Raw genomic sequence first — 141,678 nt, forward strand, 5'->3', positions numbered from 1 at the left:
CGGTTCCTAGAGAGCACAGACCCGTATATTGCGCCCACTCGCTGCACGTTTGTCATGGGACACGCAGGTGCAATACATACAGGTGTTCCCTTGCAAAGGGCAGAGTTGCCTTGCTAAGCTCGGAGTCCTTTCGACATGGCTTTCTCCTGAATTTTCTCCTCCGCTCTTAACACTTGGCACCCAAAGCACCCAGGAGGCGCAAAGCCGCTTTCTACGTATCAGGTCCCTTCCACAAGACTGCCTGTCCTGGGATCAGCGCCTGCAAGTTTCTTTGCAGCGCCCACAGCACCGCGTTGCCACCAACCTGTCAGCCCGCTCGCCGCCCCTCCCAATCTAATCCAGATTCACCCTTTCTAAAGCCGACCCGTTTGCAACCCAAACCCCCATGAGGAAGCGCCCCTCCCTCAACACGCTTCTTTGCGCATGCCATCCGCATCATTAAACCGTGGTCATTGGGGGGGGGGGGCTGCTTTCCCACCAGCCAGCGTCTCCCCGGTCTCCTCACAGTCACAGCCCCTGTCTTTCCCTGCATGCGAGTATGTGCGTAGCTTATTCGTTTTCCAACCCGGGTTAGCGATCGTGGGAACAGAAGAACCCGGCGGCGGCGGCCTATGGAATGAAATCGCGTAGGGGTTTCTGCTCCGGTGCACCCCCGCACCCCCTGGGGATTAAAAAGGCGGGGTCTCGGAGAAAGATGAGGCAGGCTCTTCCAAGCCGCCTGCTTGCCGAGCGAGCGAGAGAGCCCTCCTGCACCAGACGGGACCAAGGCGCGCGTGCCGTTTTCCTCCCGGGTCGCCCTTCTCGCTCTCAGCCCGCTTTCCCTCCTCTTAAGGTGGCGCGCCGGGATGTGGGCCGCTGCTCGGCGTCTCCTCCGCCGAGGGGGCCTTAAAAGCAAACCCTCCTCCTTGCCTCCTTCCACCCAGAGCCGCAAGCTTCGAGGTGCGCCGAGCGGCGCTGCTTTGTAAGGGCGCCCGGCGAAGCGGCTGCGCTCCAGTCGGCGGGAGGCTTGGCCAGGAGGAGGAGGAGGCGGCGGGCCGGAGTTGGATCGCGCGCAAGACGCCGCCGCCACTGGGGCACGTGCTGCAGCCGCAGCCGGCAGACCTGTAGCCTTGCAGCCGGACGGACGCCTGCCTGCCTGCTCGCCTGCCCGCCTCCTTTCCCATCCTGGAGCAGGGTGCCGCGGCCGCCTTTAAGCGCCGGGAGATCCCGCCGGAGACCCTCGCCTGGGTGATCTTGGAGATCCTCGTCGCAACTTACCCGCGAAACAAGACGACGCATTTATTTCCTCAGGTAAAAAAACAAACAAAAAAAACCCGCATGGAGAGGAATTGATCTTTGTCATGAACAGAGAGATCTTCACCGCATTCTTCTTCTTCTTTTAAATAAAATAAATAAATAAATAAATATTGAGGGGGGCAGGAGAGTCTCTCTCTCTCTCTCGGGGAACAATGTTTTAAGACTAAACACCCTTGACATTGCCCACTTTCCCCCCTCTTTTTGTAAGAGAGTCCCGTCTCTACTGGGCACAGTTAACTTTAAAAGGTGCTAAGCGAAGCAAATTGCCATGAATTTTAAGATATATATAATGGCTCGAATAACACCCTTCTTCTTAGGTACGAATATTTTCTCATCCTCAGCAAATTTGATGGATTTAAAAGAGACGGAGAGATGTGGGAATGTTTTTACATGGGATGGAATAATGCATTTTTCTACATCCCTCCCATATTTAATGCTCCGGTGAAAGAATCCTAGAGGATATTATCCAATCCATTATTTAACCCTCCCATCATCTTTACCTGAAATGTCACCTGTGTTTAACTACGTTTGGAAGAGGGGGGAATAGAGGTGCTGTTGCAAATTGCCGGGGAGCCTGCTCAGCTAAGGATAAGAAAGCAGCGGCAGAGATGGGCATGCAAGGACCCACTGCATTCTCCAATTCCCAATCAAATCTTCCTCTTTTGTTTGGATTAAACAAAAGGAGTCACACACAAAGGGGGGAGGGGGAGTCGCGGTACTTTAACAAAAGAAAAAGGATGTTTTTAAAAAGTCTTAACTATGACAACTTGGCAAGAGGCATTAATCCAAGATTCAGAAGATTGGACCACTTTTAGAACGTTAAGTGGAAGAAAATATTCTCTCTTTTTTCCCTCCTTTGCCCTTGCCATGCTTGTTTCTATTTAGGATGCATCTTCTTCCTTTTCTAGGATGTAATTATTGTTTAGGGGAGGATGAATCTGATGAGGGTAACAGCTTCACTTTCCCTGCCACTCTAAACCACTCAGGTGCAAACAAGGTCTAATTACCCAAATGAGAGGCATGAGCTCAGCATCCTCACTCTCTGACTTGTAAGCCATAATCAGGTACAGGAGGGACCCTGGACAAATTGTAGTTGCATACTGGCGAGAGGTGAGCACTCAGGGTTCGCTCGTGGGGATCGGCGTGTTCCCGTGCTGAGCTGTGACATTAAAGAGGTCCCACAGCAAAGCCCTTGATGAGATGCAGCTCGAATTAATCAACGTACAGAGCATGCAATGGCAGTGAGACCTACAGTCATGTAAGCTCTGTACCGATGTAATGCAGGAAATGGTTTAAGAGATGTGCTCTGGACGGCAGGCGTCCCACATCTGTGCCGAGCCGAGTTACAATGTCTGAGGATAAATGGCAGGCTACTAATATCTCTTGTGCCTTGGAAATCTGTATTCCAAGGGGAAGTTGTGGAGGTACAACTTCTGTCATGGTGTTGCAGTGATAGATAAGCCGTATCTGCTGAATATCTCCCTGCCACATCGATTTTAAAAACAAGGGGAGACAGCTTTTGATCCAGATTTGATCATATGAATCTTGCCCTCAGTCCAAAGAGAAAGTGAAGGATCATATCTCCACTGGAGAAAGTGTAGGACTTTTGTGCTTTTTGTATGGCCTGATCTGCTTCTACAGTCCAAAACAGCCTTAGCAGTCTAGCATACTCTCTCACACGCAACTATGCTTGGCTTAGAACAGGGACCATGGAGAAGAGGCCATTGCAGCCCTGATTATATACGTGGGCTGGTTGAGGGGGGGGGGAGAAGAATTGCATTTTGATCAAGCTAACCTGAAGTGGCTATTGAAATTCAGGACCGTGATGTGCCTGGAGGAAGTTGAGGGGCTGCCAGCCTGTTTTATTTGAGGCTATTACAAAGTGATGGAAGGTGCTAGGGGACAGCTGGGGGGGGGGTAGAACTGAAATGGCAATCAGGATTAAGGGGAGAAGCAGAGCCAAGGAATGGGAGCCAAAGACTGGAAGAGGTAGAGGAGTAAGTAGCTTGAGAGTGACTGGCAATGGCCGATTTCACTAGACAAGAGCTCAGAAATATGGCTGCCTGGTCGCCAGTGGTGACCATAAATTTAGTTCAAGTGACCAGCGGGGAAAGCTTCCTGTATATTCTGCCACACCGTTTTTTTAAAAAACTGCCAGCAACGCCAGGAGGTGGAGAAAATGCCCCTTTCAACATGGTGCCCGGCTGTCTGACTTTGCACTGAGATACAGCGTTTGTGTCATGGGTTACAAACACATCCACTACCCAGCTCTCGTCCTGTAAAATCTTCTTGCCAGGCAGCGGATATAAGAGAGGCATGCTGTGGAGCAGGAAGCAAAAGAAGAAGAGTAAAATCTCTCTGCCAGTTAGAAGCAGATGTTGGCTGTCCTGCCCAGGCCTGATCTACAGAGCAGATGTAGACAACATGGTGCCCTCCAAATGTGGCCAGACTCCAATTCCCATGATCTCTGACTATGCTGGCTGGGGCTGATGGAATTTGGAGACCAACGTCTGAAGGATGCCACGTTGGGCACACCTGCTAGAGAGGCCATGAGTGTCTTCACACATTACTTGTTTTAGGGCACACCTAAAAGGATAAAGTGTGAATGTGCCCAACATGGGTCTTGCTGGGTCTATGAGACGGGATTGTGATCAGGGCTTTTCTGTTGGCTCATTTCTTGCTGTGTAATGTGTGAATCGGCCTCGGGAGAAGAAGGGAGCATTACAAGTCAAGGTGGGGGATAGAACTAGAACTGCAGAAAGTATTGGAGGCTCAAGTTGTAGGTCACTGTATAGCAGAGGGGGAGAGGAGAGGACCCTAAGAGCAAAGGATGGTGCATGCTGAGGTTAGGACGGGGTTACCCACCTTTGAATGAGCTGAATGCATGTCAAACTGTGTCTTGTGTCTAGAAAGCTCCCAAGTCCTAGCTATGTACATGTGCTGTGTCCTCTGGTGCAGGATCAGGAACCAGTGTCACCCCTGCGAGAGTTGCATTTGTTTCTGGAGGGATTTGCATCCAAAGACAAACCTCTTCAAGGGACTCAAGGCAACCTGGCATTACTTGCACGGCTGTATTTAGCATGCATGTTTTTCACAGCTGCTGGGAGATAATTACTGAGATTGCAGCAGTTGGGGAGAAGGGAGTTTAGTCCTGATTGGCAAGTGCAATGCCCTAAGTGCTTTCCCCCAAGTTTCCCATTGCCAGAGTGTCCACGTATTTCACCATGTGTGTCTAGGCATGAGGGGACAGCAATGTAGTCCCATGTCTTAAATATGAAATTTGTGCTTTGTGTTTTGACCTGGATAACTCAGTCAGAAGAGCATGAGACTCTTAATCTCGGAGTCATGGCTTTGAGCCCCAGGTTGGGCAAAAGTTTGCTGCATTGCAGGGGGTTGGACTAGATGACCCTTATGGTCCCTTCCGACTCTGATTCTATGGTTTGCAGTAGTATTGCAGTCACAGCATAAATTTACACACACACAAACATTTATAATTTCTCCAAAATGACTCAAGAAACTGTAATAAAAAAACCAGAATGAAACAAGCATAGTCCCTGAAATACAACAATGGACATTTAAATTAAAAAGTTAGCAGTATCCAACCTGTTTAACAAATTCCAGCAGCACAAAGGTGACACGGAACTGACCCAGCGAAAATCATGCAATTAACTAAAAAAAAAAAGCCGCAGCATCTTCAGCGATCACCCAGCACAGTATAGTGATAGGGCATGATTGACTTCGCTCAATACAAATCCCACAACACAAATCCCAACCCTTGGCTACTGAGATGGAGGGAATTGGAACAGGCCCCCCAGGTGATGATGGCTCATGAGGTGTAAAACGTACAGAAAATGGTGGTTCCTAAGGAATCCAAGCCCCAAGCTGTTAAGAGATTGAAAAGATTGACACCAGCACCTTCCTGTTGAACCTGGAAATGAATTGCTGATCAGCAGCTGGCGTGAATTGCATAGAACTCCGATCACCTGCCGGCGTAATGCCTTTTCCCACTTGTGCAACAGGAATTTAGTAGTGACTGCCATCCTCACGCAGCCGGGGTAACTTGAATATAGGATTGGCTATGTATGTGGCACACTCTGTACCTAAATGCTGTTCATTGAGTGAGAGCTGTGAGTCCCCCTGCAGGGGGGTCAGAAGCACACAGAGTATGATTGCCATGCTTGTCTCGCAGGAGCACCAGCAGCCTCTTAGCATCACTTTCAGTGCACTTAACTCTGCACTAAATAAAAGGCCAGTGGGAGGAGGAGGAGGGAACCCTGCAGCAATTAAAACTCTATATTGTGTGTTTTGAAAGTCTATTGATACAGAATTAAAAGCATGCTGTATGCCAGAGCCAATCAAAAGTACCAACATGCTGAATATCCATTAATGAATCATTTCCACTTTTTGAGCAACGGTTGCCCAGAGAAGTGTGATATTCTAGGTGCTTTTAGAGAGAGCATTGCTGAAGGGGGGGGCAGGAATAGGCAGCCACCTTTGATGTGAGGGGAAGCAGCATATCACGTTTGCACAAAAACGTCACGTAGGGTGGACACGACGGACATTGGAGCAAGAGGAGAAGGGGTGCTGAATTTTGCATGCAGCGAGTCTGAATTTTTCTTTGGAAGAGTGATGCTCTGTAAATCCAATGGCATTTGTGTAACATAAGTGGTGGAACTGTGATCTCATTCAGGTCTCTCCCAAGGCCAAACTCGGTTGGTGCCCATAGCATGCAGAAGTGTGCACAGACACACATGAGGAATATGTTACAGGGCTGGTGTAATATGATTGTTATGTGCTTCAAATGCATTCTATCGGTGCTACGTGTAATTAATGAGCTCACTTCACTTTGGCTAATGCAAACTGTTCCATCCTCACCCCCAGAATCAGAAAATGTATTGAAATTCGTGAAATGTTGTGTCGCAGCGGAGAAACAGAAGCAAGTGTTCTTCATGTTGACTTTGGCAATAATTATTTGTATTAGATGTTGGAAAGTCCTAGCAAGATAGAGTTAAAAAGGAGGGGGCACTAGTTAAAGCATTTAATAACTTGTATGAAAATCCTATAAAAAGATGTTGAATGGCTAGTCCCCAACGATTTGCTTTATACAAGGCGTCTTCGGGTTTTCAGATAGGAGGAATGATTTCATACTTTTAATAAAAAAAAACTTAAGATGTCTGGAACTCCATTGTCTCAATGAAAAATTGTAGCGATAAGGAAGTTAGCTTTGCAGACTAGTTTAAATGGTAGCTTTTGTGTGGTGTTTAATCTATGTTCTTTCCTCGTAATCTTTACAACGCTTTCTTTGTACTTTTATTTTCTGTTTTTTGGAAAAATGTATTATTCAGTGCCTGCTCTGAAATTTGGACTATGTGATGCTCTCAGTGACATAAACAGGAGCCACCAGGGTCCAAATTCACCCCTTGTCCCCTGAAAACTCAAATTCTGAGAAGCCTCTGGACCCCTTCCCTATATATATAGATAGATATTTACTTGCATCAGCCACCAGCCACCGAGTATAAAATACAAACATGTACAAACACAGCTAAGCTGGTAAAATGACCAGCCTTTTCCTTTTCCTACCTTCACTTTCTTTGAAACTCACCTGATAGCGTCAACAGGAGGTCTCTCTGGCAACCTGTAAATCCTTCTTTCTCTCGCTGAAATAGCAAAGTTCCAGGTACCAGGAACCCTGCAAAATGCTGTTTCTCCTCAACGACAGCATCCTTGGCACAGGGGCACCTGGACCATGTCATTTCTACAACACCTGGTACCCATATAAGCTACTTGTGACTGCTATGAAGCTACATGACCCATGGCCCTTTGCCCCCCGGGGATGGTTCCATTTCAGGCAGCTTCCACATGGGGGTTTAACATTGTAGATGGAGCGCTGGCAACAGGATTTTTTTTAATTCACAAGATTCTAAAGGTGGGAAATACGCGGGCTGGCATTTTGAAGCCTGCAATGTCATGTGGACCTCAAAAACCTGCTTGCACAGGGAGCAGGGATCCCACAATGAACTGGGATCAGCTGCAGCTTATTGGTGAAGCATCTGCAGAAGTTCTGAGACAGAGAAGCCTGCCTGAAATCTGCTGTCTGTCAGTGTAGATAGTCCTGGACCAGTGACTTCACTCAGTATACAGCATCTGGAAGCACCTTCAGTGTCTGGAAGCACCTTCAGTGTCCAAGACATCAGAGAGCCAGAGAGCAAAGGAGTTATCACAGAAATAGCTTTGCTGAAGCCTCCCTGTTGTCAGTGTGGTATAGTGGTTAGAGTGTCAAGACTAGGACCTGGGAGGCCCGGGTTCAAATATAATAATAATAATAATAATAATAATAATAATAATAATAATAATAATAATAATAATGTGGGACGCGGGTGGCACTGTGGGTTAAACCAAGAGCCTAGGGCTTGCCGATCAGAAGGTCAGTGGTTTGAATCCCCGCGACGGGGTGAGCTCCCGTTGCTCGGTCCCAGCTCCTGCCAACCTAGCAGTTCGAAAGGACATCAAAGTGCAAGTAGATAAACAGGTACCGCTCCGGCGAGAAGGTAAACGGCGTTTCCGTGTGCTGCTCTGGTTCGCCAGAAGCAGCTTAGTCCTGCTGGCCACATGACCCAGAAGCTGTACGCAGGCTCCCTCGGCCAATAAAGCGAGATGAGCACCGCAACCCCAGAGTCGGTCACGACTGGACCTAATGGTCAGGGGTAACCATACCTTTACCTAATAATAATAATGTAATGTAATAATAAATAATTTTATTTGTACCCCACCCATCTGACTGCCCTACAGTTCAAGCAGTTCCCTCTATCCCAAAGTGCAGAAAGCAGATGGAACACATTGACCCTAAGAGGATGCAGACCCTGGAGCAGAAGCGACTCTGGAATGGCCCTGTGTGATCATTCATAAAATTATATATTTTCAAATGGGAAACAACTATTTTTTATATATTTCTAAATGGGAAACAACTATTGATTAAACTGGTGGTGGTGGGTTTAAGCCTATGGCCAGCAGTGAAAAGATACTGCCTCACAGAATAGCTCAGTTGGTTAGAGCATGGTGCTGGCAATGTCAAGGTTGCAGGTTTGATCCCCGTAAGGCACAGCTGCATAATCCTGCATTGCAGGTGGTTGGACTAGAATGGCCAAACTTGGCCCTCCAGATGTTTTGGGCCTACAACTCCCATCATCCCTAGCTAGCAGGACCAGTGGTCAGGGATGATGGGAACTGTAGTCCCAAAACATCTGGAGGGCCAAGTTTGGCCATGCCTGGACTAGATGATCCTCAGGGTTTCCTTCCAACTCTGATTCTATGAGATTCTATTGAGAACTGAAAAGAGCTTTTGGGGGGAGTGGTGTTAATGGTTAAAAGCACGTAGCTTTCATGCTACATTATCTAAAAAGTGGGTGTCTTGCAATTAAACACAATTTATTCATTGAAGAAAAGCACCTCATGTCATCGAAAGGAGGGAATGAAAATCAGTGTCGCCGTGGAAATAATGCAGGTTTAGTCATTTGGGGGGCTGCTTCATTCCGTGAAGAAATGAAGCATAATTCATTATATCTCGGTGCTCAGAACACCAACAGACGCAACAGGTTTCCTGTAGCTCAAGAGCAAAAACAATTGGATGCAGCTGAATCCGACGGTTCAGTGTATAATTTGCGCTGCCCTTTGCTCCTTGGAAAGGACACTGCAATCAGCTGTGAAGCCTGTTTGAGGCATTGTTTTACGAACCACACTGGAATACAAAGGCCGGGCTAAACTGTTCTGAGCCGGTGTGCTTTCAGTTGTCCCAGGTATTTTGCATCAATGGCCACAGCTCTGGTAGCTCTCTGCTTGCTAAATGAAGCAATGTAATAAAAAGGAGAAATGAGCATTCATAAAATTTAAACACTTGATGCAAACCTGGTAAGGCTAGTCGTAATGATGCAGAATTGCCAGGTTTATGTGGCTACATATTGCAGTATGTTAAGAAAAGCAAAAGCAATTTTGTTTGGGGGAAGTGCTGCCAGCCAATCACAGACTTTGGATAGACACACTACAGTTCTACTGTGAAAAGATCATATTATGCTTCTTTGGTGGGTGGGCCCTCGCTAATATGTGCTCAAAGTAGGGATGGATGAATATGTCAATTTTTGGTTCTCTCAGTTTCTAGTTTCTCCAGTTTTGTGCAGAACTAAGGGTTGTGACCCTGCTTGTATTGCTCACCTACCCACCCACCCCCACTTAGACCTCGTCAACCCTCCCCCCTCCCCTTACAACTCGCCAAGCCACCGTGCCCTTTCCTTACACGGCTTTAGGGAGCAGTGTGGGTTGGTGTCGGGGGCTGGCTGGATGACAGTGACTAGTAGGAAGCGCTAGCTGGGGAATCCCCAAGGGAAACCCCAAGAGAACCCCCAGGGTCTCCCAGGTGGGTGCCATTGTCGTTCCAAGAGAACAAGGGAGGTTTTCACAGTGAGTTCCAGCACCTCTTTTTCTAGAAAAATAGCACTGGGAACCCCCCAAGGCAAATCCCAGAGGTGGAAGGCTCAGAGCCCAGGGATTGGTGGTGGGACATTGAGGATAGATCAGAGGGGGAAGATTGGGAAAAGGTGCTAGATACCGAAGTGACAGCAGGGTTTAGTGAGCAGGAAGAGCCTGTGACAGGGAGCAGTTCAGACTCGGAGGCTGAAGCAGAAGAGGCAGGGTGTGGGTGGGTGTCAAGGGACTTCTGAAGAATTCTGGAAGTGCAGTGTCATATTGACTTCCCACCACCATTTTAATTGCTTTCATGCATGGTTCTCGCAGTGTGCAGGATCTCATTTCAGCTGGTCTGGTTTTTCTCAGCGAGGTGGCAGTGTCCATAAAGCAGACCTACATGGGGCCAGGCAAATGATGGTCTTCTTTCCTATATCAGTGCTGCTTGGCCCCAAAGAGGGCTTTCTCTGTCTCCCTGTATAATGCGAAACTGGCATGGCTTCAAATCCATGTTAGTGATGCTGGGTATGCATAGCATGGGATGATAATAATTCTGGATAAACAAACATGGTCTAGTAGAGCATGGTCTCATGTGTGACTTATTTGATAATGTTTATAAATGCTGAGGTTTTGTTTTGTGTGTGTGTGTGTGTGTGTGTGTGATTGAGTGGGATTTCATTTTATTTATTCCCTGCATGCATATGCTATTTCCCCCCTTTTTTTTGGAACTCAAGAGAGTGGGTTCCTCCAGTTGACCTATTTATTGTGCATTCATCCTGATATGCTTGCGTTGTGCCCAGTCTTCATGGGACATTTGTTCTGCTTCGTTTGTGACAATGAGCGAGCCTCTTGATTTGCTTCTGAGTGTTCATCCTCTTCCCCGTTGATCGTTTGTTCATCCCACACAATGCATTTCCCTGTCACTTTCCTAATCTAAAAAAAAGAGAGGGGTCAGTTTCTTGTTAAAAAGTGGGTCTGTTTCGCCAGGGCAAGGAAGTGCTTTAATTCACTAATAATAATAATAATAATAATAATAATAATAATAATAATAATAATAATATTATTATTATTATTATTATTTATACCCCACCCATCTGGCTGGGTTTCCCCAGCCACTCTGTGCGGCTCACAACAGAATATTAAAAACAAGATAAAACATTAAAAACTTCCCTAAACAAGATGAAATGACTGAGTAGCCATAGTCACACTGGTAACAATTTCAGGGTCATCACATAAGCTTTTTGTTTCATTTTTGAAAGAAAGAAGTAGCGAGTCCAAGATCTATGAAAGAAACTGAGCTAAGCATATCCTTATTTCAGCTGGGAGAGCATGAGGGGTGAGGAATGAGGGGTAATGGTGCAAACCTAAACTTACAGGATGCTCTTGAACCCTTACTGTGAATTAGTGACAGCCCAGGAGGACCCAGCATATACACGGTTCCCAGGCAGTCCCCCATCCAAGCACTAGCCAGACTCTGGCTAGCTTAGCTTGAGGGGAGTGATGTTGTGTTGCCTGCCTTCAGACTGTAGATCTGATTTCGTCTCAATCAAAGGTGGTCTGACCAATGTAGAACCCTGTTAGCTCCTATTAACAGTAGTGCAACGGATGCCTTAAAAAGCAATCAAACACAGATTCCATTGACTGGAAAGGTGGAGGAGAGGGGGCTGCCGCTGTTTGCTATATATCAGATATTCCCTTGAGGCCAGCATGCAAGGTGTGCAGCAATATCCATTGGCTCTCTGCTTGTCCTGGTTAAGCATATGCAAATTCCCAAGGTTCAGCAAAGTACCCGGCTTAATTTAAAGACTTGTTTCTGCTATAACGACGGACGTCCCCCTGTTGTTTAATATGTTTTCTCCTTGTTTATTCTCTGAGCATAAGGCAGGAAGGTCTCCGTCTCCTGACGCCATTTCGTATGCCCCCGCCCAGCTGCCCCAGCCTCCCCACTCCACGGTTTTGGAAGCCGTCCCATCTACAGACTCCCCCAGTTTGGCTGCTTTCCTAGGATGAGACTTCACAATTGCTGGCTACTTCAAGCCAGAAATCAATCAGCCAGGAAATTCCTTCTGTCTGGCACTCAGAGAATTGGTAGCCTGTTTCCAAGAGGCTTCAAGGCAGGAGTGTGATGAGTTGCGGGGGTGGGGGGCAGGAGGGGCCGCGGGAAGGAATCGGGGAAGAACGCCACTTTATTTGAAAGCAATTGACAACTCAGAAATAATCAGCACGGAAAGTAATGCCCTTGTATTTTGAGAGTTTCCCCACTCCTTGGCCTCACCTGTCCTTTGAGCACATCTCTGCATAATGCTATCGTTGTGGTTGTCCTTAACTTTCTTTACAAAGTCACCTGCAGGTGCACGTTCCCTATACTTTGGTTCACAGTTGAACACCTTCACGATTTAATCTGTGCCGTGCCCCACAGCCAAAGAAATTTCAACATGGCAGCATATTACAGTGAATGTCAGGAGCTCACAGGGTGAGGGAAACAGGGGGTCCTCGCCTCCTCCTGCAGTGGTCACTGGTGGGAGCAAGGAGAGTCACGCTATGCGGCTCCAAATTTAACATAGTGACCTTGGGACTGTACCCCATCGTCCCCTGTGTGGCTGTATTTGAGAAACCACGGCCTGGGGTTTCAAAAACGTAGTGGGGGGAGGCATCTGTAAATTATAAATGGCTTTAAACCAGTTGACAAGCTGGAACGTGTGTAGAGGAGGGCGAGCAAGATGGTCAAAGGTCTGGAAATCAAGCCTTATGAGGAATGGTTGAGAGAGTTGGGTATGTTTATATCTTGATTTTATTCTGTGAACCATCGTGAGACCCCCAGGTATATGACAGTATATAAATTCTGATGATGATGATGATGTTTAGCCTGGAAAAGAGGAGACTGACAGGATATATGATAGCCATCTTCAAATATCTCAAGGGCTGTCACATGAAAGAGGGAACAAGCTTGTTTTCTTCTGCTCTGGAGGGTAGGATACAAAACAATGGCTTAAAGTTACAAGAAAGGAGATTCTGACTGAACATACAGAAAAACTTTCTGACAGAAAGGTTGTGGACTTACTTGGAGGTTTTTAAGCAGAGGCTGGATGGTAATTTGTTATAGATGCTTTCTCTGAGATTCCCTTACAACTCTATGATTCTATGTCAGACCATTGATTGGTCCATCAAGCTCATTTCTGGTGACTGTAATAAATCAATTCTACTTCAATTCTGGTCCATCAAGCTCAGTTTTGCCTGCACTGTCCAGGATTTCACACCAAGGTTTCTACCTGGAGATGCCAGGGATTGAACTCAGGACCTTCTGCATGCAAAGCAGATGCTCCAATAGACTTTGAAGGCACATCAGATGGCCTCAGCAGAAGAACAGTTGCTTTCTAAAGGAAAATAACAGGAGCCACATAGGCCTAAGATGGCTCTTTTGCAGGGTTGAGGGAGGGCTGAAATGCCAGTGCTCTTTCTGAGCAGCTTGCCTAGACTTTTTCAAGCACCATCTGATTTTGTTCTCCTCCATTCCGTAACATTGTACCCCCTTTTTGTTGCTTTTCATCTCCATGCGCAATTCCCCTCCCAATCTCTCTCTCCCCCTTCCCCAAATCCGCACAAAGGTGAAAAGGAGCGAGGAATGAGGCAGGGATGGCTCTCCTCTATCTGCTGCTTCTCTCCCCACCTCCACCATGAATGAGCCCCTTCATCCTCTCCTCCAGAGGAAACACAGATGCTTTTGTTTGGCGGTCTTGTAGGATAGGATGGAATTAATAAATCGGAGAGCTGATGTTGTGCTGCTACATTCTTTGCAATTTTAAGGCGAGAGCCTGAAAGAAAAGTTAATTTGCCTTCGGAGAAACCGCAGAGGCTCGGCCGACTGTTTATCCCCACTTTTATTTTTCTTAGACGCCGCTCCTTTTATTTTCTTCTTCTTTCGCACTCAGCCCCCTTCCCCCTTTCACCTCTCCCCCGTAATCCATCTCTGCTTTCTCACAAGGAGGTGCCTTATGCAGAGTCAGGCCATGTTTTCAGTATTATGGAGAGCTGTCCAGGGGTCCAGACAGGAGAAGCTCCCAGACCTACATGGAGACGCTTCGGATCGAACCTGTGACCATTGTGCATCTTCCGCCATCCTGCCCCACCTTCCTCTTTTTGTCTCTTCACTCCTGACGCTTGCTTTTTCCTACCAAAAACAGACAAGGTAGAATTCGTATGGCTAAATCGCTAGCAGTATCAAGAACACACTTAAGTTTGCTTCCCAGTTCAGGGGAGATAGCTTTCCACATTCAGATATTTCTTTGTGCAAACCAGGTAAATATTGGGGGCCATTGTATAAAGTAAAAAGGTAAAGGACCTCTGGACGGATGGAGGGGTTGATAGCATCAACACCCCAAAAAGGTATTGTTTCTCCCATAGTTGCAGCCTTGGATTCAAACAGAATCAAACGTTGCTCTCAAATGTTTCTCCAGCTTGCTGCTTCTAGCTCACATCCCGGCCCCAACTCTGCTCTCAGCTGTGGCTTTTTCTGTCCCATTTGCCCATCACCTCACCAGGAAGCTAGTTTGGCTATTTCCCAGAATGAGAAGGCTTGATTAGCTTTTCATACTTGCTGGATCCAGGGGTTAGAAGAGTCTGGCATACAGTTTAACACCCACCCACCACAAATTCATAGCAGTAAGTAGATTGTGTCTTTTTCCTTCCCGTTTTATTGATGGGAAGCCAAGGTTGAGGAGTAATGATTTGCCCAAGGTCAGCCTCTGTAAGTCCACTCTAGAGCAGGATCCAGATTGCCGTATAACATTTTGTGCATTTGAAAAGAGGCCGGGGTGTACTAGATATATATCGCACTCTGTGTGACTCCTCAGTGAATCATGGGTCTTCTTTGTGGCATTCAGTTTCCTCAGCCACAAATCCTGCGTTCTCTTCCGGCATGGAACACTGGAAGCTTGCAAGGCAAGTCAGCTTGGCAAATCACTGCTTTGAAACTAGAACACCTAGGAACATGTTGACTGTTCTCATTTCCCATACATGATATTTCTCTGTGTTCCTGTGAGCAGAATCGGATCCTGCTGCTTCCGGACTGGCAGAGGCTCTGCTCCTTGAATTACAACCAAAAATATGCCCAGGCTTCCCCTTAAGCTTATGTGATTCTGTTCAAGCAGAAGAGTTGCGAACAATTCCATATGCTTGCATGGCAGAGAAGCAGAGCTGGGGAAGGGTTGAGAAATTTCTGTGGCACCCTTTGCCGTGCCTAGTGCTGTCCCGTGCTGGTTGGGCCTGATGGGACTTACAGCCCAAAATGTATGGAGGGCACCAGGTTGGCGAAGGGGGCCATTGCATAGAAAGTTCACCACACATTAGCTGTCGTGAAAGCCATACAAACGCTTGAAGAGAAGGCTGAGAGGTGATCTGATAGCCATCTTCAAATATCTGAAGGGCTGTCACATGGAAGATGGAGCAAGCTTTATTCTGCTGTTCCAGAGGGTAGGACCCAAACCAATGGGTCTTGTTATTCAAATAACAACATCAGGAAGAACTTTCTGGTGGTAAGAACTGTTCAACCATGGAACGGGCTACCTCAGAAGGTGGTAGAATCTCCCTCATTGGAGGTGGTTGGTTGGTTGGTTGGTTGGTTGGTTGGTTGGTTTAAAAAAGGTTTATGTATGCAGCATTGATATTGCTCGGATATATGTATGCCCAATTATATAGAAATTGTGGCTTTTTGCCTCCCAAACCTATTGGTTGATAATTTTCCTGTTCTGTTGGAGAGATGTGGTTTCTCTCTGGATCATTTGTGGCTATGGATGAAGATTTATGAACTTTTGTCACTATGCATATGTGCATATTTATATATAGTCAAATTTTGTTTTTAGTTCATATCAATTCAACACACACACACACACTTACAACAACAAAGGAGCAAACTAAAATGCAGCAAAAGTGGAGATGAGGGAAGGTTGAGGGATGTGAGTAACATTCAAAGATTTTGTTCACTTTCAATTTGTGAGAATGTCAGAAAGCGATATGCTGTGATCTGCCAGAGGAATTCGGCATTTTAAGTTTGTTTATGCTGCATGTAGTTTTGTTTGGGGCCGAGTTATCTTTCATTGATGTTACCTTGTTAAACTTTTGTTTTGTGATGGTCGGATGACTAAATACAAATAAATGAATCTTGATCATTGATTTGGAAGGATTTGATTGCCGTGATGTACTGTTAATAATTCAGACTGTAACAATTGGTGCTGATGGGAAAGTTCAGGCTTGCACATCCAATCAAGGCACAAGCGTCGAGTACGCCAGGCAGAATCTGCAATGTGCTTTTGCCACTAACTTTACTTCCAACTCCTCTCCAAGGAGGCCCCTGAACCGTGGAATTAGATTTTCAATTGGCAATATCAATTCCAAACCCAGACCCTGCATTCTTGCATCCTTTAAACTTGAGATCTAAACTTATATTATGATTGGAGGACATGAGGCTGAAAAATAAATAAATTGTGATGGGGCCTAATGAATCTGTTCTACCTGATGTGTTCTACCTTGTCCAACCCCAAAAAATGAATGGGATTCAAGGAGCCTAACTTCCAGAAGGGCAGTAGAAAGGGGAGTCGGCTGCAGCAAGTAAACAATAAAGATTTCTTTGGCACTCAGTAGATTAACTGTGGTATATGCCTTTGCGGGCAAAAACCCACTTCATCAGATAAATTAAGTGCTACCCGAAGTTGGCAGGTATGCATGGATAGAGAGGAAAATATGTAAACACTCAATGAAAGCTAGTGCCATAATATGTTGGCTGCTATGTGAGGTGCCACAAGATTCATCAATGTTTTTAACAGTAGTTTGGAAACTTTTGCAAGTTCTGCAGCTAGTGGCCCTACTCCCACGACTACTACTAAGCAGTATTTTTTTATCCTGTATTTTATCCTGTGAGCCACCCTGAAATCTTATGCTGAAGGGCGGTAAAAGGTAAAGGGACCCCTGACCATTAGGTCCAGTCGTGACCGACTCTGGGGTTGTGGAGCTCATCTCGCATTATTGGCCGAGGGAGCCGGCGTACAGCATGACTAAGCTGCTTCTGGCGAACCAGAGCAGCGCGCAGAAACGCCGTTTATGTTCCCGCCAGAGTGGTACCTATTTATCTACTTGCACTTTGACGTGCTTTCGAACTGCTAGGTTGGCAGGAGCAGGGACCGAGCAATGGGAGCTCACCCCGTCACAGAGATTCGAACTGCCAAGCTTCTGATCGGCAAGTCCTAGGCTCTGTGGTTTAACCCACAGCGCCACCCGCATCCCACGAAGGGCGGTATATAAATCTAATAAATAAAACAAAAATAAAATATGTTGTTTACATTAGCCCCACCTGTCCAGGTAGCGGATAAGTTTTAGATCCACATGTGAACTCTGCAGCTGGAGCCCATCCCTCAGTCATCTTGGCCCAAGGCTGCCACTTGTCCTGTCTGAAATGAATGACAGGCAATGCATCTCTGAAGCATATGCAAAGGGCTTGGATGGGCCATGGATGAAAGGTGGGTTCAGTACTTGCCTGGAGCTGGAGCCCAGCTCCTTCAGTGAGCTTGAGGCTTTTCTGCTTAATTCTATCATGAGTCAAATAATTTGCAGGATGACTGCATAGTTTGTGGGTGCCTCTGCTGACACCTATGGCAACCTGTAGCACGGGCGTGGGGAACCTCAGGCCTGGGGGCCAGAAGCAGCCCTTCAGATCTCTCTATCTGGCCCTCATAACTCTCCCCAGGCCATACCCTTTACTGGTCCTACTTTGCACCCCAAGAGTTTTTTGTTTTTTTTCCAAAAAAATGATTGATTTTCCAAATTTATAACAAACATCAAAAAGCAAACAAACAAACATAAATCCTAACTATATTAGTTCCCCTTTTGTTAACAGGTGACTTCCTCAAATCCCCCTGGCTGAGTTTCTATGTATATCATTGTAACAGTTTTCCAAAACTAATTTCTCATAAAATTTACTTAATCAATTAACATCTTTCTTTCTTTTCATTTTAACTTTAGATATATAGAATAACATCACATATTTAAATCCTAAGCCAATCCAGTACTTGCAAGTATTTCTTTTTAAGTTATCTTAGCATATTTAGCTAAATAGTCTTTAAATTTCATCCATTCCTGCTGGTACTCCTCATCCTTCTGGTCGTGGACTCTTCCGGTCAGGTCGGCTAGCTGCGAAAAATCCATCATCTTCATCTGCCATTCCTCCCACTGTTGGTACTTCTTGTGATTTCCAATTTTTGGCCAGCAAAATTCTAGCAGCTGTTGTGGCATACAAAAACAATCTAATATCTTTCTTGGGCAATTCCAAACTTATTGTTCCAAGAAGAAAGGCCTCTGGTTTCTTGCACCCCAAGAGTTCTTGCCGGGTTGGAATGTGCCTGATCAAATGCCTCTTCCTTGCCTGTGTGTGTGTAGCAGCTAACCAAATGAACAAAGGTAAAAAAAAAAATGCCAGGCATGTGGCCTTCTGAAGGCTGCTCAGGAAGGACTGTGGCCCTCAGGCCGAATACATTTCCTCGTCTCTTGCTGTAGTGCCATTCATTGAAGATGGAATGGGGAAGCAAAGCCAGTGAGAGAGGCAGGGTCTCTCCTTGATGAATTGACCAACTACACACCCTCCAACATCCTGCAGAGGAATGTAGGAATGAAAATCACGGGAGACATATGTGCAGAAAACATATGTGCAGAAGGAAAACTTCCCTTTAGAGGAAAATCAGGATGTGTGTCTCTCTGGGCTGCACTGGGCTCCATGTGAGGGCTCCATGTGAGTCACTGGGCTCTGGGATCCATGTGAGTCACAGGATTCATCCGAGAGCATGGCTCCCCAAAACGTGCATCTTTCAGAGATCCAGGTAACCGGCAAGAGAGCATGGCCCCCAAACATGAGCATCTTTCAGGTCCACACACTCAACAAAAATGGGACTTCCAATCTGAAGCCGGTGTGGCTTCTGTAATTCCGGGATGTCCTGCTCAAAGCGGGACAGTTGACAGGTATGCAACTAGGCAGAGGACTTGGTGCTGCAGGCAGCTGCTGCTTCTGCTACATGTCAAGGCATCCCCAGGGAACCACTACAGGCACTTGGAGGTGAGGAAGCTGTGCCGATTCCACACATGACATGTCAGCAGCATGGCTTCCTTGCTGCCTCATAACAAGGCTCTGGGCTTGTTATAAGTAATACCTCTCCACACACCCCCAAAAGAAATGTGCTAGTTCTTGCTGATCACTGATTCTTCTGGGGCGCACATGTGTGATTCTTAGCATGACATGAGTAACTAAGATTAGTCACAGATATAAATAACTTGTTTTATCAAAACCCATCTGTTTCCTATGGTATTGTCATCCAGAAAGAGCCAGTGTTGCTTTCATCAAAATAAAATATCAGTGCCCTCAGTTACCCTTTGTGCTGTCTGAGAAAGTTCACTGGGGGGGGGGGGACCAACTAGCCAAAAGGTAATATCTCCCCACAACGCCTGGAGGCAGAGCCAAGTAACCAGTGGTTTTTATCTTTTCAATGGGGAACAGCCCTTGTTTTTGGATCCCATCTGCCATGTTTTTTGCACTGACTAGGATCCAACTCAGTGTGTTTCAAACTTGGGTCTCTCAATATTGTTGGACTCCCAAGTCCCACCATCCGGTGTTCAGAAATGATGAACATTGCAGTCCAAAAACAACTGGAGACCCAGGTTTGAAACACACTGATTCTAACCTTATTAAAGCTGCCATTCTGTATCCAGATGCCCACTGGACACAAGTGGACTTACTTCTGCGAGTAGGCATGGGATTGTACTTAACACCTCTTTCTTGCAACTGTTACAAACTTTAGACTTCAAGGTCTTTTCCTTCTCATCCCAACTTTTTCTTAGCCTAACATTCAGTCCAGTGTTAAAAACTGAGATATGAAAGCTAGGAGCTAAATGGCACTCTAAACCTAGGTTATGGGCGCAACAATGGAATGTCTAGGTATGCTTTTTTATAACAAGAATAATAAACTGAAAATGAATGAATGGCAGCTGAAATATTATGTGCATTTTTCACATGGTCTAGTCCTTAGCTTGCACACACCCCTAATATTCTTAAGAGGGTCTCTTCTCCAGTCTTCAGAGAGTAGCTGGAAGTGGGGAGGCAGAAAAAGGTCCTTCTTTCCTTTTACTGTGCAGTTTTAATCTGAAATCTTAGGCGCAGTACTACGCCCAGAGCTCTGAAACTGCTTGTGCTAATGAAATTCCCTGTTGCGAAATGTGCCTAGAACAATGGGAGTTTCGAACACTGATCCAGTCTGAATATCAGGGGAACACAAAAGCCTGCCAGCTGCACTGTGACATTTTACTTGATCCTAATTAAATGTATTGCCTCTTTATTTTGGGGTCTCCCCACCCCCCACCCCGAAGCAACCCACAGTTATTGGATCTACTACAAAAGTTTGCACAATCCGCATATAAACCGGGGACACCGGGAGAAGGATCGTGATTCAACATGGTATACTCTGAAGCAGAGGACACCCTCCAGGTTTTGCACCTCCCATCATCCCTGGCCATGCTAGGTGGGGCAGATGGGAATTGGGGTCCACATTCGCCTGAAGGACCCCATGTTTCTCAATCCTGCTCTAAAGACGACCAATGTCTTGAACATCATGCAGTACATGGTTTTGTGCTTCCCCGCTGCTATGGAAAATGCAGGTTTTCAGCCACTCTCTGTCCAGCAACTTTTAACAAGAGGCTGCTTGCTTTTTTTGCCCCTGTGCCCCAGCATGTAAGCTATAGTAGATACAAGGCATGCGACAGCTGGCCTTAGTCGACTGCATGTTCTTAAGCAGGTGAGTTCATCTTAAGGAACTACATACGCCACGCATGGAAACTTGTATGCCATGAACTCCCATCTATCTAGTCCAACATTCTGTTCTCACAGTGGCCATTCAGATGCCTGTGGGCTTTGATATGCATTTATACTCCGGCCCATATCATCCATCCAGTTCGGCTATTATCTTTTCACTGATTGCAGGGTTAGTTTGCTTGAATGCACATAGGAAACATTCTCTGTCAGTTGGGCTGGCGGCAGCAGCACAATATCAGGCTTTTAAGCTCCAAGCAACAACATGTACAACCATCATCTCTGGAGCAGTGTGACTGACTGTGAAATAAAAGTAAGTCCCCTACAAACAGACCTAGGATATGAAAGCTGTGCTCACACATATTCCCTGAGTTCATTAGTAGCACTTGGCTACATAGACAATGGTTTATACACACACACACACACACACACACACACACACACACACCATTTTAGAAGTTTCTTGCAGCAGGATTTGCTGTTGCTGTTGTGTTCCTTGCATTTGATGAAAATTACTGTTTAAATATTTAGTTTATTCTTATGCATTTGCTGTTCAGGCAGCATTGCATGTAATTTTAAACAGGTTTTAGGCTCCATTTAGGTGGTTCTCATGTTTGAGAGTTGTCTGATTTTTAGACATTTGGGTTTTTGATATATGTGTGTATGAGAGGGGGGAAACATTTAAAGGAACTTGATAATTTTATTTGATTTAGTGGAAGGACTATGAGAGTGCATTATATCCTACATTTTATGATCCCATTCTTAGGGCATATACTATTTGTATATTTATAGTGCCCCTGAGAAAGGATTTGATCCAACGTGTGACAGGGCTAGAATAAATCTCATTTGAAACATCTGGACTTGCTTCCCCCTTGCAAGTGGTGCTTTCCCAGTTTTGTGGTTGTCTCGGTGCTACATGCCTTTTTGCAGTGGTGTTTCTGAATACAGCCTAATTAGCCATTTGCATCAGGACCAGGATGGCCTTTCCACTAGGTGGCTGCCTAGGACAGCACTTTATAGGGACCTGTATCTAATGCTGGAACAACCTGGTGGATGCAGAAAGGCAAAGAACGGGACAACAGGTAGGGAAAGTACATCAATGGCAAGTCCTATGCAAAGAACTTGTGCATATTTACTTTGATATAAGTTCACTAGGCCTTTCTCCCAGTTAAATGTGCATGAGATTTTGGCCCCAGTATATTACATGTGCTATTCTTTTTTAAAAAAATAAACCCAAATAAAACAAAGCATGATCATGAGTCCACTGAGAGCTGTAGGAGATGAAAACGAAGGTTGGAACAGGCATGCCTTGTTAGAAATCAATAAGCCACTGTAATCAACAGGATGGCAGGCTAAGAGATCCAGGATGAAAGAGTATACCCAGTACATTATTATTATTATTATTATTATTAATAATAATAATGACACGGGTGGCACTGTGGTCTAAACCACTGAGCCTCTCGGGCTTGCTGATCAGAAGGTCAGCGGTTTGAATCCCCACGATGGGGTGAGCTCCCATTGCTCAGTCCCAGCTCCTGCCAAACTAGCAGTTCAAAAGCATGCCAGTGCAAGTAGATAAATAGGTACTGCTGTGGCAGGAAGGTAAACGGTGTTTCTGTGCGCTCTGGCTTCTGTCATGGTCTGTGGACAAATGCTGGCTCCCTCAGTCTGAAAGCGAGATGAGCACCACAACCCCATAGTCACCTTTGACTGACGTTAACCATCCAGGGGTCCTTTACCTTTTTACCTTTATGATGATGATGATGATGATTATTATTATTAATTTCATTTCTATACAGCTTTATATTTTTAAGGTGGGGGATCTCAAATCAGTTTACAAACTACTTTAAAGCATCAAATAAAACAATCTAGAACAAAACATTACTGTACTGAAGAAAGTCAAATATAAAGTATGCATTTAAATACAATTAACACTCTTTCAAACATAATTAACAGGGAACAAAAATATTATCCTAAACATTTTTTTATTAAAAAAAACAAAACACTACAGAGGAGGTCAACTACAGAATGCACATTTAGCAGAGCAAAGTTAACAAAACAATTATCTTAAACATTTCAAAAGAAAGCATTACTAAGTGAAGTCAGATATAAAATACATGATTTGAAAGACCATAGCACCAAAAGATCTTGGACCAACATGTCCATGCAAGCCGATTTCTGAAGTTTGGTGTAGTTGAGCTGCTGAAAAAAAGAAAAAAAAAAGCCTTCTAGTTCTTAGGTAAAGGTAAAGGTACCCCTAACCGTTAGGTCCAGTCGTGGACGACTCTGGGGTTGTGCGCTCATCTCGCTCTGTAGGTCGAGGGAGCCAGTGTTTGTCCGCAGACAGCTTCCGGGTCATTTGGCCAGCGTGACTAAGCCGCTTCTGGTGAAACCAGAGCAGCACACAGAAACACTGTTTACCTTCCCGCCGGAGTGATACCTATTCATCTACTGGCACTTGATGTGCTTTCGAACTGCTAGGTGGGCAGGAGCTGGACTGAACAACAGGAGTTCACCCCATCGTGGGGATTCGAACTGCCGACCTTCTGATCGGCAAACCCTAGGCTCTGTGGTTTAGACCACAGCGCCACCCGCATCCCTTTCCAGTTCTTAGATGTTCACAAAATCTTCTATTCAGGCACTACCTCCAAACTACAGGATAGAAATCTTTCAGTGCAGTGCTCCAGTAAATTGAAACTATTGTTGTTTTCTCCTTCCCACCTCCCTAAAGCTTCATTTAGCCTCTCCACCAAAAGCCAATTTCACAAACCAGGTAATAAGTGGATGTGTTCAGAATAAACCTAAGACTAGGTGAGAAGGGCAGCCTTTTGTTTACCTTCCCAAGTGTTTCCTGTGATTGTCCTAATGGTGATGAAGCATAGCTCATGCAAGAATGCTGGAAGTTCCTGGACCATGAGGTGCAACTGTGGTGGAATCTACACACATATAAAAAAACACTGTGAAAATGCTTTAAAAAAAACACTTTGAAAAATACATTGAATTTGTCATGGCTCAGTGTCGGCATATAGTGTCACATTTGTATATTGTACTTTACAACAGGTTTAAAACGTTTTGTTTACAGCTGTGTAGTTGAGTGCTGTGTTTCTAAAAGACATGGACCTGCAATGAGGAGCAAGTGCAAATGAGCTTGCTGCAGGGGTTGGGGCTAAGATACAGGGTATTATTAGTCAGGAACTCACCTGCCTATATGACCATAATGTGGTATTATGTGGAGTGCTCTAGGGCAACCTCTAGCCCTCCAGATGTGGTTGGACTCTAGCTTCAATTATCCCTGACCATTAGCCATACTGGCTAGAGCTGATGGGAGCTGGCCTCCAACAGCATCTGGAGGGCCACAGATTCCCTATCCCTGGCCTAGACAATCTGTATTAGGAGGCAGCTAAATAGGGAACAGGACGTGGGTGGCGCTGTGGGTTAAACCACAGAGCCTAGGACTTGCCGATCAGAAGGTCGGCGGTTCGAATCCCCGCGACAGGGTTGTTCAGTCCCAGCTCCTGCCCACCTAGCAGTTCGAAATAAAATAAAGGGAAATAAAAGATTAGGCTGAATTCAAATTAAAGACCAGGCAGAATAGCTCTGTCTTACAGGCCCGACGGAAGGAGGTTAAATCCTGAAAAGGCCCTGGCCCTGGTGGAGGATAGTCTGACTTCCTTAGGCCCGGGACCTCTAAACTATGGTTATTCATGGACCTTAAGGTCCTCTGCGGGGCTTACCAGGAGAGGCGGTCCCGTAAACCCCATTGCAGGGGGTTGACCTAGAGTCCTTTCCAACACTACAATTCTATGAGTCTATATCTATGTGTATGTGTGTATTTGTGTGTGTTGTACTGACAGTTAAAAATAAATAAATTCAATGTTATCTCCATGGGGCCCTGTGGGAAAGTGGGGTTAAAATGTGCTAAATAAATGGAATTGGCACCCAGTGCCCTTATACTGCCACTGCTCCCATTGACACCCCCGTGCAGGTTGTAACAGAGTGACCATTGCCTCCTTTCTTGCCTCCTCTTGCTTTGCATGCTGCAACTTTTTCTTCCCTTATAAGCAGTACATCCCCAATGTGCAGCTGAGCTCTGACACAATACAGATAACAAGAGGACCAGTTCGGTGAATCTGTGCAGAGCCGTTCTCTGATGCGGAAAGCAGTGTGAGAAACCTGCTCATTACAGATGTGTTTCTCTTTTTTTGGGGGGGGGGAGGATCTGCTTAAACAACTATCTCATTAAGTCTGCATAACAATGAAAGAGCAAGGAGAAGCCAAGCCCATGATTAGCAGAACTCCGTCTCAGTAGCTACCTCCTTGAGTCAGTGTTATCCTGTTTCTTAGGGTGATCTATGCCTGGTGACCAGCTGCTCCATCAGCCACAAGCTGCTCCCACAGTCCATAGAATGATATGGATAAACCGTAAGCTCAAACAGTATGTTGAACCCGCTCTGATAAATCTGCTGCAGCTGATTTGAATCCCCTTGTTAGCCCACCTCCCCTTTGCGTAACAGGGGATGAACGTCTTTGCATACATAGCTCTCCTCACTGCAGTGCGCTGGCAGGAAAATGTACTGTGGGATTTTTTTTAAGAAAAGAAAAGAAATTGGTTGTGCTCCGTTGCGTTTTTCAGAATGGATGCTAAGTGTTGATTGCTGTGTTACCATTTGGTGTCCCCGGTCTAATCAAGTATTAAAAAGGTTCAAATTTGTACAAAGCATCCCATGTTTTTGGAATCTAAGCACCAGTTCATCCTCCACAGAAGAGCTGGACCGCCACAGTTTAGGAAGGACGTTGATAAGTTGGAATGTGTGCAGAGGACCGAGATGAGCAAGGGTCTGGAAATCAAGCCTTATGAGGAATGATTGAGGGAGCTGGGTATGTTTAGAGTTGGAAGAGAGGGAACTGAGGGGGATACAATAGCCATCTTAAAATATCTCAAGGGCTGTCAGATGTTGTAAGATGGAGCAAACTTGTATTCTCCTGCTCTGGAGGGTAGAACCAATGGCTTCAAGTTACAAGGAAGGAGATTCTGTCTAAACATTTGGAAAAGGAGATTCTAACTAACACCAGGAAGAACTTTCTGAGAGTAAGAGCTGTTCAACAGTGGAACAGTCTACCTTGGGAGGTTGTAAACTCTCCTTCCTTGGAGGCTTTTAAGCAGAGGTTGGACGGCCATCTGTCCTGGATGCTTTAGCTGAGAGTCCTTCATTGCAGGGGGTTGGACTAGATGACCCTTGGGTTCCTTCCAACTCTATGATTCTAGGTAGATAGAGGGGTGTGATCAAGGAATACTGGAAGAAGCCAGCGATCAACTACTGCAGGAGTTACCAAACTGTGAACTGCAAGTTTTCTTTCAGGTGGTCTGAAAGAAAGGTGGGCCCGCATTAAAATATCTGTGTGGATTTCAATTGTATTTTTATTGCTTCTATTACCATTTGTATTTAGTTTTATTGGGTTACAATTTGAGTTCTGTAGAATTCAAATTGTGAAATAGTAAAATACAATTTAAGAAATGAAAGTGGCTATAAAAAATACAATTAAAAACCGCATGGAATGTAGCCCAGCACATTACAAGCTGCAGAAAAAAATCATTTAAGTGGTCCACCAAGACCCCCAAGATTTTCCAGTGGTCCATTGTGGGAAAGGTTTGGGATCCACTGACTCCATTCCCTTGGATCTGATGGTCTATTGGCACTTTACCATTTTCCTATGACAATGCAACCTTCCATGCCACAATTTTCAGAGTTACCTGAATAAGAATGTGATCAGGCTGGATAGCTGTTTCATAAAAGCCGCCTGTGGCATGTGGAGGCATGAGCCACCAAGGCTCAAATAACCATAGACCAAACACCAGCTTTGGAACCTCGTTTTTTAGCCAGTGTATCCCTTGCAGAAAGGGACGCGGGTGGCACTGTGGGTTAAACCACAGAGCCTAGGACTTGCCGATCAGAAGGTCGGCGGTTCAAATCCCCGCGACGGGTGAGCTCCCGTTGCTCGGTCCCTGCTCCTGCCAACCTAGCAGTTCGAAAGCACATCAAAGTGCAAGTAGATAAATAGGTACTGCTCTGGCGGGAAGGTAAACGGTGTTTCCGTGCGCTGCTCTGGTTCGCCAGAAGTGGCTTAGTCATGCTGGCCACATGACCCAGAAGCTGTACACTGGCTCCCTCGGCCAATAAAGCGAGATGATCACTGCAACCCCAGAGTCAGCCACGACTAGACCTAATAATGGTCAGGGGTCCCTTTACCTTTACTTTATCCTTTGCAGACTATGTCCTGGAAGACCAGGGTTCAAATCTCCACTCAGCCGCAAAACTCACTGGGTGACCTTGGGCCAGTCACTGCCTCTCACCCTAGCCTACCTCACAGGATTGTTGTCAGGATTAAATGATGGAGAGGATCACATTCACCACCTTGAGCTCCTTGGAGGAAAAGTGGGATATAAACGTGACAAATAAAGTAGATAATAAATATATATCCTGTGTATGGATTTTCCAGGACCTGTACACCCACCCACCCCTCAGTTGTGTATTTATGGGCTGACCTACCTCTTTGGGGAGGGGGCACAGAAAATGTGACACAATTCTGTGACGTTACCACTTCAAGATACAGGTGGGTGTGTGGAGAATCACACAACTGTTGTGCTCCTCTCAGGCACTCTCCAGCCGGTACATACGACATCTGCACAGTTGTATCTCACACAGCCCTCGCCCTTGCAACTGACGTTAACAGCAGAGGAGTAGAGACAACTGCTTTCCCCCCAGTAATAAAAACACCGCTGTGTAGCTGCTGGGGAAAACACAATATCCTGATAGCAAGCATTACTCGGCCAAAGAGATATCTGGAATGCACACAACTCTCGCATGGTAATGACGGCATCTTTCGTTGCACAAGGAAAATACTTTAAATAGAAAAAAATTAACCCTGGGTGTTTTGAAGCAGGCAGGGGGTGAAAAGATACAGATCTATAGCAAATTCTGTTCTTGACCCCATATCACAGCATCTGCTTGTTCTGAGATAGTAGGAAACTGCCTTATGCTGAGACCGTTAGTCCATCTATGTCAGATGGCAATGGTGGTTGCTCGCTAGTAACCAGTCAGGATTCCGACCTGTCTTTTACAGGTTTTATTATGGTGCAAAACTATTTACAGTGCAGAACCACAAGTTCCTCAATCGCTAGCAAAATCCGGGAGTGGTCGTTTCTGTGTCCTCCCCCAACATAAGAGCTTAGTCACCCCCAGCCTTTTCATTCCTTCTTTGCATTTTACACCTCTGCGCAAGGTGGGTGACAGAAGAGGCGTGCTTCCCTCCTGGCCGGCTTGACCAGGAGTGGTGCTGAGGCTCCCAGCAGCATCCTCTAGCCCTTTCCCCTCCTTAACCCTGGAGCGGTGGCTTTCCCCACCCTCAGACTGACGAGGTGCGGCGCTGGGGCTCCCAGCAGCATTCTCTGGTCCCTTCCTCTCTTCCCCACTGGAGGCGTGGCTTTCCCCACCGCAGGAAGAGGAACTGCTTGGCAAGATTTTTGAAGGTTCCCTGTGTCCCAACCGCCCCTCTCCCTCCCTTCCCTGTTCCGATGGCAGTTCCCTGACAATCTAGTTCAGTATTGTCTACACTGACTGGCAGCTGTTCTCTGGGATATCAGACAGGGATGGATATGCCAGGGATTGATTTTTTTTAAAAAAGATATTTATTGGCAATTTCACAAATTTTATAAAACATAAAAATCACAAAAAACAAAAACAAAAATACATACAAAAAACCCCCACATGTATAACTTCATTCCCTTATGTGCATGAAACTTACTTTCCCGACCTCCTCATACCTCTCCTTACTGTATTCCATTCTCTAAGTCTCTTCAACAAATCCTTCCCTTAGTTTCTGTTAGATTTTTAAGCTTACTTTTCATATTCACATAAAAATTACAGCTAGCATCCCCTTAATTTCAAAATCAACATCGTCTTAACATTCAACAATTTTACAATATTTCTTAAGATAGTCTAGGAGATGCCAGGGATTGAAACTGGGACCTTCTACATGCTGGGCACATGATCTGCCCCTGAGCTATGGCGCTTCCCTTCCAAGTGGGATGTGGAGGGAGGAGGGTGGCAGTGGGCAACAGGAAGTTGCTCCTGATTTCAGGGAGCAGAAAGAAGAGCTGCCAAGCACCACAGACACCCGAGCCGGCATGAATTATGCATCCCTTGTCTGAAGAGAGGTCAGCCTCATCAATAATGGAGGAAAGGCTCCCCGCTCTGCCTTCTGCCTGCATCTTCCAGCACCAACAACTCATGAAATCTGCATGGACTTTCTCAGGGTGTTTATGGGCTGCCGGGGGAAAGAAGCCGCAGAGCAGGAAGCAACCGGCACATCGAGCTGCGGCAAATTTCTGCGCATGTTTACAAGGCACCGAATGAGTGCGGGATTCATTTGCACAGATCTGATTAGATCCTTTATGGCACAGGCCCACAAATGCACGCTTGCCTGTGAAATGCTGCTGAGTCCAGCTCGTGCATCCGGGTTTGGGACTTGTAATGCTGACTTTGTTTCACCAACTGGTGAGAAATTTTAAGGCAAACACATCTGTACTCACCAGCACAGTGTCCTGTTTAGTTTAAAAGAAAAACAAAGAAAAAAAGAGTCACTTCTCCAAGTTTTCCAGTGTTGTTGTTAAGGCCAGATGGGCAGGTTATTTGCCTGCCCTGTTATGTGTTTTTTTTAAAAGCAAAAATACTCATGTGGTGCATATCTGAATGTCAGGGCTGGGCCATGCAAGGCTGGACTTGAAACCAGGCCCAGGAAGAGCCTTGCTGTCTAGCGCTAGAACTTGACTTGAGCAGGGTCTGTGCTAACCTAGGGCTGAATCTGATGTGCAGTGGGCAAAGGCCACTGATATGTTGATCAGGCCTGGACAAAAGCCCAATATCCTGTTCTTGTTTTTGTTCTTGTTGTTCTGGCCAGTACAGGCCTGGCCTATACAGAGGCTGCCAATCTCAGGGACTGGTTTTCCATGGCTCTGAGGCCTGAGTTTCGACAGACCTAGGCAGCTCACTAAGGATACGTCCAAACCTGGTTTGAGTCTCTGGATGCTAGAGGGTACCTCCAGACTGTCATAGCTTTGTGAGGTGGATAGTGGGAAGTTTAGGTTTTCACAATGAAAGTGGATTAAAGCATTCTGTTGCCCAAGCGCTACCAGTCCAATTATTTTTTTAAAATGTCTTTTGCGATTAGGAAAGTGGCAGGGAAAATGCACTTAGGTTGGTGTGTCACCTCCAGACTGTGGAATAACTAGACTCATATAACCAACATGCTTAAATCTTATGCATGAAGGGGTTAAGACCATAAAGTAAGCTGTCCTGCCAGACTTAGCTCACCTTGGGAGGGACTGTGCAATCAAGTCTTTGTTCCTTCGGTCTACCAGAGAAGCTCAACGCGTGAGGAGATCTGAGATGGTTGCTGCAGCTCAGACCACATGGCTTTCACAAGCCATGCTTGTGTTCCTATACCAATAAGTCAGGTTCTTTCACCACAGTAACTAAGACGAGTTTTACTGCCTGTGCAGCTTTTCTGACTTCTATATGGAAAAGCACATGAATCTGAGTTATTAAGTAAGCCATTTTTAACTTACCAAATGTGTGGTCTTTTTCTATGCTGGGGGAAGAGGGAAACTTTGGAAAGAACTCACAAGGGCATATTGTAAAGGTCTAACAGCCTGTATTTCCACGCTTTACTTTGCTGCATATTTTGTGATTTTAAATCTCTGCTGGTGTTCTCTCTCCAAAGAGTCCTTGCGCCAAGCATGGATCTTGGCATCCAGGAACTTTCCTTTTCATATAACAATTTTTTCTTTGCCAACCAACACAGACCTCATATGGGTGTCCCTCCTATGTTTGAGATCCTGCCCAATGCCATTTCCACCACTGGAATGAGCACATGGCAGAAAGTCCACCTCCAACCTCACCTACTGTCTCAACCAGCCTAATACACTTGAGTGCAGATCTTCCAGTCATCATTAAGGGTCATAGATTTAAACTCTCCCTTTGAAAGACACAGTTTGCACCATTTTTAAGGAAAGAAAACATGTTTTATCTTTCTGCAATTAAATACTCTGTGGCACAAATAAATAATTGGTTTTCATGAGCATGGCAAAACTTTTATTAAACTTCCTTCCTCTTTTTCTTCTCCTAGGTTTGGTTTGGTTTTCGTTAGAGGGATGCAGGAAGATTAGAAAAGCTGGCCTCCAATGTATTCCTGGACTGCAGTTCCTGCCTATCAGTTTGCATTAAAGGTAACGTAAGGGGCACCAGATATTTGTGTGAATCTCACCAACCAAAAAACTTCAAATTCCCTTCCAGGCTCCACACAGATATGCACACCAACCACATGCCTGGTGCATAGAGAAAAGGGCCTTAATCCCACTCTTGAAATTAATGTTCCTATTTCTTTCTTGGCATCATCACACACCTGGTTACAAATATGTGATAAAGCATTTACAGCCTGACCCAGATTCACTGCCCTCTGAGAGCAAAGCGAGATGTTTGTTTGATATAAAACATACAGCTGTGTGTTAAGTTTGAACTTTAATCAGAGGGGTGTGTACTTAAGCATGTCCTTGTGTGTGATCCTTTCAGGGAAGGTTTAATGCAGAGAAGGGAGGGTTGTTTCTTGCTTTCATAGTGTGATCAGAGCCAAAATCACTTTCTACGTACAGATAGAAAGGTGTTTTTTCCCCTCCCTAAGATTGCATAGCTCCCCCCAAAGAATCCTGGGAACTGTAGTTTGTTAAGGGTGCTGGGAATTGTAGCTCTTTAGGGTGTAGTTCTCAGAATTATTTGGGGGAAAGCCACATGCTTTAAAAGTATGAGGTGAATTTGACCTAAGCGTTGTAGTTACACTGGTGAGAGGTGATTTTGGCTCCATTCACCCTGGGGAAGAAAGAGAGAGGCTCATATATATGTCCATATATGAATGATCCAGCTTGGGAACTTTGCCTGCCACAGCAAAGACTGCGCCATCCAAATGTGTTTTTTGCATTAGTAAGTCTTCCATTGCTGTTAAGGGGATGTTTCTTTCCAGTATAAATACTAAGCGCAAGGGCCTAATCCAGATAAGCAGCAGTTGGAGGTTTAAAGCCCTTTTCCTTCTCATCGCCACCATCAGAGCGTCCATCCCAGTCATCTCCCCCTGTATGGGCCAGTTTCATATACGCAGCTAGAATGGAAATAGCTAGCAGTTGGACCGCAACCCAGCTGCCAAGGCCTACTCACCGGAGCCAACGATTACAGAAACTGGCTTTGTTTTCGTTTGCTTGTTTTGTTTTTTTAAAAAAATATAAATCTTTATAAGTTCAAAATACAATCATACAGTAAAGGTAAGTATAACAAAATTAAGCACAAAAAAGAAGAAGAAAAAGAATTCGTCACCTCAAAAAGAACCACATATTTACCGTATTTTTTGCCCCATAGGATGCACTTTTTCCCCTCCAAAAATGAAGGGGAAATGTGTGTGCGTCCTATGGGGCGAATGCAGGCTTTCGCTGAAGCCTGGAGAGCGAGAGGGGTCGGTGCGCACCGACCCCTCTCGCTCTCCAGGCTTCGCGCAGATCTCTGCAAGCACCGGGCTCCCACGGCTTGCAGAGAGTTGCCTGCATGCCGAAGGCTGGGCTCGCTGAGCTCCCACGGCTTGCGGAGAGTTGCCTGTTCTGGGGACTGGGGTCGGGGGAAGCTCGGGCTTCCCCCACCCCAGCCCCGCGCCTGGGGGGGAAATAATTTTTTCCCCTTTATTCCCCCCCCCCAAAAAAAAACCTAGGTGCGCCTTATGGGACGGTGCATCCTATAGGGCGAAAAATACGGTATATAACATCATGTCTTATCCAATAAAGTTTTTATAGAAACCGGCTTTCAGGGACAAACGTAACAAATATATGTGGCCAATTGTGTCACGTGACCAGATTTCTTTAATCCCTTGTCTGGCATGTATACAGTCTGTCACACCCTTTACCTTTGCAGCTGGTTAAAATTAATTGCTCCATAATTTGAGTATCATACTTAACTGTTCAAAACGAACCTGCCGAGTGTAGCATGTGAAATGGAAGGTTGTGCTCTGTGCTTTTCCTTGGGGCTCCACGTAGATGAATATGCAGATCTGCTTCCTGCGGAGAGATTTTGCTTGTAAAGATATGGGCAGATATGTGTAGAATGACAGATCTAAAGCATGCTTGTTCACACTGTCAACAATCTTTGAATGGCTGCTAATTCCAAGAGTCTCCTCCTCCTCCTCCTCCTCCTCCTCCTCTTCTTCACATACAAAATTATATTCATTTTACCTCTTTGACTTGAAACCAATACTTGCTTTCCTTGAATACAGGGATGGGAACCTGTGGTCTGCCAAATGATGCTGGACTATAGTCATCTCCCATCAGCCCCAGACAGCTTGACCACTGGGCTGGGATGATGGGAGATGTTGGCCAACACATCTGGAGGACTACAGGTTCCCCATGCTTATTTAGCCAACCCTTCTGACTCATAACCCCCACCCACAATTATTAGCTGGTTGCGTAGATGACAGGAACACTTAAGTTAAAGGGGAAGCGTCTGTTTCAAAGGCTGTGTCTCAAACTTTTAATTATGAAGCTCTCCTTTAGATATCTCTATATAAAAGGAAAACGGATGATGGATGACTGAAATTAAAGCGAGACGTGTATAATTGGAAATCGGCTCAAGGATCTTAGGCAGCATATTGAAGGCATCCATCATTCGGCCAGTGAATGTTGTTATAGGTGGTTAGGAATGAAGTTCCGAAGCAGGTATTAACAGATATGGGAGCTGAGAAGAGGAAACCGCAGAAAAGAAGAAAGGTGATGAAAGGGAACAGGGAGTGACGAGAGCTCATTTCTGATCCTAGCTTTCAGAGGCCCTTCCAACATTTATAAGCTTCATTTAAACTATTAATACTAGTGTATAGGCAAATGTCATGCACATCTGCCCCATTTTTGTCTCTTTTTGGTGATGTAGTTCACATTTTTTGACTCTTTGTATAAGTGGCCACCCAAATGTAACCAGTTGTGACCACCTGACCAGTATACTTGCATGGTGTGTTTCCAGGCACTGGTTTGTTCATCCTTTGAGTCCTGTAGGTGTACTTTTGAAATCATAGTTTTTAGAGCAGCATTTAGAATGTGAAACGTCAAAAAAAGCAGCCGCTGGTTGCTGTTATTTCATTGCTCCTGAGCAAAGCCCTCCAGAAAGTATCTAGTGCATTCAGACATTACAAATCTGACACCATGTTAATTAAAGGGATGTTGCCATGTGAGCACGTGTCTCAGTGAAAAAGTAAAGGGACCGAGTGAAAATGTTGTGTTAACTGCTCTATTCTGTGCATGTATTGTATTCAGAGATCCAAAATATGATTTGGAACAAGTTATCCAGGCTGGCTCGTTTAAATCTGTTTGTGTTTGTCCCTTGATACAGTTGGAACAGGAAGTAGTTCATCATCATTATGTGTCATGAATGCATCATCCCACTCCTTTCCATAATTAATCTGGAAATCTGTTTTAAACACAACTGCTTTCGCTGCTCACTATTAACCGTTTTGCCCTCTGCTTCTAGTAATGAGAACAAGTTACATCATTGTTCGGATTTCTTTTGTCCCTGGTATATTTAAATGCACATTCACAATAGCATTTTCCCCTGCCAGCTGTGGATCTTTCCCTGTTGCATATAGTTCTTTAGTCATTCTCTACGTCTCCCAGTGCCTAATTTGCATGAATTGTTTTCCATTCATCTGTTTTTATGATATGTCACTGCCCTTCACAGTTCTTCTAAACTCCTAACAAAAGTTGCTTGAGTTTTTGCAGAACGCCTTTAACTCTCAAAACTTCTCATGGCATTTTTCCATTCCCAGGTTTTTAAGTGGAATATTAGGGGCGGTACAGCACAAGCACAAACTAGGCACCCAGAGCTGACCTGAAGGTGTATAGCATTATGAATGGAGAGAGATGCTTTTCTCCCTCTCTGTAACACTAAAACCCAATGAAGCTGAATGCTGAAAGACTGACAGCAGACAAAAGAAGTATTTATTCACACAGTGCATCATTTAACTATGGAATTCATTCCCACAAGAAGGAGTAATAATGCCCACCAACTTCCAGAGCTTGAAAAGGGGGTTAGACAGATTCATGGGGAATAAGCCTAATAATGGATAACAGTCAGGATGGCTTTGTGCTGCCTTCAGTGTCAGAGGCAGTGTGCCTCTGAATACAAGGTGCTAGGCATAACAAGTGGGGGGGAGGAGTGTTTGTCCTCCTATCCTGTTTGTGGAGTTTCCATAGGCATCTGGTTGTCTGCTGTGAGAACAGGATGCTGGACTAGATAGGCCTTTGGTCTGATCTAGTAGGACGACCCTAATATTCTTGAGGTGTGAGTGCATGCTGGCAAAGGTGTGTCGTCATGGCGAAAGTGCTCTCCTTCCCATTCAGAACATTCCCTTTTTATACGATGGGGTAAAATGGCAAAATTGTTGACATCAATTGGAGCACTAGACTGATGATGACTGCTTGGTCTTTCTCAAATGTCACTGTAAACTTTGGAAAGAACACTAATTAAACACTGGAAGGAAGACTAGCTGTGCACATGTAAAGTGAAGATTGGACTCGTGGTGAAGAACAAACTGAATGTGAGTCAGCTATGCGACACTCCAGCACAAAAGGCCAGTTCAATTCTGGTTTGTGGAAACATTCTACCCAAGGCTCAAGCAGGAATAATATGTTTTATGCTGCACTGGCAAGGCCTCATGTAGATTACTAGCAACATCACAGTTCCAGGAGCATGTTGCTAAATCAGAAAAGATTCAGAGCTCAAGTTAAACCTGTCAGCTGAGGAAAGGCTTGAAGCACCTATGTATGTACTCAGCCTAGAGAGAACAAGATAGAGCTATTTTTTTAAAAAAAAAAATCCAACCCTTTAGCAACAGTTTTTGTTTTTTTAAAAGCAATGACGTAATTGACTTTGTAAACGTATGGCTGTAGCACAGGGACTCACGAAGATGCCTGGTAAGTATGTGAACCAGCTTTTCAAATGAAATACTTGTAGTTGTGCTTTTCGTATCAGGAACGGCCACGGTCATATTTCTTCCAAGCAGGTGAGAAAATTTGCTTTGTGACTAATGAGGTCTGTGTCTGCTTAGGCCTCCAGAGAAAGCACCGTCCCCCCCTGACAGACAGGAATGTGGAAGAAGGCCTGCAAGGAAGTGCCAAATGTATACACTCTGCACCTGAGGAGCATCTCAGAGGACACCAACTCCTGGCAGATCCCAGGAAGGCCAGGGGGCTAAACAAACCTGCCAGCTAGACTCTCTTCCTCAAAGCCATTGGTGTCAAGGCATGCCCTCTGTTGTGACAGATAACTGGTGAGTCATTTTGCAGCATGGCTGATGAGGTGTGCTCGCCTAGCGAGGGAAGGAGTGCCGTTATTATGAATAGGGTTTTCTCCTAAATTTCAAAACTGTCAGCAGTTAAATATTGCAGGCAGGGACAGGAGAATCACAGCTCTGACTCAGGGGTGGGATACCTGTGCACCCTGAGATGTTCCTGGACTCCTGTCAGCCTTGATCAGCAAAACTGCGATCCTAGAGAGGGATTGGAAATGGCTGACAGGATTATGACGTAGCTACTCTGTTCCTGCCTATCAGTCTGCTCTTGCAGCTACTGCTTCCAGTGTTCTGCTTTTGCTGGCTAACTTGAAAGTATTTCATAAAAGAACAAACAAACTTGACACACTGCTGAAACTGTTTTTGTTCCTCTACCCGGAACTAGGTAACTGAATGTAATTATGAGACTGATTATGGAAGATGTCCGTTGCTTGTTTGCACGTAGAGCTGACAGTTCGTTAGACTTGCTGGATTCTTTCCATCAGGGACTTTTGGCACCTTTATGACAGGCAAAACTGCTGCCACATCTGAGCCTTTTTCTAGAGTGGGAATTCAGTTAAGGGAAAAGCTTCACCTGCTGAAGTTTTGCCTCTTGCTCAGGTGTAAATAGCATTAGTACAGAAGAAAGAAGATGGGAATCCTATGCTTTCAGTGTTTGAAGAAAAAGATGGTCCAGCATAGTAACTTCTTTGGAGAGCCATATCTCTAAAGAGATCCATATTTTAAAAAAACAAATATTGTTTAATTTATGTATGTACACACACACACAGAGAGAGGCAATTAGCTGCAATCCTGGCATATTTACTCAGAACTAAGGATCAGACCATAAGAGTGCTGATTTATTAAACATGTTTTCCCTGGTTCAGCTGCAACAGAGTGGCAATGGTTCACTTTTTACACTCATGGGACTGTCTAGGAGTGTGGAGTCAAACCTGTTCCTCTCCCCAAGCTCCATTGTTTTCAACATTTGCTCCCTGTCAAGATGTACTTTGTATGGATGCATTATCACATCCCAGTAGCTAAGGAAACAATTATTTTTCTGGCAAAATCCACAAGAGAATATGGCCTTCAAGCTAAAAAGATTCCCCACCCATTCTCCGTTAGTTCATGCTTGAATTTCAGTTCATGAATTAAGACCAATATTTGTTTCATTTTCATGTCTCTTGCCTGATTAAAATATTGACCAGTTTGTTTTTGGCAGAAATGGATGAAGTTTTCAGGCATTTCTAAGAGGATGAATTCTGCCAAAATACATCTGCAGTGCTTTACCTGCCAGGGCAGCATTTACAGTTTGGAGGTGGTTTTAAAAAGAGTTAACTTAATTCCCCTATAGTTTTGTGGGCAATAGGTGTGAAAATAATTGTGTGTGAAAATAATACATATCAGACAGGTGTCCCAAAGCAAGAAAGCTGCCATAATTCAAAAGGATTGGTGCAGGGGATTTTGTGCTGGGTACTTTTTAAAGTTGATTTTCTTGAGGAGAACTAAAAGGGAGTCATTCCCCCATCCCTGACATTTTGCAGGCAACAATTTTGCATGAAAATGGCATGCATGGTAGAGTTGCCTTTAGGAAAGTAACTTACAAAATACCAGAAAGACAGGTGCATAGGCTATATGTTATAAGGAAAGGAAAAACAGCTTCAGGCTTGTTTGATGCTCAGTTGGCACTAAAAGCCACAGAAACTTAAGTGCAGAGTTGATTTAATGGGAGTGGATTCGTGGCATTGGCAAAGGCAGAAGGAGTTAAATGCCCAGCATTTTCCAAGTAAGCAAGCATCAGTAGCAGAACTAGCAAAAGCGCAGAGCAGATCAAGGTGATGCATTGCTGTGATTGGAAAACACTGGTAAGATTATTCCCTCTGATTATCATTATTTTTCATTTCTATTTATAAATAGGGGGAAATCTCAAAGTTGTTTACAAGCCTACATTAAAACGTCAAATAGAACATTAAAAAATAAAGCAGAACTTCTTACAGAAGAGTTCAAATATAAAATATATATACTCAGTGATCTTGGACCGGTTGGTTGGAGCATGGCACTGATAACGCCAAGGTTGCAGGTTTGATCCCCGTATGGGACAGCTGTGTATACCTGCATCGCTGGGCGCTGGAATAGATGATCCTCAAGGTCCCTTCCAACTCCAGAATTCTATGATTGTATGAAAACAACGTAATTAACAAGAAAATAGAATGCTATCTAAAAGATTTCAAAATAAAACATTACGGAAGAAGGTCAAATACAGAATACACATTTAACACAGCAAAATTAAGACAAAATATTTTCTTAGACATTTCAAAATGAAACATTACTAAAGGAGGTCAGGTATAGAATGCACATTTAAAGTGGCATAATTAGCAAGAAAATGAAGTATTATCTTAAATGTAAAATGTAGCTGCTGCTGCCAATGGTGGCTCATTTCAGGGGGCTGCCACTGGAGTTTGGACTTGGTGGTCTGGGGGCTCACTTAGCAACTGGGTGGCAGGCACTTCAAATCTGAGAGCCAAGAGAATGGCTCCAAAAGCAATGGCTCCCATCCCACCCTCTCCCTCACCTCTGTAGAGTTTTCCGCATATGGCGAAGTTGGGAGGAAAGATTTCACTTTAGCCTTTTGCCTGAATATCCAAAGCATTCCAAATCACTTTGGTTGCCCCAGCTTCACTTCAGGGCACTTTGGAAAGACCCCATTCTGTTTCAGACAAGAATCTTTCCCAAAGCAGCTTCAGCTCAGGATTCAGGGTTTGTCTGAATCTCATGCACATCCCTAATGTCTATGACAAGCTCACTTCCGGTCTCAGAGCGTGCTGGGGCAAAATGTATTAAGGCAGCTGTTAGAGCGTGGGACTAACTACTGAAATAATTCCCAAGTATTTCTTGATAGAGTGAATGCCGCAGAGAGCTGAATGTAAAAGTTGACAGTTCTGTGTGAGTGCCTGTCTCAGGTTTCTTGCAGATAATAGCAGAAAATCCAGCCGGGGTTTCGCAGAAAGCATCTGTAAGTGCTAGGATTTCACAAAAATAAAAAAGCTATGTTGTCGCCTGCAAGTTCTTATACCTAGCAACATCATTCTCATCACCATTATTTAGCACTATTATAAATTGCCTCTTTTTTCTATGTATTGTACAAAGCTTACAAAATAAGACTCTGCCTACCCTTGGGCTTACAGTCTAACACAGTGTTTCCCAACCTTGTGCCTCCAGCTGTTTTTGAACTACAATTCCCATCATCCCTGACCACTGGTCTTGCTAGCTAGGGATGATGGGAGTTGTAGGCCAAAAACATCTGGAGGCCCAAGGTTGGGAAACACTGGTCTAACAGACATTATACAAAAGGAATACAGAGTGAAGGAAGGGGGTGGAGAAGCACTGGAACAGCTGCACCTTCTCAGCCAGTGGATGGTGCCAGGCTTTCTGAAAGGCAAGAGGTGTTAACAGACCTTGCAGCTTGGGTGGATTAGATTAGAATAATCAGGATCTGGAATTCAAAGGTTTTATTCATGCAGGAACTATTTACAGGATGCATGGAGATAGAAGGGAAGAAATAGAAGACAGAACAGTAAAAAAATGACTCAGCTTTTAGGAGTGGAGTTAACTTAGACAGAGAACTACCAACAAATGCTGGCTAGATTGCTACACAAACAGGGCCCTCTGGTTGTTTACAGCAACACATGCATTAACAAGAAGCTTAAGAGAAGGAAATGCATTTACTTTCCTTCAACAATAGAGTGTATCCTCCTAGGAAAATCCAGTAAAGTTCCCCTTCAGTTCTGCAATCCTAGAGTAACTGACAATTTTAGCAGATTGTTCTTTCTGGCAAGAAAACAAATTCATTGCAACTGTTGCTTCTTTGGCCAATGGATGGAACCCAGTTACAAACCCGTACCATAATGTGAAATCTCTTGCAAGTAAAAATTATATACAATATTCAGGTTTTTCTTTTTACCTTTGTCTGGACTACATATGTAAGAGCTTACTACTTCAAGGGGCAAATGAAGAAATTATCATGTGCAGAATAAGGATAAGAGTCACTTTGCAGAAGCAAACTCTGTGGAGAATTGGACCAAAACTGTAGTCTCATTTTACACTGTTACAAGGCGTATGCCTGAACCCACATACACTCCTACCACACATGCGTCTTCAGCATACAGCTCTGAGAGGACTGGAAAATTTTGCATGGAGTCAGTACATGCCTCCATTTAAAATGGTGTACACCTTTCACCCTTATGCTCAAAGACTTTTGTACACCAGAATGTAAATAAAGATTGGTTTATTACAGGGGTCAGCAAACTTTTTTAGCAGGGGGCCGGTCCACTGTCTCTCAGACCTTTTGGGGTGCCGGAACAAATTGGGGGGGTGAACAAATTCCTATGCCCCACAAATAACCCAGAGATGCATTTTAAATAAAAGGACACATTCTACTCATGTAAAAACACGCTGATTCCCGGACCGTCTGCAGGCTGGATTTAGAAGGCAATTGGGCCAGATCCGGCCCCTGGGCCTTAGTTTGCCTACCCATGGTTTATTACATGGAAATGAAACATATAAAGTATATAGCCTTCAGTTATCAAGGTTACACATATGCAGGCATCAATACAGTCATTAAACATTCAAACCTTAGGTGTAAAGAGTAAAAGTCATTCGCTACTGAAAAACCTAGAAAGAATGATCTCAGGAATATGCCTTCGCTAAGTAGAATAGAAAACCAGGTATGTGGGGATATAGCAGAACTCGGAGCAAACAGAGCACATTGTCAGGGATAGAAATCTCTCTCATACACACACACACACACACACACACACATAAACATATGAGAAAATTTTCAGTGGACAAATAAAGTAAAAGAAAGGAAAAAAGGAAAACAAAAAGGTGCTTTAAACCGTAATACAATACAGCTGTACAATACAACTAACAATGAATTTGTGAAATGATTAAGTGGGCACAAGATGTGGGTCACAATATTGATTATGAATTATGGGGAAAGTTGTGGAAAATAATTATGAATTTCACGACATGTTTTGCAATAAAAGAAAATATGAAAATGACCCACAGATGGTATATAACCCCCACAAGATTGGTGAAAATTTATAAAAAAGGTAAATGTTGGAAGTGTAATGAAAATGAGGGTTTTTTCCCTACATGTGGTGGTCCTGTAAAGTAATTAAGGAATATTGAGAAACTATATATAATGAATTTTTAAAAGATAATTAAGAAAACCTTCCCCACCTGTGATTTTCCTCTTGGGGATGGTAACAGCGGAGGTCCCCAAAAAACAAAAGAGTTTATTACTATACACCTCTGCCGCAGCTGGAACCTTGTCAGCACAAAGGTGGAGAACAAGTATAGTACCCACTAAGGAAGGCAACCTGTGTAAAATGCTTCAGTATGCAAAACTGGCTGGTCTGACGTACAGGATAAGAGGAAATGAATATAAGTAAAAAAAGGAGGAATGGATAATGTTTCTTGAATATTTTAAGAACCAGTATAAACAATACATAGCTTAGCAGGACTTTAGTAAATCTAGCAGAGATGAAATAGAGTTTTTAATAGATAACAAACTGGATAATTAAAAAGATGTGGATTACGCAGAGTAGTAGAAAAGCAAAGGATCCAGGATAAGGGTGGAAGGGAGGTCATATGGTATATGTATACATGTTGTATTTGGTACGAAGTTGTAAGTGGAACAGGGAGAGGGAAGGGGCTAAGTATGCTCCCTGTTACTGTTTTTGAAAATGCAGATGAAATAATAAATGGGGGGGGGGGGAACTGTAATACAATACAGTATTTAGGTATATAAGTAATGCTATTATTCCGACGAGTATATAATTATTAACAAAGAATTATAATTTTACAAGTGCATTCCAAGTGTCATTATATTTATTCATACACTTTTATATCTCCCCCTGCTATTTTGTTCTGAAATGTAGGGAGATGCCCGGGCAGTGGGACATCTCTGCAGCATGCTGAGGAGACGTAACCTTCTCACTACACTTCTGATTGCGTTGCCATGGGGTCTTCTTCTTACATTGTGGCATCAGTACCCAACTACCCGCTACCTCAGCATTCTGAGAAGTAAGTGCACCAGGCCCAACCTTACAAAGAGCTTATTTTTCCCCCATAGCAATTACAGTGCTAGGGGATAATTAAAATACAAATGTGAATGTGGTGAAGGTCTCAGTGGCACTGCAGTGGGTGTTTTATGATTTATTCTCTCTATTCGACTTGCCTTAGAGGAAACAGATGAAAACGTGACAGCCAAATCTCTCTTCAATAATAGCACATCGCTCACAAGGGAGGATGGACTCTCATCATGTGCTCGGCAGCCGGCTGTTGGGGCAGCTCCAAAAATAATCCGGAGCTATGTGTACTCCAGGCCTCCCCCATGGTCAGAGGCTCTGCCTGCCATCTTTGTGATCACCCCTACCTACAGCCGGCCAGTGCAGAAGGCTGAGCTGACCCGTCTGGCCAATACTTTCCTCCATGTGCAGAACCTCCACTGGGTGGTGGTGGAAGACGCTCCCAGAAGGACCAACCTAGTATCCAATCTGCTTGAGAAGACAGGGATCAATTTTACGCACCTGAACGTTGAGACGCCTAAGAGTCTGAAGAACCCTTCCTGGCTCCCATCTCACAAACCAAGGGGCACATTGCAGAGGAATCTTGGACTGCATTGGCTGAGGGAGAATTTCGGCACCACACCACCACCAGAGGGTGTGGTCTACTTTGCTGATGATGACAACACCTATAGCCTAGAGCTCTTTGAAGAGGTATGAGACTCAAGACTTTAGGATGGTTTCATCTTTGGGTCCATTATTTAGGCACATTGGTTGAGTGCATTGCCTCGCTTTAGTGGAGAGCATTATTTGGGTGGATAGGAAGAGATGCCAGCCATATGACAAATGAGAGGTGCTGGAGCTCAGTGGTAGAGCACTTGTTTTTAATCCCAAAGGTCCCAGATTGGATCCCCTGCATGTCTAAAATAAAAGATAGGCCTGTATGAAATCCTCAAGAGCTTCAGCCAGTCATTGTAAACAACAGTTGACAAAGTACCTCACCAAGGACACCTGATTACGCTTAAGGTAAAGGTAAAGGTACCCCTGCCCGTACGGGCCAGTCTTGCCAGACTCTGGGGTTGTGCGCCCATCTCACTTAAGAGGCCAGGGGCCAGCGCTGTCCGGAGACACTTCCGGGTCACGTGGCCAGCGTGACATCGCAGCTCTGGCGAGCCAGAGCCGCACACGGAAACGCCGTTTACCTTCCCGCTGGTAAGCGGTCCCTATTTATCTACTTGCACCCGGAGGTGCTTTCGAACTGCTAGGTTGGCAGGCGCTGGGACCGAGCAGCGGGAGCGCACCCCGCAGCAGGGATTCGAACCGCTGACCTTTCGATCGGCAAGTCCTAGGCGCTGAGGCTTTAACCCACAGCGCCACCTGTGTCCCCTTGATTATGCTTAGCAGTCATGAAATAAGAAGTGAGGTCCTCTTGTGGATTGGTAAGCAGAGAGCAGAAACAAATAGTCAGTTCTCCCAATGGATGGATGTAGAAAGTGGAGGCCCGCCCCCCCAAAGATCAGTAATGGACCTTGTGCTTTTTAACATGTTCATAATTGATCAAGGTGAGCAGTAAGGTAATTCAGTTTGCTGCTGACACTAAACTGTTCAGGGTCATTAAAACAAGAAAATGATTTTCTACAATAAAATAGACGGACCTGTCCAAACTGAGAGAATGAGTGGCAAAATGGCGAATGTAAATCATTGTAAACAACCTTAAAGTGAAGTACAAAATCTGAATTTCATGTGCATGCTCATGGCATCCTAGCTTGCAGTGACAGACCTTCGGTTTCTACTCCCAGTTTGCAGCAGCTGTGCAAAGGCAAGTTCCATGCTAGGGACCATTAGGAAGGGAATTGAAAATAAAACTGCCAATAGAATATCATGAAACAAATCTACCGCACAGCCAAATTTGGAATACTGTGTACAGCGGTTCTGGTCATCTCACCTCCCAAAGGATATTGTAAAGTTGGAAAAGGTTCAGGAAACGGCAACCAGAATGATCGAGGGGATGGAGAAACTCCTCTGTGTGGAAAGGTTAATATACATGGGGCTTTTTAATTTAGAGAACAGGCAACAGGATAGAAGTACCCTGAAGGGTAGCTCAGTCAGTAGAGCATGAGACTCTTAATCTCAGGGCTGTGGGTTCAAGTCCCATGTTGGGCAAAATATTCCTGGACTCTACAAATCTGTGATGTTGTGTAGTGTATAAGATTGTGTATGCTGTGGAGAAAGCGGTTAGAGAATAAAAAAATTTTCCCTCTCTCATAACACTAGACCTCATGGTCATCCAGTGAAGTTTAAGGTTGGAAGATGAAAGAAAATGATTCTTCACACAGTTCAGCTATGGAACTTGCTCCTACAAGGGGTAGTAATAGTTACCAACTACCCTTTTTAAAGAGGATTAGGCAAACTAATGGATGATCAGGCTATCAGTGGCTACTCACTACCATGGTTAGCTCCACAGTCAGAGGTAGGAATGCTCCTGAATACCAGTTGCTGGAAACCTTAGCAGAGGAGAGTGGTCCTGTGCTCAGGGCCTACGTACAGACTTCTCATGGGCACCTGGTTGGCCACTATGAGAGCAAGATGCTGGTCTAGCTGGACCACTAACCTCATCCACCTTACGTTCATCCTCCTCCTCATTTTATTTGTATGCTGCCTTTCCATAGTTAAAACCATGTTCAAGGCAGCTTACAACATGAAAAGATTTACATAATTCAGAGCTGTTCCACCAGGCCTTTGGTCAGGGCACAGCCTGACTCCCTCCTTTGGCAATCTCCACAGAACCTTAGCTTAATGGTTGCCAACAATTTGATTTTAATTAATTTTTATAATGAAATGTTTTTAGAATATTGTACTATTTTATTGTTGTTAGCCGACCTGAGCCCGACTTCGGCTGGGGAGGGCGGGATATAAATAAAATTTATTATTATTTATTATTATTATTAATTCCAAACATTTGTTGTTTAGTCATTTAGTCGTGTCCAACTCTTCATGACCCCATGGACCAGAGCACACCAGGCACTCCTGTCTTCCACTGCCTCCCGCAGTTTGGTCAAACTCATGCTGGTAGCTTCGAGAACACTGTCCAACCATCTTGTCCTCTGTCGTCCCCTTCTCCTTGTGCCCTCAATCTTTCCCAACATCAGGGAGTCTTCTCTTCTCATGGGGTGGCCAAAGTATTGGAGCCTCAGCTTCAAGATATGTCCTTCCAGTGAGCTGATTTCCTTAAGAATGAATAGGTTTGATCTTCTTGCAGACTCTCAAGAGTCTCCTCCAGCACCATAATTCAAAAGCATCAATTCTTCGGTGATCAGCCTTCTTTATGGTCCAGCTCTCACTTCCATACATCACTAAATTCGAAACATAAAAAGGCATAAAAATAAAATGCATCAGAAAGTACACAGCCAAATTTAAATGATTTCCAAATAAATCATAATAAGATCTAAAAATAAAGGTGCAAGAACTATTATCAGTCACAACCATTAGTTGCAATCCTTTGCACACTGCCGCCCATTGAACATAATGGGGCATATTTCTGAGTAAGCATGAAGTGTAGGCTGCAATCCTAGCTCCAGTTACTTGGGCGCATAACCCCATTGGATTCAATGGGATTTATTTCTGAGTAGACATGGTTAGGATTGTGCTGTTTGTGCTACCATTTTTTACAACGCTATTGCTGTGCCCATTAACCTGTTGGGCTTTTTAGAAGGTGGGTGCATAGAAGGGAAGTCGGAGGAATCAAAGTGGAACGCTTGAGGAACGGCCATCACAATTTTGTTTTCTTTCTGACAAGCAGATGCGCTACACAAAGAAGGTATCCGTCTGGCCAGTCGCCTTTGCTGGAGGCCTCAGGTACGAGTCCCCAAAGGTGAGCCCGGCAGGCAAAGTGGTGGGCTGGAAGGTCGTGTTTGACCCTAACCGGCCCTTTGCCATCGACATGGCTGGCTTTGCCATCAGCCTCAGGCTGATCCTGGAGAAGCCTCAGGCCACTTTCAAGCTGGACGGAGTGAAAGAAGGTTACCAAGAAACTAGCCTGCTGAAGGATCTGGTTACGATGGATGGATTGGAGCCCAGAGCCGCCAACTGCACAAAGGTTAGCATGGCCTGAATCTTTGCGCAACAGCCTTCCCACCCCACCCCACCCCCTGCCATCCACTTCCAGTCTGGAAGGTGCTTCTCATCAGAGATTAGGCAAGCCAAAGGTAGATTATGGGGAGCACATACAGTTCTGTTGCATTGGGCACAGAGCTTCTGGGGTACCGGAGATGGTGCTATAACTATGACAGCCAATGGAAGTGGGGAGGGGAGAACTGGATTTTAGCATCACACACAGGGGTGCCACTGAAATTTGAGACATCAAGGTCTGCCACTGGGTAGGCACCCACTGTCAAGTGTTTCCAGCATGTTTTAGCGTCTTACTGCAATGAACATTAAAGTTTTACTGATATTTTATGAAATGTCTTATGGCTCAACATTCTGTGGCTACAGAGCATGCTTAGTCTTCATTTGGGGTGGTCCCAAACACTGGGGTTCTACCAAGCCCTCCGATCCCCCTCCCTCTTGTGCAAATTTGGGGGTTGTTTGGTCACAAAGGGATCAGTGCTCATGGAATTGTTTGTTGGTTTGTTTCATAAAATTTATATCCTGCTTGATTGTAAAAAACCAAACAAAACCCACCTCAAAGCAGTTTACAGAAAGATAAGCAATAAAATTACAAGCCTAATTTAAGTACACAGTTAAAAAACTAAAACAGATTAAAATTACCTCAACTCAAATGAATCCCACATTAGTAGGAGTGATTGTTATTTAATTGATTTTGTTTTTTTTGCAAAATCCTGTTTCTTCTTTTAAAAGGAAGGTTATTGCTTTGTTTTGTTTTTTGATTTAATTAATTACTTGGTGTTTTTATCTTATATTTTATTCTGTGAACCGCCCTGAGATCTTGTGACAAAGGGTGGAAAATACATTTAATTCATTAATAGAAAGAGCAGTATCAACATGCCCTTCCACCAAGGCTTGCAGCTCCTATTGATGTATACATGTTCCAGAGATTCTTCTGTTCAGACAGAAGTATACTTTCAGTTCAGATGTATACATTCCAGAGGCTTCATGAATGGCTGCCGTGCATATTTGCCAATATTTGCCTTCAGGTTCAGCCACGACATCCTAATAAGGTGCACATTCTCTCCGTAGGTCTTGGTCTGGCACACGAGGACAGAAAGACCAACACTGGTTAATGAAGGCAAACGTGGATTCACAGATCCAAGGGTAGAGGTGTAATCGGGAAATCACTTTATTCTGTAAGTATTTGCATGTATGGGCATAGCCAAAGGGGGGGGGCAGGGTGTCAGGAGTTCAGCCTACACTTGAGTAGGACCCTGGCAGAGACACATGCCCAATTGGCATGTTCTCTCCCTCCTGGTCGATGGTTCGGAGCTTCAAAAGCTTTCTTCTGCCCGAACATCACAGCGACCGATGGCAACCAACACCGGCACACTTAGGGATCCGCAGAGTCTTCGCAGCATTGCATGACAGACCTCAGCAACTCAGCATGTTGGCTAATCTACTTTATTTACATATAAACACACACGGAGCACTGCAACATGGCTCCCTCTCTCTCTAGCATCAGACAGCAAAGAGGAAAAGAACAAAGGACAGTAGGCCCACTTCACGGAACACAGTAACAAACATCCTGTCCCCATCAAAACATATACCGTCCTGTGAAATACAAAAATCCCATGACTGCAATCATGGAGCAGGGATTCTAACACAGGGAAGTACAGCTGCCCCACCCTAAATCAATAAAAAAACAAAGCTAACTAAGGTTCTGCCCCCTCCCTCCCAACAAAAATCCTGGCTATGCCCATGTTTGTGTGTGTCTGTACTTCATTGTGGGCTTGTGAATAGCTCTTCTGAATAACTTACATGTAGGATGCAAAACCTGAAAACATTAAGATATTTCAGTCATCCTAACTATCTTTGACAGCCACATTCACACCATAAATTTAAAGCACTATGATACAGCCATGGCTTCCCTCAAATAATTCTGGGAGCTGTAGTTTGTTAAGGGTGCTGAGAGTTTTTAGGAGACCCCTGTATTCCCCTCACAAAACTCCAGTTCCCAGAGTTCCCTGTGAAGAGGAATTGGCTGTTAAACCACTCTGGGAATTTTTGACCTGGAAAGGAAACAGAGGTCTCCTAACAAAATCTACAACTCTTTAGAGAAAGTTGTGGCAGTTTAAAGTGGTATTCATGGTGCTTTACATGTATGGCATGAATGTGTCCTAACTTATTGGAACTCAGGGCCTTTGCAGATGCCATAATGATTTGTGCTCATGATGATATTTGGGCAATTCTACAGGATCCTACTTCCATGCACTCTAGCTTCTGCAGAAACCCTGTGATTTTTTTAAAACTGAAAATGTTGCTGGGTTTTTGTTTGTTTTTCATCTCGTCATTGTTGTTCTATAGCACAAGAGTGCCCTTCCAAGTGGAAATGTTGGAGAAGCAGAACAGTTAATAAAGCAGAATGATCCAGTACAAATGTGGCATTAATGTACCATTTTGGGGACAATGACATATTGCAAAATACACCGCAAGGGAAAAAAAACCCAAATTGCCCAGTCTGGAGTGGCCCTGACTCAGCCCATGATAGGAACAACCTCTGGTACAGATTCTTATAAAGTGTTTGGCTGTGTAAATAAGAGTCAGGGCAGTCTCCAGGGCATAGGCAATGGTTAATTTAGTCTTGCAAAGGTTTTCCTTTAGCTATGTATGTCATGTAACCACAGTTCATGCCGCAAGGGACCTCCTTGAAATGAATTCTACATCACAGCATTAGGTTCAGCCGGTGGAATGGACTTGGAAGGCAAAGGTAGGGAAGGCTTGATTTCCTTTAATAGTTAAACTTGCCCAAAGGCAAGAATCTGAAACAACCTATATGCAGCACTGCAGCATAAATACTTCTTTGTTCTCCAAAATATTAGCTTCTTTGTGGTTTTTAGGTTTTTTTTACAAAAAAAGAAGAGACGACTTGTTGAGAAAATCCTAGTTTAGCTATCTTTGCGAACTGAAACGATAAAGCCCTCTTGGCCCAAGTTTGTTACCCTCGGGCAGCGCCATCATAGCCTGGCAGAGGTCAGGGACTACAAATCTGATCCTGGCTTCACAGAAAGGGCATATTGTAAAGCCTTTGGAGCAGCGTAACAAAGTGAGGGGAATTAGTATCTGCTGACGACTCCGAAACACGGCTTTTCAGGGACTGAGGCTTCTGTTCCGGTTAATTCCAACAGGATTTATGTCAGAGTTTCTGAAAGACGGTGCCCTAATTCTGTGTGCATATAAAAATGGGTTGTTGTCCATCTTGGGCTTGGCTTGCAGATTAAAGAGGGAAAGCAGCGTGGAAAAAAATATGACCTGAATTGGGAGCCAAACTAAATGCCGAGTGTGGAACATAAGAAGTCAGGCTGCTTGTCCATCCAGCCCAATCCTGTCTACTCTGACTGGAATGGCTCCCAGGCAGATTACATTAATGTCACCTGCTCCTTTTAACTTCAGTGCTGGGGTCTGCAGTAGGCTTGCCACAGAAAACAGTAGCCACATGTTTACCTTTTCTCCCTCCAGAACACCTAGTGTGAATGTATTAATCTTATGTATCTTTGTCTATCTCTGTCTACCTCTGTCTATATGCAGATAGAGAAATAGATACAGGTCTAGCTATCTTTATATCTCTTTCTCTCTATCTTTATGCACACATTACCATTTACTTCGGCTCCACTGTGCTCCCACCGCTGGTGTGTGAAGCTGAGTACGCGTGATGCTTGCCACAATCCATATCTGTCCTGTAGCTTCTTGAGAATTGCCGCTGTTTGATGGGTTTGCTCTCAGCTTCTGTCTGATTTGAAAACACCAGCCACTGTTAAGGTGTGTGCATTTCAGGTGTCTGTCAAACACGTGCAGATGGCAGCCCATGCACGGATGGTGGTTTCATTGAAAAGGAGTTCAGGGCAGGTTGCAGGTGCAGAGAAATGAATCAGGTAATGTGCATCGGGTGAAGACACCCCGGCTCCTCTCTGGTGTGTACAGCAATGTAAACATGTGGTTTATGACACAGCAGAGGGGAGACATCTCCCTGCATTTTATGCCACTAATGTGTGAACAGTCTATATATCTCTCTTCTGTTGTGCCAGAATTTTTAGAAACCAAGAAGTATTTTAATTTTTAAATGTGTAATTTGTGAGTTTTGACCCATCACACCATGATAGTACCCATGAAAGATATTTAAAATTAAAAAAAACAGTTTCCAGAATGGATAGGTTTGATCTTCTTGCAGTCCATGGGACTCTCAAGAGTCTCCTCCAGCACCATAATTCAAAAGCATCAATTCTTCAGCGATCAGCCTTCTTTATGGTCCAGCTCTCACTTGTCTTACTTTAAAAAGAAGAAGAAGAAAAAGATTGATTCCTTCCCCATCTCTCTTTGGGTGGTGTATGCTCCCCCTTCTCCAGCACTAAAGTGAAGATCAGTTTGTTCTTTGTAAGCCAGGAACCTACCTGCCATCTACAAAATATTTATACCTACTTCAGAGCTCATCCTGCACTTCATTTTAGACAGACAGACAGACAGACAGACAGATATCAGGAAACTGCAACAAGAACAGGCAAAGTCAGTCCACCACAGACATCTTGGTTTGTACAAAGTCAAGTTTTTCGCTTTGTGTGTGTATAGAAATGCTGCTGTTGTTTCCCCCCCCCCCCCGCAATTCTCTGCTGCCTCCTGGGCCAACCACACATACACAGATTGCAGTGTCTCATGGAAAAGCTTGATTTAGCCTAGCAACTGTCTGCATCTCTCTAGGGAGATCTTCCTCGCACTTTGGGAACCCCGAGGCTAAATGGTCAATTTGCAAGATGTTCTTCAGCTGTAGGATTGAAAATACTCATTTGTGCTGTTGGAACCCTCAAAAATGCCCTCCAGAAGAATAAAAAAGATGACTATGGTTGCTTTTTGGGGGGTTATATAATAAGCCCCCACAATAACAAGGAGTGGGGGAGTTGCTTTTCTCCCTCCTTTCTTGCTGTTTTATGCAGCTGCTCTGTCTCCATTCTACATCACTGATGTAAAAAGCTTGTTTCTGCCTGCAGCGAGCATATGTCTTAGAGCTGTCTCCAAGTCGCCAGTTAATTTTCTCTCTCCCCTCCCCTCTCCCGCTTTTCTAGGAGACTGGGTGGCATAAATAACTATCCTTAACTATGAAAGTAAAAGATAGCTGCTTACAATCCTTTTTATAATAGAACTTCTTCGGAACTGGGCAAAAAATGAAATGTTCAAGCACAGGTGTTGTTCCCCCCCAACACCTAGCTAAATTCTTCAACCCGATGGGCACCATTTAGCACAGACTTAAGCAAGCTTAACTCCCCTAAAATAAATTGGCTTGAGTACGCTTGGCCCTGCGCTGGATTGTGACAGGCAGAGGGAGACATCCAAACCTCCTCAAGGGCAAACACTATTGAAATTAATAAAACTGGGGTTCCTACTCATTTTCTGTGGGTCTTGCATCAGAGCCAGTGTGTTGGAGTGAGGATAGTCATTGATCTGCCTTCCAGGAGATCTGGGTTCAAATCCCTGCTCAGCTGGGCAACTTACCTGTAACTTTGGATCCATTCCAAATGGTTGGGAAGGAAGTGGAAAGAAGTGTGATGAATGAGGAAATATTCCCTTGGGATTGTTACACCACTGCCATCTTGAAAAGCCCAAATCCATCTGAATAATCCATTTCCCTTCAGTGCTGTGATAAACGTCCTCCACAATATATGTATTAGTTTCAGAAACAAGATGTTTGGTTTCCTGGCTAACTCCATAAAGCTGGAAGAAAGAAGCAGAGCAAATTATAACACTTCAGTCACATCCATCCCATACGTTGAAAGCATTTCTTATATCACTTTAACAGTCATGGCTTCCCCTCAAAGAATGCTGGGAACTGTAGTGACCTTATTATACCTGTCACTTTCTCTCAGCTGAACCTACTTCACAGGGTTGTTGTGAGCATAAGTAAATACTGGAGGAAGACCATTTTTTTCTGAAGCCCTGAAGCCCTTGAAGGAAGGATGGAGTGAAAAAGTAATTAAAAATAATAGTATTACAGCCATGAAATTAGTTCCAAGGTCACTTCGAGCTTGCCTTTCCTAAATGATAGCTCTCCCCCTTGTGTGAGACATTGTTTTTGAAAACAGATCAAAATAAGTTTCATAAGTATAAAAGATGCACGCAATCCAGTTTGGGAGGTGGGTGAGTCAGCTGTTGCAACAATGCAAAACCTCGTAGGCTAGAGTTACAAATAAGTCCCCGAGCAAATTCCATCCCTGGAATGTCCCCGGATTTCATCTAATGTCCCTGGGAAACGCAGCAGTGGCACTCTCAGCAGCCCGGAGCAGTTGTCTCTGGCTGGCTTCAGGAGCTGCTTGGAAGTCCCCATATGATGGTGGTGCAGGGGCTCTAAGATGCAGCCTCTGGGCTGCCTCCACCTTCCCTGACCCCAGCAACTAAGCTGTGAAGGGAGGCTTCTCAGTGCAGCCTACCAACTACTTGCGTGCAAGCAGGAGTGGGGCAGGGATCTCTCAGCTGTGAAGGGAGGCTTCACACAGCCTATCAGAGCTTGCGTGCAAGCAGCAGGAGACAGGGATCTCTCAGTTAGGCAACAGGAAGCCTCCCTTCCCAGCTGAGGGATCCCTGCCCCCTCCTGCTTGCATGCAAGTAGGAATGGGATTGGGGCTGCTCTGATGGGAAGGGAGGCATCGCGGTGCCCAAGCCTCACCACCGCCACTCTTGGCCCTCCTTCTCCGCCTTCCATGCACAACGCACCACGCATCGCTTCCCTACCACCACCACCACCGAAGAACCAACAACTCAGGGGCTGCCCAGGCTCATGGAAAAAAGAGATAGAAGCCTCGGAGGAAGGGGAAATTTGGTGGTTGAGGTCAAGGCGGTGGCTGCCCCTCTGCCACCGCCTTCTCTGCAGCATCAACGTCCTGAACGTGTAGTATTTATTTAATTGATTGATTGATTCAAGTGTCCCTGCATTCATTGGGGGGAAAATCTGGTAACCTTATCATAAGCAGAGATTCTACTGCATTGATGCAAGGTGTTCTTTGACAATGATCTGGTTGACTATGTCCTAAGACACGCTGAGTACCTATGCACATTTCTTTAAAAATCCCCCCTCCCCTGTTTGTTTTACAGGTAGCAACTGTTCTCATCTCTACACTTGCTCAGCAGCAAACTGATGCAGCAATGAAGAATAACATCCTACTTGTGTTCATAGCTACCAGCTTCCCACGTCCCGAAAGCCATGAAAGAAAGACAGAAAGACTGAAAGGAAGGGAATGTGGAACCCCAAGTCCGGTTGCTTTGTACAATGGCCATTCATCTTGCAGCTAGGAGAAATTGTTTCTACGTTTGTATTTATTTCTTGAAGGACTTTTAAAAAATATTAATTTGTGTGTACGTGTGCATGCGCATGCGCATGCATGCGCACACACCCCTTCCAGGGCAAAGGAAGAAGAACCAGGCTTTCACTCTGGACAAAGCTCTTTCTGGTAACCTCGCATCCTGATTTTTGAAGCTCTGCGTTGTGAAGCAATGGGATGAGGGCTTCTGCAAATCTGCTCCATGCCACAGCAGTTCAAAAGGAGGTCATCCCTGCAATGGGAACAATGGAATATGCCAACATCACTTTGGGGGAAGAGAAGCTCTCAGAGTAGCTTAAAGCCTCATTCAATCTGAGGGGTTTGCCCTCCAGAAGAATGCGGTAGGGCAGTTCATGCTTGGAGGTACATGTGGTTCATTCTTTGGCTTTGTTGAGTTCTGCATCAGTTCCCTTTACAGTGGTACCTCTGGTTAAATACGCTTGAGGTTACAGACGCTTCAGGTTACAGACTTCGCTAACCCAGAAATAGTACCTCGGGTTAAGAACTTTGCTTCAGGATGAGAACAGAAATTGTGCTCCGGCGGCGTGGCGGCAGCAGGAGGCCCCAGTAGCTAAAGTGGTGCTTCAGGTTAAGAACAGTTTCAGGTTAAGAACAGACCTCCAGAACGAATTAAGTACTTAACCTGAGGTACCACTGTATATAAGATCCAAAGTGACACACATGGTTCCAGCCATCTCCAGTTCCTCTTGGATCAGAATGATAAACTGAGCTAGAAAGTGGGTCCATTGAACCCAAGAGCCTCATTGTTCCAGTTTGCATGTCACAGTAAACCATAGGTAATGGTTTGCTGTGAATGCACAAAGGGGGCTGTTTCTCCTCCCCACTAGTGTAAGAAGAAAACAAACCATGATCCCTTGTTTAGTGCTATATCTGAACCAGGGAGGATGGCTTGGTTTGCTGCAACAAACCATGATCAGTAAGCCAAGAACAAGCCTTGGGTACAGAGCATGATTTATTGGGAGTGAAACAAACCATGGTCCCTGGTTCAGATGTAATGCTAAGCCAGTGAATGTGCTTTGTTTCCTGGCCCTGAAAGTTGGGAGGGGCAAACTGGCTAAGATCAGCATGCGGACAGGAAACTATTAACTATGGTTTACCATGATGTGGAAATGACACCATTGTCTAAAACTTATCAGGATGAAATCCTTGGCTAAATCTTTTTCACAAGAGAAGATGTTCTGAATCCAGAGCTTCTCTCTCCTTCTCCAAGTGGGTGAAATCCTGGCTAATAGCTAGGCAGTGGCTTCATGAAATTCCGCAGCTGTGAGTGGGATACTGCAATAGGTGGACTTTTGGTTAGATACAGCTGGTCAGTTCTTCTATTCTTGTGGCTTTGTAGAACTATTACACATTCTGGAACTGTCAGTGCACTTGCATGATCAAACTCAACTAACTCATTTCCTGTCCGGAAAGCTATGAACTCCAACAAAACCAACATGTTTGGAGTGAGCAGAGAGCATTCAGCCATTGACTCCAAGCTTTAAATACATGTGATGGTGGCAAAAAAATGCAGCATCACCCAGAAACAAGACTTGGAACCACTGGGGAGGGAAATGACTACTGAAAACAGAAATATTCATCCATTATGAGTGTTAAAGGGAAACAAAAGCACCTACAAGTAATTTTTTATATTTGTAATTGGAAAAGTATTGTCAGCACATCAGTAAGGTTTGGGGCCAGTGTAGAGTCAAAGAAACAAAGAATTGATGGACCCAAATACCTGAAAAGGTAGAATGACATGATAGCACAAATGTTTGTTTCTGTGGTGGGCTGTGCTCACGAAAGCCCACTGCTGGTGTTTTTACATATGTGTGGAAATTCTCGCACCCAAGAATTAGAAGGACACTTTTTTAGCAACTGAGCCACACCTAAAAATGATTCAGAAATGGCAGGATACCTATTTGTTTCTTAGCTTGTTTGTAACATGGGTCTTTTCTGCCTATGCCATTTATATCAACCTGGGTCGCCTGGCGTGTTTAATGGAAAATATACTTCCCCACTCCCCCCCCCCCTCTGCTCTTCTGAATCTCAGTAGGGAATAACCAATTTTATACTCTCCGTTGAAATGTCATATATATTTCATGCTCGCTGCATTACAGGAGGGGGGGAGAGAAGTGGTGTCTTAAATTAGCAAAATAATTAGAAGTACAGTAATGAGGAAAGTATAATTTAAAGGAGAAAGAGGCTATGTGGGAGTTAAGGTTGGCAGGAAAGGTTTGTCAAGCTTTTCGATTCCCTTGCCAGCTGCTGCTTCTGTGGGAAATCATGGAGGTCACCTCATTATAGAACAAAGAGAATCCTGGGAAATTTCAGAGAACATTAGCTATAGAAAATATTTGAAGAATGGGGACTAGGGCCCATACTGAACCTCTAGCATTAAGACCAAGCCACTTTTGTTCTTTTCACCGAGAGAAGGATGAGGTCCAACTGAGAAGAGAAATTATATGAACTTGGCACCTCTTTAAGGTGTATTTTTTCCTTCCTGTCAGGTCTACTGCTGTGCTTTTGAGGGCCAATTTATATGTGGGGAAGCTATACAATGTTGCATCAGGCAAGTGACCCCACACTACGCAGGGCATTTCCCCCATCACTTTCCTTGTTGCAAATAGTCCAGTTTGGGAGCAAGGCTGGAAGATTGGGCTTGTCATGCAAGATCTCCAAATACACTTTAAATGCACAACATGAATTTGGTGGCATATGATTGAATCCCATCTGAAACTACTGATAATCTGGAATCTTCCCCCCCCCAATGCCTTTTTTATTGTTTTGCAAAATTGCAATAGCTTTGCTAAATAACAACCTTTAGCAGGGGCAGGGAAGGAACTGATCCAGGCTGCCCAGACCTCCCCAGTGGCCTGCCAACCCCTCTACCCAATTTTCCAGGGGTGGTGGCGGCAGCACTTCTGAAGAGAAGAAAAGAGTGCACAACATTAAGTGGGCACAGCAGTTTAAATCCCCATCATGGTCAGTGCAATGCCACCCGGGATCCAAATCACCTCCTTCCTGCTCAAAAGATGAACAGTTTCCATCCCCCATCATCCAATTATTCAAGCTTCACCTATCATTGTGTTTGTGCAGGAATAGTTTAAAACTTTGCTGTAACCCTTTCAAGCCCCTACTGTGGCTCCCCAGTAAAGAGAGCCAGCGTGGTGTAGTGGTTAAGAACGGTAGACTCGTAATCTGGTGAACCGGGTTCGCGTCTCCGCTCCTCCACATGCAGCTGCTGGGTGACCTTGGGCCGGTCACACTTCTTTGAAGTCTCTCAGCCTCACTCACCTCACAGAGTGTTTGTTGTGGGGGAGGAAGGGAAAGGAGAATGTTAGCCGCTTTGAGACTCCTGAAGGGGAGTGAAAGGCGGGATATCAAATCCAAACTCTTCTTCTCCTCTTCTTCTTCTGAGCTCAAGCTTGCAGGCAATAGAGGAAGGAAGGGCAGTCATGGTTAATGGTGGTAGAAAGACCCCCTTTCTAAATGTGACCAGGTTTTCCACTGTGGTTGCCAACTTTTTTTTTACTGGCCTGCAGCTATGACTTTAAGAGCAGCTTGATATGCAAAAAGAAAAAGAAAAAAGTAGCAGCAATCTTATTCTTTTAAAATCATACCAGGGAAAGCTTCATCAGTTAAATATCTGTGTGTCACGTTGTTGCTAGCAACAAGAGTTGGGTAACTACATTGCATATCCTGTGCCTTCTTATCTGCTCCTAAGCGTGCTTAGTCAGGTCAAGCCCCATTGAGTTGGATAGGACTCACTTCCCAGCTGGTATGCACAGAAGTGTCACTGTCTTCTAGGAACCTAGTAACCAAACAAACGCCTGTGTTGCAAAGAGAACGTCAGCAATATCTAAGCAACATGATGACCATGTACAAAGGCAATAGACAATCTTTATAGAGTTCCTTCAAACCATAATAAGTACAAAATGAAATCTGTTAGTAGCAGTGACTACATTATTATATGAGCACTCTTCCACAGCATTTGATATTTTCATTTATATGCATTCATTCAAAATAAGATGGGCTATGTACTCTTTTTCATTACTGTTTGTATTATAGTTTATAATTTCTGTAAAGTGATATGTCATGCAGGCCATCGTCTGTAAAAATTTATTTTCAGTTTATGAAGCAATTCTATATCCTCCCACCACGCTGATGAAGAATTCTACGAAACAGTAGTCAAGATCCAGAATCACTGTTCAGTGTTGGGCATCATATTTGCTGAATACACAAAGCTTCACAGCTTGTCTTTCATTGTACAAAGTCTGGTACCTTGCTTCATTTAAAGATTTTCAGAGACTTTAAGACTAAAGACTTATTATGGTTTGAAGGAATTCTATAAAGATGGTCTATTGCGTATGTACATGCTCATTGTGTTATCTAGGAACTAGTAGCAGTCTCTGGCTGTCACAGGCCATTCTGGTAAAATACATGTCTTACTTTGCAAAAGGTCTCAGCCCCTGCATTTCCACACATGGTTGGAAAGATTCCTGTCTGTATCTCCAGAAAGCCACTTCCTGTCAGACTAGATGAGCCAGCGCCAGCTTCCTGCTTCTTGGGGACTGTTTGCCTATCCAGAGGCTACTGAAACAAAAATGCAGAAAGTGGAATGTTGGTGGGATTGTGTGTGAAGAGTGTGAAGTAGAGCTTTCAGGAAGGACTTCAGGATTCCTGTCAAGGATGGCTCTCCAGATGTTGTGGGACTACAACTCCCATCGTGCCTGGCCATTGGCCAAGCTGGCTGGGAGTTGGGATTCAGAAACATCTGGTGTGTTGCAGGTTCCCTGCTCCTGATGGCAGCCTTCTGTTGAGCCACAGATCGAAGAAGGACATAGCTTGAGGGCATGCCTTTGAAATGTTCTGGCAGCTGGATAAATAACTTCCAAAGGTCCCACTTAATACAGAGCCCTCACCTGCGTTGCATATGTGGAGACAGGCTAGCTTCCAGAAAATGAAAATAAGTGGGACAGAGTTTGTGGCATCTTTGGCCTTGCCTTGTGATGAGGGCATGTAATTGACCAGCAGAACTGTATGAGGTAAGGTCACATCCAAACCATACAATTAAAACCCTGTTATACTACTCTAACAGCCATGGCTTCTTCCCAGAGACTCATGGGAACTGTAGTTACATTAGAATATAAAACAAGCCTCCTGGGTCAAGCCAATGGCTCATCTAGAGAGCCAGTGTGGTGTAGCGGTTAAGAGCGGTAGTCTCGTAATCTGGTGAATCAGGTTTGCATCCCCGCCCCTCCACATGCAGCTGCTGGGTGACCTTGGGCCAGTCACACTTCTCTGAAGTCTCTCGGCCCCACTCACCTCACAGAGTGTTTGTTGTGGGGAAGAAGGGAAAGGAGAACGTTAGCCGCTTTGAGACTCCTTAAAGGGAGTGAAAGGCGGGATATCAAATCCAAACTCCTCCTCTTCTTCTTCTAGTCCAACATTTTATTCTCACAGTAGCCAACCAGGACCACCAAACAGCATTCAGAAGCTTTGCTGCCCCTGTATGTAGTTTGTTAAGGGATGCTGAAAAATGTAGCTCTATGAGGGGTCTTCTAACAACTCTCAGCACGCTTATCAAGGGTTCTTTGGGGGAATACATGGCAGCTGAAGTGGTATAAGAGTGTTTTAAATATATGGTATAGGCGTGACCTTGTAACAGGTATGCTATAGACCAGCAGAAGGATGCTTTCAGAACTAACAGAGAAAGGTCCTTTGAGAAGAGTGAGTTGTTTGTAAAGAGCTGTGAAGAAAGGCTTCAAGCAGGCTTTGTGGCATCTCATTGGGACCAGTGGTGTAGTCCTTGAATTTCATGAATGACATTAACCTTCTGTATCGTCAAAGCAAAAATGAAAACAACCGCGGTGTTAACAAGAGAAAGAGAGGAAATGTCAACGAAGTCGTTTTGTGATGTTTGTTTATGATGGTGGGCACTTGGCTATTATTAAACATGCTATGAAAACAGCACATGGAGATAACTTGTATCAAGGGCGGGCTTTGGTAATCTTTTGCAATATGGCACCCTGTGCAAGGCCACAATTTGGCGCCCCCAAATGGATCTTTTTCAATGATGGATGTTCTTAATTTTGCAGCCTCTCAGCTTGGTGTCCTGTGCAGGGGCTGCCCACACTGCCCAAAATCAGAAACTGCTGATAACTCATCATCCCTTCAGTAAAGAGGCTTTTCAAAGGAGAACTTCCACTGGTGATGATGTCAGGGCAAGACTTTGGGGGCAGAATCTAGGTCCCACCCATCAGGTGACATCCAAATTGCTGCAGAACTTGCCTACCACATTTTGAAGTATATAGTGCACATTACTACCTAAAGAAGGAGGCTCATGTAAGACCTTTCATCTCAGAGTCTAAAATGGCTTAATTAGATCACTGGCCGTTTCCAATAAAAGCTTTATTTGTAAGAGATTACACTGTACAGAGTGCTTATAGTATTTGCTTTGTTTTACAGTGTTAGGGAAACACATTTGTAGCAAACAGGCACTCCTTCCATAGACAGGAAAGTCCCGAAAGAGGAACCTGTGAAGTGCCCCACAAGGTCACTTACCCAGTTTCAACTAACGCTCCTGAGATACACACTCTCTGTCTAGGCCTCTCTAGTTCTCCGTCAATTCCAACTGCACACTGGAGTTCATAGAACTTGGAAGGGACCCTGAGGATCATCTAGTCCAACCCCCTGCAATGCAGGAAACTCAGCTAAAGCATCCATGACAGATGACCATCCGACCTCTGTTTGAAAACCTCGAAGGAAGGAGAGTCCACCACTTCTCGTGGGAGTCTGTTCCACTGCTGTACAGCTCTTACTGTCAGAAAGCTTTTTCTGTATGTTTAGTCGGAATGTCCTTTCTTGAAACTTGAAGCCATTGGTTTGAGTCCTACCCTCCAGAGCAGAAGAAAAGGTTATATTCCAGGGGTCCTCAAACTTTTGAAACGTGGCCAGTTCACTGTCCCCCAGACCCTGTTGGGGGCTGGACTATAGTTTGAAAAAAATATGAACCAATTCCTATGCACTCTGCATATATTTTATTTGTAGCACACACACAAAACAGGGAAAACAATACAATATTTAAAATGAAAAACGATTTTAATCAACAAACTTATAAGTATTTCAATGCGGCGGGGGGCATACGAGAGAGAGAGAGAGAGAGAGAGAGAGAGAGAGAGAGAGAGAGAGAGAGAGAGAGAGGAGAGTGACCGAGTAAGAGGGAGGAAAGGAAAGAGGCACCGCCTCAGGCAGCAACGGCAGCATCATCCAGCTGCTCCTCCCTCAGTGCCCTCCAGTGAGAGACCAGGTGCCCTGGGCCTGGCTGCGGCTCTGGCAACGGCCGCTGCACCTTTGCACTACGTTTGCATTTCCACAGGCCTTCCTTGGCGGCAGCGGCTCCTCCGGGCGCAACTCCAGGCCCGGCTGGTCCATGGGCCGGTCCCTCCACCTTCAGACCCACTTCGCCTGGCAACCGAGGAGGAGGCGGAGCATATGTTTGTAAATTCAAAGACTCTTCATGAATAACAAATTCAGTTTTTGCTCTGTCAATCTTACTCCTAAATATCAAAACCGAAACAGATGGTGCTACAGAGACAATGGCTTTATATACCGGATGTTCATAGGTACCTGTGAAGCCAGAAGATATTATATGAAAGCCATTCCAGCAATCCCATTGTCACACAATCACAGGTGCAAATGATGTTTTAGGAAAACAATTTCAAGGAGCACATTCTTATGGGCATAACACAGGCATAAGCAAACTCAGCCCTCCAGATGTTCCGGGACTACAACTCCTATCATCCCTAGCTAACAGGACCAGTGGTCAGGGATGATGGGAGTTGTAGTCCCAAAACATCTGGAGGGCTGAATTTGCCTATGCCTGGCATAACATATTTGATATAGGTGAAAATGCCACAAATATTTTGGATACCTTTTCTACAGGAGGAGAATTAATTACTTAGATATATGTCAATGGTGAGAGGAATTTGTGTTTTGTTTTTAACTGATTGTGGATTCACTAATAGCTCAATTTGAGGGGTCATATATCACAGTGATATAGAAGTGCACAAGAAGTTAGCATCCAACTGCAACCCTGTACATTTTATATCAAGGCAATGTTGTGGTCAACCAAAAGTCGGTCATCTGAAAGCAAGAAAGCGTTTTCCTCCATCCTTCCCCACTAGTGTAATGAATTGTGTCTCACAAGCAGCAGCAGCAAATGGGAACTTGCAACAAAGTGTTGCAGTGCATCCCTAGCTGCTAACAGGCTCATGGGGAACGAGAAAAAAATTAGGGGTCAAAGGAACCACAAAGTGGTTATCTCTAGAAGCTCAATAAAAGTCCATAAACCTGAAAGCTCACAGACCTTGTCAAAATATTTTATTTTATTTTTTGCAGGGAGCTAAAAGTGAGTTTGTGGTTGCACAGCAACCCTCCTTTCTGAATTACATGTATAGTTTGGATTTGATATCCCGCCTTTCACTCCCTTTAAGGAGTCTCAAAGCAGCTCATCAATAGTGCTCTTCGATTACATTGATATTTGCTTAGTTCACACAAACAGCAAATTAAGACATAAAAAGTGTTCCTGGACTTCACTGCTTCAGGGTGTGTGCAGGAGATGAGGATCATTTTCATGATCTGATGTTTTTCCACATGGAAAGTCACCACACATAGAAAACTAAATGTGAGAGTCCAACCCAGCTTCCCTTCTACCCTGACAATACATGAGTTCTGAACGTCCTGGGAATCTTTTTTTCATTTCACAAGCATTCATCCAAGTGATCTTGCACCTGCTGTTTGAAGCGTCACAGTCGGGGAACACATTCACCAGCTTATCTGTGTAAAGCAGGGTTTATTTCATTTAATATCTTGGGCCCTGCATGGTTGCCAGGGCTTCCTCCTTCTCCCTATCTGCTTTCTGTGCTTACTATATGGTTTTCTTACCGTATCTCTGCTTTTCACCATCACTCAATTGCATTGAGGAGAGAAGACAGCCAAGACTCCTGCTTACGAAGGGTTCATTTCACCAGAAGGCCTTGTTGTGTGGGGAGAAGCAGAGGGACTTTCCAGATGTTTCTTTTAGCGTGCACAGATGTTGCTCAGATCTCAAAACATTGTTCCATATGGAGCTCATTCCGTTGCAGAGATGTTGTTATGCCCCCAAGCTGAAACATTACATAAGGGCAGGATATGAGTTATATCACTGGTGCTGGATCACAGCTCGTGCTAATAAAGCGCTAAAAATAAAACTCATTTTAATCTTTGGAAAAGTCCGTGCACCATATGCTTTTATGTTCCAAGCTATGCATTGCGTAGCCATATGGTTCCGAACAAATCATTTCTCTGGGCTTGTTTACGCATCTGCACAAGAGATAACTGACAATACCTTGACATTGCTATTGTGAGCTACTGGAAATGTTGGAGAGGGGGGGAAACTAGCTTGCTTGTTGTGTTACAAGCTCCCGCTCATCTTTTTAGGCTCATTATCACGGTTAACATTTATTACTCCAGGATGCAGGATAAGTTGTCAATGATCTTTCTATGGCAGAATTAAATAGTTCTCTGTTGCATTGCTCTTTGCTCCATTGAATCTGCTTCCTATGCTTTAGCAGGAGGAACAAGAATTCCCTGTGGATACATAACTCTGCACTGATGACAGGTTGGCTGGGAATAGATCTGGATGAAGGAAATTTCACATAGACATTTCATTCTGAAATTTTCTAAGACTAAATGCAGAAATAAGATCCAATTGATAGGAAATATCTATCCACTGTAGCATCCCCCAAAAGGAATGCTGCTGAGAATGTCACCGAGTGATGGTGATGATTTGATTTCTTACCTGCCCTTTACCACGAAGTTCCAGGGCAGGTTACAGTTGCAATTTAAAATTTTGATATTAAAAATCAGTTAAAAACAAATACAATCAATATATCTCATGTGTCAAAGGTAAGGGTAAAGAGGTGTGTCTTCAGTATGCAAGGATACTACATAATTTCTTTTTTATATATAGAGAGAGTTACAAGCTTGGTGGACCAGGGGGATACTGTGGACATAGTGTAGAAGACAAGAGGTGTTAGCAGACCTTGAAGCTTGGGTGGATTAGATTAGAATAATCAGTATCTGGAATTCAAAGGTTTTATTCATGCAGGAACTATTTACAGGATGCATGGAGATAGAAGGGAAGAAATAGAAGACAGAACAGTAAAAAAAATGACTCAGCTTTTAGGAGTGGAGTTAACTTAGGCAGAGAGCTACCAACAAATGCTGGCTAGATTGCTACACAAACAGGGCCCTCTGGTTGTTTACAGCCACGCATGAATTAACAAGAAGCTTAAGAGAAGGAAATAGATTTACTTTCCTTCAACAATAGAGTGGAAAATCCAGTGAAGTTCCCCTTCAGTTCTGCAATCCTAGGGTTTCTGACAATTGGAGCAGATTGTTCTTTCTGGTAAGAAAACAAATTCATTGCAACTGCTTCTTCTTTGGCCAGCGGATGGAATCCAGACAAGTCTACACAACCCTTACCATAATGTGAAATCTCTTGCAAGTAAAAATCATATACAATATTCAGGTTATTCTTTTTATCCTTGTCTGGACTACATATGTAAGAGCTTACTACTTCAAGGGGCAAATGAAGAAATTATCATGTGCAGGATGCGGATAAGAGTCACTTTGCAGAAGCAAACTCTGTGAGAATTGGACCAAAACTGTAGTCTCATTTTACACTGTTACAAGGTGTATGCCTGAACCCACATACACGCCTACCACACATGCGTCTTCAGCGTACAGCTCTGAGAGGACTGGAATATTTTGCATGGAATCAGTACGTGTCTCCATTTAAAATGGTATACACCTTTCACCCTTATGCCCATAAAGACCTTTGTACACCATAATGTAAATAAAGATTGGTTTATTACATGGAAATGAAACATATAAAGTATATAGCCTTCAGTCATCAAGGTTCCACATATGCGGACAGCAATACAATCATTAAACGTATACACCTTAGCTGTATAGAGTAAAGAGTCATTCGCTACTGAAAAACATAGAAAGAATGATCTCAGGAATATGTCTTCACTAAGGAGAAAAGAAAAACAGGTATGTGGGGATATATCTGTACTTGCAGCAAGCAGAGCACGTTGTCAGGGATATGAGATAAAATTTTCAGTGGACAAATAAAGTGAAAGAAATGAAAAAATGAAAACAAAATGTCCTTTAAGCTATAATACAATACAGTTGTACAATACAACTAAAGATGAATTTGTGAAATCGAGCATGATTAAGTGGGCACAAGGTGTGGGTCACAATACTGATTATGACTTATGGGGAAAGATGTGGTCAGTAAATATGAAATTCACGACATGCTTTGCGATAAAAGAAAATATGGTGAAAATGACCCACAGATGGGTCCCACAAGATTGGCGAAAATGTATAAAAAAGAAAAAGGTATATGTTGGAAGTGTAATGAAAATGAGGAATTATTTTCCACATGTGGTGGTCCCGTAAAGTAATTAAGGAATATTGAGAAGCTATATATAATGATTTTTTTAAAGATAATTTTAAAAACTTTCCCCACCTGTGATTTTCCTCTTGGGGATAGAAACAACGGAGGTCCAAAAAAAGAGAAAAGAGTTTATTACTATACACCACTGCCGCAACTAGAACCTTATTGGCACAAAGGTGGAGAACAAGTATAGTAAAGTAGAACGGCTGTGTAAAATGTTTCTTTTTTTTAATAGATTTTTTATTAAGAATTTAAACAAAACATATTATCTTAAAACATATCATCCTTAATTCCCCCCATTTCCCCCTCCCTCCCATAAAACTAATACCCCCGACTTCCCTCAGTTCCAGTCTCTGGTTTCTCTATAAATGCTATTCTCTGCATGTTACAAATTTGTATAGATCCTTAATTTGTCTAACTGTTTGTTATCAATAAAAAGTTTGTGAGTATTTATTCAAAACCTGCCAAGCAGTCCAATTCACTTTGTTGCGTCTTTAAGTACTTTGTAAAAGGTTCCCATTCATCTTTAAAGTCACAGTTATCCTTGTCCCGTAGTTTATGTGTCAATTTTGCCAATTCTGCATAGTCCATCAATTTCTCTTGCCATACTTCTTTAGTCGGAGTTTCCTCAGTCTTCCATCCTTGTGCTATTAAGACTCTTGCTGCCGTTGTCGCATACATACACATATTTTTCAACTTCTTTGACAGGTCTTTCCCTACAATCTACAATCCCTAACAAAAATGCTAAAGGTTTTTTTGACAAATGTTAGGTGGAACATTTTCTTCAATTTGTTGCATATCATTTCCCAAAAAAATTTAATTACATTACAATCCCACCACATATGATAAAAAGTCCCCTCCTTCTCCTTACACTTCCAAGATATATTTGAGCTAGTTTTCCCTAACTGCACTGGTGTCATATACCATCTATACATCATCTTCATATAATTCTCCCTCAGCAAAGAACAATGTGTAAATTTTAGATCAATTTTCCATAACCTTTCCCAATCTTCCATCATAACCTACATCTTGTGCCCATTTGATCATGACTGATTTTACCTCTTCATCTTTCGCCTCCCATTCTAGCAGTATGCTGTATGCAGCCTTCAGTAATTTCACTTTCCCTTCAATCACTTCGATCTGAAACCTAGATCTTATATAGATAAATCCTTTCTTACTGTCTTCTTTATATGTTTCATATAATTGTTGATAGTGCAACCAACTCTGAAAATGATCTTTGATCTCGTCATAATCTCTTAACTTCCATTTTCAATCAACATATGTGAACCATTTTCCTTTCTTTCCAAGTTTGAGCAGTAATGCTTCATGTGGTGAAAGCCACCAAGGGGTCTTTTGTTCCAGTAAGTCTTTATATCTCTCCCATACTCTCATTAGTGATTTCCTAATTATATGGTTATAAAAACTTCTGTGAACCTTTCCTTTCCCATACCATAAATATGGGTGCCAGCCAAATCTGTTATCGTGTCCTTCTAATTCTAATGCCTCTTGCTTATCCAACCTCATCCAGTCCCTGATCCATACCAGACAAGCAGATTCATAGTACAATTTGAGGTCTGGGTGGGCAAACCCACCACTATATTTTGTGTCTGTAAGTATTTTATGTTTTATCCTTGGCCTCCCCCCCCCCCCCGATAAATTTTGAAATCTCTTTCTGCCATTTTTTAAAGCATTCATCTTTCAGGATGACTGGTATTGATTGGAAAAGAAATAGCATTTTTGGCAACACATTCATTTTAATCTCCTATATCTTGCCTAACAATGAGAGATTCATTCTGCTCCATATTTCTAAATTTCTTTTTACCTCGAACCAGATTTTTTCATAATTATTTTTAAATAGGTTTATATTTCTTGATGTTAACCAAATCCCTAAATACTTGACCTTTTTGTGGACTTCAATCTCAATATCTTGTTCTAACTCTGTTTTTTCCTCTTCCTTCATATTTTTAACTAATAATTTTGTTTTATTCCTATTTAACTTGAATCCTGCCACTTCCCCAATTTTTTTCTATTACTTTGGGGAGTGAAGTTTTAGGTTCTTCCACTGCTATCACTAAATCATCTGCATATGCTTTTAACTTAAATTCGCTTTCCCCAGTTTTTACACCTATAATCTCTTTGTCTGCTCTTATGTTTCTGGCAATTACTTCCAGTACCAGGATGAACAATAATGGTGATAATGGGCATCCTTGTCTCGTTCCTTTTTGGATCTTACAGTCATCCGTTTCCACCTGATTTATAATTAATTTTGCTTTTTGTTCTGAGTAAATCGCTGCTATTCCTTTTAGAAATTTAGAACCACTTCTAATTTGTTCTAGCAGTTTTGCCATGAATTTCCAAATGTGTAAAATGTTTCAATATACCAAACTGGCTGGTCTGGTGTTCAGGATAAGAGAAAATGAAGATAAGTAAAGAAAGAGGAATGGATAATGTTTCTTGAAAATTTTAAGAACCAGTATAAACAATACATAGCTTAGCAGGACTTTAGTAAATCTAGCAGAGGTGAAATAGAGTTTTTAATAGATAACAAACTGGATGATTAAAAAGATGTGGATTACGCAGAGAAGTAGAAAAGCAAAGGAACCAGGATAAGGGTGGAAGGGAAGTCATATGGTATATGTATACATGTTGTATTTGGTACGAAGTTGTAAGTAGAACAGGGAGAGGGAAGGGGCTAAGTATGCTCCCTGTTACTGTTTTTGAAAATTCAGATGAAATAATAAATGGGGGGGGGGACTGTAATACAATACGGTATTTATGTATATAAGTAATGCTGTTATTCTGACCAGTATATAATTATTAACAAGTCATTATAATTTTACAAGTGCGTTCCAAGTGTCATTATATTTATCCATACACTTTCATAACTCCCCCGCTACTTTGTTCTGAAATGTAGGGAGATGCCCAGGCAGTGGGACATCTCTGCAGCATGCTGAGGAGACGTAACCTTCTCACTACACTTCTGATTGTGTTGCCATGGGGTCTTCTTCTTACACTGTTGCATCAGTACCCAACTACCCACTACCTCAACCTTCTGAGAAGTAAGTGCACCATCCCAGCCTTACAAAGAGCTTCTTTTTACCCCGTTGCAATTACAGTGCTCAGGGATAATTAAAATACAAATGTGAATGTGATGAAGGTCTTGGTGGCACTGCAGTGGGTGTTTTATGATTTATTCTCTCTATTCGACTTGCCTTAGAGGAAACAGATGAAAACGTGAAGGCCAAATTTCTCTTCAATAATAGCAAACCACTGGCGAGGGAGGATGGACTCTCATCATGTGCTCAGCAGCCGGCTGTTGGGGCAGCTCCAAAAATAATCCGGAGCTATGTGTACTCTAGGCCTCCCCCATGGTCAGAGGCTCTGCCTGCCATCTTTGTGATCACCCCTACCTACAGCCGGCCAGTGCAGAAGGCTGAGCTGACCCGTCTGGCCAATACTTTCCTCCACGTGCAGAACCTCCACTGGCTGGTGGTGGAAGACGCTCCCAGAAGGACCAACCTAGTATCCAATCTGCTGGAGAAGATAGGGATCAATTTTACGCACCTGAACGTTGAGACACCTAAGAGTCTGAAGAACCATTTCTGGTTCCCATCTCAAAAAGCAAGGGGCACGTTGCAGAGGAATCTTGGACTGCATTGGTTGAGGGAGAATTTCAACACCACACCACCACCAGAGGGTGTGGTCTACTTTGCTGATGATGACAACACCTACAGCCTAGAGATCTTTGAAGAGGTATGAGACTCGAGTTTAGGGTGGTTTCATCTTTGGGGTCCATGATTCAGGCACATTGGTTGAGTGCATTGCCTAGCCATAGTGGACAGCGTTATTGGGGTGGATAGGAAGAGGTGCCAAGCCGATGACAAAGGAGAAGGTGCTGGAGCTCAGTGGTAGAGCACATGTTCTGGCCTTGGGCGCATACCCCCTTTGGATTCAATGGGATTTATTTCTGAGTAGACATGGTTAGGATTGTGCTGTTTGTGCTACCATTTTTAACAACGCTATTGCTGTGCTCATTAACCTGTCGGGCTTTTTAGAAGGTGGGTGCATAGAAGGGAAGTCGGAGGAATTAAAGTGGAACGCTTGAGGAATTCTCAGAGGAACGGCCATCACAATTTTTTTTTCTTTCTGACAAGCAGATGCGCTACACAAAGAAGGTGTCCGTCTGGCCAGTCGCCTTTGCCGGGTCTCTAAGGTACGAGTCCCCAAAGGTGAGCCTGGCAGGCAAAGTGGTGGGCTGGAAGGTGGCGTACGACCCTAAGCGGCCCTTTGCCATTGACATGGCTGGCTTTGCCATCAGCCTCAGGCTGATCCTGGAGAAGCCTCAGGCCACTTTCAAGCTGGATGGAGTGAAACCAGGTTACCAAGAAACTAGTCTGCTGGAGGGTCTGGTTACGATGGATGAACTGGAGCCCAGAGCCGCCAACTGCACAAAGGTTAGCATGGTCTGAATCTTTGCACAACAGCCTTCCGACCCCCCCACCCCCTGCCATCCACTTCCGCTCTGGAAGGTGCCTCTCATCAAAGATTAGGCAGGCCAAAGGTAGATTATGGGGAGCACATACAGTTCTGTTGCATTGGGCACAGAGCTTCTGGGGTACCGGAGATGGTGCCGTAACTATGACATTTAACAGAAGTGGGGGGAGGACTGGATTTTAGCGTCACAGACAGGAGTGCCCCTGAAATTGGAGACACCAAGGTCTGCCACTGGGTAGGCACCCACTGTCAAGTGTTTCCAGCATGTTTTAGCATCTTACTGCAATGAACATTAAAGTTCTACTGATATTTTATGGAATGTCTTATGGCTCAACATTCTGTGGCTACAGAGCATACTTAGTCTTCATTTGGGGTGGTCCCAAACACTGGGGTTCTACCAAGCCCTCCGATCCCCCTCCCTCTTGTGCAAATTTGGGGGTTGTTTGGTTACAAAGGGATCAGTGCTCATGGAATTGTTTGTTGGTTTGTTTCATAAAATTTATATCCTGCTTGATTATAAAAAACAAACAAAACCCACCTCAAAGCAGTTTACAGAAAGATAAGCAATAAAATTACAAGCCTAATTTAAGTACACAGTTAAAAAACTAAAACAGATTAAAATTACCTCAACTCAAATGAATCCCACATTAGTAGGAGTGTTTGTTATTTAATTGGGTTTTGTTGTTTTGTTTCATTTTTAAAAGGGAAAGCTATTGCTTTGTTTTGTTTTTTGTTTTAATTATTTACTTGGTGTTATATTTTATTCTATGAACCGCCCTGAGATCTTGTGACAAAAGGCGGAATATACATGTAATTCATTAATTTGTTAATAGAAAGAGCAGTATCAACATGCCCTTCCACCAAGGCTTGCAGCTCCTATTGATGTATACATGTTCCAGAGATTCTTCTGTTCAGAGAGAAGTATACTTTCAGTTCAGATGTATACATACCAGAGGCTTCATGAATGGCTGCCGTGCATATTTGCCAATATTTGCCTTCAGGCTCAGCCATGACATCCTAATAAGGTGCACATTCTCTCCGTAGGTCTTGGTCTGGCACACGAGGACGGAAAAGCCAGGACTGGGTAATGAAGGCAAATACGGATTCACAGATCCAAGGATGGAGGTGTAATTGGGAAATCAACAAGAAGACAAAAAGAGACAATGCAATGCATCTTAAGTTATTAAATGGTATGATGTATTTTTGTTGTTGCTGATTCTCTCATCTAGTTCAAGACTGATTCAAAGAGAAATTATATTTCAAGAATATATGTGGGGGAGGAATGCTGATACCTCCGTCAGATATCCACAATCCTTTGCACAAACTTAATTTCAAGCTCTGTTGAAGATTGTATTTAACTGCGTTTAGGAAAAAAAATGCAGTGGTTTAATTTCTGAGGCAGATGCGTGAAAATGAGAAAGACGGACCTTTGGCTGTGAAGATAGCTTCATGCATGGTGCTTAGATTGTCAGTCTAACATTGTCATTTACCTCACCCACCCTGCTCTGCAGCTAAGCTCAGATGATACTCAGAATAGCTACCCTACCCTTGGCATGCTTCAATGGAGACAGTTGTAGCTTTTAAAAAGCTATCAAGTCAACTTTTAGTTCAAGAAGACCAATAAATAAATAAATCTGCATTTAAAAAGGAAACCTGTGACCTTGATAAGAACTTCAGTTTGGATTGAGAAAACTATGCCTGTTTAATTGGGATTTGAAAGGCTGGGAAGGATGAAAACAAAGCAGTCTAAAAAGGAACTTAACAGTGAAACCTATGCACCTTTCCCCAGAAATTTAATAAGCATGCACAGGGTTGCAGCCTGTTTAATATATAGTACCACTTTAGATCTGGAGGGACGTGCTTTAAATAGAGGATGGACTATTGTCTTAACTCCACAACAACTTAACACAAACAATAGTATATCTGCTTCATTTTATTAGCATCATCACTTTTAGGGACTCTGGAGCCACACCCTTTTAATCAAAGTCAGCTTTTATTCCAGCACTACTGTCTAGCCATTCAAAGCCCTATTCAGACTTTCAAAAGAATGTTTGTTGTTTAGTCGTTTAGTCGTGTCCAAATACTTGTTTATCAAAGTATTTGGAACCCACTACCAGTGCAGTTTACAAATTTATAACACAGTACATCTCCACACACTTACAATTTAAGAACTAGAAAATAAAGGAAAAGGTCTTGAGTACATGGAATGATTTGAGCCTCAAATGCTTATATTAATGAAACCAGTATAGAGCTATTATGAAGGCTGACTGGGAACCTGACTATAATGACTGTGACTAGACGCTTACAAGGTGATGGTAGAAGAGGTCCAGACTAGATCTGATAGTGGTAGTTCGGCATGTTTACATCCAGAATATCCATAATTAATTAGCAAGGGGTGAGCAGGCTGAAGATTCACTTCAGCAGGTGGAGAGAATTTCACAGTCATGAACAACTTAGATCTTATGATCCTAATCTGGGGACTAAGCTAGACTGGTGAAAAACAAGTGATTTATATGTGTTGTATGTGCAAAACGAGTGGCGCTGGGGGCTAAACCACTGAGCCTAGGGCTTGCCAATCGGAAGGTTGGCAGTTCGAATCCCTGCAACAGGGTGAACTCCCATTGCTCAGTCCCAGCTCCTGCCAACGAAGCAGTTCAAAAGCATGTCAAAGTGCAAGTAGATAAATAGGTACCGTTTTGGCGGGAAGGTAAACAGCATTTCTGTACGCTGCTCTGGTTTCACCAGAAGTGGCTTAGTCATGCTGGTCACATGACCTGGAAAAACTGTCTGTGGACAAACGTCGGCTCCCTTGTTCAGTAAAGCGAGATGAGCACCACAACCCCAGAGTCGTTCGTGACTGGACTTAACTGTCAGGTGTCCTCAGATGGATTAATGGCAAAATATTATAAAAAATTAAGTAACAGCTGGTAAATCCATTCAAAGATCTGATGAATGGGATTTTAAAAACAGGTGAAATCCCAGGAACATGGAAATAAACTTATATTACATTGATTCCAAAACAAGATTCTGATTTGCTGCAAATAAAAAATTATAGGCCTATTTCTTCATTAAATAATGATTATAAACTATTTGCAAATATCTTAGCCACTAGAATGAAAAAAATATTAAGAGAGTATATACATCAAGATCAGGTAGGATTTCTTCCAGGTAAACAAATGAAAGAGAATGCAAGAAATATTTTTAATGTAATAAAATACCTGGAGTAAAAAATGAAAAGAAAGCAGCAATGATGTTTATAGATGCTGAAAAAGCTTTTGATAATGTTTCTTGGGATTTCATTTTAAAAATTGTTTGAAGAAATTAATTGAGGATCTAAATTTTTAAAAGGAATAGAAGCGATATATTCAGAACAAAAGGCCAAGCTAATTGTAAATCAGGTGATAACGGATGAGTGCAAGATGCAAAAAGGAACTAGACAAGGATGCCCGCTGTCACCACTGTTGTTCATTCTGGTCCTGGAAGTACTTGCAAGAAACATAAGAGCAGATAAAGGGGATAAACACTGGAAAAAGTGAATTTAAATTGAAAGCATATGCTGATGACTTAGTAATTATGGTGGAGGAGCCAAAAAATTCTCTTCCTAGAGTGACAGAAAAGATTTGAGAATTTGGGGAAGTGGCAGGATTTAAATTAAATAGAAATAAAACTAAGCTATTAGTAAAAAAATGAAGAAGAGGAAAAGAGAGCTGAAGCAAAGTATTGAGATAGAAATCCATAAAAAAGCAAAATACTTCAGGATATGGTTAACAGCAGGAAATATAAAAGTGTATAAAGATGATTGTGAAAAAGCTTGGTCTGACATAAAAAGGAATTTAGAAATATAGAGTAGAATGAACCTCTCCCTACTAGGAAAAATAGCAACGATAAAAATGAATGTATTGCCAAAAATGCTCTTTCTCTTTCAGACAGTCCCAGTAATGGTGAAAGATGACTGCCTCAAAAAATGGCAGAAGGATATTTCTAAGTGGGGGGGGGGAGGCCAAGGATTAAACATGATACTTACAGATATAAAAGAAAGAGGGGGGTTTGCCCTTCCAGACCTTAAATTGTACTATGAGGCTGCGTGTTTGGTCTGGATTAGGGACTTGATAAAACTGGAAAAGGAAGAGGCATTAGATTTGGAAGGCCATGATAATAGATTTGGATGGCATGCATATTTATGGTATGGGAAAGGAAAAGTTCACAAAGGGTTTTATAATCATATAATTAGGAGATCATTAATGAGGGTGTGGGAGAGATATAAAGATATATTAGAACAAAAAACACCCTGGTGGCTATCACCAACTGAAGCTTTGTTGCTCAAACCACTTGGTAAAAAGGGGAAATGGCCTACATACAGAGATTTGCTGAAGGATCAAGAAGGAAAATGGAAATTAAAAGATTATGAGGAAATAAAAGACCGTTTTAAGAGTTGGTTACATTACAGACAACTACATGAGATGTACAAGGAAGACAACAAGAAAGGGTTTAGTTATACAACTTCTAGATTTCAAAAGCAAGTGATAGAAGAAGAGGTGAAGCTGCTGAAGAAAGCATATAGTATTTTGCTAGAATGGGAAACAAAAGATGAGGTCAAAACGGTTATGATCAAGTGGACACAAGATATTAGGACATAATATACAATTTGAGGACTGGGAAAAATTGTGGAAAGTAAATCTGAAATTTACAGATTGTTCTCTTTTGAAAGAAAATTACATGAAAATGATGTATAGATGGTATATTACACCAGTACAGATAGCAAAAATGTACAAAACCGGGTCAAACACATGTTGGAAATGTAAAGAAAAAGAAGGGACTTTCTATCATATGTGGTGGGAATGTAGAGAAATTTAAAAAAATTGGGAAATGATATACAATGAACTGAAAGAAATGTTTAAAAACCAGAAGCATTTCTGTTAGGGATTCTAGGACAAGACCTGCCAAGAAAAATAAATAATTTATTTATGTATGCTACAACAGTGGCAAGAGTCTTGATAGCACAAGGATGGAAGAATGCGGAAATCCCAACGAAAGAACAGTGGCAAGAAAAATTGATGAGTTATGCAGAACTGGCTAAATTGACATACAAACTGCGGGACAAGGACAACTGTAACTTTAAGGAAGAATGGGAGCTTTTCACAAATTATCTAAAAAGACAACAAAATTAACTGGACTCCTTGGAAGGGTTCAAATAAACATACACAAATTTATGGTTGATAACATGATAGATGGATAACGTAAGGATATGTATAATTTTATAACATGCAGAAAATAATAGGTGCTGAGAAATCAGAGAGAGGAACTGAGGAAAGTGTCTGAAGGGGGAGGGTTAGAAGGGGGTGGGGGAAAAGGGGGGAAATAATGGATATGATATGTTTTGATAGTTTTTATGTTGAAGTTGTTAATAAAAATATTTTTTTTAAAAAAATAATAACTGTCAGGGGTCCTTTACCTTTATGTGTGATATAACAGTGTACCACCAGATGGCGCTGTGGGGTCCCATTTATTTCTGTACCTGTTTTCCCTGTTTAAATTTATAGGAGCGTTAATCCTAGAATAATAGGCAGGTAGAACTTTAGAATGTAATAATCTGATTGGCCGTGGGAGCCGTCCAATCTAGCTCCATAAGGGAAGTTTGAACCAGCCTATCAGGTGTGACCTGGGGTGTGACCTGGGGTGTGAACAAGGATATATAGCCAGGCAAGCACTGACGGACACACCCGATGACTGACAGTTTTTATTACAAACTGATATACAGTGGTGCCTCGCAAGACGAAATTAATCCGTTCCGCAAGTCTCTTCATGTTGCGGTTTTTTCGTCTTGCGAAGCATGGCTATTAGCGGCTTAGCGGCTATTAACGGCTTAGCGGCTTTAAGAAAAAGGAAACAAACTCGCAAGAACTCACAAGAAATTCGTCTTGCGGTTGCGGAACGACTAAAAAAACGGAAAACTCTTTCGTCTTGCGCATTTTTCGTCTTGCGAGGCATTCTTCTTGCAAGGTACCACTGTAAACTCCACAAAACTAAGGGTTCTCTCAGAGTACATTTCACCCACCCAGCTGCCCGCCTTGCAATTTCCATGTTTTGTACCCCCAGGCCCCCACACACCCACAAAAGGTATAAAGAAATGGTGTCACAAAGAAGCAAAGGAATCCGAACATTCTCCCTTCACCTGACAAAAACAAAAACACCCCACCTCTGTTCACCCACCACTCTGAAGGCCTCAAACACACATATGCACACCAACGTCTGATTCTTTGGACATGATTTCCCAAAATCATGCAGCATCAACCACAGAGGCTTCCTAGCTTAAAGTGTAACGTTTTGTCCATTTGACAACACTGTTTTTATATTGGCATAGCATTTGGGAGAGCCTTAATGGATATTAATTACATTTAACGAAGGCTGGATTTCTCTGAAAACCAAAACAGGATCAAAACATTTTTGTGTGTGTTCACATTGGAGTAATTGGGGCACTTGCTTTAGGCCATGTTTGTTTGTTCAGCCTCCAATCTTTCTATTTACATGGGCTAAGATGGAAACCATCCGAGTCTGACTCTTCTTGGCTGATAGTTCCTGGGGACCAATAAAAAGGGGGTTATTGCTTGCAACAAATGTTCCCGTTTGCTTCAATGTTTGATTAAGCAGTCTGAAGCTAGGTCGTTCTGTGTAGAAGAGCACCTTGAGAATTGTGTGCTATCCACCTGTCTAGACTGCCGATTACGGCTATCTAGAAATGGCCATGTTTTATTAAAAAGTTAGTTATGAGGATTCATGCAGTTTCTTCATGCTTCTTCATTACACAAGTTTCTTGGTTTTGAGGTGCACCCATCAAAGAACAGCAGGGGATTTATGACCAAGAGTCAAATTAGTCAAATTAGCAGTGAAGCTGTCTGGGGCTGCAAGTTTGTGCCCTCACTCTACTTTTACTTTAAAAATAAAAGCATCCAGCTCTTATGGATGAAAAGAAGTACTACTTAAAAATTGGTGGTGGTGGTGTGTGTGTTGACATTCTGGCAGCCCAACCTTATTCTTGTTCCTCATCCACCCACAGCAAGTTCCACTGATTTCATGGTGCTTAGTCCTACAATGTGTGGCTTAAAAAACAAAGTATGTGGCTTGATCTGCCTGTCTATTTGTAAATGAATGATTGCTGTTAAAGCAGAGTAGAACGAGGAAATACACTTGTCATTTGAATGAGCATTTTGCCCAATGCCAGTTCCTCATTTGCATTGCAAAACAGTTGCAAGTCAAATTTCAGCCTCATGTGGAAAGGTGATTGATTTGGATATTTAATTTTTTTTATTAAGTTTCAACATTTTTTAAAGAAATACAATCAAAACACCATTTTGCCTTCTCTCTTATTTTTGTCGACTTCCCACCTCCTTTTCTATGGGGCTCTCCTTCTGTCGCACCCTATCTTCTTGATTTGCATTGTCACGTGGCTCCTATTCAAAAGTTATTTGGTGTAGAAAGAATGGCACAGTTTCAGATAGAATGGAGAGATGCCTACACACAAATCTTTATGCGCAGAGGCTTATTTCGGACATTAAAATGAATTCATGTAGACTGCCCCTCCCTTTGGTGCTGGTGCAGTAGTAACAGTGTCAGGATAGATCCAAGGAGACCAAGGCTCAAATCGCCACTCAGCCATCAGACACACTGGGAGAATTTGAGCTAGTCACCAACTTTTCTCAGCCCACCTTATAGGATGGGCTGTGAGGATAAAAATGGAGGGGGAGGAATGATCCATTGAATGCTACCTTGAGATCCTTGGAGAATGTGTGGAGTATATTTTCTACACAGAACAATATCTGAAAAGATGTTCCCTGTCTTATGGCTACTATTCCATTACCTTACACATCTCCCGAGAGACCTTCCTATAATGCAGACCCTCTTCTCTGGATAAACTACCCTTGTCCATTCTCTTAAAATTTGCTTTCAGAATGCTGCTTTGCTTCAATGGCAGCAGACCTTCTAAATTGGACTGAGTATTGGGATATAGCTTGAAAACATATCTGTAAAATATTCTGGTGAAGGATTTCATCGAGCACAGACTACCCTTCTTTCTGACAGACTCAGACCTGCTTTGCGTCAGTAAGTTTGCTGTGCCACGTGCAGTCTCTGTGGCCTTGGGCTAACCTAGCAGATCTGTCTCATTCCTGAATACAGCACTTAGGTCCCAAAACGCAAAGGTTGGTGGTGTATATTAGAACTAGCAAAACTAGTGAGATAGTGGAATCAACCCAAAGGGGTTTAAGGCAGCAATATATTAAGCTTGAACCTACCAAATAAAGCCAATTTTAAAAATTAACTGGTAAACTTGGTTTTAATAATTGATGGTAATGATATTTAAAAACAATATTAGTATGTCTATAAATGTAGTGGAAGCTGACAGCCACATCTACTAGTCATTTTGATGCTTTCGTTGCTTCTCAACTTTTCCTTTTAATGTAAAGGCATAAAATGAATTGTTATGTTTCTGCTATGAAATGTCGATACTCTCACACTGTAATAGCCCCGAGAGCTGTGCAACTTATATCTCTTATGCTTTGCAACACACAGCGAAAGTTGCAAAACAGGGCAGCCAATATAATGTGGAGGGTTGAACACTTTCCCTATGGGGAGGGGAAATGGCTTTTAAGGGCATTTTGCATCTGAGGCTTTTTAGATAAGAAGAAAAAAAAACCAAGTATGTGGCATGAATGTGATATAAAATTTTGTATGAGGTGCAGAAGGTGGATAGGGAGAGATCAGCCTTTGCTCCTATCCAGCAGAGCTCTTCCGTCCACTTTGACACTGTGCTGCTGCTTTTGTATTAAATATTATTTTCTTCTCAGATTTTAATCTTTTCCCTGCTCTTTAGAGAACGAGAGGGAAGGATTCTCTCTGAGAGAGAGAGAGAGAGAGAGAGACTCCGTCTGACAGGCGCCGATTCCACAGGCAGGAGCCCTAGTGGACTCCGATTCCCAGCATGCAACGCTAACCCCACCGAGAGGGCCTAGGCGTCACGTTGCATCTCGGGAGCTGTAGTCCTAGAAACCCTTGTTATGCAAAAAAAACACGGGGATGAAGCGAGGAGGTGGGCGGGTCCCGACGACAGCCCTCTGGACGGAAGTGTTGCACACGCGCGTTCTCTCAGGCGGGCAGGTGAGCAGCCCCATCTCTCGCCCTCGGCGGCGGCGGCACCTGTTCGCTCGTCAGGCTTCTCTGAGAAGCGGGGTGGGTTGGGGGGGGGGGAGGGAGGGAACGGGGCTTTGTGTGAGCCGTCAAGAGGTGGCGGGTTGGGGCCGGGAACCCAAGCAGGCCGGGGGCTGGGGAAGAAGTCAAGACATACAAAGTTGCCCTTTGTCCCGTAGAGTGAGTTAAGCGACTCTCCAAAGTCTCCTCGACTGCAGCCTTTGGGTGGGGGTTAAGTTAAATTTACCCCGCCTCTTCCAGCGCTGCTGTGTCCGCTTCTCAACCCTCCTCTTCCACCCTCACCCCCCGCGGTTGTTTTCTCCTCAGAGGAAAAAATGCGAAACGTCACAGTTCTGGTTGGCAATAATAATGATAATAAAGGAGTCCAAACTGTCATACGCTGACTTAATCCCTCTCAGACACACATTGTGGGGATAACAGGCTGTGTTACTGGCCTTGGTACGCGATTTTTTAAAATGGCATAGCCAGGATTTTTGCTAGTGGGGGCTGACTTTTGTAAGGGTGGGGGACTTCGGATTTGTATTGATTTTGATTGATTTGGCTATGCCCATGTTTGTGAGGAATAAATTAATAAGGGGTTCCCCCACTGCCACACACAAATGTAGAAGATCCGAGTTGCAAAAGCTCTGTGAGGGGTTCGCTATTTAAAAGCAGCTTTAGTCACTTTTTGAGGACTCACAAAGCAGTGTACGAACAGGGTCAAGGCAGGATGTCATGATGAAATAGCCACCATAGCAAGCATACAGGTTAGAAGAAAATCCTTCCTGCCCCACCCGCTAGAGGATTACCGATTCACTGCTATGGTAAAATCCCGAGGTTCTCAGTTGTGTTCAATAGGAAGCTCTCACTCAGCTTTACCCGGGCCTAATGGAAGATCCAAAAATGGCTTCCAGTGTGAATGCACAAGCTCCCTGTTTTGCACAATACTGTAGATCATTGGTAGGCAAACTAAGGCCTGGGGGCTGGATCTGGCCCAATCGCCTTCTAAATCCGGCCCGTGGACGGTCCAGGAATCAGCGTGTTTTTACATGAGTAGAATGTGTCCTTTTCTTTAAAATGCATCTCTGGGTGATTTGTGGGGCCTGCCTGGTGTTTTTACATGAGTAGAATGTTTGCTTTTATTTCAAATGCATCTCTGGGTTATTTGTGGGGCATAGGAATTCATTCATATCCCCCCCCAAAAAAAATAGTCCGGCCCCCCACAAGGTCTGAGGGACGGTGGACCGGCCCCCTGCTGAAAAGGTTTGCTGACCCCTACTGTAGATTGATTGCTGGCCTCTCCTCTTATTTCTCTATTTTGCCTTCCATTGGCACAGTTCAGGGGCTTGCTTGACCCTCTTCTGAAGCTTCCTCCCCCCCCCCCCCAAAAAAGCACCACATTATGGCTGGACTGCTAAGGACACTTAGAAGCGCCACTTCTGAGAGAAAAATATGCTCAAGACTGCTCTGTGTGGGTAGAGGTAGAGGTGGGAAACCACCTTCTTACCCCTTGTGATTTTCTCCTATCTCTCCGCCCGCCCCCCTTTACATTTTCTATCAGTAGAAAGTTTATTCCATTCTGTTGTAGAGTGTAGGCCAGGGGTCAGCAAACTTTTTCAACAGGGGGCCGGCTCACTCAGACCTTCTGGGGGGCTGGACCATATTTTGAAGGGGAAAAAATATGAACGAATTTCTATGAAAAAGGTGAGATGGCAGGGCTCTTTTAACTCCTTTTAAGATGTCCCCACCAATCCTGCTGGTTCTCAGCGGTTGTGAAAAGACTCTGCATATGGTTGAAAGTCTTTGTGTCAATCTGTCTGATTTCCTTCCCACCCCCATGTTCCATGACTGACTCCTGATATTAAAAACAGTATCTGGGGTTCAGGCATGAGATATTCTAATATACTGTTCTATAAGATCAACTGAGTATTTCCCCTGTGCTTCAAGGACACTGCGTTCTGGATTTTGAAAACCCTGAGAGTCAAAGACCATTTGAAAGAACAGTCATTCTCATTTCAGTGACCTAGGACATGTTTGAGTGCCAGATCAAATTACATTCAACTTTCCCTGTCTGGTTGAAAGAACACCTGTTCTCAGATGAATAGAGAGAGTCAACCAGCTAGCAGTGAACCACACTGAAACTCTTGCACTACTGGGATTATATTCAAGTAGTTCAAAACACCCAGCTGCCATAATAATTCGTATAACAGCAAGAAAGGCCATAAAGTACAATTACTTAGCCAATAAAAATGACAGTATGTGAGAACAGCAATGAGAAAATATATTATTAATAATTCTTTTTTTCTTCTGGATGAGGACAACAGTTTACTTAAAACACATTTTGTAATGGTTTTATGTAGAGCAATCTATTTTACTGGGTTAGAAAATGATAATTCCTGTGAACACTCATGCAAGGTGTGCTCAGTGTTTTCATTGTTGTTGCAAGTTTATCTTGATACCCAAATATGCTGCCAGTCCTTAATATTGTGAGTATGCAATGCGGTTTCTTCCCAAGTAATGTATTTTGTTTGTTTGTTTACTACAACATTTGTAATTTCTATTTTCAAGTTTTATTTGCCTGTGTCCCAGGTGGTAAAAATTAAGACGCCTGTGTTTTAAGTAGCATAGGGTGCTGCAGTCTGCCTCTCATTCACTTGCTAGTACTGTACAGTATTGGTTATATTTGCTTGTACAAAAGTAAGGGTCCAGTCGTATACTGCATTTACGTGCACTTTGCAAAATGGGCTGTTCTTCTGAATAAGAATACATAGTATTGCTTTGTAAAATTAAGAAAAATGCCAAATAAGTATAATATTATGCTAATTAAGTGTTAAATTATGTATTTTGTATTGTTAAAGCAGCAAAACAACTTTAGGTTTGATAAATAATTAAGTAAGCATTGAATATATTTCACAGTTTCTAAAATTTTAAATCTAGGCAAACACACTGACTGACTTATGCTTAGCTGCCAAAGAATACTGAGTCTCAGTTGGAAAAGAGAAACATAAAACTTAGGGTTGGGAGGAGAAATAGTTTATTCTGATTCCTGAAAGAGGGCCTGGCCAACTGACTGGAACCCTGAATAGGAGTACTCTACATTGCAATATTGCTTTAGATCCTATTGTATTATATGTAATAATTAAGCTTGGGTTAATCTTTCTCCTGAAACAAGAGTTTCAGTAATGGAAAGAAAATGTATTGGCTAAAAACCCAGAATTTAATCTGAAGTGTGGAGATCGGGATCTGCAACAAAACGTAATTTTAAATGGCAGCATTTTGAAACTGTTCCACTCCACAGTGGCAAGTGGGAAACAGGTGATTATAGATTGCCTCCAGTAAATGCTCATACATTTATATAAATTAAATACATAAATGAATTGAAAGTCACAGCCCTCCCACTTTGCTTCTGCTGTCAGCCCTTTTTTCTATCTAACTCAGTTTCATCAAGCTGCCTTTCATTCACTTGCTAGTACAGTATTGGTTATATTTGCTTATACAAGCTGAACTGGTGGCTGTTCTCTAAGCTTCTGGCAGAGAGCTTTCATAGTCATGTTACCTGAGCTGCTTTTGACTGGAGACACCAGATGAACCTGGGACCACCTAACACGGAAGAGGTTAAACAATTGTTAGTTTTAAAACAGTATTCCTAGTTATAGTTTATATGCCATTATATCCAGTTAGAAGTCAAATGTATTGTTAGCACCTTTTCATTGCTTTTCTCATTTTAATTGCAGATTGAATAATAGAAGAATGGATAAAGATGCACAGAAGATGTTTAAAATCTAAGATGTTTGATCTGCAATAATAATATAAGTTGCATTATATCCTGTGAGAACTTGGGGCATTTTCCAAAGATGCTAGCTCCCTTATTCAGCTGCCCATCGAGAACATTTACTGTTCCATTGCACTGTACCCATGAAGTTAAAATGTTGGTGTGTCTTGAAGAATTAAGTGTTTAGCCTAAGTATGGCTTTTGGAAAGAAAATGTCCCTTTCTCGAGTAGAAAATCCCTGCTTTCTGCTTTTTTTGATAATCTTTCAAGCAATATTCATCTTGATCCTGTACCGAGGCAGCAATTCAACCGTATATCGGACTTCTTTTCCACTACCTCGCCCATTGGACTATTCAAAAACAGAGGATGTCTATACAAATCTCAGTTTGTTCACTCCTGCTCCTGATAAAGCAAATATGCGGTACTGCACTGAGTCATCAATATTGGGTATGTATTGTTGCAGGTTGATGTTGGTAATGCATCCTAATGATTTGAGTTGCACATGAAAGCTGTATTTGGCTGTGATCCTAACTCGCACTTAGGAGCAGCAGGGCTGCATGAAGTAGTGGAGCCACCATCTCTTCCATTTCCTGGTTGTACTGCTCAGGGATAAGGAGGGACACACACACACAGTAAAATTTCCAGTTTTCACTGTGCCAGCTCCTGGCTGGTGTTGCAGAGGGGCCTGGATCAGGCCCATTGGTAGTAGCTGGACTGACTAAGGCTCCATAAGAACCTCAGCTGGGTGAAGTGGGATCCACCTTGTTCACAGAGCACACCCCACACTGCCAGGACTGGGTAGAGGGAAACCTGCTGCATTCTATCTCTCCAGTTAAGCTGATTGGATTTTAGGATTGCTTTACCTGTATATGGGATAGTTATTATACTGGGACCGATGTGTGAAAGCATCTTTCGTAGTAGCATTAATTTCAAATATTATATCATTCTTTTACAATATAGAATTTTGATGGGAAATTACACCTGCTGGCTTGTATTTTCTAGTGCTGGAATTGCAGGATATCCATTAAACAATGTACCGTATTTTTTGCCCCATAGGATGCACCAGCCCATAGGACGCACCAAGTTTTTTGGGGGGGGAATAAAGAAAAAAAATTATTCCCCCCGCAGGCGCTTGTGGGGCCGACAGCGGGGAGAAGCGCTCTTCTCCCCGCTGCCCGCCTTCAGACCAGGTCCGGGGACAGCGGGAAGACGCACTGCGTCTCCCCGCTGTCCCTGGAGATTGCGGGGCTGGCGGCAGGGAGAAGCACACGTCTCCCCGCCATCAGCCTCCAAACCACATCGGGAGACAGCGGGATGGCAGCGTTCCGCCTCCCCGCTGTCCCCCAACCTTGTGGGGCTGGTGCTGGGGCTCTCCTGAAGCCTGGAGAGCGAGAGGGGTCGGTGCGCACCGACCCCTCTCGCTCTCCAGGCTTCAGTGAAAGCCTGCATTCGCCCCATAGGACAAACACACATTTTCCCTTCATTTTTGGATGGGAAAAAGTGCGTCCTATAGGGCGAAAAAATACGGTATGTGCTTCCTTTTTTGAGTCAACAAACAGCATCATAAAAGCCTGTAGCTATATCAACTACTTTTGTTTCTGTCCTTGACTGACTGGGGATTGTCTTTGTTATGTGTTTGATAAATGGTTGGTTTGTTGTGCTAAGAGAACCTTGGCTACTACAGGAAACATTGATTTGATATTGGATGACCTTCCAGTGGACCCATTGTGTTTGAGCTGTTTGACTGTGGAACAGTCTCCCTCTGGAGGTTGCAGACTCTCCTTCTTTGGAGGATTTTAAGCGGAGGTTGGGTGGTCATCTGCCATGGATGCTTTAGCTGAGATTCCTGCATTGCAGGGGGTTGGACTAGATTACCCTTGGGTCCCTTCCAACTCTACGATTGTATGATAATACAATTTTCATATGCTAATTAGGTAATAAATTATACATTTTGTGTTGTTAAATCAGTAAAAGAAGTTTCGACTTTATCAGAAAGGCAGTACTGTACTGTGTGTATTTACTGCCCCCACCCCAATTATGCATTACTAATGAAAGTAAGGCAGTTTATTTCAGGAGTGATTTCAGTTTTATATCCTCAGAATGCAGGCACAAAAGCAGACAAATTTATATTCAGGCATTCCAAGCTATGCCTGGGGGACAGGTTTAGCAACTGTTCCCTTCTTCCAGGTGATAGCTGTATGCTACAGGGGCAGTCAATGATCTGACTTTCTGCATAACTTGGGTTTTGATGAGATGTGATTTTGGTTTCCCAGGTCTTCCAAATATTCATACTCACACATCTGCCATACAACAGCAGATACACAACTTTGGCTTTGTATTGCTTTGCTATTAAAGGCAGCCCTGTTTAGGGAAGTTTTTAACATTTCATGCTGTGCTGTTCCCAATCAAATGTTAAAATTTGATTGGGAGCTGCCCAGAGTGGCTGGGGAAACTCAGCCAGATGGGCGGGGAAACTCAGCCAGATGGGCGGGGTATAAATAAATAAATAAATAAATAAATAATAAAGCTACCTCATGAGCAAAGCTCCATTGGTGTACTGTATCCTAATCTCATATGACAAATGCTGCCCAACACTTGGACTTTTTATACATAAGGCATTTGAGACTCAGTCCACATTAGTCTGACAAGAGATTTTGATTGTCCTTTTAACTTTTTGCCTTTGTTGTTGAAATTTAAGAAACCCTATGTTAATTTGGCTGGTGAACTTGCTTTTGTATTTTGGGTTGTAGGATTGTGTTCTTTTTGCATTACTTTCCTATATTAATCCTCCATTGGAAGCAGTTCCTTTTGCTATAAGTAGCTGTCCTTTTTAAGAATTGCTGTTCATCTTAAGATGTTTTTCAGTGTGCTAGATATTAGCATCCAGTACCTCTTATCTTGCATGCTGCTATTTTAAAAAAACTTAATCTTTTTCAGTAACTACTTCTGAATAACTGCCTGACTCTGGGTTTGTGCTTGCATTATCTGCTCCAATGACTGTTTTTCCTACTGCTGTACTGGTTTTGACATAAGGCCAAACCATAGTTTAGCACAGGGGTAGGGAACTGGCTCTTGTGCTTGCGTTGTCTATTCCAGTGCCTGTTTTTCTTACTGCTGGACTGGTTTTGACATAATGCTCGCCATAGTCTAGCACAGGAGTAGGGAACAGGATCTAGTTGACAGGCCGATTCCTTGTTTTCCCACCCAACTCTGGCAGGCCTCTCAGCTGTCCATCACGCAACATCACTATTATTTCAGTTGACCAATTCGTTCTTTGCAGCCAAGTCATCACCCTTGGCTTGTGTTTTTTCCACATGACGGCGAGTTCAGAATTGTTTATTACTGTTTTGGAATAACCTCCAGCTTGCTGTGTCATCCAAACCCAAATTGTGTTTAATCTTAACTATGGTTAGCAAAAGCATGCTGACTTGGACTCAAACTCCCATCAGTCCCAGTCCTCCCATCAGATATGACCTGAGTTGTGGTTCAGCAACATCTGGAGGACTATAAGTTCCCCATTTCTTCTCTCTTCTCATTACATTCCGATCAAGCCAATATTATAAGGTGGGGGGTGAAATGAGAGGGAGTTGTGATGGTACTATATCCTAGGCAGCATTCATTTGGTTTTGATAAAGCTTGTGTAAATCATTCTGTGTGGCAGTGGCAATATCAGCAAATAGGAGCCAGACAAAGTATAGTTGCCATTCTGTGACTCCTGATGGGAAAGCAGTAGATTTGCAGTAATGAAATTCACACACTTGAAAAAGTGACACTGTCAATCTTTCAGCCCTTGTCTAGGAAAACAAGTAATAGCTGACTCAATCCAAATAGTGTAGTCAGGTTGTGGAAGAGATGGTTTTCTTTGCTTTTGTATGCAGTAAATGTCTAGGGTCCTCATTAGTAGTGGGAAGAAATAACTTCATTTCCATATTCTTGAAGGGTAAGGTTTGTAGTAGGCTGCGCTGCTTTTTGAGAAGATGAGTGTACCCATGATTGAATCATCAGTATAATCTGCTTAGTTACCAATGAAGTCTTCTGCACCAACCATAGCCATAACCAATGCTGGATTGTAGTGTGGTGCAGGCGGTTCCTTTGCACAAGACGCTGAGCTGAGGGGGCGCAAAATAATAATGATGATGATAATAAAACCTATATTTATACAGGCACCAATTGAGAAGATCCATTTTAAAAGCAACAGCACTAAAAGGAATTATTGTGAAGATAAGGAATATTTTTTTTGGGGGGGGCGGTGTATGTGCCAAATCCTGTCCTTGCCCAGGGCGTCATATTACCAAAGTCCTCCCCTCCCATTACTATTACTGAGAACTGTTCTTTTCCTCTTGAATTAGTGTAATTTTCAGAGCAGATCTGATCCCTCCTAGTTTAGAGAGTTTGTTGGAAGCTGCCCAGAGTGGCTGGGGCAACCCACTCAGATGGGCACGGGATTATTATTGTTGTTGTTATTTTGGTATGTTAACTTTAATTTTATATTCCTTAAGTAAGTGTGGTTTGACTTCCTATGCTCTCCTCCTACCCTTTTCCTTCCCTTGAAGCCAACTGAATATCTTGAACCTTTTAATCCTCCTTGTTCTGCATAGCTTATTCTTTTTGGTGATGTCACTATTTTCTAGACCATTCTAATTATGTGATTTATTCAGCTGTTAAAAGAGATCAACAGTGTGGCCAGGTGTTGTTACTCGCAGTGTTTGTGTGGTCTGTCTCGTGTGGATGCATGAAGGAAGTCACACAGTACAGTGGAACCTCGGGTTAAGAACTTAATTCGTTCTGGAGGTCCGTTCTTAACCTGAAACTGTTCTTAACCTGAGGTACCACTTTAGCTATTGGGGCCTCCCGCTGCCACCGCACCGCCACCGCGCGATTTCTGTTCTCATCCTGAAGCAAAGTTCTTAACCCGAGGTACTATTTCTGGGTTAGCAGAGTCTGTAACCTGAAGTGTCTGTAACCCGAGGTACCACTGTATGCTCTTCTTGTTTTCCATTTCTTCTTTGTACAGGTGCAATCATTGGATCTGCTTGAGTTAAAGGAACCAACGTTTGTTCTATACAGGATTAGAGTATGGGGATGCTCTAGTCTGCAGTAAATCCATTCCTCCTTCACTCTAAACCACCTTATATATGCAATTTAGTTGTAGTGTCCTTGCTGTGCTGGTGCAATGTCATATTCAACTGCGTGCTGGCATAGCAATTGGTGTTCCCTTGGCATAAGAAGGATCAGTCCCTCAGAATAGTAAATAGAGTTGGTCAATGTATAGCTTTATACCAGCCTCTGGTTTCAAGGCTGCTATTGATTGTGAAAATGGAACACTTTTAATTTAAAAATGTTTATTGAAGCGCTATGACCCCACTGACCCAAGGAAGCTGCATTGTATACTTAATAGCTCTTGCTGTTTAAAGGCAAATTAAGTACTGCTTCCACAATTAAATATATTTTCTGTGAAGTACTTATATAAAAACATGCTGTAATTTAAAAACTACCTAGAGTTTGTTAGAAAGCAGTTGACTAGCTTCTTATTGCAAGGGATTGGGTGATTTGTGCCTGTCCCTAATTGATTTTGCGTTCTGACATAATGGCCTTGTTTGGATGAGCCTTGGGATCATGCACTCAAAGAAGCATTCATTTTAAACTAGCAGCAGCTTGCTGGGGGCATCTAAGCTCAGGCAAGCTGCAAATCAAATTGTACTCCTATGATGCTGGCTTTCTTTAGTTTAGCTTAGTTTAGCCATAGTTTAGGGTTTGGACGGAATGCTAAACCAGTTAATCTTAAACGGAAGTAGAAGCTTCTAATCTCCTCTGCATCCTTATCAGAGGAGAGGGGAAATGCACAGGCCTGAGGCTTGGAAAGGCTTGCTCTCCTAATGCTAATTAGTGGTTTAGTCAGTTATGTCTGAGCTCAGCCAGAGCCTCCCACACTCATTCTTGTAGAAGAAAAATGTTTAAATCAGCACCTGTGCTCTACCAACTATCCTCATAGGATACTTTATCTCAATGAATAACTTATTCTGAAACTTGTATAATTTAAAGAGGTTTTCAAAGTGGTTTTTCTCTCTTCCTCACCCACTTAACCCTTTTTCTCATACAGTTGGACCCTTAGCCGTCACATTTGACACACTACCCAGTGAAGAAACGATCATCAGCAAAAACCCGTATGTCCAGTCAGGTGGTCACTACAGCCCTCCACACTGTGTGGCTCGCTACAAAACTGCTGTCATTGTGCCACACAAAAATCACGAGAAACACTTGCAGCACTTCCTCTATTATCTCCATCCCTTCCTTCAGCGTCAGCAGATTAACTACTGTATCTACTTGATTCATCAGGTAAGCCAAACCAAAGGCACACTGCAAGTCTCTTTAACATGTTTTTTTTAAAATAAAATGAGCTAACGCAAAGGTTGTCAGATAAGTACAGAATATGGGAGTGTGCCTGCAGTTTCGATATACGGCTGTCTATAAAGTGCTCCTCATAAAATCAAAATCTGCTTTACGTAGAATCTGTTATTCAAAAGCAGCAATGCGGCAGCAAGCAAAGGCTATAGCAGCCAAGACTGCTGCTTGTGGCTGGAAAGCCAAACAGGAAGTTTGTGACTGTTGCCATGGGAACAAAGGGGCAGTCCATTCTGTACTGAGCACCGGATGTTAGCTCAGTGGGTTTGTCATATGACCTGTACAGGACGTACATGGGTGGAGTTTATTCTAACTGCTGATGAGTGCAGACATGTTTTCTCTGTACTGAAGTAAAAGACAGGAATAAAAGATGTAAATAGATTTCTGTCTGCTTCTTTCCCCTCCCTGGGGACACCAAAGGGGAGAGAGGAGCAGTTGGTGTGTTTTCCTCACAGCCTGAGGAAAATCGCCGGAACGGACCTCGAGTATGTTGTTTCCTGCCGGGAGTCGCCGGAGGGAGGTCTAAGGAATTCAGCCGGTGCCTGAACAGATAGGCACATACCTCAAGAAGTGGCCAGAATTCCAAAAGTGGTAGCAGACGCCGGTTGCTGTTTTCATCGACCTCTGCATCAAGAAGTGGCCTCCATGGAAGCCTGAGGTGAGAAGGCTGATTCTCTGCAGCCAGAAGCTGACCAGAAGAATCTGAAAGCCAAGCAACGGAGCCCAGGTATGAGATTTTCGGGCTTAGAAGAGTGAAAGCAGATTGAGTTATTCTCTGCTTCACGGGGAGCAGCGTTTGGGTAAAACAGCTCCAGTCAAAAGAGAAACCGCATTCCAAACATTCCTGTGGTTAATCCTGTCCAAGGGATGGAATGCACTGTTGCTAAGCGACGCCCTTCAGCGAAGGCCATGCCTCAGAGAGGAGAAGTGAAAGTTAAAATGGAATGTTTTGACTACACAGTCTGAAGAGCTCTTGGAAATTTCCAACGCAGCCAGCGTTGAGAGCTGCCAGGTGCACAGAGTGTAAACAAGCCAGCTATTGGATTTTAGAGGCTTGTGATTGAGAGTCAATGCAAGGACTCAAAATGGATGCAAAGAAGGGAGCTTTGCCTTCTCCACCCCTTCTGACCAGTGACAATTATGCATCTTGGTCTATTAAGATGAAGGCCCTGCTGCAGAATCAGAGACTGTTTGGGGTGATTGAAAATCCCATTCCAGCAGCACCAACGCGTGCTTGGGAGTCACAGGATGTGAAGGCCAGAACTGCTATAATTCTGTGCGTGTCAGATTCGCAGTTGATCCACATACAAGATTTAGGCCACGCGAGAGATGTTTGGGACACGCTGAGAAGGACACATCAGAGAGATGCAGGTTCTTCAGCGTTGCTGTATTTTGAGAAGCTGACCAACCTGAGGCTTGCGCCTGATGGAGATGTTCAAGCGCACCTGACGGAAATGAAATTTCTGCGTCAGCAGATGGTGGAACGTAACTTCCGTCTGCAGGAGGAAGTGTTTTGCTTCATGGTGATCAACAGCCTGAATCGGACTTACAAAACAGTTGCCAGTCAGCTGGGGTCTCTCCCAGCAGCGGATCTCACTTCGGAGAGGGTCTTTGCCGTCGTGTTGAATGAACATGACAGACTTGCCGCCCTGGAAGTCAAGGACAGGGGGAGCAAAGAACGGAGTTCTAACGCCCCTAATGCTGTTGCTACTGGAGGAAACGCCGAAGCTTTAAACGTTGTCCGATGTTACAATTGTGACCAAACTGGGCATCTTCAGCGGAACTGCAAGAAGCCACGTCGAAACAGAGGAGCTAAGGCGAGCTCCACAAAGTCTGAAGCGTCAGACAAAAGTCACACCAAGCCAAAGGCAAAGACTGCAAAAGCTTTGATGTCGCTAAAAGCCACACCAGAGGTGGGAAACTTCTTTGTCCTAGACACTGGAGCCACAGTTCACATGACAGGACACAGAGGACTATTTTCTACGTTTGAGAAGCAAAGCTTCGCGGTGCAACTAGCCAACGGTCAAGAGCTGGAAGCGACCGGAATTGGGACTGTGTATCTTAAAAGTCTGAACTTGACTATAAACAATGTTTATTTGGTTCCAGAGTTGAAGTATAATCTGCTCAGCGTTTCGCAGATTGCCAAGAAGGGACTAAAACTGTCCTATGATGATCAGAACTGCAAGATCTACAAAGATGGAGAGTTGTATCTTTCTGCCAAAGAGAAAGATGGACTGTATTTGTTGACTTTTGATCAAAGTGATTACATGGAATATAATTCTTGTGATTCTAACATGGTCTCTTTTACAGGTGTAGCCAAGAATAACGCCAAGCAGGTCACCTCGAGGGTCGACAAGGCATTTCAGCGGGTGTATGCTGATGTGATTGGTCCTCTAGCACCCTCTAGAGGCAATGCAAAGTATTACCTAATATGTGTTGATTCTTTTACAGGTTTTGTCTGGATTTATCTTTTGGAGAGACCGAAAGAAGCCTTAGAAAGGTTTAAAGAGTTTTGTGACAAGGTTAAAAATATGCATGATGCTGACATAAATTGTCTTTGCACAGATGAGAAGCCAATTTTCTTTTTACAGGTTTTCCAGAGGTTCCTGAAGAAGAAAGGGATAAGACACAAAACTGCTAGTTCTGAAGAAGCTTGGAACAAATGTGTTTGTGTTAGGGTGAACAGAGAATTGCAAAAGGGAATGCATGCGCAATTGCTAAGTTCACATTTGCCACATGAGTACTGGGCTGAATCGCTAATGTCATATTGTTACACGTGGTTGAGAAAGTTTTCAAAAGAGTTGGGATGTTCTCCTTTTGAGAAACTGTTCCACAGAAAACCTTCTGTTGCCCATTTCAAGGTTTTTGGGTCTCATGTGAGAACAGAAGCTCCAGGTGGAGTAAAGAATGCCAGAGGCATTTTTGTGGGTTATGAAAAGGGTCTCTACAGAGTAATTTTGTCTGAATCTGGTCAGGTGATTCTCACAAAATTTCTAGAGAGTGCTCCTGAACAGGAGAGAGTGATTGTTCACACATTTCCCACAGGTGATGATGATTCTGATGATGATGATGATGAGTTTGATCTTATTGAGGTCAGTACTACTGATGATGACAGCGATAGCTCAGACAGCTCAGTTGTCACAGTCATTGAGAGGAAATCTCACATAATGACTAGACCCTCAGAAGAGGAGGATGAACCACTGATTAAGCTTAGTACTGGTTCTCCAGAGAGTCCAAAGGCTGAACCAGAAAGCACACAAGAGCAGCACCTCTTACGTAGGTCTGAGAGAGCAACGAAGGGTGTACCACCCAAGAGGTATTCACTAGAGTTTGCTAACTTAGCTGTTGCTGTTGTAAACGACCAAGGTCAAATTGAAGCTGTGTCTGAGTCAGAGACAAAGGCACAACAGAGAGTTGCTAACCAAGGTAATGCAGAAGCACTCATTCCTTGGAAGTCACACAACCAGAGAGGTACATTGGTAAAACCAGTGGCGGGTAGTTCCAAGGGTGGAACTGAAACAACAGGGGAGTGTTATACATATAACAACTGTTTGTTTTCTTCTCTGGATGACGCTTTGCTCGCAGCACGCATTGATACTTTAGGGGGAGTATGTTATTCAAAAGCAGCAATGCGGCAGCAAGCAAAGGCTATAGCAGCCAAGACTGCTGCTTGTGGCTGGAAAGCCAAACAGGAAGTTTGTGACTGTTGCCATGGGAACAAAGGGGCAGTCCATTCTGTACTGAGCACCGGATGTTAGCTCAGTGGGTTTGTCATATGACCTGTACAGGACGTACATGGGTGGAGTTTATTCTAACTGCTGATGAGTGCAGACATGTTTTCTCTGTACTGAAGTAAAAGACAGGAATAAAAGATGTAAATAGATTTCTGTCTGCTTCTTTCCCCTCCCTGGGGACACCAAAGGGGAGAGAGGAGCAGTTGGTGTGTTTTCCTCACAGCCTGAGGAAAATCGCCGGAACGGACCTCGAGTATGTTGTTTCCTGCCGGGAGTCGCCGGAGGGAGGTCTAAGGAATTCAGCCGGTGCCTGAACAGATAGGCACATACCTCAAGAAGTGGCCAGAATTCCAACAGAATCTTCTGTGGAGAAAAAAGTTGAAATGTCAAGGATGCTGCTGCTTTCTAAATTGCAAGTGGTTAATCTTCTAATCAGCCATGCTGCTTTTATGCCAGATGGAGTACATGCTATGAGTGCTGCTTAGTCCACACGCTTCCTATGGATGTTTCTATGAAAATAATGTGATCTGCTGGGGATTTAAAAAAATAAAAAATGAAATCACATGTAAAGATCAGAAACAAAAGGGAAGTACTGAAGAGAAGGCCATTTGTGGAGGGGTTAATTAGTTGTTTTTCATTTCTAGGTGTGAATGTGTACAATTGATATCAGGCTTGATATCAGGCTTGTATGTTACAAATTTTGTGGTCATGACACTCATTATTAATCATGTAAACACTTTACAGCTGTTAACATATTCCAGTCCTGAAATGTTGGCAATCTTGGTCCAGTGATTATTAGCTCCATTTTGCTTCCTCCACTTCCTCAGATCCTCATTCTCCACTTACCTTTCTTCATGTTCTTCTTTACTTAATAGCTATTCTTCACCCTTATTTTAGCCTCCTTATCTCTCATCCCATAGTCCAGCTGCTTGTGTGAGGTGGCGATCCCTTCCTAACCACTAATTTTGTCTTTCCTCACAGTTGCTGGACTGATTGATACGCCAAGCATGCCGAATATCTCAGTGTCACAAAAGCAACACAATATATTATGAGCACCCTCTAACCAATTCATCATTGTGTTCTGCGGCTGATTTTCGTTTTCTCTTTTCAGGCTGGAAGTGGCCCATTTAACCGAGCAAAGCTTCTTAACGTTGGAGTCCGTGAGGCAATGAAAGACGATGGCTGGGACTGCCTGCTTCTGCATGATGTGGACCTCATTCCAGAGAATGATTATAATGTTTATGCCTGTGATGATTATTTCCCCAAACAACTGTCCACTGCTATTGACAAGTTATACTACAGGTAATAAATATCCTAAGGAAAAGGTATACTAGGTCCATAAACCATAATATTACCATTGGCTGGGGGCGGGCAGGAGAGAGGAGAAGAAATGTAACACAAGTAGTACAAAAATGCAAATAGCACAAATGAAAATGAATTTATTAAATAATAATTGTTTAAAAATTATAAGGGTTAACACTGGGCCAAGTGCTTTGCAGTCAACCAGCAGTTTTGCAGGTTCTGGCAATTTCATTTTTTATGAAGCAATTGGATAGAATACGTCTACTCCTTTTCCCCTTCTAACATTGTGTGCATATGGATTAGGGTACGGAGCATAAAACCACACAGGTGTTCTCCTGCATGCGCTTCTTTTGTATGGCACTTTGAACTTGGGATTGTAAGTCACATTGAATTTATTTGCAATTTATTTTTATTTGCAAATACAACAAACCTTTAGAAAAAATGTGGCGGTGAGAAGCATACAATCAACAATAAAATGTTCTTCATAAAACAAGTAGAAAATACATTAGATAAGCCTAATACATCAACACAGCACCCTTCAGGAATGCCGATGTGTTTTAAGCAGATGTGTGAGTGCCAATACTGCAAGTGCCTTCCTGGTGTTCATTGGAAGCACATTCCAAAGTGCTTTGTTTCTGTTGCAAGGGAAAACTGTTTTCTGGTATTTCCTTACTTCTAAGCATGCTTAAATCATGGCCTTAATATTGAGGTGTAAGAGAGAAGAAACTTGGAAGGTATGTTTTTAAGCATACTGAATTCTTGAACTTTTTCCAGAACTAATACTCCCTGTATTCACAACACTTCTGGTACAGCATCAGGAGCACTAAACTTGCATGAATGTGAAAGTCATTGTGTCCTGATGCTCTGTGCAGGACCAAAGAAAAATAAAGTATTCTAGTTTGTTGTGCCAGACGCATGTACTCTTTGCTTTCCACAGTGCAGTGCATTATATATATATATATATATATATATATATATATATATATATATGCAGGTTTTGGTGTCCTCGGGTGTCTTCCCGTGTAAAAGACACCCGAGGACACCAAAACCTGCATTCCTGTACCCGTGAAAATCTACGAAAGCATATATATATATATATATATATATATATATATATATATATATATATATATATATATATATATATTGGTAAACTGATCTAGGTTTATTTTTCTTTGTAGTTTCCCATACTGGTCCTTTTTTGGTGGTGTAATTGCTTTGACCCCAGAGCATTACATGAAGATAAATGGATTTCCAAATACCTTCTGGGACAAAGATGGTGAAGATGATGACATTGCTGAAAGGTACTATTGAGGAACAGGCGTTGAAAAAGGTTGTGATAAATTCAAACATAACAACAGTTAAGTTGTGCCTGCTTAAAAGAATGATGTGAGAGCTCTCCATCGCTCAATAGGACCTCTGTTCAGAAAGTGGTTGGTAATTACTTCATTTGATAGGTTGGATTTAAAGGTGCCCTTTTGCGTGTGGAATGTGTTTTCCATTCAAAGAAGCACAGCTTGCACCTTTAGTTAGAAAAGTGTGAGAAAAGTTGGCTGAAATGGCAGAACATTTGAAAACCGTCCTCTGAAAGCTGCTATTCCAAGGACGGGGCTCTACGGTGCAAGAATCTATAAACAAGCCTGAAGCTGCACTGCAGGGAACAGAAATTTTCACTCTGTTGTTTGTTTGTTTTTAAATCCAAACTCCTTGTACCATGTGACAAGCTGCTTAGGAATTTCCAAAGCAGTTTATGATAAAGGGTAGAAGATTGCTGTCTGAGATAAAAGGGCACCCATACAAACCTTTGCAGACAGTTAAAAAGACTTTAGATTGGGATGTGTACAGGGGGCTGCAAGGTGACAAGGTGGTTTCTTACTGGGCGTTGAATTAAATGTCAGCCAGTTGCTAGTTTGAGCAAAGATCAGCCCTATCAAACATGAATGTGGCAAAGTCTTGTGAAATTTCTGTTCATCTTTCCCGGGCGTTTTTCTGTTCCCAAACACGGTTGACAGAATATAAAAATATAAATGGAACACTTTGTTCTAACCGCTGTTCAAAGTAAAGGTGACTAACCTGTGGGCGGTATCCAGGCCTCGCCGCCCCATGTTTTGTGCCCCTCAAGATGTCCCCAAATTTGTTGATTTTTGTTGAAAGGCAGAATTACCCCCCCCCCCATTTTTCTAGTTGTTAAAAATGTGTTAACATTGACTAACTCTAGTGTGATGCCAAATTGTTTTTGTGCCCTTCATGCTCCCTATTTGTCCATTTTATTGTTATTAATTACCATTCCTGAGGATCTCCTCCTGTGATTCTGTGGTGCCTAATAATTGTTGTGAAACCAAAGACCCCCTTCTCTAATTCCTTCTTTAAAAAATTGTTAATGAATGATACATAATTTAAAATAGTGCAGAATAGCAGATGGGAAAGTATTTTGGAATGTAGACTTGATAACTGCAGTCCTCACTTTGGCCCAGTGCATTTGAAGCAGAGAAATCTGACACGGCTTCACCCGCCTGATAGGCTTTCATACTGGCCACTGAGGACGCGAAGCCATTGTCAGCATATGTGGTTATATTAAGACAATGTTACTCATATGCCTGCCCCCCTTTCAAAAAAAGGAAAAAGCATTTCTAAGGAACCGCATTGAAGCTCATCAGATTGAACTTCAAAGAATTGGTTTCCTAACCCTAACCCTGATACAGAGTGGAGGCTGGTGCTAAAATCTGTTATTTCGGGTTTTGTGAGCCATTTTTGAGCAGAGGCAGAGCAATGCACCCAAGGTAGGACAAGAAAGAAAACGGCTGGCCTGATCTTATATAATTCCACCCACCAAGAGCAAATTATCCAGCCATCTTGTGTCTGTGTCACTGCTAGACAGAAAATAATTGACAATCATGAACCCTTAGAATATGCCAGTCCTCAAATCAAGGTGACAGAATTTATGGGACTGGCTGAGATGACCGGCAGAATCCGTGACCAGAGGAGAGAGACGGTGGAAGAGGACTGGAGGAAGTTTAAAATTTATCTTAAGAACTATTGTAAAATTTCGGAATGTTGAGATGTCAAAGGGTATGAGATACAGAATTATAGCGGTTAAATTTGAAATATGAGAAAATTTAAGGAAAAATAGCTTTGAATTTGAACGAAGGATTGCTAAGAACTGATATTTTAAAATTAAGGATGCAGTGAAGGGGAGGTTTGGGGAAGTCACATTATGTGTCAGTTTGTATTGTTTTGTTGTTTTTGTTTTGTATGCTTTGTTATTTTTTATGTTTGTGAAAATTAATAAAAATATTTTTTTAAAAAATAAAAAAAATAGAATATGCCAGTCCTAACCATTTCACCTTTGTTGCTGTCTGCCTTGATTTTGCCATTTTTATGGAGAAATGTTCTGAAATGCATGTACTTATGCTTGTAAATTAACATTTTCACCATCTCTTCACTTCAAAAGGATTGCTATCGCAGGAATGGGAATAGAGCGTGTTCCACTTTATGTTGGGCATTACAAAATGATAGACTATGGACAAGCTGCTGAACGTGTACAGAACCTTAAAAGGTGAATACAGATTTTCTTCTTTCCATGACCGGTTTTATATGCACTACACTTCCCAGCAGACAGGGCTTGTAACACATTGCATCCGCACCAGATCAAACCACACCCTCACCCTTGAGCCAGGATATATTTTTAAGTAGTAGAGACTTACAGTCTTTGGCAACTCAAATTCATTGTTTATCAATGTAACTACCGGCAGGATGGAGCAAAATATTTAAATATCGCATTGATAAACATCTCCCCAACAGCCAGAGTTGAGGCATTCCAGCAGCTCTACTAGAATGGAGATAAATGAACAGCAGAGGTGCCTATCAGCTACATCATCTGACGCAGAAACTCTTCTCAGCTTTAGCTGTTGCGGCTGCTTTGAGCTGAGAGATACTGTATATGCTCAGAGGCACACCAAGCAGATTACTGGACTGCCCTCGGTTCATAGCACTCAGATAGATTGAAAACTATGCCGCTCTTTGGCTGCACCTGGCCTTTTTGGTATTGAAGGCTCTGCTTGTGAAGGTATTCAGTCTGCCACCAAATTTCCCGAAAGAGCCTCATGTGCTTAATAGCGGCACCTCCTACTTGGCAGTTTTTCTTTGCAAGAATTCACCTATCCACGTTTCATAGCACTAGAAAACTTCCTCTTCATCTCTGCTGAAAAACCTAGACCTGTAACACTGATATCTGATTAGCATTTTTCTCTCTGTCCCTGCCTCACATAACTCCACCTTTACTTTCCCTTCTAGGCCTGCTGAACTGAACACTAAAAAAACGTGGAGAGATGATGGGATGAATTCTTTGGAATACAAACTCCTGGGAAAGAAGAAGTACCGTCTGTATGTTAACATTACTGTGGATATTGGGGCTGCACCCGTCCTACCACCCGAGGGCAAAAGCAAAGGAAACAAAGCCTGAGTCTGGCAGCATTGGACTCTTGCAGTGCTGGAGTTTGCTGGGTACAAAAGGATTGTGTGAAGATGCATTTTTAAAGCTTCTATTTACAAGTAAAATAATAATAAAGTCACCACGAATGAACACGCGAGTATTAAGTTTGTGTATTTTTGGAAAAGCATGCAGCCGTTGTAAAGTGCGATGTCTACTGAACCCTGCACTCTTACTCACCTGCACAGTTCTTGAAGAGCAAATGTTAGATCTTATAACCAGTTACACTGTGATGTGGATACTTGACATTACTGTATCCTCTTAACCGTATGAATGTAACGTAAATTTATGTGTTCTATTTTTAGACATCTTTTGCATTATAAATTGTTCTCTTGCACCAGTGTTAATGCTTTAAGGTGGCAGTTAAGTATTAAATGTGTTTCAAAGTGTTAATTTTGTAAAAGTTTATTTTTCAATGAATTTAAATAAACTGCACTGAGTACAGTATTAGTGTTTTGTCTTAGCTGCAATCATTACCTGCTTTTCTGAAGGATCATATCTCTCCTTAGAGGCTTTGCATTGCTCCAGAAGTTTCTGATATACAGTACATGGCAAGGGAGGACTATAGCCAATGAGTTATTTGCCACCTTCCCATATAAAAAAGCACATGGTCATTTTACAGTAAGGCATGGGTGTTAGGAGCTAACTCCCTAGTTCACATTCCTCCCTAAAGCAATTCCATCTTAAACGGAGATAAATGATAGTGAGGTGTGAGAGTGGCTAAGGTTTGCACCCGTGCACTTTTGTTGTAAAAATTAAGACACCTGCTTCTAGGTGTATGTAGCTCTGTTGCGCTTGGCTATATTCATAGAATCATAGAACTGTCAAGTTGGAAGGGACCATGAGGATCACCTAGTCCACTTTGAGACCATGCACAATTTAAGCGCATGTCAGAATGCTGGGTTTTGCTTTACAGAAGGTGCTTCTGTGTCTTCCATTAGGGCATCCTGTACTGTGCCTCTTTTCCTCGGAGCATCCCTGATATGGATCAGTCAGCTCTTGGAAATGTGCTGCTAAACTTTCTGGTACCAACTCGATTTTTCTTTTCTCCCCCCCCCCCCCAAGCCTCTATCAGAATTAATAACCTCTTCTTTCTATTCAAAGCCGTCAACAGAAGCCTTTACTCCATCGCTTCATTATGCCTTGAGATCTGATGACTGTGCTATAAACAGGCGGTGATCATCTTTACTTATTTCAGTGCAAATGGCAGGGGGACTTGACATATGAGAGATTAAGCATTTGCAAATTGCTTATGCAGTGCATTCAGTAATGTACAGCGAAGATGCATCAGTACTTCATCTTGTGTAGAACAACCATATTACAATGTTTGTTAGGTGTGAAGCAGGCAACAGGAACGCAGGGTAGCCCTGTGTACTGGCAGCATTCCCCGCTCTGCACAATTATTCTGAAGGAAGCCTCTGGCTTGCATAGAGAAGGTCTCTGGCTCAATCATTAGCATCTTCAGGTAGGCCTGGAAAAGGCTGCCTGACTGAAATCTTGGGAGAGCCACTGCCAGCTAGTATGGACACTGGAGAGCTAGATGGACAATAGTATGACTTGGTATGAGACAGCTCCCTATGTTCTTAAGGGAGCTGATTCAATAAGGGCAGGGTTTGCTCCACAAATGATCTCCCTTTTCCCATGCACATAAAAGCTCTCTTCAGCTAGTCGATTATGCATTGTGCAGCATCACTGAGGGTGAGGCCAACACAAGTTCCTATTGGTCACTTCACCCACAAAATATGCATTGCGTATAGGCAGTGGTCATTTTGCACAGGGGTTGCATTCCTGACCCCCGCATGTGTCAGCGGAGCACGTGTAAGCCCATCCTACCTCTGTCCAGCCCATTTTCTGACCACTTCCAGGTTGCAGTGATACATGCATGCGCAGACAGTCGTGGCCTGTATCTGCCTTGCATACTGTGGGGAACTGAAAGCATATCCACTAAGTGAAGTGACAAATGGTATCTACCGAGCGATTTGCAGACAGACAACTTGAAATTGTAACAACAAAGGCTTAATCATAGGAGCAGGCCTAATGAAGTCTATGTGACTTAGTCATGACTTGATGTAAGTCTCAGTGATTTATCTATTCTAAGCATTACAGCCCACTTTCATTTTGAACACCCACCCAAATCCAATAACTATTTTATTGAAAAACACTCAGGATCAGTGGGCAAATATCAGTTGTATAATTTCTTCAAAATGCAAAACATTTCCTTCTAGGAACTGTTGAAACTTCACTCCCCCTCTCGAAAACATATTCTACTTTTAGTACTGTGGCCTGAAATGCATTAGAAGATGCACCTAGAAGCTACGCAACCACTTTGTCATGCCCCCCCCAAGCAGTTGTTTCCAGACCATTTTACATGTGTGCATTATGCCTTTGAGGAACTGCATGGAGGAGCTTCAATATTTCCTTCCACAACCTCTCACTCTGCATTCTCTTGCTGTCCTTAGGCAACAGCACCACAAACATTTTTACAAACCAGCTGCAGAATTAAATAAGGTTTCTCACGCACCCTTAAGCTGACAATGTAATTGGAAAGCTTCACCAAGACAATGGAATACTTTTCAATATGCTCCATATTTTATTGCGAGTTTTCAAATCTCCCTCATTCTCCCTGTGGGTATTCTTAACACGATGGCATCAGATACCTTTACCTCAGGAGGTTATGATGAATGCTTGTTCAATTGGCTGAAGAAAAAGCCATTTCCAACAGGGCTATCCTATTTAAAAAAGAATTGCCCATTGGATGAAGAAGCCCTTTTAACTTTGCACCTTGGAAAAAGCATGGCAATATTGTCCTTATATCCTTGTTTCCACTTTAAAATGGTGGAGATTCAACATCAGCTATCAAAACAGATAGCTTTCAGGTAGTGGAAGTCAATTCCCTCCAGAGGAAGGAATTAATATTTTTAATCAAAGAAAAAACCATGATCATAGAGTTATTCAAGTTAACCGCAGTCACCAACTGGCCAGTACTGTCCTGAAGTCCAGGAAGAAACATCTAACAAAGCTACTAGAGATCGGGTGCGGGGGGAACCTTATTCTTCCCCCGGTAATGTACTTGATTCTGGGAAACCACCAACAAAAAGGTAGGTGCTTGCTCTCGGCCCTGGAAATTGTCTTCCATTATCCATACAGTTCATTAGGCACAAGAGATGGTTATGAAATCTTGGTCGGCGTGCCAAAGTCCACTGTGATGTTGGTGTACAAAGGGTTGTGTTCCATGGAGAGCAGCTTGTAAGAGCAGGAGTTTAGCCCGTCTGTTTTCCACACCTGAGATACCTGACGCAAGAGTTTCATTCTGAATAATTAAAAATAAAAATGGGTAGGGTGGGGTGGGGAGAGAACAAAAAAGAGGGCATGAATTAAAATGTCATGAAGGTTCTGTTTTAGAGACAGGTACGCTATGTAAAACTTTGAAAGCAGATGAATCTTAAGTTCCAGTGGCCGAAGATGCAAACTGCACTTTAAGAGGCAATACAGACCTGAGCTTCTATATATGATATATTGTCAGGCTTGGTGTTTCACAATCCATTCATATGGGTACTGTGCCCACACTATGCTTAGACCAGGGTTAGTCAACGTTGTGCTCTGTAGATGTTGCAGGAGACAATGCCCATCATCCCTGACCATTGGAAATGCTGGCTGGAGCTGCTGGAAATTTTAGTCCAAAACTTCTGATGGGCACCATAATGGCCACCCTGGCTTGGGCCGTAAGTCACGTTTTCCCCCATTTCCCACCCACCTAGTTTTACTACCATAATATGACCTCATTGACTCACCTCTGTCGATTTGCTTCGTTGCCTCGGTCTCTCGTGTGGAAGATCATCGTGTATTTGGCCACATGAGGAGAAGGCCGGATAACCTTCATCTTCTGCATTTCAACTCTAAATGCAAATATAGCAATGATTTGCAAGCATTTCGTGGAGATGGGGGGGGGGATGAGGCTTGAGAATGATGATCAGAACCTCCCAACCTCCCCCAGCTCAAAACTATAAAACAATAGGCATCTGACTCACACCCTCTCTAGTGCATCAATGCGCTTCAACTTCAACTGAACTGACAGCCACACTCTGCATTTTTGTACAAGCTGTAATGGAAAACCCTTAACTGTTACCTCTGCTATTAAAAATGTGGGGCACCGTCTCAAATTTTCAGATATCTCTCAATGGGTTGGGGCAAACTTTGGGGCCTTTTAAATTCATTTAGCGCTTCCAATCTGGCTGTGCAAATAAGAGAATCAAGGCTAGCAAGTGCTAGTTCGCTTCTTCCTAATCCCATTTCCCTGTGGGTGAGCCAGGTTGTCCATCCGCTGATTTAAAAAACCATCATATTCAGTTAGAACCCCACTTCACCCAAAGGCATGTACTGAAAGAGATCATGGGGAGGGGGAATGCAGCTTGCACCTGACCTTAGCTGTTGAGTATAGCAGATTAATTACATACTGTATCTTTAGCTGCCAGGTGAAAGGGTTTTTCTATATCCAGGCCTTTGGCTGATTAACATTCTATGTCTTTGTGGGAGGTGGGCTCCTGACCCCTGGTGTAGACAATACTGAGCTAGACAGACCAGTGGCTTAATTCGGTATAACATAGCTTCCTAACTTCCTATAGTGCACGTGCCAAACAGAGATACCCAGAGCTGTAAAACAACCAGTGAAAGAAAACCAATAATGATGGTATTACAGCTCAAGACTTCATTTGCTTAGGGATGCTAGGCAGTCACGTTGAAGGGACAAAATCCACGGAAGGCTTTTTACAATTAGAAGCAGTTTGCTGAAGGACAAGGCCTAACTAATCACTAGTAACTAACAGACTCAAAAAACAGCACATCAGTATAGCACTGCGCAAAAAAAAGTTCTTAAAAAAAAACCGAAACAAAAAAACCCAAACCCTTTCCCACTCTGCTTTATAACCCGACTTCATTTTGTAAGAGTATAACGGAGGGAACTGCTGCCCTCTATTGGACTCATGGATGACAGCAGCACCAAGGACAGTCTTTTGAGTACAGACGTTCTCTAGCCCAGTGGTTCCCAATTAGGGGTCCGCAGATCGCTGGGGGTCCAGGGGATACACACCCAGGGGATCCCTTGCCATGGACTCACTTATCTTGTTAATTGCACAGTAAAAGTCTTCCACGGATGATCCAGCCTCTGCTCACAACCAGCACCTGCTTGCTGGCAGGGGAAAAACTTGTGAAAAAGTTTCTGGATGGCAAGTGAGCTGGGATTGGACAAAAACCTCTGATACAGTTTCTTCCAGGGGAAGAGAGAGTGCAAATGGCTTGCTCCACGGGGTAGATTCACATGCTTATCATTTTAAAAAATGTAAGCGATCCCTTCCCCTTGCTCTCTTCTTTTTAACTGAAAAAAACTTCTATTTGCTTTCAACGACTATCAGGTTTTATGGTCTATCCCACTGCCTGTAGGTAGGGTTTTCTTGCCTTATGCATTTGGGATTCTTGTCTCATCTGGAATTCCAACAAGGGAAACAAGATAAGCCAGTGGCTTTCAACCAGTGTGCCGTGGCACCCTGGGGTGCCTTAAATGATGGTCAGGGGTGCCGCAGGGAGCACTGGCCTCCATCCCTCTTTCCTTCCCTCCCTCCTCTGATACCCTCTCACGTCTCTGCTGCCCAAAGGCTGTTTGTGGCAGCAGCCCTGGCTATAAGCTCCCCAGGTAAATGGTGCCCTCTGGGGCTGGCCAGGGGGTGCTGGTTTCCAGGAGCTGAGGCAGCCTTGGAGTAAGCGAGTAAGCAAGCAAGCGGGTGAGGGAGCCCAGCCAGCCAGTCCACCAAGCCCTTGCTTGGGAATGGGAATGGACAGGCAAGTGGGAGGCCGGGCAGGCAGGTAGGCACTGCGTTTTCTTGTGCTTGCTGTGTGCAATGCCTGCCAAGAAGAGAGGAGAAGAGGGAACACTTCACAAGGAAGGGGTGAGGGGCTGCCGGCTCTTCGGGTAAAGGGTGACTTAACTAGGCTTCTGAGACTCGGAGAATGTTTTCCCAAAGGGGAGTCACAGAAAGAATGTAGTTGGTCAAGGGAGCCATGGACTCAAATAGGTTGAAAACCTCTGAGCTAAGCAATTTGCCACTATGGTTAGCACAACAGCTCACCCTCTGATGATTTAGTTTAGTGCTAGGGCTGGGCGATGCTCTCTTTTCAACATTGTGATATATCAGCAGCTAAATATCAGTATACGCTGACATATCACCATTTATTTCGGCTGCTTCTTCCCACTTTGGGAAGGAAGAAGCAGCTGAGATACATGGCCCAGTCCTACACAGTGAGCGAGTCCCGATGCCTCTCAGGCTCATATGCGAGCCGAGGAGCATCGGGGCTTTGTTGAACTGCTCAACTGGGGGGGGGGTGGAAGAGGTCTCCCGCCCCCCCAACTGAACGAGCCAGCAGTGGGCTGGAGGCTCCGTAAACTGCTTGGCTGAAGGGAGCGGCAACCATGTACCCCTCAGCTAAGAAGCAGAGGGAGGAATAAGCTGTATCGCGCCTCTCCAATACAGCTTGTTTCTCCCTCTGCCGGTGTGAGGGCAGAGTGGGATAGTGGCTTCACTCAGCAGTATATCGCTGGTGAAACCACCACCGCTCCTGAGTCCCTCTGCAACCAACGCCAGCTGGAGGAAGCCAAGAGCGGTGGTGGTTTTGCTTGCAATAAAGTGAAGCCACCATCACGGTCTGCCCCTCACCCAGGCCTATTTAGCGCAAAAGGCAGCCTGTGTGGATGTTGTTTCCATGTTTTCTGTGGGAAGCTATGTGGCTACATTTGGGGGTGGGAGGAAACAGATGTACGGCAGAATCCTAATAAATTAAGAAGTTGGTTGTTCCTATTAGGCAAACAGCAAGAATAAAAACCTCACTCAAAATAAGTACTGTATTTAACTAATTTATCTCTTTAAGCCAGGGATGAAACTTGGGCACAAGAGGACGAAATAATAAAAAATTATTATCACTACTATTGCTACTACTACTACTATTACCAACATTACAAAATTCCAGCTGTTTTCTATTTAGTCTTCACCAATACTGTATCAAGCCCTGACCAAGCCTTCACCTATGTCTTTAAGGCGCAAGATCCCTCAGTTAGCAGAACCATATGCTGCAAACTTTTGCTAAGATTACAAGTAAGGAATGGCATGTTTGAATAGTCTCTCATATAAAAAAGCCTTCTGCAAATAGAACACTTGCATGTTAGGGACACAATTGCTTTTTTTATTTTATTCAGTTGTAGTGGAGCAATGGGGACAAGTTTTTCCTACTGTCTGGGGATAGGCAATTTGTGGCAATATCACAAATTTCATGGTCTGCTTTTAGTATACCTACAATCCTTTGCTTACCAGGGGCTAACCTACATTTTCTTCAAAAAAATGCTTTGCACAGGTAACCACCAGAGGGTTCCCCCCCCCAAAAAAGTAGGGGGTCCATGGCTTTGGCTTTTAAAAAATAGGGGGATCCTCAGTAATTAGCTATATGGGAACCACTGCTCTAGCTACAAACTGCAAATTATATGCAAGAATACATAGGAATCCCCCAACCAAGGAAAAACAGTTTTCTGATGAGGAGATTAGGAGCACAGAAGCCTGCCCACCACATTTCCCCAGCAACTTTTTGTTTCCCAGCTGATTTTTTTCCCTTTGCAGAATTCTAGACAAGACTATATCCATTTACGAAATTCAAGCAGGACCCTGCAGGAGGTGCAGCAGGGATTGGGAGCAACAATTTATCTAGACTCTGGAATAAGATGGTCTGCAGATCATCATAAAAAAATTAAGAGCCACTCCTTTAGGCTATTTCATCTTGGAACCATAAAATAAGTAGCTGATGTTGACTGATAGCGCTGGGCATGTGCAGCATCCGTGCACTTATTGTTAAAAACTTCACTGGCAAATAAACAGACTTCAGTGAAGGGTATAGGGAGAAAGAGAAGCCAGAGATATGGAGAGACCCCGGATCAAATTACCAGTTAACATGGTTGAAAAATAACTCCTTTTTTAAACAGTTAGTTCACAAGATGCAAGGATACTGATAGTTTTCGAGAAAGAAGAAACTAAATGCCTTCCTACAGGACCCAGTTGATAAATAAAGTTTCAAAAGGAGCCAAAGTTGACTTCTGGAAAAAATAACACTATCAGTGACATATTTTCAAAATTTCAGCAGCATTACTAATGCAATAAGGCACATGCTGCACTGTGAAGATGGTCGAGGAAATAAAGTGCCACCATGTTAATTAAATCAATTGTGTCTGATGAAGTAGACTCTGGTTGTTGTTTTTAAGAGGCTTATGCCATAATAAATTTGCTAGTTTTTAAGGTGCAACAAGACTCGTTGCTGTATTTCCTGCAAGAGATAAACACAGCTGGGACTTGAAATTGCTGCCATCTACAGAAAAAGACTGCCTCTCAATCCCAGCCCATCCCTTTTTAGCATTCAGTCAAGAGGAACGATGCTTCTATCTTTCCTTTTTATCAGCTTGCAGTATTTATTTTCTTGTAAATGGCAGTTCTGTTGACATTCAGAGAGGAAGGTAAACAGAAAGGACAAGTTCTCTGAGGCAGCAATAAACAGATCCTGTAACCAAAAGCCAATCAAACTGTCAACGCAGCTGGCAAGCAAGACTCCCCAACAACAGCAAGGAGAGCCAGCAGTTCAGAAATGCTGACTTATGAGAAATTTGATTATGATACACATCTTACAGGAGACTTAATGTTTTAATATTACCATGATTACTGTTTTCTTTTTAATTCCACACACTGCACATTTCTGTGGCTTCAATGTGTTAGAAATTGCTTTTTCTAGCAACAGCAGGAACATAGCATAACAGATATGCTAGACATTTGTACCTCTCTCAGTGCAAAGCTATCAATGTCCAGAAGTTTCTCAAATTTCTACACGAGAAGTTAAAAATTTGAAATGCAGTGGTACCTTGGTTGTCGAACTTAACCCATTCCGGGAGTCCGTTCGACTTCCGGAATGGCCCAAAAACCAAGGCGCAGCTTCCGATTGACTGCAGGAGCTTCCAGCACTCAATCGGAAGCCGCAGAAGCCATGTCAGACATTTGGCTTCCGAAAAACATTCTCACACCAGAACACTCACTTCCGGGTTTGGAGCGTTCTGGAGCCAATTTGTTCAACAACAAAGGCTTTCGACTACCAAGATAGCACTGTACTCTTAAAATACCTGCACAGTTTGCCACTTATAGTGAGCACAAGAAAACAAACTTATGGTTGGAGCTAATGGTGGTTTGTTTTCTGGGGGGGGGGGGTTCCCCTCAAGTCACACTTTGTCCTTAGTTGCTGTGATGCACCTGCTTTTCAAGGGCAATAATGCAGTTTGTTGCAGGTGTGTTTTGCCAGCTGGAAATCAATTGTGGTAACAACCTAGATGTTTCTTAGATGGTGCTTTGGTGTTCGAAGCAAAAGTGCATTACGAGCCCTCCCCCCATCTCATTTTGAATGCTGTGCCCATTTTACAGTTCTCCTTCCAATATTTCTTTGGTGGGTGGTCCTCACCAATTTTAGTACTTAAGCATATACATGTAATAAAGAGAAAGCAGGATTCTTTCCCGCTGCCCACGTTAGGAAAGACCTTAAATAACAGGTACAAGGGGGTCAATTTAAAAGACAGGGGCATACAAACTGCCATATGCCATTGGCTCATCTAGCTCAGAATTGTTTACACTGACTGGCAGTGGCTGTCCAGGGTTTCAGGCAGGAGTTGTTCCCAGCCCTACCTGGAGACTGAACCTGGGTCCTTCTGCATGCAAAACTGATGCTCTATCACTGAGCTACAACCCTTCCAGCAAGCAGACAGTTTCTGGTCACTAGTCAACCAGTAACTCCCTGTAATGATCTCATCTAAGTGCAGTCAATTCAAACTAGTGTCTGTACTCCTGTCAAGATTTCATATCCCTATTTAGGCTATTTATATTGCACAAGCTTCTCATCTCCAATTCACCCATAGCACTTCTCTTCCCCTTCTGCATTCATTTTAAGCAACGTATGAGTCATATCCAAGGAGCTCCAATCACCCACAGTCTACGCCACCCACTTTGCTTAGGTGTGCAATTACCTGATGCGGAGGTCATCATCCTCTGCTCCCCAGCCCCAGTAGTTGTTGGAAAATCCGTTCACCTTGGAAAATTGCTCTCTTGTTAGAGCAGTTACACCCCCAAAGTATCCTTGGTAACGCAACCTAGAACACATAAGAAGTGGTGGAGAAAAGTCTTTTCAGAAAGCGGCATAAACCCAAACATAGCCTTTATCAAAAACTATTTTATAGACAGAAAAAAATTCAGTTACACATCTGCTGAAGCAAAAAAATTAATAATGAAGTGTGTGTAGAGATATGCTCTCAGGGGCATTGCCATGTCCTGAGCAAGCAGTGTTAGCTCACCTATGGCATGAAATCTGACTCAAAGACATTTCATTCTGTGAAATGGGAAAAGCCCATATAAAATACAATGGACAAGACAACTGGTAGGGGAAGCTCCTTGAAGATGGGTAAGGCTGTGTACATATATACATAAAAGTAACTCCACATCTTTCTTCCAGGCTGGCAACAAGCAGCCCTAAGGCTAATTTTATGTAGCTGTTGGTCTAATTTCTGAAGCCCTCTGCCAGCATTCAGTTCATACCACCTGTAAGAATAACTCATCCATCCACCAGCAGCCTACTGCGGAGGAAAAGAGAGGTGGCACAGAAAGAGAATGGGGTAGTTCCACCCACACTTTGATCTGGCCCCACCTGCTTCTGGCTTCATGTTCACTCGCAGATGACATGCGGTCCCTTACAGATTACACTCAGGAGAGAGCAGAGTTGCCCACCCCACCCCCCTGCTTAGAAAAACATGCAGAGGAAAAAGTGAGTCATGTCAGGTCTCTCTCACCTTCCCAGAAACTGCATCCACCTTCTCCCAAGGCAAGCTTTTTTCTCATGGGGACCAAGATGGGTTGCAGTGTGTGTGTGTGTGTGTGTGTGCGCGCGCGCGCGCATGCACACATACACATAGGATGGGTGGCTAGGGTGCCTGCTTCAATTCTGCTTGCAAAATTCAAGCAATGGTTATCACCCATTGTTAGTGTCCCTACTTGTATCACTATGAAAGGGCATGCAAATCAACACTTCTTCAGAAGATGCAAGTTCTCTCTCCTAGCTCCTACCTGTAGCCTGTGCTGTTTCTACCCACTACCAAGTGCTTTGGCTGACTGCCACACATGTAAATGTTGTAGTCATTCTCTGGTACCAAGTCCACGTCATGGAATATGAAACAATCCCAGTTCTCTTCCTTCAGGGCCTCCAAGTATCCCACATTCAGCAGTTTTGCTCTGTTAAACTTGGCACTGCCAGCCTGCAAACAAGAAAAGGAAGCAATTTACGTCAGACCTGTTACAACTAAGTAAACTTCCTATCAGGATGCTCTCCTGATCACACGTTTACAGTATCTTTTCCTGGCTCACAGAAACTGTACCGTAAAAGTAGGTGTGGGGCTGAGAGAAAAGGTAATGGAAATATTATAAATGAATAAAAACATGTGTGTGTTTTGAACCCAATCCAGCTCTAGCTGCAAACAACTCGTCTTGCATGTACAGTGTATCTCACCCCATCAGCAGCCACCCTTCCTGGCTGCCTGTAAAGGAGAACACAGGGCAGCAAAGGTGCCCTCCATTAACTTGGCTAAGACCAGCTACCGTTTGGCTGCTCCCCTCCTAGAACTGCCTCAATCAGTAGCTATTCCATCTGAACTATTGCTAAGACCACTGGCTGCTTAATCTATTCAAATGCCATGTGGTTGTTTTTACCTAGGTCTTGGGCTAAATTGGAAATTTTATTTTTTGTTCTTGTAGTTTTACTTGTTTACCTTATAACAGAATTGTTAAGTTGCTGGGAAAGATCTCCACAACCCATGGTCATTGATTACAACAGAGGTATGATAATTTAAACATTTGGCATTCAGTTTGCATCTTAAGTTTTAAAATACATGGGTATGGACTCCTTTCATAAGTCCCACTGTGTTCAATGGGGCTTATTCACTAGTAAGAATAATTAGGATTGCAGCCTCAAATTTATATTTTGCATTCTAAAGTTCGTACGTATCATGCATGTTCTCCTGCCAACCTAGCAGTTCGAAAGCACGTCAAAGTGCAAGTAGATAAATAGGTACCGCTTCGGCGGGAAGGTAAACGGCATTTCTGTGCGCTGCTCTGGTTTGCCAGAAGCGGCTTAGTCATGCTGGCCACATGACCCAGAAGCTATACGCCGGCTCCCCAATAAAGTGAGATGAGCGTCGTAACCCCAGAGTCAGTCACAACTGGACCTAATGGTCAGGGGTCCCTTTACCTTTACTCTTCTACAAACATATATAAAAAATACATATTTTCCTTCTCTCTTTTGAAATTGAGAGAAACTCCTTCAGCAACCTAAAGCCTGTTACAATGGCAAGGATGTGTATACTTTCTTATGGAGAACAGAGACACTCACAAAAGCATTCAGAACTCTTCCGGAATAGCATTCACTAGGCAAACAGGAAATGAATAAAAGATGAAAAGCCTTCTTAAAAGGAAAAAAGAGCTTCTCTTTTCTCTTTCATACAGAGCTTGTTTTATAAAAACCAAGTATTGACAAATGAATATTAATGCCATACTATTAGCTGCTTTTGTTTTAAATTAGACTGAGACTGCCAAGATGAAGCAAGTTGTCACTTCAGCACTGAACTTGAGATTCCAGGCAACTTCAGGCAAAACGCAGGTGCTGCAAAAGGACAGGTGGTCCACCTAGCTCAGTATTGTCTCCATCAGGGGAAAGGAATCTTTGAACTCAAGAGCCACATTTGTTCCTGGGCAGCCTTCCAAGGGCCAGGCGTCAGTAGGGGCAGGGCCAAAGGCAAAACATAATGCCTCAGTAAAAATGAAATGAAAAGCTGGGACAGACCTGGGTAGAGGTCTGAGGGTCATAGAGAGAGGCCTGGAGGGCCACATTTGTCCCCCAGGCCAGAGGTTCCCCAGTCCAGGCCTACAATAACTTGGAAGCAGCTCTTCACAGCTTCAGACAAGGGTCTTCCTTAGGCCTACATGGAGATGCCAGGATCGCTGTGTAGAAATTCAGTGGAAAGTCAGCCCTTAAGAAAGAAGTTCTAGCCAAGTGTACAACACTTGCAACATACTTCAGTGTTCTGCCAGGAGAGCTTATCTAAAAATTTAGCCCACATCGCCCGATTAGATGACGAATACATGTGCAAATATTACTTTTGAGCAGAAGACTGGTGCAGTTTAAGGAATGGAACTCTCATCCCCTAGCCCCAATAATTTGTATTATTCCAGGAGATTTGGAAATGGTTATCACATTCCTCATTTAGGTTTCCACTAAGCCAGAATGTAATTGTGTACAAAAGAGCATCAAACCAATGTCAATTTGGTCTACTTAAGAGTATTACATCCATCATGGAACTCAAGGTGGTGGACATGGGATTCCCAAGCCTCCTATCCAAGCCCTGACCAGACCCAAACCTGCTTACTACAGCGATGTGGCTGAATTATACCCCCGCTGACTCCGTCTTGATCCATGTAGCTTACAAGCCTAGGAACAGGAGCAGCCAATAAAATAATGGATAGGTAAAGCAGCTCTGGAGGGCAAGAGACCCAGGTGTACCACCTCCAGTTTCCACTGTAATCCTTTTTAAAAAAATAAAAAATTGACTAGATAATGTATTATTTATTAATAGGAGACTGACTTATGAAACAAAGCGTAAGCCAAGAATATGTGTCTCTATTGCTATAGATGCTGCCACATTTTGCACTCAAGGGAAGAAGAAGGCCAAAGAACATTTTATTATTTACAAAAAAAACACCACCTCTAAAGCAGTGAGTGCAAGGGAACTTCACCAAGCATAGCCGAAGGAAGTCAGGCACATACGAAAATGCGAGCCAAGCCCCAGGACACAAACAGGCAATTATTTGAGCAAGACACATTTCTCAAGCCTGGCAGCTTTGAGAACAATGCTCTACCAACAGTGCATAAAGTTAATTTGCCACCCGCTCCGCTTAATTCATCTGATCTGCTTTAAGCTCTTGCAGCAGAAGACGAAACTCATCAGCACCGGTGCACATGGGGACTCCTAACCGCTGGTAACACACTGATATGGATTTGTATCAGGACTGGGGGAAACGATGTGGAATGTGCCTGAAGCAGTGTTCTGATCCCCAATTGCACAGACACCACAGTCAAAAGACCTCTAGACACAACCACAGGGCAGGATAGTTTGGATTCACCCCTCGTCTCTAGCTGCAGATGTTTTGTATGGACCCACCTGGTGGATGATATAAATGCCATAGTCCAGCTGCTGCCGCTGCAGAAATGGGTGAAGGTGCTCCAGCAGGTACAACAGGTGTTTCTCTCGGTTGCGATGTGGAATCAATATTGCGACACGTTGCTGAGCTAAGCAGCCTTCTGGGCGATGGCGTCCCTTTGACACTCGAGGATTCTCTTTCTGCACCTCCTCCAGCGTGAGAGATGCCTTAAAGAAAAGCTTGGTAGGGCCTCCTATGGGAAAAGGCATGACTTCAGTCTCATCTTCGTAAACTATAAACACAGCTGCTGTAAGTCGTAAGAGCAAATTAACTTAAATGCTTAGGAATCTGCGAAGCCATTTCGGAGACTGAGGAGGTTTATTTGATGCTTTGTTTTTTAAACTTGGAACTATACACTAAAATCTTTTGTAAGCAGCTAGATTTGGCCAGCAAGCTACTCTTTAAATTACCAAAGGGGAAAGGGGAGGATGATTGGGGGCGGGCAAGCAATATTCTTCCTCAGTGTGGTCAGCTGTCAATTAGGCCTTCCATCCAGAGGTTCCCGGGGGCTCTTACCTTTGACTCTGTACCATAATCCTAAGAGCAGGCTAGAAACATAACCCCAAAACTGGGAACTAGTAACTGCAAACCATAAAGGGAACTCTGCAAAAATTGTAAAGCAGTGGAAGGTAAGACGACCACAAGTTCACCATCCCTGTTATCAAGATCAGACTCATACATTATTGGTGTGGTACAGGAATAGCTTTTCCACCTGGTCCAGCAATATCTGAATAGTGGAATTATGTGGGGTGCCTCGATTATGGAGGAGATGCTCACATTAGCACTGTTGGCTGCCATTTCACAAGTTTCAGCACAGAAATGGAAATTTCTCAAAGGATCTCCATGGAATTCTAATATTTGTTGACATAGGATTCAGCCACAGAACTATGACATATGAATCATGTTTTTGAATAGTACTAGAAGATATGTCAGACGGAGAAATGTAACGCCAAGAGGAAAACAGAATGCTGATTTTTACAAGCTACAAGTGTTTTCTCATCTATGTGCAAATGACAAATTCTCCTTAAGACAGGGATAGGAACTGGATCTGGACAGCAGGCTGGATCCCTATCTCCGCCACCTACTGTGGGCCAAATGTGAAAGGTGGGAGGGACTGCCCACCTGTCAGTCACCTGACATCACAATGACACCAGTTGACCTGTTTTCATCCCATGAGGCCTGCAAGCCCTGACAATCAGCTGATCATTGGTGTTTGCAGAGAGCCCTGCACAGCTCTTTGAAGCCCTGACAATCTGTTGATAGTTGGGGCTTCAAAGCCTAATGGACAGCTCCCTGCTAGCTCCACCAATCACCTGATCATAGGTGGCTTGCAAGAACCATACAGAGCACTATACGCAGGGCTCCGCAGATGCAATCTCCTTTTTGGCACAGCTGCAACTTTACCTGCCTCACTCCCAACACCTTGTATAACATTGGGGTATGGCAGGTGGATATGGCTTGGTCAAATCAGCCTTGCAGGTCCAATGGGGAGGCCTGGCAGGCCTGATTAGGCACACAAGCCTGAAGTCTCTCCCCCCCCCCCCGATGCCTTAAGGATTTTTTTTTGGGGGGGAGGGAATCCTCCCCTCTTTGACTTTTTAGCTAAAGCCCCCAAGTCCATGAAGTCTTGCTTTAAGACTGAGATTGGAAGACATGGATCAACTTACGCAGATACGGAGACAGAGAGGGACACGGGGGCCTCATTATGGGCAGTTTCACAGTAGGCATGGTGCTCTTGTCTGGATTTTCTGTTCGCTCCTCTGTGATAGTGGTTGGTTTTCGGAAACTTCCCACAATGCTTTTTGCTCTTGGAGTTTCGTGCACGGCATCCACTAAGTAAGTGGAAGTGGCCCAGCCCACCAATAAGACACACAAGGTGAATAGAATGAGCAGCTTGAGCTTGTAGGACACGTGAAGGCTGGCATAGCTCAAGCCCATGGCCTTGCCTGGTTTATACACTGCTCCCTCGACACTGTCCTTGACGTCTCCTTGTCACAGTGCACTTTGAGGAGAGCAGGAAAGTCAAGACGAAACAAGGAGTTCTGTGCCGCCGCATTCTGACAAGTCTCCTCTGACTTTTGAACTCATGTCTTTCTAGCTGAACGATAAGCGGAAGGCAGGCATTACAAGAGTCGACCTGTTCAGAGAGAGACGAAAAGGTCACTCTATGCCATCATCCCTCCAACCTTTAAACAGAAGCACTGTGCAAAATACAGAGGCTGTGGGAAAGTGGGGTTTTCTTCTTCCCTCTGTAATAAAACAAGCTCCAAAACTGTAAGCTTCATACACAGATAAAATCTTAATTTCCCAAGTGTTAAGGAAGCAGTCTGAAGAAACCATAGCTCAGTGACAGAGCGTATTTTTGCATACAGAAGATCCCTGGCAAGAGAGGATGAATAGAGTAGGAAAGACCCCTCTACCTAACAGCCTGGACAGCTGCTAGATAGACAACTAGGGTAGGTGGAGAGTCACCTGGTATAAGGAAACTTCCTGTGTTCCTATATTCTGTGGGGCAAGAGGGCATGTGGGCTGCATTGAGGCATCTGATCAAGGCCTGTATTTTAAAACGAGCTTAAAGATATATTTGCAAATGTTTGTATGTTTCATGCCAGGCAGAAACCAGCTGGCTAAGTACTTTGGCAGTTGTTTATCTTCCTGCTCTCCTGAACAAGGCACCCCCCCCCCCCGATTTATAGCAGTAGCAGGAGACAAGTTTCTCAAAGTTGTAAAAGGGAATTACAGGCTGGGAGCAAATGTTACACTGACCCTACATATTACAGAATACAATCAAGCTGCAAAAACACTAATTGGTAAATAGTAAGATTTATTGTTTAACAGAAAATAATACCATGTGCCTCCCATCAGACTCTAGCCATATTTTCCTAAGGTTTAAGGTATACTGAGAGAGTTAAAGGGCAATAAATTTTGGGAAGAGCTAATGGGAAAAGCAGCTGGCTGGGAAAGGGGGGTGTAAACTGAAGAGGCTTCTTTTGAAGCTGTTTTTTACTGAGTTCCTTTTTACTTTGCAAATGCCTTTTCTTCTAAAAAGCTATTTATGTTATGTATGAGATTTGTTGGCTTAATGTAATTAGGCAAAGGATTTAGAAAGTAAGAAATGTTAGATTCTTATGTTAGATTCTTATTTCATTGATGGTGTGTGAGAATGTGAACCCAAGATCTCTGTTTAGATAGAATTTAATACCATGAGCCATTTGTTTTAGCCATTTGTTTTGAAATGCAGGGGCAACAGGGGCAAAAGGTGATCTGGTAATTAAGGTGCCTTGTTGAGGCAAATGTAAGATATATGGTTACTTGTCTGCCATTTATGGATAGAAGGAAATATAGCTCTTTGTCTCCCATAAAAGGTAATAGGAAATGGGTGTATCTTTTATGATTGGTTCTAGCAAACAGCCAATAGGAATTTCAACCAGGATAATTGGACAGACGCAGCCAAAGGAGGAGCAAGGGGGCTGGGCTGAGGAAATATAAGTGCTGGCCATCAGGGCTGGAAGGGGCAGAGCTTTGGTAACCATATACCACTGTGCCTATCATTTATTTGTCTGACAAATAAATTATTTTTTTAATTTCTCTATTGCTGCGTTGAATATTTCATTCCAGCTAAGCGTTAACCACAAGCAGGGTGCTACAGCATGAGTGGAGATTTTGGATTATGCCTCCAATGAGTACAGAGTCTATTTAGTTGAGAACAAATATTATAGCAACCAATTACTATAAATGCTGCTCAAGAAACATATGAATTACCTAAGAACCTGGAATCATAGAATTGCAGAGTTGGAAGGGACCACAAGGATCATCTAATTCAACCTCCTCCAATGCAGGCATCTTTTTGCCTGAAGTGGTCACAAGTTACAAGCTGTTCAATAAATGTATGAACTCCCCTTTTCTTGGTTGATTCAAAAAAAGCACTCTGGGTCAGGTAGAGTTTACAGCAGTCTTCCCTATCTTGGTGCCCTCCAGATATTTTGGTCTATTGGTTCCATCACAGCTAATGTTCAGGAACGATGGGAGTTGTAGTACATAAAAACAGGAGATATGCTCCTGTGGTGGGCAACTTTTTTTTTGTTTGGGGAGGGGAAGTAGCAGGTAAACCAACTTGTAATCATTTTGGTGAAAGGTGGCATACTATGATTTAAAATAAATAGTTGTCAGGTGGACAGTTTTCTTGCCGGGGATCCAGCCCAGGGGGAACAAGTTATCTCAGCTTGAAAAAGAAAAGATGAAAGAGTGCTTATTGGCTGAACACCTGCGGCACAAAACTCCCTCACATCTCCCCGGAGTAGTTTTTAAGCCTAAATAGAAAAATTGGGCACAATATTATTGCACGTTTAAACAATCATACAGTGGTGCCCCGCAAGACGAAATTAATTCGTTCCGCAATTTTTGTCGTCTAGCGAATTTTTCGTCTTGCGAAGCACGAAATCCCATAGGAATGCATTGAAAATCAATTAATGCGTTCCTATGGTCAAAAAAAGTCCAAACAAAGCCAAATTTGGTACAACAACAGTTTATTAACTGCTCTTTAAAGTCACACATACTGTAAAGAGCAGTTCAAAAACTGAAGGGAAAATAAATTAACTTTATAAACAAAACATGTCTTTGTTTTTAGACGTCGCGAGACGTTTTCGTCTTGCGAAGCAAGCCCATAGGGGAAATTCGTCTTGCGAGGCAAATCGAAAACGGAAAAACCTTTCGTCTAGCGAGTTTTTTGTCTTGCGAGGCATTCGTCTTGCGAGGTACCACTGTACATAGGAAAGGGAAGGTAAAGGGAAGCTAGACTCATCCCATGGAACCAAAACACATGTGGACTCCTATTTTCATATACATTTGAAAGCAGGCTTTAAAATCCCCCCCCCAAGCTTCTCCTCATCAGCCATATCATCCTAAGATGACAAGGCAGCATTAGAGTAGGGCAAGTCACCAATGGTTCCTCCACCTGCAAGTACGTTATTAACACAACAGTCGGAGAAATGCAATGCAGATGGGTTAAAAATAAGCTCATCAAATGCTAAACACACACACACATACACACATATTGTTCAATCTGCAAGTTCAAGCATGGCATTCAGTCTCAGCTCAACAAACAGCTATGCAAAAAAGAAGTAGGGAGGCTGAAGTATGTACTCTGAATATATGATCTGATGGCTGGTAGATAGGCAAGGTACGTGATTTTGAGGAATGCATCTTTGCAATGCTATGTGCCAAACAACTGATGCAGGAAAAATAAGGGGATAAATACATTGGGGTTAAAAAGTGCAATATCAACTAAGCAGAAATTTAAAAAAAGTTGTAGAAAGTGATTAAATATGCAACAGGGATAGAAAAATAAAAAAGCACAAGAATTAAGCCATTGTATGGACAGTTTCTCACATGCAGTATCTTGTTTCCACTTGTTAAAGTTACTAGTTTGTGGCAAGCTCTAAAACCAGCAAACTATAATTCGCACCTGCCCTCTAAGCAAATAATGCTTTGCAACAAACCTGCAACTAACTAAGCAAGTGGAATATACAAGGAAAGATGACAAAAAGGGCTTTTTCCCATACCACCAACTCATGAGATGTGTAGTTTCAGGGTTCACTATGTTTTGTAATTTTTTTCTTGTAATTGTATGTTTTTGTTTAACCATTTTTAATGTATTTTTAAATTGTTGTAATCCACCATGATACCTTAGGGTGAAGGGCAGATAATAAATAATAATGTTAATACACATTCAAAATAAGCAATATGGCGAAAAGGCACTGTGATCGTGAGACCTCAGAACATGGTGTAGCTACAATGCAAGTATAGGATATATTATCTGACGGTGTTTTGTTGTTTTCCAGTATTAACTATGGACTGCAGCTTTGGCAGTAATGCTCATTTATTTATTCACAATTATATATAGCAATGGTGTCTTTGTGTATTGAGAAATGGCTGCAAATAGGAGACTGCAAGGTTCTGTATTGACTTGGTGTGGATATATGCCATTGAATGGAAATGACCTGTGTTTTTCTTCCCAGTAACTAATGACCCATTTTAAGCATTTGAAAACCACAGACACAAAGACACTGCATAAATAAATGTATAAAGCGGGAGAGGGGAACAGTTTTTCAGTCCAGGGGCTGCATACTCTTGCAGGCAACCTTCTGGATGCCATATGTCAGAGCTGGGTGGCAAAAAAGGGGATGAGGCAACAGATGTGACTCTCAGATTTGTACAGAAGGCTAAATTCCAGCAAAAGAAAAATTCAGAGCTTTCTACGTGCACACACACGTCCACCCAGGCACTCAAGGAGAGAGCAGGGCAGGGCCAGTGAGAGTGCAGCCTGGGGAAAGTCCCAAGGGCCAGACAAAGAAGCACCCAAGCCTTGGGTTCCCCGCTTCTCTATTAGGATATCCCATACAGAAAGACATGTGGTGCAAGCACAAAATAAGATACAGTGGAACCTCATGTTACGGACGGGATCCGTTCCACAGGCCCATCCATAACACGGAACTGACACAAGCATGAAGTGCCACATCTGCGCACAGCGCGATTTAGCGCTTCTGTGCATGCGGCAAAACCCGGAAGTAACCCGTTCCGGTACTTCCGGGTTGCCGTGGGACACAACACAAAAACACGTAACCTGAAGTGGATGCAACATGAGGTATGACTGTAATGACTGGGCTATGCTGTTTTTATTGCAATTATCTGTATGTGGTTTTTTTAATTATTCCATACCCACCCCACTTTCAGATGTTCTTATTGTAATCTGTCTTAGGTTTAAACCCCAGCATCTCCAGGTAGGACTGGAGAGAAGCTGCCAGTCAGTTCACTAGGGAGCTAGATGGACTAAGAGTCTGACTTAGTATAAAGCAGCTTCCTATGCTCCCAAAAGAAATTTTAGAAGAACATCAGAAAAGGCTGGAAAGCACACATTAAGTTCATTTGCATTCCTTACACTTGCAGGCAGATACACTTCTACCTAAAAAAAAACCCCTGAAGGCAAGGTCAGCTGAAAATACCGACAAGAGATAACCTGAAACTGAAAGAACTAAGACCTGAGTTCAATGAATGCTTTTAAATTCACCCCTTTCCCGACTTTCATCATTTCTAATATGGCTTCAGCTGTCCTTCTTGCTCTCTACGCTGAAAATCCTTCCACTGGAGTAAATGTGATCAAGCTCCCATTTAGCCTGGTCCATTCAGCCTGCAACAGAGACTGGAGTCAAAGATGCAACTCATCCACTCGCTCCCATTTCCTTCCTGCTGTTTGAGCCAAGAGAAAGCGAGCCCCTTAGACTTACTTGATCCTGCCACCGCTGCTCCTCTTCCTGCTGCGGTGAAGCTGTTTTGTCCTTATCGCAGCTACGAGGGCTCCAGTGCCAAGTGGCAGGGCACTTTTCAGACCTGAAACCCCACACCATAAAGGAACCTCTGTTGCCTCTCAGGGATTCAGGAGGAGTCTGCTCAAAACTGCTGGAGCCACTGAAAGAAAAGTCAACAGTTTCAGCCTTCCCCTGTTAGAAAGCCACTCCCTCACCCCTTCCGAGACATTTAATTCCTCCCACCACTTCTCTTTTCTTTCTAGCAAGATGTGAAAAGAAGCCACATCAGGGAAATTCTGGAGAGCTGGAGCAGGGAAACACTCACAGATGCCTGTGCAAAAGTGGCCTGACAAAATCGGTTGCCAAAACATACAAGCCCAGATTTATTTCTGCCCTGCAAGTTTCTCTGTCTTTGTAGGAAGTCATAGATCACTGAATTGTAGAGCTGGAAGGGGTCATGAGGGTCATCTAGCCCAACCCCCTGCAATGCAGGAATCTTTTGCCCAATGTTCATGACCCTGAGGTCATTTTGCCCAATGTGAGGCTTGAACCCACAACCCTGAGGGTAGGAGTCTCATGCTCTACCAAGTGAGCTGTCCCAGCTTCAAGGTATACCACCAATTTCTTTGTGAGTTAAATGTACCATATATGTCACCCACACAGAATAGCTCCTGGGTTAATAATAAATAAAACCAGTTTGGAGAAGAGCTGGTTTTTCTATAACAGTAGTCAGACATGTGCTTTGAATGCAGACGGCCCAAAGTACAATCCCCGGTGTCTTCAAGAAGGGGTAAGAAGGTTCCCTGCCTTAAACCATGGAGAGCAGCTGCTAGTCAGGCAGTGGACAATACAGAACTCAATGAACCAGTGGTCTGACTCAGAATAAGGTCAGCTTCCTACGTTTCTGGTCTATAAACAACATGAAAAGGGAAACAACATATAAAGACCAGAGTGGGAATCAACTAAATTTTATTTAGTAGACAGAATGAAATTAATCAACATGACTAAGGTCCATTAATTTCAATAGGTCTACTCTGAGCTCAATTGATGCCACCCCAGCATAGGAATAGCAGCTTCCCACCCTCCTTACTCTGCACTTTGCTTCTTCACTTACATGTTACAAACCCTGCTAAGGAGTTTTAGAAGCCAAAGTGCTCCCAAATTCAACAGTTATGTAAGAAGCAAGTTGACCAGGAAGTCCAAAATGTTTGTAACAAACAGTTTGTATAATCTGGTCTGGAAATGAAACCTGAGGATTCAAGTGAATACATAGCAGAATTTCAACCAGGCTTTAACCAGGTTAACACTTGAGTTTATATGTGATCTGAGCACCACAATGCAGCTGCATTACTAGCATCTGTCTTGTTTAATTTGGTTCATTCACCCCCCAAAAATCACTTTATAGCCATTTAACAATTAAAAGTCATTCTTGTTTCAATCTAAACAATATCCTAGCAAACGTTTCCTCCCCCTTCGTGCTTAGGAAATCTAGAATTTCAGATGTCCTCTGACAAGCAGTAATAAACTCTAGTTTTATTATCTGTTTGCCAGTCTATAAAGGAAAAGAAACACTTTTTCTGCTGCCTTCTCCTGTACACTAGGCATAATTACTGAAATTCCCTATGCCAGATAAGACAACAGACTCTGGATGATAGGTGTCAAGCGGACAATGTAACCTTTCTTTGTCGTCCTACAGCTTCCAGCTGGTAGGTGCTTAGACAGTGACCTTAATTTAGGAAAAGTAATCTGTTCTTGCTCCATTGAAATCAATGAGGCTGGTTAGTTGTAATCCAAGCATATTCTATTCATTTATGTGCGGCTTCGGGCATCATTAAATTTTTCTGGCTTGGCTCCAACACTTAGAGCAATTACTAATATTAACTTCAAATGTGATAAAGCAACTTTCTGAGTATATAAATATCTTGCTGCTGGGAGTTTGAAAGCGAAGGATCCAATTCATTCTGGGAATCTTGCATCTTTTGGAACTGCTGCCCTGGTGAGAAAAAGCAGCGTACCTTGCAGATGCCAGAGAGCAAGGCAGTTTCTATTAGCAAAACCAAAGAAAAAGTCAGCCACACATATCGAGACAAATTATTTCCTCAGGTGATGATTGCATCCAGAAAATTAATTAGAAGTTGGTTCAATTAAAAGAGGTGCAGCACCTCCTGTGCACAAACACTCATTAAGTTTCAGCAATAAAAGGGAGCAATAAAAAGACCCATGCTGGGATGGGAGAGGCAGCAAATTAAATAGCAAGCTCTGAACTTCCGTCTCCTGTCTGTTGAGGCACTGGTTACAGATAGGTAGCCATGTTGGTCTGCCATAGTCAAAACAAAAAAAAATCCTTCCAGTAGCACCTTAAAGACCAACTAAGTTAGTTCTTGGTATCCACGACTCTTAACGACTGCAATAGGTCTTACAGGAAAAAGCAAGGGGTGAGAAGGTGAAAAAGCAAGGGGTGAGAAGGTGAAAAATGGTCTGAACAAAGACACTGGATTCTTATCTCATTATACATGACAAAGCCATTTTTCACCTCACCCCTTGCTTTTTCCTTGCTCATCACAGCTATCTGCCAATCACCCATTCCCACCACCCTTCTGAGTAATACCCCTCCCCACCTTCTCACTATATAGAAGGGTCTGGTAACTTCTGTTTCAGTGTATCTGAAGAAGTGTGCATGCACACGAAAGCTCATACCAAGAACTAACTTAGTTGGTCTTTAAGGGGCTACTGGAAGAAATTTGGTTTTTTGTTGAGGCACTGTCAGCACTCATTTGATGTACAACAGCTGTGATCCTAATCCTGGTGCATTCCCTGGTGCTGCCACATAATGATGCACATGGTGGGGCTATAAGGCAAGGTTAGTAGCAGCAACCCTAAAGAGCCCTCTCTTCCTTTCATTTTCACTGCTTGCAACTTTGCCTTGTAGCCACTGCCCACTTTTGGCCCTGCTGCCAACTTCAAAGACTGGGGTTACTAAAGAAAAGGACCAGGACTTTGCTCCAGATAATTTTCAGGTAGAGGAGCACAATTCAAACTGCACAATCCTTCTGCCAAAGCAAAGCACACTTCAGTTGTGTCATACTGGCTTAGCATCTTTGAGAGCAAACAGCAGCGGGGGGGGGGGGTGAGAAGGGGTTTTTTGTGGGAAACCAGTGTGACAGGCTCTGTTGTGAGCTCAATTCATATTGCCCCAAAACCCAAGGCTTCTTTTTATTCTTCAAAATAAAGAAACAGCAACATTAGGTGCACTTTTTAAAAAGCATGATTAAAACGAAGTATGATTTGGCCCCTAAAAGGAACTTGCAGGAGGAAGTGAGAGATAGGAATAACTCTCCCTGTCTCCCCAGGGTGCTTTTCACCGACTGGAAGGGAAAACTGAGGCTTTGCTCTGTTGTATTCAATGCTGATGAGGAAGGAATGGAAGCATTGTGAGAATTAATGCATATGCCTCTGTATTCTTGTCCAAGTAATCTTCACATGTTGTGTAGTCATAGGGGGACAACATGCTTACCAGTGTTGTTTGTCTATAACACTTGTCCTAACAAATTAACACTGGTAAAATGACTTCAGGCCACAAAAAAAGTTTATACCTCTTGGCTAAAGGCTTTTTTTTATTGAAACAGCATACAGTACATGAAATTCTACTCTTTCTTCTGAAAAATGCATTTCCACAAATGTTCCATTTCTCCCTATCTATCGGAAATTCTGTTACAAATCTTGCATCGTAGTTTTTGGGTAATAAATGAAATGTTCAGTTGTATTCTTCTAGACCACTGGTCTTTAAACAAGAGTGTTATTCGAAACAGGACTGCAAACTTACCTAAGGAGAATTACATCGGCAATGTAATGGTGATCTTTTGAAGTGAAAATGAAAGCAACTAATAGAGGAAAGAGGAAAGGGGGAAAGGAGGGAGAAAAGGCCACAGCTGCTAAGTGTAAATAAATCAATGATTGGGGATTATGGCCGTTGTCCCTATTCTAGAATGTAATCTGTAAAGTATCAAATGTTGGAATTATATTTGCTAATAAAAGTAACTATGCTTTATAGAAGTTAAGCTCAAGTGTATTTCTGCAAATGTCAACAAAAAACTGAGATTAATCATCCAATGTAAACTGTTTTAACACATAGTTCTTAATAGCACGTAACAGTGCAGCTGAGCGACTTTTGGAGTAAAAGGATCATTCAGCCAGCTGGGTGCAGTGCTGAGAAAACTTAGGTCAAGGGGCCGAATGCAGCCCTCCAGTCTTTTCCATATGGCCCTTGGAAGTCTCCCAAGGTCATAACACTCACTGACCCTGCACTTCCTTGAGTGTTTTTGCCTAGCTAGAATGGGTCCTTAAAGTATAATGCTTCTTGCTTGTCCAAACAGAGGATGCTGAGTTGTGCATGTAAGAAACCTCTTGAGTTTTGCATGCCTAGCTTGTAGCCAACTGTACAAAGGCAAGGGTGCATACCCTGCCCCACCTAGTTTGGTCCCTGCCCTACCCATCAGGGGCACACAATCCTCAGGTTGCCCACAAGGAAACACATCCTTGAGTTGAAAAGGGTACCCTATTCCAGGACCAGAGGATCAGGTTCAAATCCCCATTCCTATATAAAGCTCACTGAGTAGCCCGGGGTAAATCATCCACTCTCACTCTAGCGTAACCTACCTCTAATGGTTGTCATCCGGCTCACACACCTCTATGGCCTCCTTAAAGACCTAACAGAGACAAACAGCTGTATTTGACTCCGGGCAGCCTCCTCCCAGACAAGCCTCCCTTTTCGAGTCAGCCATCAACCGAGGCCTTGTGTACAGATTCACAGCATTCCAGGCACATTCCTTGAATTTCCCCCTGACAGCCACCCAAGTCCATGCACTATCCCAGCCAGAGCTTTATGAGAACTGAGAGGAAATAGAAAAAACCATGTGCTCTATACAGTTCTGTTTTAAAATACACAGAGAGAAAATGCATTAAACACATATTCGTTTCCACTGGGCGTTTTCTATACCACCCAGGATCTCCTGTGAGGACGCTCCCAAACGCCAAGAGCCCATTCCTCTCCTGTCCCCATGGAGCGGTGCTAGAGTGGTACCTCGGGTTAAGTACTTAATTCGTCCATACTTAACCTGAAACTATTCTTAACCTGAGGTACCACTTTAGCTAATGGGGCCTCTTGCTGCTGCCGCCGCGTCGCCGGAGCACGATTTCTGTTCTCATCCTGAAGCAAAGTTCTTAACCTGAAGCACTATTTCTGGGTTAGTGGAATCTGTAACCTGAAGCGTCTGTGACCTGAGGTACCACTGTACTTGTGTTGTGAGACGCGCATTTTACGCACCTCCGGCTTGAAAAGCGCCAGGCTGCGCTACTTATACCCCAAGGTGCCTGGTCACACTCGCCACCCACCCCCCAAACCCCGGCCATTTCGACGGAGCGGTGCGCCCATAAACCCGCTGCCCCGCCACGCCGCCGCCGGTCTCCTCACAGGCAAGTCCCGCCGCGCCTAGGGGGCTCCCACTGTCCATTTACCTTCGGAGGAGGCGGGGGTTTTACGCCCGAGAAAGCGCCCACGGGCTCAGGCAGCCCCAGAGCATCCCTTCCCCGCTCCCTGGAGAGGCCGCTGCTCCTACGCGGGAAGCTGGTACGCGGGAAGCGGGCCGAGGCGCCACGGGGCTCCCTCACGCGCCGCCCGCCCGGGCGCCTCTGGTCCGGCCGTTACACGGGGCTTCGGGTATCAACCCAAATCCCCCGCCAACCACAGAGACACGGACGGAACGGCCGCCTCCGATGACCATAGAGAGATTCCTCCCGGCAGATAGAGCGTCACGGAGCTTTGCCCACCCCCTGCCCCCCCACCCCCGCTACAGTTGCCTGGAAACGAGGCCCGGCGTCTTGCGCGCAAATAGCGGTGCGTCCTGGTTAGCGTGCTTGGCGTCTCCTTTCAAGGGCTCCTCTTCTGTCTCTGTGTTGAAATTGCACCCCATAAACTTAGAACTTATAGACCATCCAAACATTCCCAACCACATACAACCGTGACCTTCTCAGTTCTCCTCCAACAGATGTCCTCGATTGAAATAGGACTTCTTCAGCCTATGACATAACACCAAATGAAGCCATATTGAAATAATAGTGGTGACATGTTTTCCCTGTATTCAGTAACTTGCAATTTTGTTTTACCATTTAAAGTACTCATTTAAAAATTGTTAAAATATCAATGACTTCCCTCCTCTTTCCATGGTTCATTTTACGTATCATAAATCCCTGCATATTTTACAGAAACTATACCATTCATTATTCCATTATTGGAGCAGGAACCGGCAAGCCACTCCAGTATCCCTGCCAAGAAAACTCCGTGGACAAAGACAACAGGCATATAGTGCCTGGCGTGCTCTGGTCCATGGGGTCAGGAAGAGTTGGACATGACTAATCGACTAAACAACAACAACAAAATTCCATTATTATTTTTTTATAAAAGTTTTTATTAATTTTTCCAACACATAATAAAAGACAAACACACATTTTGTAACAAAATTCCATTATTACATCCATCAAAACTTATTTACACTGTTGAATTTATCTTAATGCCGCCAGCGTTTTCAGCTGTACACAGTTATTTCCCATATATTCAATAAACGTTTTCCAATCTTCTCTGAATGTATGTTCTTGTTCTCTTATTCTATATGTTAAGTCTGCAAGCGTACTCTGTCAACTTAAATTGCTATTCTTTGGTTGGGACCTCACCTGTTTTCCATTTTAGGGCTAACAAAACACAGGCCGCAATGGTTTTATTATTGTTGGTATGTGATTGGGTTGGAATGGTTATTTATAATTAACTGACGTTTCAATCCTTTATAGCTTGTTTTACGACAACCTTAAAATATTATGTTCATACTGTATACTCAAACTGAGTTATTTGGATTACCATACTATGCTTTTACGTTCTTCAGTATTTGATGGCTATAGTCATTATGTATCGACTTGCATCTATGTTGTGTTGAGAGCTGCTTTGATCATATCTGCATGGAAAAGCGGCATATACATTTAAATTAAATAAATATTGCAACCAGTTGTCCTATGCACTGATGGGTTCCCTAGGTAATTTGGTATGATTTTCTTACCAAGGCTGTATCGGCTTTATGTAATTATTTATTTAAAACATTTCTAAAGACAGGTACCATAAAAACAGCTTTCTAAGATACTCCAGTTGTCTCGCTTATTCTATTTATCCCACATATGACATTTGTTAATACAATACCTACAGGAGAAGTGTGAAAGCAAGTTTTAACTAACTGCACTGCCGACCTTTCAGTGCAAATTGATTTAAGCCTCATATGCACATATTTGCCCACAACAACAAGGAATGCGCATGGTAGAAGAGATTTTAGTTTAGAGATTTTCTTTTAACTTTTGGCACTTGGAAAACTTCCTATACCCTACTTTACAGCTATGGTGTAAGTCACACCATTTTTATTTAGTTATTTATTTATTTTTACCAAGCAACAGCCTTTTAAAACATACACAATGCACTTGTAGTGTTTTTGATGTAGTGACATACATAAAATAAGGGTGGTGCTAAAGGATAAGGACAGTGGCGTAGCGTGGGTTGTCAGCACCCGGGGCAAGGCAAGTAATTTGCACCCCCTAACCCGTGGATTTGCGCCCCCTAACCCGTGGATTTGCACCCCTAACCCTAATCCCCAGATATTGCGCCCGGTGCGGCCGCCCCCCCCCCTGCACCCCTACGCTACGCCACTGGTTAAGGATCAGAGTCCTAGTGATGTAGCAGGGGACTCTAGAGGCAGGTGATGTAAAGATTCAGATCCAAGACTCATAACCACCAGCTTAGATCTAATCTTACCCAAAGCAACATGCATGATAAAGTAAAGGGACCCCTGACCGTTAGGTCCAGTCATGGAAGACTCTGGGGTTGTGGTGCTCATCTCACTTTATTGGCCAAGGGAGCCAGCGTACAGCTTCCAGGTCACGTGGCGAGCATGACTAAGCCGCTTCTGGCGAACCAGAGCAGCGCACGGAAATGCCGTTTACCTTCCCGCCAGAGCGGTACCTATTTATCTACTTGCACTTTGACGTGCTTTCGAATTGCTAGGTTGGCAGGAAAACATGCATGATACGTACATATATATTTAAAAACACAATCAAACACTAGGTGGTGCTAACTAACTGATTTATACGAATCTTACCTGAAAACTCTAAAACAGGGCAAGCAGAATATCCTCTGGATGATTAGTAGATTGACAATAATTTCTGATTGGCAATTATTTATAGCAGCAACAAAATGACCCCTTCCCCCAAATATAGCTCTGAAAAGATGAATGTGTGGGGTAAACCAGGTGTATTTTGGGGGAGGTGTCAACTCTGCAAGATTCTACACAGCTACACCTCTGCCAATTGATTTATATGACTCATGTTTCTGCTACATTTCACAATGTCACATAAATCTAGAGATCCCACCAGGTATTTCACATAAAAAGTAAGGAACCTGTAGCCCTTCAGATGTTGTCTTAATTTAAAAACTAATCTGTGGATTTGCTTCTGTTTGCAGCACGAAACTAATTTGTGGTAAACCTGCCAGAGATATAATTGATCCTGAATACCAATGTATATAAAGCCCTGAGGACTACTCAGGCAGTTAAACTAAACGAGATAGTAATTGGCTCGGATATAACTAAACCGTTAGTCAAATGTTCTGCATGCATCTCTGACATATATCCATGTCAAACATACATTATGAGAAACTGCTAAAGATAAATGCACCATTAAACAGCATGTAAATAACTACTTCATAGATTAGAAAGTGCTATAACATTATTGTTAAGAATAATATTTCCCTGTGGATTGTAGTCCAAAACATTATTTTAAAATAAGTCATGAAATTGTGCATTGGGGGGGGGGAGTACAACCTCCAGCCCCTTTTTTATTGCTACTTACACAATTACAGTTATTAAACTTTAGTACTAAAACAGGAAGAATGGTCCACTCAGTCCCCAAGTGCCTTAAAAATTAATTTTAATCTCTTTTTTTTAAATGTCACAGGTTATTAATTCATGCTAAGTGCCAATTTGCCTATACAGTGATACCTCAGGTTAAGTACTTAATTCGTTCCAGAGGTCCATTCTTAACCTGAAACTGTTCTTAACCTGAAGCACCACTTTAGCTAATGGGGCTGCCGCGCCGCCAGAGCACGATTTCTGTTCTCATCCTGAAGCAAAGTTCTTAACCCGAGGGTTAGCGGAGTCTGTAACCTGAAGCGTATGTAACCTGAAGCATATGTAACCTGAGGTACCACTGTACATATTTGTAACCTCATAACTCATAAAGGAGTGCGGCCAACCAGCCACCCCCTTGACCCTTGCCTTGCTCAACTTTGCTTATTAGAATTAACCCAAAGAGGTTGACTGGATGTGTCCTGGAAGTGATTAGTGTTTCAATGGAGAGTTTGAGGTGTCAGAGGAGGGGTAGTCCCTCTGGTAAAATATACATTGTGCTCTTTCTGGGGCAGTTTGTGCACCTTTGGTCCCCATTTTTTCCCCTCTTCATTTTTTTGGTCTCCTGTGTGTTAACATAGCAGGTAGAGTTTTTCAACTTCTTCATTTCTTTTTTAAAAAACAAAACGTGGTACTCAGAGCTATACCGATGGTCATAGATAGGGCTGCCATTCGTCTGGAATTTCCCAGACATAGCCAGGATTCGTCCTTCAAACATCAGAAGTGTTCATTTTTTGGCTCAACAACTTTTGTGTCCGGATTTTCACTTTTGGAAATATGACCCTAGTCAAAGATTGTGTTGGGGCTAATGCTGGATTGTTGAGCAGGAGAACCTGGCTTCAAATTCTTCTTCAACCATGAAGGTAGTAAATATGAGCCCTCTGGTCTGTTAACATCCTAAAATGGGCACTTCATAAAGTCTCATTAAGGAAGGTAAGAAGTCTCCATAGCAGGGGCATCCATTCTTCTTGTTTTGAAATAAGATTTAATTTCACTTTTATATTTGTCTCCAAAGTTATTCTCCACTTGAGCTCCAGTTTTCGTGGCTTATTTGTCAAGTCCAATTTCTCTCCTATCTGAAAATGTTGGGTATCATGAACTTTGGTGTTTAATAGTCCAGTGGTTTGTAATGACAATCTCATATTTCCTGTTTAAGAGTTCATTAAACTAAATGCCTTTTATAAACAAAAACAACAGGAATAATTAGTGTACCAACAAGGAGGACAGACAGGAATCTGTAACTTTTGGCTGTTATTCATGGCAACATTAATGACTCTGTAATCTTAAACAGTTCATGGGCCTCTCCATGGCTCGGTTTACCCGTCTATGAAATAATTGAAATATTTCACATGCTTTAACTTTAAGGTGATGAGTTATGAGAGTGAAATCTTGCTGGCATCCCAGGAATGGATCTTTAAATGAAGAAGTTGCATGTGCATAGGGATTTTTTCCCTTTCATAAATAGTTTTTATAAAGACCATGTCATTGTGCTTGAGGATGAAAGAGATATTGCAATTATTTTTAGCAGTGGCTTTTCATCATGTCCCTGAATACTTGTACAAACCTAATTTTTTTAAACTTGCATATTTTAGTGACACTCATAGAAAGGTTTCATAGAAAAGTAATATATATAAAGGAACCCTACAAGCTTAGGACCAATAAATACTGGAAATTTCAATGTACCCTGAGCAATTGCTCTTGACTCACTATACTGCCTTAAAACATATTTTATTAGAGATTTTGATTGTTGGAGAACCATAGGAAACAAATTTATAAGAGGCAGTTCAACCATGGCCCAAGCTCCCTTGGGGGTATTTTAGTTATGGGATGTCTTAGGGCAATAGTTTGGATTGGTTTGTCAGCTTCATGATGGAACATGCATTACTTACTAATTGTAAATTAGCATTTGCAAACCTTTTATAATAAACTCATAGTACTAGCAGCACAACAAACAGAGGCTAAAATGATTAAGCAACCTTTGTCCAAACAAAAAACCTAAATACAAGTCCAATGACTGCAACCTGTCTCTGAATGTAGACATTTTGAAGTGAAGTAATGTAATCTGTACTCTTTTAATCAATTAGGTATATAATTATTTGACCTTGCATGCTTATTTGACCTTCAGAGTGTTAATGTAAACTTCATATCTGCACACCAAGCTCCTTAAATTACACTCTGCTAGTGATTTCATTAAAACAGCACCGGCTTTTCTTCTGAGAATAAATATCATTGCATTTTTTATTTCCTGTTCCAGTACGCTACCTGATGTGGAGATTCTTTACATACTCAAGGCTGCCTTGAAAATGCTTACCACAGAGGTCACTATCAACCAGAAGGAAAGTGAAGTCCAGGGCGCTCTTTATACTTCAGTAGATGTCCTGAGAGTCAGTCTACAAGCTTGTATTGGTAACTGGACCCCTTTGCCTACATGCTACCCGCCCCTTCCCAAAAAATACCACCAGAGCTCAAATATCTTTGCTGAGGAAGAAACAGCTTATGAGATGTGTACCAGACTCACAAGTTTCAGTGTAGCTTCCTGCCCATTTTTGCATGGAAAGTTCTCTCAGTCCTTATCAGGTGTTATTGAATCAGGATTCCTGTGAATCTGGTACTAGAGCACACCAGAATAATTCACCAGGAGAGTAAACTGCAGGGAGATTCACAGTCCATAGCCTATAATCCTCTAGGTTGGAGGACAGGTGAAAATAGACAGCCAATCTCATGCCATGTCTTAGCAGACGTGCAGACAGAGGCTCTCGCTTGCAGGTAAGAAAAATACATTTCTTTCAGCAAGTAACGATGCTAGCTCAGCAGCAGACACAAGGCTCAGGGATCACAGTTCAGGAGCAAGGCAAGAAGTTCAGAACTGGACAGAAGCAGCGAAGGCGTCCCAACAAGCTGCCCTGCCCTGCTTGCCAAGCTTTTAAAGACAAGGCCTTGTAGGAATGCTGAGGTTGCAAACACATGCTCTGTCAGGGTGGGTGGGTCTGATCTCATCTCCAAAAACAGTGCCTGGTTCTAGGCAACAAGACTGTGCCCCTCCTGTTCAGGCTCCTATTCAGTCACTGCCAGCTCCTGTTCTGCCTCCTCTATCAACTGATCAAAGCTTCCACTGAGGCTTCCTGCTCCACAGGAAGGTGAGAGGGTATAGCTGACATCCCTGTTATCTCTTCCAAAGCAACTGAAGTTGGGGTGGAAAGGGGGAAATTTCTTTCTTCCAGCTTTGATTTCCACCATTCAGGAACACCCTTGTATCTTCCTCCCCCTTTTCTACTTTTCTCCTAACCTAAAGTGTTGTTGTTGGGTGTGGTTTTTTTATTGGTTGTTGTTGGTCCTTCTATACACTTTCTGACAGTAAGAGCTCTTTGACAGTGGAACAGACTTCCACAAGAGGTGGTAGACTCTCCTTCCTTTGGGGTTCTTAAGCAGAGGATGGATGGCCATCTGTCATGTATGATTTAGTTGAGATTCCTGCATTACAGGAGGTTGGACTAAATGACCCTCTACAATTCTATGGTTCAATACACTTAGAGACTGAGGCTGTGCCACATATTAGCAGCTTGAGATGCAGCAAGGTCCCCACATTGTATTTCCCTGCACTGTATTTGAGTAAGTTGGATATGCACTTGTACACACAACATAGAGAAGGTGAGGAAGTACTTCACTCAATGCTTATTACCTGATTTGTTGTCCCACATCTGCAAACTCTGCCCCCCAAACAATGAAGGTGTCACCTGTGGGTGTCCACACACATGCAAGGGATGTCTCGAATGTTTGCATCTCCATGGAACCACAGCTTATTTTTTTTAATTGGACGGAAGCTGGTGAAGGGATAATGCTTCAAACAACAGCATTTCTCAATAGCTGTTATCCATCCATTGTCCTGGAAAAGCCCAACCTTTGAATGTGTCTTGATACTGTTTTCATGGTTACGCTTCTGAATAATATTTTGGACTGCATCAGTATATACTTAGCAGCTACTTTCATAGTATATTAAGGCATATCAAACAGACAAAAAACTAGGAGTGAACAATTTAGGTTTTTGTAATGCATGCAAGTCTGTATCTTTGAAACAGAAACAAATGGGCCATTTCTTTTCTAGAAATACGTTTGTGGCTTTCAATCAAGCAGACCACTATCATCCTAAAAGCCGCTCTAGTGGCTGTGGAGCCATGGGGGTAAAGCAATATTCATTGCTTGATTGGTTGAGCAGAGTCGTTTGGCACTTACCCAGCTGAAGTCTCAGCAATAAACATTACAAATATCACAGCATGGAAACCCAGTGCAGTTTGTACAAATCATCAAGACCAGATGAAGCACTTTTATGATTACCTGTAAAGCAGAGGGCAAGAGAGCATTCCTTTCTCCAATTTTTGTCTCTTCCCAAGCAGAGGTGCTACAGGCTTGCTGTTGCAACAGAAGAGGGTGAAATGTTATCTCACTAGAACCAATTATTCCACTGCTGAAGATTGAGACCTAGTGTACTGTTTGGGGACCTGCTGTGCCTTCACCTCATGCCCAAGTGGGGATTTGAACCCTGGTCTCTCAGGTCCTAGTCCAACACTCTAACCACTATACCACACTTGGCTCTCTATGAAACTATGACCATTCCACCCATTTCCCACCCATGAATACACAACAGCATGGCCCCCGCACCCTAGTCAAAAGCTTATTAATGTGTAAACCTATCAATGTTTTATCCTGCAACATTAAGCAAACTCAGCAACCAAAGCTGAACTTATAAATAAACAAGGTTTATATCACAGCCCCATCATCGTACATGAACTTGGAAGCTGGTCACAACAATTCAAAACACAATACAGTGGTACCTCGGGTTACATACGCTTGAGGTTACATACGCTTGAGGTTACAGACTCCGCTAACCCAGAAATATTACCTCGGGTTAAGAACTTTGCTTCAGGATGAGAACAGAAATTGTGCTCCGGCGGCGTGGCGGCAGCAGGAGGCCCCATTAGCTAAAGTGGTGCTTCAAGTTAAGAACAGTTTCAGGTTAAGAACAGACCTCTAGAACGAATTAAGTACTTAACCCGAGGTACCACTGTACACAACAAAATGGAATACCATTTAAAATGTGTGTTTATGGTGCAAATGCCCTGCCCCTGTTGTTTCTCGGCCACGTCAAAGCATATCTCATATTGTTGCTGACAGAAACAAATTGGGACCTACTGAGTCAATATTTTGCAAGCTGTTTTTATTTTTTACTTTTGAGCTAAGGACCATTCAACATATTACATACCCAGGCTTGCTCCCACCACTGGCACTGAAGAAATGCCTGCCTTCTGTCATGCCTGCCTTCTGTCCATACCTAATATGCAGCTTAAACACACACAGAAACTGAAATGAATGCATTTTTGTTGTTTCATAGTTCTTTTTGACACAGAGAAGTTTGTGCATCACCATTAGGTTACTGACTGGTCCAATAAAATAGATCATTTAGCTGATTTTTGTATTGCTATCTCTGTAGGACTAGCACAGCCATCAGTACTTTGATCTACTACAAATTGTCAGAGGCATTGAGGTTGTTAGCACTGCTAACAACTTAATTGATGTGAACAATGCAAGGGAATTTTAGAGAGAGAAATTCCACAGCAGATATAATGCTTGTTCCTCATAGTTTGCCTGTTTAAATTTCCCTAGCCATAGAATCTAGTTTGTTTGACGTAAATACTTCATAATTCTGGGATGAAAGACCCTATTGAAATATAAAGTACTGCTAATCAGAAACTGTTCGCTTATCAGCATCCCCGCCCCCATCCCAGTACAACAAACAAACCAGAAGTTTGTCCTCCGGCTCTCTGCCTGTATATAGGCTTGAAAGTACTACATCTGAAACATGGTTTCTGCGTACTATTATGGGGCACGGTGAGGCTCAGACAGCAATTTGCAACACGTAACAAAAGGAGGTTACTCAAACAGTTTCTCTAGTTTGATTTATTATTATATTTTTACTATTGGGAGGGGGGCAGGGAGACCATTCAACTTTTACTTCTACTAAGGAACACACAAAGGTAACTCGTAGCTGTGCCTCCAAATCCATTCCTAACATAAGCAGTAGAACCTAGGCGGGCTGCCATATAAATTCGATTTCTGCTCCAAATGCTGGCACACATTCACTTAAGGTAGGCAGTGACATAGCATGGATAGGGCAGTTGCCCTAGTGCAAAATTCTTAGGGGTGGGAAACTTCAAAAGGAAAAAGAAAAGTAGTAATAATAAATAAATAAGAGCACGCCCTCCCCCTCACACAGAAAATCTCCCAGTGTTTGCATGGACGGTTTTGGATGATGGCGCACTCTGCATGGGCTTTAGAAAGATACCCATTCCCGACCAATCTCCCGCCCTACTCTCCACCATGCTGGACGCTCATGGGGTGCCACAGCTGCCACTCAGGTAGCTCACTGAGCTATTGCTCCTTCATTCCAGCCTATCGGCAGGCGGCGCCAAGGATACTTGTCTTGCCCGGGTTTTGGCAACCCACGCTACACCACTGAATATATGGCACAGAAGAGTGAGGCTGGTTCTCACAACACAATAAGCCATACTGGCAGAGGTCTTTCCATCCCTGACCCTTTTTGCTCTTGGCCATGTTGAGCAAAGTCTGGAGTTGTCCTAACATGTCATCCAGGCAGGAACCTTGGCTATAGTTCGTGTTGAGCGAGGAGATCTTAATCTCAAGCTCCAGTTTGGATGGCATGCTAAGCCAAACCTTGGCACAGAAACGAAAAGGATTGAGGAGAACAAAGCAGCTGAGGGCTCCTCTCTGGGGGCCTGCATGTTTGCTCCGTTCCAGGAAGCCATACTTTGACTTACCATGTCATATGAAAATGCTCTCCCTCTCTCTGTGGGAGAGGGTTTTTTAAATAATAGTTTTTATTTGCTTTTCTATTATATCTCGTTGTCAACGCTTACTATGTTACAATCATACATAAAATAATAAGAAAAAGATAGCATAGATATAAAGCAAGAACAAATGATAATAATAATATTTCAATATTCCTCCAAAATTATTTAAATCCTGTGGGAGAGGGTTACAAATGTGAACACCTTTGTCAAGGGACGTTAATCAAGGAAACGTTTGCTGAGTCATTTCCACTGGGCCTTGGCAAGCATGGAGACATCTCAAGCACAGTTAAGCATGTCAGCTAAATCACTAAGTGCCAAACCCTGGCATTCTCTCAGTTTGCCATTTCTGCAAGCCAAAAAGAAGGACCGCTCTTTAAATTTTTTTTTTTTAAGAATCTCCATTTATTTGAGTCTCTTCTGGAAATGGCAGGAACAAGTCCAGCTTAACGCTTAAATTTTAAAAAAAATACAATGTCAAAAGTCTTGAAACCAGTTAGACATTTTCCTGGCTTCTGTGAATGCTTTGGCCAAGAGATTCTCACAGTTTGTCAAATTGAGGTTCATTGGGAATTGACTACTCTGCAGCTTTCCACACTCTAAGGTGCCCAGTGTTGCCTCAAAGGCTTTGCACTTAGTTGACTGTACTTCCAACTGCTTCAGGTACTCATTTGTTTAAGGCATTTTTATCTCACCATTCCTCCAAAGATCTCAGAGCAGAATACACGTTGGTCTCCCTCCTATTTAATCATCAGCTGGCCTCAGTGGTGACACTTGTTGCGATTTTGGTTTTATCCTTCTCTCTTCTGGAAACATGGACTGCATGTTGCTTTGTTGTTTTAATTGTAATTTCTCATCATTTATGTTTGTGAGCACCCAGAGAACAATGTGATTTGGTGGCTTTATATAAATATAGTTATGAATGAATGAATGAAGAGGAAGGGAGGGAGGGAGGAAGATTTCCTTGTGCAGTAGTTTAACAGAAAATTACTGGACAAAAGTTGGAAGCGACTGTGTGGAAACCCTATCTTTTGTGCACAGTTCCAAGTGTAGGTTGGAGGTTCATGAAACTTACATCAAAGACAATAAATGTGTCCTCAAGGTGTCTCCAACTACGGCACCATCATACCTGACCATTGGCCATGTTGATAGCAGCTGATGAAAGTTGTAGTCCAAAACATTTGAAGGCCACCAGGTTGGAGGAGACTGGTGCAGTCCTACAGAATGGGAGGGACAGCCTCTGGCAACAACCTCCCAGCCACCCTGGGTCCTGTACCACCTGAGGGAAGGTGATGTGGCTGCCCACCATTTGCCTGCTTAGGAACTCACTACCCCAAGGTAAAAGGGAAATTTTAAATAAAATTATATGACTACCCTTATAATCCCCAGTAAAAGGTAAAGGGACCCCTGACTATTAGGTCCAGTCGTGGCCGACTCTGGGGTTGCGGCGCTCATCTCGCTTTATTGGTTGAGGGAGCTGGTGTACAGCTTCCAGGTCATGTGGCCAGCATGACTAAGCCTCTTCTGGAGAACCAGAGTAGCACACGGAAACGCTGTTTACCTTCCCCCTGGAGCGGTACCTATTCATTTACTTGCACTTTGACGTCCTTTCAAACTGCTAGGTTGGCAGGAGCTGGGACCGAGCAACGGGAGCTCACCCTGTCGCGGGGATTTGAACCGCTGACCTTCTGATCGGCAAGTCCTAGGCTCTGTGGTTTAACCCACAGCACCACCCGCGTCCCATAATCCCCAGTAGGGATTATTTAATTGGCAAGAGTTGGCATCAGCTGGCATTCTGCATCCTGGTCTCACCGAATCCCATTTTCAGAAAGGCTAGGAAGGCTAATTTGTTTAATGTTTATGGAAAATATAAACAGTTGAGTCCTGTTAATTTCTTGCCTATTGTTGAGAAAATCTGGCATTGGGTTTGTTCTCCCTCCACTGTTGTGGGTTTTTCTATATACAATCACATAGCTGTCACTTCCCTGGTTTATTATTCCTTTGCTTCTTTTAATTTCTTTCATACAACATGTCATCTCATGCAGACACTTGCTAACCAAGGTGTTTATTTAATGTTTATGTATTCTAAATATTTAAGAATAAAAATCATTTCCAGACATTTTCCTGCCAGTAGTTTCAGAGGCCAACCTAACAATACTTGTCTGTCTGATCCCAGAGTTTTGTGTTTCAAGTTCCTTGTTTCAACAGCGACGGGGATCTATGGATCCCTCCCTCAACGCAAGAGCAGTGGCGTAGCGTGGGGGGTGCAGGGGGGGCCGGCCGCACCGGGCGCAACATCTGGGGGTTAGGGTTAGGGGGCGCAAATCCACGGGTTAGGGGGCGCAAATTACTTGCCTTGCCCCGGGTGCTGACAACCCACGCTATGCCACTGCGCAAGAGAGCTTCATTGGAGTTGAAGGGTGAAAAGTCCATCAGCTCTATCTGCATTTCCAGTGCTATAAATCTGTCTCTGGAATAACCAAGTTTGTCTTCATTCTGCATTCGGATAAGATGTCATTACAGGAGTTATTTTAATCAAATCTTCAGTTATTACATTAGTGCATACTTACATGGGGCTTCTCTCAGCTAGCATATGGTGCTTAAAGTCTTGTGGCAAGGAAGAGGATGGAAAACATTTGATTTTTTAATTATTATTTTTTGCTTTAAAAAATGGAACCTCCAGCCAGACAATAAAATGGTCTGGAAGCTTCAGCCAGTTCAAAACTGTAAAATCCATTGCCTGTCTAAGTTGGGTCAACATAAGCACATCAACACCAATTAAAGACTGAAGCCCCAATTCTTTTATGATTTTATTATAAAAATGTTTGAATTGTTATATTGGGGACGACGTTTCCTATTTTATAGAGGGCAGCTCCCTATTTGAAGGACTCTCAGACGTTAGTCCTCTTTTGAAGAGCTGTCTGGTACAAATATGGTTTTTAAATTGAAGAACCATAGAAGGGAGAGGGGAACCTAGACATTTTCAGTTGCCAGCTAGGCTAAAACCGTGTACCTCTTGCCATGTACTCAGGTTCCACAATAGATACCAATTTTGTAGTTTCTTGAGCAATACTGCTGTTTGGTGCATTTCCCCTCAAACCATCTTTCACCTAGTTTGAAAATGTAAGCTACTGTTAAGCTGAGGTGTGTACATTTGAGAGAACAGCTGCATACTGTGAGTGAAACCAGTGCTTTAATGTTACCCAGTTTCATTGGACTCAACCTAGCTCAGGCACTTTAAATGCAAGATGTACAAATATAGTATTGTACAGCTTTCATTTCATTTATTTTCATGGTGCTCGAGGAAGAAGAGTGCCCGGTAAATTCTGCCCATTGGTTTTATTTTCCCAAAGTAGGGTGGACTTCTGAGTCACAAGGCGTTGGGTGTGTGATGGAAGATTTAGGAGTCAGGGGAGGAGTCAAAGTTGGTCTCTTATGACTCTTGGCAGAAATGAGCAAATGTACCAGTACTCTTGCATAATATTGCTTTTAATAAACTGACACCTCATTGCTGCGAAGGGTTTCCTGTGAGATGTGTTATGATGTGGATTAGCCTTCCAGGGCAAATGACATGGCTTGCAACATTTGAAAAGCAGAGATTATTCATTAAACCAGAGGTTGCCAATCTTTTGGCATTGGTGAACATATTTGCAAACCGGAGAAACAGTTGTGGTCACCACAAGTAGAGTGCAAACCAAGCACACACCGCAAAATATTATATTGGCTACAACAGAATGCTTATTTCATGCCTACTTTCAGAAGTGGAAAGGCGGAACAGGGAGAACACACTGCAGACATCAGGGAAGGCATCTCCAGGTAAATGCATGACCATAGATGCCACATTGATGTTCCCGCATTGAACATTATACTCTAGGGTACAATCTGGTATTTGACAGGACCTAGACTTGGTGACCTAGTTAGACTCTATTGTATCTTCTTCCTCCACAATATGCCCAGAATCCATGTCATAGCTGTCAACGTTTCCCTTTTTTTAAGGGAAACTCCCGTATTCCGAATAGGATTCCTTGCAAAAAAAGGGGAAAGTTGACAGCTATGATCCATGTAGTGATCTGAATAATACGTCTGAAAAAAAGAGAAGACTCTATCAAGCTGTCCACCTATCCACATCTACTTTCCTCTAACAATAATGCTGAAAAAAATGACCTGCATATATTGTTGACCAGAGAGCAAATAAAACTGTCTATAATCTGGCAAACGTTGTGAATGTGCAACAGGCAGCAAGTTGGCCACTTCTTTGGATTAAATTAAGAGTGGTTGTGTAGGCCACATTCTCACAAGTTCAGGGGCCACATACTAGCAATGGGGGGGGGGTACAGAGTCTTAAGTGAGCAGGATGAAAACCAGAAGTGATTGTGGCTACTGTTACCCCTTTTAATTTATATGTCATGGGCCCTGAGGACTGGGGTTGGCTGTGCGAGGAAAGAGGAGTTGCCAGCATAGATGAACCCGGGAAGGGATCCAGTGGTCTGAGAAGGTCTCCGGTTCTGATCCTTAGACTGGGCTAGCAACCTAACACTTCTCCAGGAAGGCTGAACCAGTCCTGTCTGTTCATGCCTGCACTGGCATCTCTGTGACCTGAGTGATGGAGGAGGCATTACTGCCCTCTCAGAGGAAGATGGGACAGGCAAGGTAACAGGCTCCGCTGGAGGGGCAGGAGTAGACATGATTTCTGACAACGGTGGAGGTGGTGGCATAGTACCAAATCATGCCCCTCTCGTTAAGTCAGGGTGCCTTGTACCCTAAGGCCACTCAAGTTATTTGGGTGCTTGAGGCAGGCAATCCCAAAAGTGTCTCTTCCCATTCCTGGCAGTAAAATATTAAATATTAAAATATTTTAAAATACATATAAACACTTGTGTGTGTGCATAGGTAGGTAGGTAGGTAGGTAGATAGATGATAGATAGATAGATGATTAGATAGATAGATAGATAGATAGATAGATAGATAGATGTCCAGATACTATAGTGTCCAGATCAAGGGAAGTAATAGTGGACTGCAAGAAGATCAAACCTATCCATTCTTAAGGAAATCAGCCCTGAGTGCTCCCTGGAAGGATAGATCCTGAAGCTGAGGCTCCAATACTCTGGCCACCTCATGAGACGAGAAGACTTCCTGGAAAAGACCCTGATGTTGGGAAAGACAAGGAGAAGGGGATGACAGAGGTCGAGATGGTTGGATAGTGTTCTCGAAGCTACCAGCATGAGTTTCACCAAGCTGCGGGAGGCAGTGGAAGACAGGAGTGCCTGGTGTGCTCTGGTCCATGAGGTCACGAAGAGTCGGACATGACTAAACAACAACAGCCACATAATTCTGCCTTACACAGACCACACTTGGAATACTGCGTCCAGTTATAGGCAACACAATTTAAGAAGGATGTTGACAAGCCGGAACTTGGGCATAGGAGGGCAACCAAGATGATCAAGGATCTGGAAGCCAAGCCTTATGAGGAGGACCTGGGTATGTTTAGCCTAGAAAAGAGGAGACTGAGAGGAGATATAGTAGCCATCTTCAAATATCCCAAAGGCTGTCATATGAAAGATGGAGTGAGCTTGCTCTGGAGAGTAGGACCCAAATGATTGCTTGACAAGAAAGGAGATTCCGACTAAACACCAGAAAAAACGTTCTGACAGTAAGAGCTGTTCAACAGCGGGATGGTCTCCCTTGGGAGGTTGCGGACTCTTCTTCCTTGGAGGTTTCTAAGCACAGCTTGGATGGCTACCTGTGTAGATGAGATTCCTG

The 141,678-nt window shown here is 43.3% G+C and overlaps 4 protein-coding genes and 1 long non-coding RNA gene across 11 annotated transcripts; 3 read left to right on the forward strand and 2 right to left on the reverse strand.

Moving 5' to 3' along the window:
* Positions 1-467: 467 nt before the first annotated feature.
* On the forward strand, positions 468-56,011 carry LOC309368969 (galactosylgalactosylxylosylprotein 3-beta-glucuronosyltransferase 1-like). 2 transcript variants are annotated; one of them, XM_081909437.1, is made up of 8 exons: positions 468-1,290; positions 30,773-30,872; positions 35,768-35,989; positions 41,932-42,076; positions 42,236-42,771; positions 45,857-46,153; positions 47,254-47,360; positions 53,299-56,011. In XM_081909437.1, the coding sequence occupies exons 4-7, from the start codon at positions 41,965-41,967 to the stop codon at positions 47,338-47,340; spliced, it is 1,032 nt and encodes a 343-aa protein (XP_081765563.1). In that variant the 5' UTR covers positions 468-1,290; positions 30,773-30,872; positions 35,768-35,989; positions 41,932-41,964; the 3' UTR covers positions 47,341-47,360; positions 53,299-56,011. The 2 variants fall into 2 exon arrangements, with proteins under 2 accessions (XP_081765563.1, XP_081765564.1); XM_081909438.1 differs by lacking the exon at positions 30,773-30,872.
* An 11,070-nt stretch (positions 56,012-67,081) lies between these two features.
* LOC309368971 (galactosylgalactosylxylosylprotein 3-beta-glucuronosyltransferase 1-like) lies at positions 67,082-71,600 on the forward strand. The gene is made up of 4 exons (XM_081909440.1): positions 67,082-68,093; positions 68,252-68,787; positions 69,192-69,488; positions 70,573-71,600. The coding sequence occupies exons 1-4, from the start codon at positions 67,982-67,984 to the stop codon at positions 70,657-70,659; spliced, it is 1,032 nt and encodes a 343-aa protein (XP_081765566.1). The 5' UTR covers positions 67,082-67,981; the 3' UTR covers positions 70,660-71,600.
* Positions 71,601-76,807: 5,207 nt separating this feature from the next.
* Positions 76,808-79,030, reverse strand: LOC309369010. The gene is made up of 2 exons (XR_014168006.1): positions 78,956-79,030; positions 76,808-76,976 (listed from the first exon to the last, which is right to left on the reverse strand). It is a non-coding gene; the product is annotated as an uncharacterized lncRNA (long non-coding RNA).
* On the forward strand, positions 78,524-98,500 carry LOC309368966 (beta-1,4-galactosyltransferase 3-like). Of its 4 annotated transcripts, none has more exons than XM_081909418.1 (7): positions 78,524-78,678; positions 82,443-82,927; positions 88,581-88,816; positions 93,728-93,918; positions 95,100-95,222; positions 97,370-97,474; positions 98,212-98,500. In XM_081909418.1, exons 2-7 carry the CDS (start codon positions 82,675-82,677, stop codon positions 98,378-98,380), a joined length of 1,077 nt encoding a protein of 358 aa, XP_081765544.1. In that variant the 5' UTR covers positions 78,524-78,678; positions 82,443-82,674; the 3' UTR covers positions 98,381-98,500. The 4 variants fall into 4 exon arrangements, with proteins under 4 accessions (XP_081765544.1, XP_081765547.1, XP_081765545.1 ...); XM_081909419.1 differs by lacking the exon at positions 78,524-78,678 and adding an exon at positions 78,698-78,750; XM_081909420.1 differs by lacking the exon at positions 78,524-78,678 and adding an exon at positions 79,039-79,167.
* A 2,474-nt stretch (positions 98,501-100,974) lies between these two features.
* On the reverse strand, positions 100,975-120,228 carry B4GALT4 (beta-1,4-galactosyltransferase 4). 3 transcript variants are annotated; one of them, XM_081909423.1, is made up of 8 exons: positions 120,048-120,228; positions 119,831-119,950; positions 114,432-114,901; positions 112,725-112,957; positions 109,582-109,769; positions 108,492-108,614; positions 102,199-102,303; positions 100,975-101,717 (listed from the first exon to the last, which is right to left on the reverse strand). In XM_081909423.1, the coding sequence occupies exons 3-8, from the start codon at positions 114,700-114,702 to the stop codon at positions 101,576-101,578; spliced, it is 1,062 nt and encodes a 353-aa protein (XP_081765549.1). In that variant the 5' UTR covers positions 114,703-114,901; positions 119,831-119,950; positions 120,048-120,228; the 3' UTR covers positions 100,975-101,575. The 3 variants fall into 3 exon arrangements, with proteins under 3 accessions (XP_081765549.1, XP_081765550.1, XP_081765548.1); XM_081909424.1 differs by having other exon boundaries at positions 119,802-119,950; XM_081909422.1 differs by lacking the exon at positions 119,831-119,950.
* Positions 120,229-141,678: the final 21,450 nt, after the last annotated feature.

Source organism: Podarcis melisellensis (assembly GCF_964234715.1).
Source record: "Podarcis melisellensis genome assembly, chromosome: 4".
Classification (NCBI taxonomy): domain Eukaryota; kingdom Metazoa; phylum Chordata; class Lepidosauria; order Squamata; family Lacertidae; genus Podarcis; species Podarcis melisellensis.

Excerpts from the sequence above, each read along its gene's own strand:
- LOC309368969 (XM_081909437.1), top strand. The coding sequence starts at position 41,965 with ATGCTGAGGAGACGTAACCTTCTCACTACACTTCTGATTGCGTTGCCA. Across the intron at positions 42,077-42,235 it reads CTACCTCAGCATTCTGAGAA|AGGAAACAGATGAAAACGTG; the intron begins GTAAGTGCACCA and ends GACTTGCCTTAG. Across the intron at positions 42,772-45,856 it reads GCCTAGAGCTCTTTGAAGAG|ATGCGCTACACAAAGAAGGT; the intron begins GTATGAGACTCA and ends TCTGACAAGCAG.
- LOC309368971 (XM_081909440.1), top strand. The coding sequence starts at position 67,982 with ATGCTGAGGAGACGTAACCTTCTCACTACACTTCTGATTGTGTTGCCA. Across the intron at positions 68,094-68,251 it reads CTACCTCAACCTTCTGAGAA|AGGAAACAGATGAAAACGTG; the intron begins GTAAGTGCACCA and ends GACTTGCCTTAG. Across the intron at positions 68,788-69,191 it reads GCCTAGAGATCTTTGAAGAG|ATGCGCTACACAAAGAAGGT; the intron begins GTATGAGACTCG and ends TCTGACAAGCAG.
- LOC309368966 (XM_081909418.1), top strand. The coding sequence starts at position 82,675 with ATGGCTTTTGGAAAGAAAATGTCCCTTTCTCGAGTAGAAAATCCCTGC. Across the intron at positions 95,223-97,369 it reads GATGATGACATTGCTGAAAG|GATTGCTATCGCAGGAATGG; the intron begins GTACTATTGAGG and ends TCACTTCAAAAG. Across the intron at positions 97,475-98,211 it reads CGTGTACAGAACCTTAAAAG|GCCTGCTGAACTGAACACTA; the intron begins GTGAATACAGAT and ends TTTCCCTTCTAG.
- B4GALT4 (XM_081909422.1), bottom strand. The coding sequence starts at position 114,702 with ATGGGCTTGAGCTATGCCAGCCTTCACGTGTCCTACAAGCTCAAGCTG. Across the intron at positions 112,958-114,431 it reads CTCTCTGTCTCCGTATCTGC|GAGGCCCTACCAAGCTTTTC; the intron begins GTAAGTTGATCC and ends CTTTTCCCATAG. Across the intron at positions 102,304-108,491 it reads GATGATGACCTCCGCATCAG|AGTTGAAATGCAGAAGATGA; the intron begins GTAATTGCACAC and ends ATTTGCATTTAG.